The 144,179-nt window shown below is 38.5% G+C and overlaps 8 protein-coding genes, 5 long non-coding RNA genes and 1 pseudogene across 19 annotated transcripts; 5 read left to right on the forward strand and 9 right to left on the reverse strand.

The window, feature by feature from the left end:
• Positions 1 to 8,627: 8,627 nt before the first annotated feature.
• Positions 8,628 to 9,600, forward strand: LOC147518963 (secreted RxLR effector protein 161-like). The gene is made up of 3 exons (XM_086594046.1): positions 8,628 to 8,675; positions 8,995 to 9,119; positions 9,219 to 9,600. Exons 1-3 carry the CDS (start codon positions 8,628 to 8,630, stop codon positions 9,598 to 9,600), a joined length of 555 nt encoding a protein of 184 aa, XP_086450172.1.
• Positions 9,601 to 18,343: 8,743 nt separating this feature from the next.
• On the forward strand, positions 18,344 to 22,191 carry LOC147518964 (uncharacterized). The gene is made up of 2 exons (XR_015211937.1): positions 18,344 to 18,567; positions 21,908 to 22,191. It is a non-coding gene; the product is annotated as an uncharacterized LOC147518964 (long non-coding RNA).
• Positions 22,192 to 34,296: 12,105 nt separating this feature from the next.
• Positions 34,297 to 40,806, forward strand: ABCB9 (P-glycoprotein 9). The gene is made up of 13 exons (XM_086590641.1): positions 34,297 to 34,405; positions 34,545 to 34,806; positions 35,625 to 35,679; positions 36,083 to 36,258; positions 36,399 to 36,620; positions 36,733 to 36,971; positions 37,068 to 37,593; positions 37,704 to 37,977; positions 38,061 to 38,733; positions 38,815 to 39,043; positions 39,167 to 39,433; positions 39,525 to 39,788; positions 39,955 to 40,806. The coding sequence occupies exons 2-13, from the start codon at positions 34,558 to 34,560 to the stop codon at positions 40,597 to 40,599; spliced, it is 3,819 nt and encodes a 1,272-aa protein (XP_086446767.1). The 5' UTR covers positions 34,297 to 34,405; positions 34,545 to 34,557; the 3' UTR covers positions 40,600 to 40,806.
• Positions 40,807 to 41,126: 320 nt separating this feature from the next.
• LOC147518966 (SH3 domain-containing protein) lies at positions 41,127 to 44,169 on the reverse strand. 2 transcript variants are annotated; one of them, XM_086590642.1, is made up of 9 exons: positions 43,935 to 44,169; positions 43,780 to 43,849; positions 43,546 to 43,691; positions 43,036 to 43,137; positions 42,698 to 42,895; positions 42,550 to 42,612; positions 42,316 to 42,405; positions 42,159 to 42,233; positions 41,127 to 41,414 (listed from the first exon to the last, which is right to left on the reverse strand). In XM_086590642.1, the coding sequence occupies exons 1-9, from the start codon at positions 44,115 to 44,117 to the stop codon at positions 41,295 to 41,297; spliced, it is 1,047 nt and encodes a 348-aa protein (XP_086446768.1). In that variant the 5' UTR covers positions 44,118 to 44,169; the 3' UTR covers positions 41,127 to 41,294. The 2 variants fall into 2 exon arrangements, with proteins under 2 accessions (XP_086446768.1, XP_086446770.1); XM_086590644.1 differs by having other exon boundaries at positions 43,940 to 44,134.
• Positions 44,170 to 47,098: 2,929 nt separating this feature from the next.
• Positions 47,099 to 50,442, forward strand: LOC147518967 (uncharacterized). Of its 2 annotated transcripts, none has more exons than XM_086590645.1 (4): positions 47,099 to 47,689; positions 47,797 to 48,395; positions 48,491 to 48,590; positions 50,199 to 50,442. In XM_086590645.1, exons 1-3 carry the CDS (start codon positions 47,620 to 47,622, stop codon positions 48,584 to 48,586), a joined length of 765 nt encoding a protein of 254 aa, XP_086446771.1. In that variant the 5' UTR covers positions 47,099 to 47,619; the 3' UTR covers positions 48,587 to 48,590; positions 50,199 to 50,442. The 2 variants fall into 2 exon arrangements, with proteins under 2 accessions (XP_086446771.1, XP_086446772.1); XM_086590646.1 differs by having other exon boundaries at positions 47,384 to 47,689; positions 48,494 to 48,590.
• A 3,149-nt stretch (positions 50,443 to 53,591) lies between these two features.
• On the reverse strand, positions 53,592 to 81,935 carry LOC147518968 (uncharacterized; annotated as a pseudogene). The gene is made up of 4 exons (XR_015213125.1): positions 81,407 to 81,935; positions 81,229 to 81,374; positions 80,886 to 81,115; positions 53,592 to 53,870 (listed from the first exon to the last, which is right to left on the reverse strand). The product of XR_015213125.1 is annotated as an uncharacterized LOC147518968 (transcript).
• LOC147518969 (uncharacterized) lies at positions 79,803 to 80,840 on the reverse strand. Its single transcript, XR_015211938.1, has 2 exons — positions 80,324 to 80,840; positions 79,803 to 80,221 (listed from the first exon to the last, which is right to left on the reverse strand). It is a non-coding gene; the product is annotated as an uncharacterized LOC147518969 (long non-coding RNA).
• A 114-nt stretch (positions 81,936 to 82,049) lies between the features above and the next one.
• On the reverse strand, positions 82,050 to 97,067 carry LOC147518970 (uncharacterized). The gene is made up of 3 exons (XM_086590647.1): positions 96,697 to 97,067; positions 82,842 to 83,071; positions 82,050 to 82,462 (listed from the first exon to the last, which is right to left on the reverse strand). The coding sequence occupies exons 1-3, from the start codon at positions 97,016 to 97,018 to the stop codon at positions 82,184 to 82,186; spliced, it is 831 nt and encodes a 276-aa protein (XP_086446773.1). The 5' UTR covers positions 97,019 to 97,067; the 3' UTR covers positions 82,050 to 82,183.
• Positions 97,068 to 98,436: 1,369 nt separating this feature from the next.
• Positions 98,437 to 102,782, forward strand: LOC147518971 (uncharacterized). The gene is given in 11 exon segments (XM_086590648.1): positions 98,437 to 98,736; positions 98,875 to 99,033; positions 99,128 to 99,343; positions 99,440 to 99,622; positions 99,803 to 99,905; positions 99,908 to 100,023; positions 100,694 to 100,810; positions 100,913 to 101,056; positions 101,328 to 101,429; positions 101,803 to 101,871; positions 102,197 to 102,782. Coding segments are annotated over 11 exon segments (1,656 nt in total). The 5' UTR covers positions 98,437 to 98,538; the 3' UTR covers positions 102,446 to 102,782.
• A 14,793-nt stretch (positions 102,783 to 117,575) lies between these two features.
• On the reverse strand, positions 117,576 to 120,630 carry LOC147518972 (replication factor A protein 1-like). Of its 3 annotated transcripts, XM_086594821.1 has the most exons (13): positions 120,439 to 120,626; positions 120,188 to 120,337; positions 119,681 to 119,954; positions 119,505 to 119,595; positions 119,295 to 119,419; positions 119,124 to 119,211; positions 118,909 to 119,038; positions 118,643 to 118,800; positions 118,449 to 118,569; positions 118,172 to 118,351; positions 117,998 to 118,090; positions 117,823 to 117,900; positions 117,576 to 117,738 (listed from the first exon to the last, which is right to left on the reverse strand). In XM_086594821.1, the coding sequence occupies exons 2-8, from the start codon at positions 120,329 to 120,331 to the stop codon at positions 118,681 to 118,683; spliced, it is 972 nt and encodes a 323-aa protein (XP_086450947.1). In that variant the 5' UTR covers positions 120,332 to 120,337; positions 120,439 to 120,626; the 3' UTR covers positions 117,576 to 117,738; positions 117,823 to 117,900; positions 117,998 to 118,090; positions 118,172 to 118,351; positions 118,449 to 118,569; positions 118,643 to 118,680. The 3 variants fall into 3 exon arrangements, with proteins under 3 accessions (XP_086450947.1, XP_086450948.1, XP_086450949.1); XM_086594822.1 differs by lacking the exon at positions 118,172 to 118,351; XM_086594823.1 differs by lacking the exons at positions 117,576 to 117,738; positions 117,823 to 117,900; positions 117,998 to 118,090; positions 118,172 to 118,351; positions 118,449 to 118,569 and having other exon boundaries at positions 118,702 to 118,800; positions 118,909 to 118,944; positions 120,439 to 120,630.
• A 2,306-nt stretch (positions 120,631 to 122,936) lies between these two features.
• Positions 122,937 to 124,334, reverse strand: LOC147518973 (uncharacterized). Its single transcript, XR_015214167.1, has 3 exons — positions 123,851 to 124,334; positions 123,623 to 123,743; positions 122,937 to 123,524 (listed from the first exon to the last, which is right to left on the reverse strand). It is a non-coding gene; the product is annotated as an uncharacterized LOC147518973 (long non-coding RNA).
• A 607-nt stretch (positions 124,335 to 124,941) lies between these two features.
• LOC147518974 (uncharacterized) lies at positions 124,942 to 126,947 on the reverse strand. Its single transcript, XR_015214168.1, has 3 exons — positions 126,877 to 126,947; positions 125,425 to 125,568; positions 124,942 to 125,313 (listed from the first exon to the last, which is right to left on the reverse strand). It is a non-coding gene; the product is annotated as an uncharacterized LOC147518974 (long non-coding RNA).
• Positions 126,948 to 126,959: 12 nt separating this feature from the next.
• On the reverse strand, positions 126,960 to 129,857 carry LOC147518975 (uncharacterized). 2 transcript variants are annotated; one of them, XR_015214170.1, is made up of 5 exons: positions 129,745 to 129,857; positions 129,444 to 129,654; positions 129,221 to 129,357; positions 128,090 to 128,185; positions 126,960 to 127,073 (listed from the first exon to the last, which is right to left on the reverse strand). It is a non-coding gene; the product is annotated as an uncharacterized LOC147518975 (long non-coding RNA). The 2 variants fall into 2 exon arrangements; XR_015214169.1 differs by having other exon boundaries at positions 129,221 to 129,360.
• Positions 129,858 to 129,922: 65 nt separating this feature from the next.
• LOC147518976 (uncharacterized) lies at positions 129,923 to 133,855 on the reverse strand. The gene is made up of 5 exons (XM_086594047.1): positions 133,619 to 133,855; positions 132,420 to 132,649; positions 131,585 to 131,702; positions 131,118 to 131,514; positions 129,923 to 130,944 (listed from the first exon to the last, which is right to left on the reverse strand). The coding sequence occupies exons 1-5, from the start codon at positions 133,853 to 133,855 to the stop codon at positions 129,923 to 129,925; spliced, it is 2,004 nt and encodes a 667-aa protein (XP_086450173.1).
• Between the last annotated feature and the right edge of the window lie 10,324 nt (positions 133,856 to 144,179).

Genomic DNA, 144,179 nt, shown 5'->3' on the forward strand with positions numbered 1-144,179 from the left:
AAGAAGATGTGATAGAATTGAAGTCACTCGTGGTGACCAAATATCAGGAACTTAAATGTGCGCAAAAAGAGGTAGAGAAAAATAACAAGCGAATGACAGATTTAAACGAGCGGCTCGGCCAAGATCACGTGCAAATGACACATTGTGAATCGTCCGTAAGACAATTGACAGAGACTTTAACAGAAATAGGAGATGAACTAGAACGTGAGAAGATGAATTACAAAGATTTGTACGAGTTGTATATGTGAAAAGTTGGTAAGGCGTCATTGGATTTGCCCAAACTAATGATCATGTGATTGTGCGTTTGTAATACCATAGAGCTAAAAATTCTTTTTTATGAAAATAAAATAAAGTATGTGTTGGCAATTGAATATCATTGTGATGTCAGATAACATACCTGCGGAAAACTGACAGTGTTGTTGATTTATGTAGTTGAAAATAAAAAGAATGAGATGCCCCCATGTAGAGAGAAACACCCCCAATATAAAACCATTGGAGAAAGTTATTGAAAGGCAAAGGGGACATGATCGTCCTCACTGAACCTAGCTATTCAGGTGTCAAAATATTTGTACCGAACGTGAAGCAAGGCGACAAGCTAACCGAGTTGTCCGGGTGCAAAGTCGTCACCCGTGCACTAGGACCAAACTAAAACACAACGACATTGCCTTAGTAGTGGAATTAGCACGGATATTGTACTGTGGGAGTATTGCAATAATTGTTCCGAGCAAGAATAATCATCTTATTGACTCGGATTTCTGTCAAGTAGGCATGAATGCGACTTACTTGGACCGAAAAAGGCATAATATGGATGACCTTTCTGGAATGAACGTTAATGAATGACATTGTTGAAAGTAAGAGTACAGAAGAATAGAGTAATGTAAAATGACAACCAAACATATGAGAATGGAAGTTGAATGCCTTTATTGATGTATAAAATAGAACAAACTACATAGATGGATAAATTTGTTATTGGTGGAGTAATGTAAAAATGCAAAAAATTTCCTAACAGTAAAACTTGCGAAGGTGGTAAGCATTCCATGGCTTCTCTATCATTCTTCCAGAAATAGTACGGAGGAAATATGACCCCTTAGATGCTGGATGATCTATGATGTAGGGTCCTTGCCAATTTTCTCCAAACTTTCCCCGATTCTACAAGCTTTGGTTTCTCTGAGAGAACCCAGTCTTGAGAGCAAAAGACTTAGGACGGATCTTCTTGTCGAAGTTCCGTTTCATGTCGGCTTGATATTTAATAAGTTTGTTGTAGTCCCTCGAGCGAACCTCATCAATAAGAGCTTTTGATCGAGCCAAAATAGTGTCATTGGAACCCGCGTTTCAACATCAACGGATCGAGATGTACCGGAAATCAGTTACGTATGTAAGATCGCTTCAAACCATATGCAAGGTTAAAAGGTGATAATGCGGTTGAATATTTTGGCGTTGTCCTATAAGCCCACAAGACAATTTGGTAACTCCTTGACCCAATTTCCTTTGGCGCCAAAAGCGCCTCTTTAGGTTTGGCCAAAATCACCTTATTGGTGGCTTCGGCCTGCCCATAACTTCATGGATGATAAGGTCGCGAAGAAGTTATGCCGTATCTTCAAATTAGCAATGTAATCGATTTAATTTCTTCAAAGACATCAAATTGTTTACCATTATATGATACAAGTGCCGCAGGGATGCCAAAACGACAAACAATATTTCTCCATAAAAACATTTTGACGTTAGAAGCATGGATTTGGACCAAAGGCTTTGCTTCTACCCATTTGGTAAAGTAATCGGTTGCCACAAGAAGGAATCGTATACTACCTGGAGCTTTAGGTAAAGGGCCAATAATGTCTATGCCCCATTTGGCAAATGGCCATGGGCTAAGCATGGGATGCAACTCAGTAACAGGGAGTTTACTCATATTGTCGTGCTTTTGGCATGGCTCACACCTCTCAGATAGGTGTTTTGCATCATTTTATATCTGGCCACCAATAGCCCTGTGTCATAGCCTTATGAGCTAAACTTTGTCCCTTTGAGTGGCTTCCGCATAAGCCGGAGTGAATCTCTTCCAAAACTTGAAGTCCTTCCTATTTTGAGAGGCATCGCAACATAGGGTTTAAGTCTGAGCCTTTGCGATATAATTGCAAACCTCCGTCAGTAACAGATATCACTAAAAACTTCCATGCATCGCGTTTGATTCTTTCAGAGAGTTTTGGTTCTGGCGGAAGTGAAGAAACTTGCAAGTAGTGGATATAAGGAAGACGCCAATCTTGCTCATCGGAGATCATCACTGGCTCTATAGTATCATATCGGGAACTTCAGGATTATCATCTGCTTCATGTACCAACTCACTATCTATTTCGGAAGCGAATTCAGGAGGAACAAATGGATCTATAGATTCTAATGGAAAATCCAAAGTATGGTCATGTTGTGAATTTTCCATCTCCCTTTTCCACTTTCGAATCATGATTGGTGTGATTATACGTGGGTCGTATTTCGCTGTTGCGTACAAGCAAACCAAGTAATTGCTTTCACGTAAATACAAGTCATACAATTCCTTTTCGGTAAAGTCAATGTTTGGCTCTTTCTGGAACTCCACAGTGATGTGTCTTAACTCTTCGCTTCTAACGGGCGGTAGATAAAAGCCAATAAATCGAGCATGACGTATGTCATTTCGTCTTTTTAAGTAGAGATGCTATCAAATTGTCGAGCAAGACTATGTATCAAAACAAGATAAGCCACCATACGGTCATCTCTTTGCTTCAAAAGACCAAAAACCGATTGGCCACAAGGCGAGAATCCGTGTATAACTGGAGCTTTTGCGCCCCTAGTTTCAAAGCTGTTCTCAAGGCACAAATGGCAGCCTCATATTCGGCTTCGTTATTTGAAGCGGCGAAGCCAAGTCGCACAGATTTCTCAATCTTCTCTCCACCGGGTGTAACAAAAATGTATCCAATTCCAGACCCAGATTTATTATGGGAGCCATCTGAGTAAACAATCCATAGGTCAGTGGGATTAAGAATTGCGTTTGCAAGTTGGTCTTCATCGCCCCCAGTTACTGGTGGCAGAATGTCTTCCATAGATTCTTCCTGGCGCAAGAAATCATCAATAGGAGAATCATCAATCGGAAAAGCAGCTATCAAAGAAGCTAGAGCATGTCCTTTTTCAGCAGTACGACTTTCAAAGACAATGCTGTATGCACTAAGATAACTTTCCCATTCGGCTAATCTGCTTGATTCATGTGCATTACGAAAGATCTTGTGTAAGGGATATTCAGTATAAACTCTGACCAACCTCCCCTGGAAGTATGGTTTTAATCGACGAGCGGCATGAACCAATGCAAGTGAATTTTTTTCCATCTTTGAATAATGAGACTCAGCTCCGGTTAACGTCTTACTGATAAAAAGACGGGTCTACCATCATCGACGAAAAGAACAACACTAACAGCTTGAGTTGTAGCTGCTAGGTATATGCCAATAGGTTGACCCGTTTAAGGACTTGTCAATATAGGAGGACTGACCAAGTACTTCTTCAGTTGTTGCAATGCCATCTCACAATCAACGTTCCAAGTTGCCGCCCCTTTTAAAGTCTGGAAGAAGGGATGACAACGATTGGAATATTTAGAAATAAATCTATGAAGAGCGGCAAGCCGACCAGTAAGCCGTTGAATTTCCTTCTTTTTTTTTGGTGATGGCATATCAATAACGGCGCGTATTTGATCAGGGTTAGCCTCAATATCTCTACGAGTCATGAGGTATCCCAGAAATTTTCCAAAAGAGAGGCCAAAAGAACATTTGGCGGGATTCAGTCTCATGTGATACTTGTTAAGCCTATCAAAAACAAATTGAAGATCGGAAAGATGATCACCAGTAAGCTTCGATTTAACGACTATATCATCGATATAAGCCTCCATTATTATCCCCAGCATATCGGAAAAAATTGTATTGACAAGCTTTTGGTAGGTTGCACCGGCATTTTTCAGACCAAAAGGCATAACAGTGTAGCAGAAAATGCCTTGGTCAGTAATGAAGGCGGTGAACTCTTGGTCATCCACATTCAAAGAGATCTGGTAGTACCCTGAAGAAGCATCCATAAAAGATAGACGTTGGAAGCCCGAAGTGGCATCCACTAGTTCGGAAATTCATGGCAATGGATACGGATGAATCGGACAAGCTTCGTTAAGGTTTGTAAAATCAATACAAATTCTGATTTGTCCGTTCTTTTTTGGCACTGTGACGACATTAGCAAGCCATTTTGGGTAAGTAACTCGTCGGATAAAGTTAACCGCAAGTAGCTTATCAATCTCCTTTTAACTTTGAGCTTCGATCGGTGTGCCATTCTTCTTGGTTTTGGCTTAACCGGCTTTGAAACTTGGATCAATGTCAAGTTTATGACAGTGCAAATGTAGGGTCTATTCCCAAAGCATTTCCTCAATCTTCCAAGCGAAGATACGCTTTATTTCATTTGTAAAGGAAACCAACTCTTTTTGTTCTACGCTCGAAAGTTCAGCGGAAATAAAAGTGGTTTCTTCTGCTGAATCTCCTACTTGCACTTCCAAAAGTCGATCCACTATAGGCGGCCCATGCACATGAGCCTCAATATTATAAATGGAGGGCACGCCGCTCGGCAACTGTAACTTGGGCAGGGCACTTGCAAGGATTGTATTACCTCGAACTTCAGATTTTTTATAGTCATCCATTGCTTTGTCATGACAGGCATGGGCAGATACCTGGTCACTACGAACCTTGCAAATATGCCTAGATAATGGGAACTTGACACACTGATGAAATGTGGAGACTACAGCCCCCATGGAATGTATCCAATCTCTGCCCAAAATTACATTATAGTGGGAGCGACAGTCCATCAATAAGAAATCGAGCTCAACTTCTTTGTTCATTAATTTGATTGGTAAGGTAATTCTTCCAACCGCTGAAGATGTTGTCCCCATCAAAACCGATGATAGGATTGTCTTCGGCGATGATCATACCCTCATGCGTTGCATCCGAGAATAACATCCACCGAAAATGACTCTGGAAGTGGCCCCTGTGTCGATCATTACCCGTTGAACACGAGAAGCACCTATAGACACAGAAATTATAACTGCGTCATAATGAGGGTGATATACACCAAGGAGATCATCATCAGTGAATCGGAGGGGCTCTTCTTCAGAAGTTTCGATCTGGATTCCTTTGACAAAATCGACTTTGTCGATCCGGTTAAACTCACCAACATAACTAACTTTCAAATGCTTTTGATTCTTACTCTGACTTTTGGAAAGAGACTCAACATGAGAATGGGAAACATTAATGACATGCTCATAAGTTGTAGCAACTGCCTGTTGAGAGTTTTTAGTAAGATATTCGTTTAAAAGTCCTTTCTCCACTAATTTCTGAATCCGACCCCGGAGAGAGCGACAAAGTTCTGTGTCATGGCCATAGTCATTATGGAATTTACACCGTAAGGCTTTGTCCCTTGTACCTTTGGTATCTTCTGAAAGTGGATAAGGCGGGGAAAGAAGATTCCCACTTTTCAACTTCTCATATATAACTGAGTACTTGGCATTGAGCGGGGTCAGTTTTAGCTCAAGTAGAGTCTTTCCATCACGATTGAAATTAACTTGCTTCTGATTGTCATTCTTTCCATCGTTATGTTGTTGATCTGACTGTCCTTGCTTCGGCTTAGAATTCTTGCTGTCAGAAAAATCTTTACTCCAAATATCTTTGTCTCTTGCTGCTTTTGCCGATAGGTTCTCCTCGATACGGATGTGTTGTTCAAATTTTAACATACGGATCGTCTTTGCGTTTAGGGACATCTTTAATTAGAGAGTGGTAAATATCCCTTACAATGAAATTCGAACTTCGTCTCTTTTCATAATATAATGCTTCTTTAAAGGCGAAAAGAAGCATCCCATCAAAAACTTCTGGAACATCTACTGCTGCCTTTCGGAACATAGTAACAAAAGTACGTAACTTTTCATCACATTGTTGCTTGATGTTCAGAAGTGAGTCGACATCTTTTGGTGTCTTACAATTGTGGCAGAAACGATTAACAAACTGATTTTCTAGTTCATTGAATTGGTGAATTGATCTTGAAGGCAACTCACTAAACCAGTGTAATGCTTCTCCCTTTAGAGTTGATGGAAAGAGCTTATATATGAGCAGATCATCTCCACCCCATAACACCAATTTATTTTTGAACGATAGAACATGCAAGCCCGGATCTCCTTCCGACTCATCATAAAGTTCAAAATCGGGTTGTTTGAAGTAGGGATGGTGGCAAGCTTCCTGAATGTCGAGCGAAAACTTATCAAGTACGCCATCATTGACTGTTAAGTTTTTCATTCTTACATCCCTTGACTCTCTATCGTTAAGTTCTTTTGTAATCAAGTCTTTCAACTGTTGTTCTGTTAGAGTTAAAGTATTGGCTCGAACAACTGGACGCCCACGGTCGTGCCCACGTGGAGAAGGATACCTTCCATTATCTCTTATTGGAGTTAGAGATCTTTGGCGGTACGCACGATCAACTCCGACCGGTGATTGTCTTTGTCTATCCCTGTAACCAGCCTGTCTAGGCCGGTTGTCACCCTTGGCCGGGTGGTCGGTATAATTATACCACTTCTCCATGTTTTGTTGCTCTTGTCTGGGATGCCCGCCTTCCCAGTCATGTCGGACATATCTCGGATGGCGGTCTTCCCTAAAATTGCTTCTCACAGGTAAATCTTCCCTTTGAGATCGGACATGTCTAGGGTAGTAGTTATCCCTGCCAATCCGATTCTCCCCATAAGTACGGGTAATAGGGTCATTACTCTTAGAGCGTGCACTGGTTGATTGTGTTTGAGAAATAACACGTTGCTGAGGACGATGAAGTGGATCTTCAAGACGGTCCCATACACTAGAATGGCTGCGTCCGCCGTGAATCGCCTTGATGTTGTTGAATTTGCGCGGCGATCGTCCAATCGCCTTTGCCTCTTTGCCAGCTTCCTTCTCAAGTTCATATTTAAATTTTTGACTCGTCGTAACTCACGCTCAACCGTATTAGGGGTGAATTGGCTGTTACTATCACTTTTTCCGTTTGTTGGAGTAAGAGTAATGTCCACGTCCATATTCATGTCAACTGAAGAATCGACATGGATAGACGGCGGACCGCATGGAGGATTACTGACTTGTCTATTTTCTTGTTGCAAGACTGTTAGGGTTGGTGCCGGCGGATGTACTGCCTTTTGCGGTGGCGGTGGCGGTTGCGCTGCTACAATTGGATGTTGAGAATTGATCCTACCACTAGGAGCAACTTGATTGTTCAACGGTTTTTGCATTGGCCGATTTGAATTTCGAGGGTTGCAATTCCTATTGGCAGGAGGAATATGTTGACTGTTCAGTCTGCTTCTTGTGCTTACTATCTTGATTGTTTCACGTGATAATGGATTCAAAATCCCCACAGACGGAGCCAATTATGTTTCGGCAGTAAACTGCTTCAACACAACGAGAGCAATGGTAAAGAACACACTAAGAAACAGAGGAATTTGATGTTGGGGAGATTAAACTGAACCAAATAATGGCTACCTACATACCCAAGATCTATTCTCTAGGGATCAAGTTTCCACGTAGTTCCTTATGAAAAATAATTTAGTATTTATAGAGGTAGAGTAGAGAGTCCTTGTAGCTCAAGTAATCTTGTAGCTTGAGTAACTGTGATAGACTATAACTCTCAATTGATAATTTTCTCTTTGATAAGAAATGAATCTAGACATAAATCAATGTACATTAGTGGCAAGCCATGTGGCTAAGGTTCAGCCTTAGACACATGAGTTAATGGGTTTGTACATCCATGGTATTGCAAATTGGGATTTAGCCGTATTGATTAAATGAATAAAATGGAGACCCCTACTAATGGACGTTTGCCACGTATGTGGGGGTCGAAACAATAATCATGAGCAAACAATCAACCATTTGGTTCCCAGCGATCAGACATAAGCACATGATCAGGATGTATCTAAAACTATAGCACACGACATTTCTCCTTCTACATCAACAACTAAAGATCTCGGTCAGAATGATCCGCCTCAGGTACCTCCTATAACCTTTAATGAGTCTGTTGGGTTAGAAAGTCTTGAACCTAGAAAATAACAAAGAGCGAGTAAGGGAGTTCCTAAGAAACAATATGAACCAGACATTAAAGCCAATGCTAAATATCCTATAACTAACTTTAAGTTTAACCATAGGCTTTCTGAATCACATGCACTTGTTATAAATCAATTATGTACTGAATCTGTTCCTAGTAACATGCAAGATGCTTTGAAAGATAAAAAATGGAAGAAAGCAATGAATGAAGAATTAGAAGCCCTTCAAAAGAATGTAACATGGGAGGTAGTTGATATGCCTGTTGGAATGAAGACTGTTGGATGTCGTTGGGTGTTTACCGTGAAGCTTAATACAGATGGAACTATTGATAGATATAAGGCAAGATTGGTTGCCAAGGGATACACACAACGTTATGGAATTGACTATGAGGAGACTTTTGCTCCTGTGGCGAAGATCAATACAGTCCGAATTTTAATTTCGCTTGCTGCAAATAAAGATTGACCCTTACACCAACTTGATGTGAAGAATGCATTCTTGAATAGGAATTTAGAGGAAGAAATATACATGGATATGCCTCCAGGTGTGAAGAACCATCCCAAAGATGTTGGGAAGGTGTGTAAACTAAGAAGTTTTGTATGGCCTGAAACAATCTCCAAGAGCTTGGTTTGGAAGATTTACAAAATCCATGAGAGCTTTTGGGTACAAACAGAGCAATTCTAACCATACCTTGTTTATCAAACACAAGGATGGTAAGATTACAGCTCTAATTGTGTATGTTGATGACATGATCGTTACAGGGGATGATCCGAAGGAAATAAATGAATTGCAGAAGTATTTGTCAAAGGAATTTGAAATGAAGGATCTAGGACAACTGAAGTATTTTCTAGGTATTGAAGTTGCAAGGTCTAAAAAGGGGATTTCACTCTCACAGAGGAAGTATGTCCTTGATTTGCTTGTTGAAACAGGGATGTTAGATTGCAAACTGATGGAGACACTCATTGAGATGAATCATGGACTCGCCATTCATCCTGACCAAGTTCCTACTGATAAAAGAAGGTATCAGCACCTTGTAGGAAGGTTAATTTATCTCTCTCATACTAGACCTGATATTACTTATACTGTGAGTGTGGTTAGTCAGTTTATACATTGTTCTAGTGAAGAACATATGGATGCAGTCTTTCGTATTTTGAAGTATTTGAAGAAGGCACCTGGCAAAGGTTTACTGTTTGGAAAGAATGATGTATTAGACATTGTTGGCCACACAGATGCAGATTGGGCTGGTGATAAAACTGATAGACGTTCTACATCAGGATATTTTACTTTGGTTAGTGGAAATCTTGTAACTTGGCGTAGTAAGAAGCAGAAAGTTGTGGCCAGATCGAGTGCAGAAGTTGAATTTCGAGGTATGGCACATGGAGTATGTGAATTGTTGTGGATCCGTAATGTCTTGAAGGAATTGGACTTCAATCTTCAAAAGCCTATGGATTTACATTGTGATAATCAAGCCACCATTCAGATTGCACATAATCCAGTTTAGCATGATCGAACAAAGCATGTGGAGGTTGATCGTCATTTTATTAAAGAAAATCTTGGCAGGAAGGTTATTCGCTTTCCTTTCTTAACCTCAGAAGAGCAATTAGTTGATGTTCTTACCAAAGGTGTATCTAAAAAAGTGTTCGACAGCTCAATTGACAAGTTGGGCATGATTGACATATTTAGGAAACAATGATTGACAAGTTGGGCATGATTGATAAGTTGCATCAACTTGAGGGGGAGTGTAGAAAGCTGTATATATATTCTAAATAGGAAACAATATATTTAGGATATATTTAGATAGGAAACAATATATTTAGAATATTATTATTTAGAATAGTGTGTGTTAGCAGACAAGAAACTAACTTGTATATAACCCATGTTATGGGATGAATCAAATACACTGAATAAATAGAATTGAAGTCTTTTATTCTACAAATACAAGTAAAGTGGAGGGACTTAGATATAATTAATAGTAGGAAAGGACTTTCTTGAAAGTTCCAAGGGTCTTATTGTAAATATGGATTTGTTAATGAGCACTTTCCATATTAAAGAGATATATATTAAAAGTGTTTTAGTATATCAAATACAAGTACTTGTATGACAAGGACTTGTCCTCGATAAGACTTGGAATCTTAAGTGGATCCCACTACATACACTTACATATTCTCAAAGTTTCTTTGTATAAGAGAATGACTTTTTGGTGAAAGTGACCATTAGTCTTTCCGGAAAAGTACAACTAAAAGTAGGAGAAAAGCAAAAGTGTTTTGTGGTGTGTTGTGTGGTGAATACTACTAGAAGGCTGAAGACTAAGTTTTCTTTATTGTCAATCTCTAATTCCGACTTTGAAGGTATTTTTCTTTTAATTCCTTTTTGATCAATAATAGATTAACATGTTAAAGATGTAGGATTAAAGTAATCCCAACATCCTTAGCTGCTGTAACAAACAAAACAAAACCTAGGGGCAATAAAGAACCCCCTACCAAAAACAGCTAACTGAGGGAGCTGATTTAAGATGGCAATCACAAGGAAGTAAATATATGCAACCCTATGGAATTGCTCGTAAAGATTGTGCGTCAAGAATGTGAAAAGTGAGTACTTGCTAGTACATACTAAATTACTAGCAATCCAGTTGACAAACTTGAGGTTAGTCTTGTCGGGGTTATTCAGTTAGACGACCCTAGTAGTGTCACCACTGACAATCTCTTTCATGGATAAGCAGAGAGGAAATTTGGTCGAGAAGACAGTTTTTGCAATTTTCAGGTATCCAGTAGATTTAAGATCGAATTATATTCCTATTTGAGCATCTTTAATGGTGAGACCTCTTAATACCAAACACTAAATTTTTGAAAATTTTGGTAAAAACCACCTTTAATGGTGAGACCTATTGAATACCAAACAAAAAAAACATCAAACCAAACACCAAATCGACTCCAGTTTGTTTTGGTGTTGTTAGTGGTGTTTACCACGTGGACAAAAACACCTTCTCATTTCTGGACAAAAACAAGCCTCTATTGTGGGCTTTTCTATTGCGGTGTTCCAAAAACAACGACTGTGTTGGGCTTTATTTGGCGTGGTTTTGGAAACACCGCGACGTACATTTGGTGCTCACTCTTTGATATTTCCACTGAAGTTGTTTGGTGTTTATTTGGTTTGGTGTTGGTTTGGTAAAAAAAAAAATGGTGTTTTTCAGATCTCACCATTAAAGATGCTTTATACTAATTCATAATTTGTTAGCAAAATCTATTAGGAAAAGTATTTACTTGTTTATTTGGTGCTTGTTAACATGTTCGGTTACTAGATTCTAGCCTAGCTATCTTAAATTCTGCATGCAACCCAACTTCTTTTTCTATTCATATAAAAAGAAATGATTAGTTCACTTCTTCACTATCAACTTTCGTGTTCTACTATTGCAGGTACGATATATTTTTGTTTTTTTAAGGTTTTAAGTAGTGGCAGAGCCACGTACAGGGGAGCGCAGGCCCCCCCTGAACTTGTTAAAAAAAGTTTTAGTATTACACTCTACACAATAGGCCCATGACAGACAAAAGCTGAGATGATAAGAATCTGCTTCAAAATGAAGCACGAACTCTAAAGCTTTGAAATAGTCTTGCTTGCGGTTCATGGCCCACAATGAAACAGGGACAAAGAAAAAACTAATTGTTTAGGCAAATTAGGCCCACTACCCGTCTGCCTCACATGTTTATGGTTTCTTCACTCAACCAAAAATCAACATTAACATCTTACAATAATCAACTTCTCAACCTCAACTCAGGAACTCTCCAAATTAAACTACCCATTGGCCATTGATATTTGATACAGTCATGTAGGCGTACTGTGTACTATACATCACCTAATCAGTTAAACCCGTGAATCATCCAAGGTTAGACATTTTAATACATTCAAACCTTCAATTTATCTATGTACATGATAAAGAATCGGTTACGCAACTGAGTGGGAGATGGATGGTTGAACGATTGTTTGGTTATATACATAGAACGAGACATATTTGATAGCATTGATGATGAAGCAATCGTTCAACGTAAGGGTGTAATACGGGGCGGGGCGGGTCAACTGTGGGTCAAATAGTGATGGGTCGGGGTGGGGCGGGTCTAGGGGATACAAATCCAGTGGTCTCCAACGGGCGGGCGGGTTGAAGTGTCATGTCTTAGTACCATCACCCGACTGTTAGGTCGACTTCTGAAATTTTTGGTAGGTCATCCGGGTAGGGTGGAAATTATCATTTTAACCCAATTTCACCCAAAAAAAAAACTTTCTAATTCTGCAAGTAATATATTTTTCATTCACAACATAGAGAAAAAATTGGAATCAATCAATAAAAAATAAAAAAAATTGAACTTGAACCCAAAACCATATCTGTAAATTTGAAACTTATTTCTCGTGATTTACCATTTGTAAATTGATTATTTTCTATAGCATGATAAAATGAAAATGGAAGCGAGGATTTATAGTACAAAACAATAAAATATAAACTAAAAGAATTCAAAATTAATATAAGGATGAATGATTTATTTTCTCCAAAATTCGAAAGTTGAATTTGAACTTTTTATATATGCTCAATGTTCAAATTCGAATATTTGAAGTTGATGTTGAACTCATAAGTTTGTGTTCATATCGATCTCCCAAATTCCTACAAAAGTTAAAAATATATATATATAAACTGAATACAAAAATATTAGAGTTAGAGTCTTGAAATTGTGCGGGTCAACGGCTTTTGAAACGGTGTGGGTCGGATTTGAGCATAGAACCTACACCCATAGCCCGACCGCGTAAAAACGGTGGCGGGGCGGGGCGGGTCTATTTTTGGGTCGGTGCGGGTTTGGGTGGCTGGTGAAGACCGGGTACCCTACCGGATGATGGGTCAACGGTTTTTTTTTACACTCCTAGTTCAACGCTTCCAAAAGATGGGTCTTTCACATCGTCGAGGGCAGTTGTGAATTGTTAGGTTAGTAGAGTTAAAAAACGTTTTTATTTATTTTGCATTTATACTATTTATATACAATTGATACTCATTTTCGCAATCGTTTGTTGGGTGATCATTTTTAATACAAAGTATTGATTGTATAAGTTGTTAATGTTGTTACAGTTGTTCTTTTTTTACTTATTTGTCGATTTGTCTTTACTAGTGATTGCACTACTGGAAGAAATTCCTAGCTCTGCCACTGGTTTTAAGGGAATGTTTATATCCGACATACTGTCCGAAGAAGTATAACAACAACATCAGAATTGAAACAACAACAACAACAACAACTTGTTTGCCATCCTTGTTTAGTTGTTCAAAATATTCAATATAATGATGATGATGTACCAACATCTATACTCTGTTAACTCATAGAAATTCTATACTCTTTTCCTTTTTATCTTTGTACATAGAAGTTCACTACTATATAGCTCATGGAAGGAGCTATATTAATTAGGATATCTAGATCCCACAATATGTGGAGTCTGTGGTGGGCAAATATTGTACACTAACGATATTTGTCATTATTCTCATTCATTAAATTACAGGTACAAAAGAGTGGGACAAGGATGGACACATGTCAGAAAGAGATTGGAGGAAGCCCATGTGGAGCAACTATAAAAAGTGGAAAGAGTGTTAGAGAAGGGACGGATCACAATCACTGAATTCATTCCACAAGTCAGAGACACAATATTTTTAGAAAAGAGAAGCTCTGCTTTTATTACTTGGAACTAGAGAGAATATGAGAAAACATTATAAACCCCATTAATGGAATAAGAAAAGCTTAGTTAAAATCAAATTCTCTTCTTGTATCTCACAAAGTCTAATACAATAAGAAAACTTTAGATTTCCTACAACTATTACAATTTCTAATTACAGCTCATTACACGCCAACACTCCCCCTCAAGTTGGTGCATATATATCTCTAATGCCCAACTTGACAAGTGAGTTGTAGAATATTCTACTAGAAACAACCTTTGTTAGTATATCTGCCAATTGGTCTTCAGACTTAACAAATGCAAGCTGAACTATTTTGGCCTTGAGTTTCTGTTTAATGAAATATTTGTTAACCACAACATGTTTTGTGTGGTCATGTTGAACTGGATTATGATGAGCAATATCTATTGCCGCCTTGTTATCACAAAATAAACTCATTGTAGAAACAGGTATATACCCGATCTCTGTCAGTAACTTCTTTAACCAAAGAAGTTCACATAACCCTTTGGTCATTCCTCTAAATTCAGCTTCAGCACATAACTCTTTGGTAACTTCTTTAACCAAAGAAGTTCACATAACCCTTTGGTCTCCCAGACTATGATTTTGAACCATAGGAGTGTCAGGAGCCCTAGCTGATTTCAGACTCACACGTGGGAATGTTGAACCAGCTGAAGTGCATTTGGCTATTCTTCAGGTGTCCAAAAATAGAAACATCATTGAACAAAAAAGCAACAAAAACTGTTGGAGGAGATAAGGAAGAATGTTGGTCTTGCCACTTTTGGCGAATTTCAGAAGGAGATGATTGAGGAGGCGGAGGCTTGGTTGGAAAATTTTATAAGGTAAAAATTTAATAAGAACACTTTCTTTTTCCAACAAAAATCATAAATTTCCAATCCATTGATTATAGTTCTCATGCACTGAGCTTCTTAATTGTATTGAGATGAAGGATGCTCACAAGGTGAAGGAGATAATTGGTGATGATGTGGCTCTAGATAAGCTGGGGGAGATAATTGGTGTCGATGTGGCTGCTGATAATGATAAGTTTAGGGAGATAATTGGTGTAGAGGTGGCTGCTGATAATGATAAGGTGGATGAGATAATTGGTGTTGATGTGGTTGCTGATAAGCTAGGGGAGCAAATTTGTGTATATGTGGCTGCTAATAATGATAAGTTGGGGGAGATAATAAGTGTTGAGGTGGCTTCTAATAATGATAATGTGGAGGAGATAATTGGTGTTGATGTGGTTGCTGATCGATAAGCTGGAAGAGAAAATTGGTGTATATGTCGTTGCAGATAATGACAAGTTGGGGGGAGATAATTGGTGTATATGTGGTTGCAGATAATGACAAGTTGGGGGGAGATAATTGGTGTAGAGGTGGCTGCTGATAATGATAAGGTGGAGGAGATAACTGGTGTTGATGTGGTTGCTGATAAGCTGGAGGAGCAAATTGATGAGGAGTGGACTGTGTAGTGCAGGAAGATGATGGAGGTGGGACTGAAGTTGAGAAAGAAGCATAGTAATAAGACAATTAAGAGGAAGTGGGACCAATCCCAATATTATGATGTGGACGTGGATTCCTATGTTATATGTCATTTTAACTGTTTCAATTTTTCTGAACAACTCAACAAACTCAATTTGTGTTTAGACTACTTTTCTGTTTAATTACACTATTGAAAGGCTAACCTCTCTTCCTCTTCTGATGCCCTGTGCATCTCTACTATCTTCTCTGTTCTTCACCTGTTCCAACACAAAGGTAAAATGCTGACATTTTCATTTCAAATTCATGTTTTGTTTATTTATTTTGGCTTTCAAATTGACTGAGTTCTTGAATGAAATAGGCCATTATGTGTACTTTCGTAGATGTAGATGATATAGTCAGGTGTGTTTGTGCATGTTTTTGTGACATGTTAAGAATGCAAACCATTATTATTTTTGTTATGTTACAGAGTCCTTTGGGAATAGATAAAAAGCAATTGCTTTATAAAATAATAAAATTGCTTGAATTTTTTTTGGATATGTCTGATATTGTAAGAAATGACGTAATCCTATGTTGTACATTGTAAGAAATGACTGCATAAACTTGTATTTTGCAACAAGGATTATTCAGTTGTACTAAATGTGTAACTTAACCACATTTGAGGGTTTAATGTTTCGACATCGATTATTTACACTTTAGATGATCGCTTAAATACATTTGGGGATTTAATGTTTCGACATCGATTGAAGCAAAATTTGGAACAACACACAAATTTGTAATGTTTCAACAACGATTAAAGCTGAATTTTAAGGCAAATAATTACATCATTATACGTTATGTTATGAGTACAACAATTCACCACACAATAGAAATAGACATTTTTTTCAACTAATTGCTCCTAAGTAGAGATTGACATGATATTACCACTTGAATCATGAAATAGAAAAATATAAACACATAAATGTTTGCATCATGGATATCTTTATTGTTGCATTTTAAATTATTATGAGAAAAAGACTGATGGGCTTGGAGATTAGATATTAGTCAATATCTTTAGGTCAAATAAAACAAACTTCATAAATATTGTTAAGGAATCTTACATCATATTAGATTTCAAGAGAAATTAAAATGTTGTTGTAATTAATTTTGAGAAAACAGTAAGAGCTAAATGGGCTTGGAGAAGTTTAAGTTAGTTTTTAGGTGTTCTTAATATGTGCCTCTTGTGTGCTTTGCAGCTTTCCAAGTGACACTGCCTTAGCTGATTTCATACGCACATGTGGGAATGTTGACCCAGCTGAAGTGCATTTGGCTATTCTTCAGCTGTCCAAAAATAGAAACATCATTGAACAAAAAGCAACAAAAACTTTGGAGGAGATAAGTAAGAATGTTGGTCTTGCCACGTACTTTTGGCGAATTTTAAAAGGAGATGATTGAGGAGGCGGAGGCTTGGTTGGAAAATTTTATAAGATAAAAATTTAATAAGAACACTTTATTTTTTCAACAAAAATCATAAATTTAATGGAACTGACTACATAAACTTGTATTTTGCAACAAGGATTATTCAGTTCTACTAATGGTGTAACTTGCAACATGTATTATGATTCACACTTTAGATGGTCGCTTAAATACATTTGGGGATTTAATGTTTCGACATCGATTGAAACTAAATTTGGAATAGCACATAAATTTGTAATGTTTCAACAACGATTAAGGCTGCATTTTAGGGCAAATAATTACATCGATCATTATACGTTATGTTATGAGTACAACATTTCACTACATAATAGAAATAGATAGATTTTTTTTTATCTAATTGCTCCTAAGTAGAGATTGACATAATATTACCACTTGAATCATGAAATAGAAAAACATAAACACATAAATGTTTGCATCATTCTCTGAGAAATGAAAGGGTGATCTTGGAGGTACACACCCATAAAACCACTCCCATACTCCATAACTAACTAAAGTTTTTGTCATACCCCAATAACCGCCTCAATCCAATAATATCTCCCAAATTCATTTGGGGTATTTTCAATAGGAGCCACAAAAATAAATAAAAAAAAATAAAATAAACACACACACACACACACACACACACGGCCTTATAATCTTGCACTTCATAATTCAAAATCATTAGTTGTTGATTGAGACTTAGGCTAGACAAAAAAGAAAGTGGGTATTTGTACTTGTCCATTTTAGTAATCCAAAGTATAATAATTTTCTAAGTTATCTCATTCATCAAAATTTGACTTTGTTTTTTTTTTCTTCAATTTTGATTATTTTGTTTCTTCATCCTCATTATTTTGGTATAGTTGATTCATGCTCATACTTATTGGTGAGAGAAATTTTGTTAGAGAGAGAGATAAATTATTGGAGAAGAGTTCAAAAACATTTTAAAAAAAAAAAAAAAATAAGAATAAGTAAATGACTTGTTTTGTCCTGGGTACGCCTAATAAAAAAGGGATAGTTTAGGAACCTAAATGTATCTAAAATAATTTTATTTATTTATCGAGTGAGCGGAGCGAACAATCTTGGCAGAAAGGGGGGTATGCGGACAAAAATCAAGTTGGTTGGTTTAAATGCATGTCCTCAACTTCTCTCTCTCATTTTTTTCTTAAGCCCCAATACCCTTTCTCCTTCACCCATCTCTCTTTCCGCCGCATCACCCAACTCTCTTCCCCCCCCTCCACGCAATGGTGGCCGGAGGTATGACAAAACCAAGATCTTGGTAGAAAGGGAGGTATCGACAAAATCCAAAAGTTAGTTGGTTTAGTTGGTTTATGTTTGTCTGTCCTCAACTTCTCTCTCATTTTTTCTTCGCCCCCAATACCCTTTCTCCTTCACCCATCTCTCTCTCTCCCCACCCATCACCCAACTCTCTCTCCCCCCTGCAAGTCCGCTCACTCCCCACTGCCACGTAATATACTAGTTTTAAAATTGGGGTACCGTAGTGTTTTTATGGGTGTGTCCTGGATCACCCAAATGAAAATATCAGTTTTGCTACTTTCTATTTTTATTTTATTTTTTTTGAATTCAGAAATAACAAATATAAGAGGAAGTGGGGTCTACTAAAAACTTTAAACTTCTCAGAAAACTCTTCTTACTTCTTACCTTCCAAATGCCACGAAGCTTGTCTCTTTGTAACTCGTGTTTCAATTTTTCTGAACAAACTCAAAAGAAAACAAACTCACTTTGTGTTTTAATACACAACTGAAACCAAACCTCTCTTCCTCTTTCGATGCCTTGTGCATCTCTTCTATCTTCTCAGTTCTTCACTTGTTGCAACACAAAGGTAAAATGCCAACATCCCCATTTCAAATTTTTAGTAATGTATGTCTCTGCATGTTTCTGTGACGTGTTAAGAATGCAGACAATTCTCATTTTTGTTCTCTTTAGAGTTTTTACTTATAAAATTGCTTTATAAAATTTGTATTACTCACTTCTACTAAACGCTTTAACATGCAACATGTATTCTGATCCATACGTTAGACGATTGCCTAGATACATTTGGGGATTTAATGTTTTGACATCAACTGAAGTGAATTTGGAATGTTTCAACATTGATTCAAGCTAAATATTAAGACATTTCGTCATCCTTTTGGATTTTCTGCGACACGCCCTTTTATGGAAGATGAAGATTTGGTAGTAGTATGAGTCCTTTAGTTTAATTGCTCTCATGCAAAGATAAATCAGAGATCTTGCTGTCAGGTTCTAAATTCTTTTGTTTAGCCATATCTTAGGCAGCCTATGGGATGAGGCTCGAATCTAGTCGCTCATCTTATTTGTCGTGTAGTTTACCTATACAAAACAGTTGTTCAATTGTCTATACACAAATGCCATATGACGGTATAGACACAAATGCCATATGACGTTTCAGCAATTTTAAGGAATTAATTTATAAAAAGGTCCTTCGAAGCATTTTGTAGGCTGTTTGAGAAAAGCACAGCCACGCGTCGTACATGACTAATACACATGTACAAAGGAGTGGAGCAGCCATCTTGATTCCATCTCAAGTCTCAAAATGGTTTCTTGTCCTCCAAGCAGGTTAAGTCTTCCCCCTATTAGCTTTGGCTTCCTGCACCAAATCTGTCCTTACTCAAATTCTGTTATATGCCATGCTTCTTGCAAACCAGGGATCCTCAACAGTAAACCTGATGGTGAATTTCCAATCTGTATCTTTCTTTGAACCATCACACATGCCCTAAACACACTTCCTCTGGGATGTGGATGCCTCAAAGGCTTGCCATTCTTTCCTTCTTTAGCTCCAACAGAGTTAATGGGCATAATTCCCATGATGACATCCCCCATCTGCAAAGATAGGTACTTAGTTTGAATTTATGGCCCGTATAATTGTGCTCACTAGTAGTGTTCTGTTTGCGGACATTCCTTTCTCTGAGATTCTTCCTAGACAAGTTGAGTGTAACATGAGTTGATCAATATAGTTTCAAAGCTCCCTTGTGGATCTTATGTATAGGGAACTTGTGTGAGATATGCTCAACACTTGTGAAGTTTGGTATTTGAAATATATTACATCAAGACCAGTTTATCCTTGTCGCAATTAAACAAAGCTAAATGAGTATGTACTCCTTATATCCTAATTTCCGAGCCAACCAACACAGAATCACGCTTTGTAATTATTATATGTATCAATAAATACAGTAGATATAGATCAATTAAAGCCTATAGAATTGAAAAACTGAGCTGAAAGTTTCTTATTGTTAACTTTTCAGTAAAAGCAATAGATGATTTCGTTGTAACACTATTGAAGAATCTATAAAACTCTTGTGACCGCCTTATGGAATTAACAAGGATATAGTAACTAGGGATGGGATGCTTGGGCTTAGGTTATTAGCTCCTATCTAATTTCCTAAGAATTAATGTATTCGTTGGCATCATATCATTATATGAACATCTGTAGATAAAAAAGCATTAACAAGGATATACCATCCCTAGGGACATGGCATGTCTATCCCCATTGTGTTTTTCTACATGTTGAGTTGTCGACACACTTCAATAGGAAGTTTATACGGTGAATGTAGGTCAGTATGTTGGACACTTGGTACCCATGTTTGACATTGACAAATGTCCATGCACTAATATAATGTTTGAATAGGTCCTGTAAATGGGGGTTTTCCACTACACTGTTTGGTATATGTTGACAAATCAATGAAGTGATGCTTTGGGTGTTTTTCAGGTTATAGCAGTATAGGAAAGTCATTGAAAGGTCAAGCACAGTCTTATGCCTTAGTTAATTTGAATGTAGAAAGAGTTTCCAAGTTCAAGTCAAAACCTATCTCTGAGACTTTTGGTTTTAACTGTCGACACTCAACCCTATCCACTCCCAAGTACATGAGATCTTTTTATGGTCGAGCGTAATATGTAATTGCTCTATAAATTCTGAAAATGAGAGTCTTTGTTTTTGCTACTTTCTAACTTTGAACCAAACTACTAATGTCTTTTTAAGGTAGGCTTCACAAATCAAACGACTTGATAATAAGTGATATTCTAATGCGGACCCAGATTATAACTTGCTCTGCTCAGCGTATGATTGTATAGGTAGATCAAAGCATTTTTACCTTTGGGCCTCACACCAAGTGGCTCCTGTAGGAGTAACAATGGAACTCCCCTGGGACTGAGTGTCCAAATTTTCAAATGCCAATGGTATTACTGTTTTTCTGCTATAATAGACTCACACAATTTTGAGCCCCTTATTTTGTTGAACATGTGGAAATGGTGTTTTTTCCAGAAGGGAAAAAAGATAGTCTGGTGCTCTTGTAGACAATGAAAAGATTAAAGGGGTAAAATAGATGCTGTTTCCTGTTGATTCCCTAAAGAAAAGCCTTTTACTATAAAAAAATAAAATTGTTGACATAATAGGATCGATCAGTCTCAACAGAATGCAGCTTAAATCAAATTTCAGGAACTTACAGTTAGAACTACCATTTCTCATGCACTGAGAGAAATATCAAATGGTAAAAGATTCTTTAGCTATGGTTGGTTAGGCAAGTTGTAATTCAACATTTATGCTGGGATGTTGCATGCTAAAGCACGTGTATTTGTTTTAATGTGTTTGGGTAGATAGTAACACGAGTTTTTGCATGCGTGGGTTGATGTCAATGTCTCGTGAAGAGGAAAGGGACGGGGTGATATGTCGTGTATGTCAATATTTCATGTGAATGGTCTGACATTTGAACCGTTTTAAGGAATAACAGCAAATATCATAGTTTGGAATCATGATATGTACAGGCGTACAGCGGTGAGTAGATGAAATCTTAGTGAAATGAATTTAGGTTCCAAAATTGCTATTCTTATTTTTGGAAGCAAAATTGAGTCTTTGCAAAGATGAGTTGTGCTTACAAATAAAAAAGAGCATTTGTATACTTGTATCAACACTGGCTTATAGTGCTTCTTCCACTGCCTGAGTTTTGTTCAACAGAATTTGCTTCTTCCACTGGCTTATAGTTGGTTGCTACCGAATCTTGGTGAAATTTAAACTAGTTTGAGCAATGTTGGACAGTATAACCTCAAGTAAAAGCTTGTCTTTCGGTCTTTCAAATTTGCAGCATCCCTTATGGTAGGTTTACTTTCCTGGATGTTTCCATAATAACTATTATCTTTGCCCTTTTTTGTAGGTTCAGTGATGCTTGCTGCAAGGATTGCATATTTCTCGGGAATGATGCATGAGAGAGTTTTCTCGGCCTTTTCGATCTACTGAAATTTATGCAGCAGTAACTGTAACATGTTTGAAGTAGGGAATGAAGCCGTCGGTCCGTATCTCATAAAGGCATCATATTGATGTCATCGGTCACAGAATTAGCTATTGTATCTAATAAAGGCATCATATTGATGTCATCTGTCACAGAATTAGCTCTGTTGATGTCTTTTAAATAAAAAGAGTGCAGTACTTTAAATGCTCTTTTTCCTTCTGTTTGATTTCTTGTGTGCGCTATATCTACTAGTCATCTTGGAGTTGCTAACCTGACATATAGCGACGTATTCATATGGCATCTATTTAGAGCGTAGCGATGTGAACTGTTAAAGAACTGGTAAGCAATCAGCTTCGGTTGGTTCTCCTAGAGGCACCTGCTCCCCTTCGAGCCTGAACCGTCTGTAATAGGTCCTATACATTTTTAGTACATATGCACGTCATTGTGCATCCTGTTTCCCTTTTATATTTTTTTTGAATTCATTTAATCATTTTGAATATCAGTTTCAGCTCCTTATCTTAGGTCCATGCTTATGTAATGTAGAACTGAGTGTTCCTTGTTCATATGATTCAGGAGATCACTGGTCTCAACAGATAACGTTACTCAGGCATCTCCTTTTTCAGAGTTACTCTGTACCTTACATGTTTGGATTTTCTAATAAAGAAAATAGACCGGAATTATCAAGCGTAGTTTTCTAATAGGGTGTTTTACTGTTTTATAAAATCTTCTGTGGTGATCCTATATCCCTGCTACTCTTCCAAGTCAAGGGAAAGCCTGTTGAAAATTAATTAATTAACCCATAATTTTTAATGTTACGAAATTTCGGAGAGATTGCCAGTGTCGAACAATGAGTTAGGGTCTTAGGGAGCATTTTTCGTCATGATGAAGACACTACAAATTATTGTAACTTTGGGTTCCCGATGATTTTACGCCGTAATGCTCTTGGTAAAGGGTGGTAAAAGTGTGTGGACAATCAGAGTACTGAAAACACTACACTTTGTTTGGTGCTAGTTAGCGAGTGTGTCCCTTTTAAAACATTGTGGGCCGCCTGCCTGCCCACAGTAAGTTGGGCGTGTGGGCTTATAGACATCAGCGTGTTCAACCCGTTACCAACTAGCTACCATCTTTTTTTTGGTCCGTAACTCGTTACCAACTACAATAATTTTATGACATAGAGAATTTGACACAGTTCACCGACACAGTAACATTAATGTTGTACTATGAAAAACTACCACTGCAACATCAATGTTGTATCGAGAAGTAGCACTGCAACATCAATGTTGCACTATAAAAATCACTGCAACGTGAATCTTGCACCAAGAAATATAAATGTAACATCAATTTTGCACGATAAAAACCACTGCAACGTGAATATTGCACCATGAAAACCACTGCAACGCGCCACATCACTGTGAAAAATCAATAGAATGGATGGTTTGCTATGAAGAAAAGATGAGAATTACAAAATAAGAATGAAAAAATGATAATAGAAAGAGAATAAGTGTTTTGAAAAAGAGAAAAGAGATTTTTTACTCTTATTTTCACCACTGCAACATTAATGTTGCAACATGCCACATCACTATGTCTTTTTTTTTTTTTTGGATAAACTGTCCATATCATATATAGAACCTTATAACCATAAAAGAACAAAGTTTGACTCTACCATACACTTTGGCAGAGGGTGTCATAGGTAGTTGGTGGATTGCCCATTGAGCTAACTGATGAACATCAATATTTACAGTCCTACTCAACCAACCAAACATAACAGACTCTAGATTACTTAAGTGTTTTGTTACAGCAAAATGTAGTGCGCTCAAATTCCACCAACATCCTCCCCCATTGAAAGTCTAAATGATCTCTTCACAGTCTCCTTGGATCACAAACTTGTATCTACCCAGGTAGCAAGCCAGCAAAACTGCTTCCTCACTCGCCACCATCTCTGCTTCTTCAGGACCTTTAGCTTTGAATCTCTTAACAGATACTCCCACTATCTCTCCTACATCATTCCAAGCCATACACCCATCACTTGCACATCCAGTGTCCCTGTGGAAGGCAGGATCAAACCGTATAAGGATACTATCATTTGGGATTACTGAAAACAAATCATTTAAAACATTTATTCTTATAGGATTAATAGGAGGATTAGGGAGAGCTTTTATGTAGGTTGCAGCAACTTGCTGTGACAGTGGAACACTTCCTTAGTGGTCATGCCCTGTTGGGGACCTTGTGCTCAAACTTTGCTTCATTTCGAGCTTCCCAAATATGGTAAAGAATTACACAGCAGTAGATCCCAGCTTGGTTGATATGTTCCTCCCCATTAGGAGCACCATAACAAAAATTGGTCCACCCAAGTTCTGATAGTATGCCCACTATCTAGCTGTAGTATTCGAAAATCAAGGTCTGATCCAAACCAAACACTCCTAATCCAATCACATTCAAGAAAAAGATGTATATCGGATTCCATGGTACTCCAACAGAAAGGACATGCAAAATCTCCATGCAATTTCCTCTCCATAAATAAGGCCCCCATAAGCAGTGCTCTTTTATAAACTTTCCAGAGGAACATTTGTATATGAGCTAGGAGACTTGATTTCCACATGTTAGAGATGGTTCTTTGGCTGAAACTGGAGGACTGTCATTCCCAAGTCATTTGGGTTAAGTACTTATAGGCAGTCTTCACAGTAAAAACCCCTTTATCATCCCCAGACCAAATCATCTTGTCTTTTTGGGCCCCAATTGGCCTCACCACCACCTCTTGGATGTTTTGACTGATGAGAGGTGGGAACAGATGGTTCAGCTTTTCAATATCCCACCCATTGCCACTGGTAAGGAACAAGTCAGCCACATGAGCATGTTCAAGTTCTGGGTGATCAACTCCCAGTTCTTGAAGTGTGATAGGTCTACCAGCTTTGCAAAGCCAAGGATCATGAAGTATTGAAGTGGTTAAGCCATTTCCAATAGTCCAAAGCAGACCCCCACATATGAGGTTAAACACCTTATGAACCCCTTTCCAGAAATAGGAAGCTGTCCCAGGAGGTTTTAACACATCCCCAATCCAGTTTTGACTATAAATACTGATAAAGACTTTTGTCCATAGAGACTCTAAGTCAATAGCAACTTTCCAAGGTACCTTAGCAAGCATGGTTATATTCATATTTCTAGCTTTTCTAAACCCTAATCCTCCCATTTGTTTAGGTTTGCACAGCTTCCCCTACCCAATGGTATGGACACTATTAGAATTATAGGATCCATTCCAAAAAAAAAATCTCTGCAGGCTTTGTCAATCTTGTCACATGTAGAGACAGGGAGGAGGTAGGTAGATATGGTATAAAGAGGGGTTGCCTGAGCCACAGCTTGTATAAGAGTTGTTCTACCTGCCTGGGAAAGCACCTTAGCTTTCCAACCCTTAATCTTGCCATGGACCTTGTCCATAAGGTAATCAAAGTCCTCAGATTTTTTTTCTAGACAACATAATTGGGACCCCAAGATATTTGTCATTTGGATCAAACAGTTTCATTTTCCAGAACCTTTTATGTTTAAACTTAACTCTAAATCTAACATTTTTGCTAAAAAAAATGCTAGATTTGTCATAGTTAATTAGCTTACCAGAGGCATCATAATACTCTTGTAAGATAGTCTTAAGATGACTACTATTTTCAGGAGTAACTTTAGAGAAAATAATCAAATCATCTGCATATAAAAGATGAGTGATAGCAGGAGAGTTCCTCTTGATTTTGATACCTTGGATCTCTCCCCTATTCTCAGCTTGTGCAAGCATCCTTGATAAAGCCTCAAAAACCAAAATAAACAAATATGGGGATAAATGATCCCCCTGTCTAAGCCCTCTTTCAGGAATAATTTTTTCAAGAAGGGATCCATTCAACAAAACCTTAAAAGAAACAGTTGTAAGACATTATAAAATCAAATTTCTCCAATGTTCACTAAAACTAAGTTTTTCAAAGATGCCATCAAAGAAGGACCACTCCACCCTATCATAGGCTTTTGCCATATCAATTTTTAAAGCCATCCACCATTTTTTTTTTTTTTTTTTTTTCCATATGTTTCATATTATGGAAAGCCTCACAAGCCAGCCCAATGTTATCCCCTATGCTCCTCCCCTTTATAAAGGCTCCTTGGAAAAGGGACACAATCTTATTGATATGACATTTTAGCCTATTAGCCAGAATCTTAGATATAATCTTGTAACTAAAATTGCACGGGCTAATAGGTCTGAACTTGGACATGTGATCAGGGTTAGACACTTTGGGGATCAAAGCTATAAAAGTTTCATTGAAACTAGGATTCAGCTTACCATAAGCAAAAAAATCTTGGACAAAAGCAGTGATACAATCTCTAATAATATCCCAGCAATCATGATAAAAAACTCCTTGGAACCCATCAGGCCTAGAAGCCTTGAGCTTCCCAAACTTCCTCACCACTTGTCAAATGTCATCAGAAGATGGTATAGCAATGAGCATATCATTCTCTCTATCAGTAATAACAGGATTAAAAATATCCAAAATTTTGTTATTGGCAGTAGGGCAATCAAAAGAAAAAATAACAGCAAAATAATCATTGACAACCTTACCCACATCAGTTCTACCAAATTGACAATTACCCTCATTGTTTTTGATACTTTCAATCCTGTTTTTTCTTCTCCTGTATATACTAGAGAGATAGAAAAATCCAGTATCCCCCCCCCCCTTCCTTTATCTAGTTATTTGTAGATTTTTGCTTCTAATAGGATTCTTCCTTCACATACCACTCAAGCAAAGTGGTTTTGAGAGCTTTTGCCTTATTTTGATTGTCAGTGGTGAAGGGCTTTGATAAAACATTTTCCAGCTTTCTTTGGGTTTTTTTTTATGTTCTGACAAATATTTCCAAAGACATTCTTATTCCAGTAAGATAGACTATCCTAAGTGGCATGCAATCTATTGAGCACATTGTTATCAGGTATATCATGCATAACCGACTTCTAGGCATCATCAATACATGGTTTACATGATATATCTGATAACCACATACTAAAGAACCTAAAAGGTTTTAAACATCGATCCTCAGGACTTGTAAGAGCAATATGCAAAGCCAAGTGATCAGAAGAAGCATTGGCAACAGTCCTCACACAAGCATGAGGGAAACAGGTCAGCCATTGGGGGGTGGCCATAGCACGATCCAGCCTTTCCAGTACATGTGCACCTGGGTTCTATTATTGTTCCAAGTGAATTTTGGTCCTTTAAAACCCAAATCAACATGTACTTGGTTATTTATCCTATTGAACTCCAACATGTCTCCCCCTTATCCTACTACTTTCTCATTCAAACATGAAATAGCATTGAAGTCCCCAAAAAAGCACCAAGGACCAGGCACCAGAGGAGCAATGTCTCTTAGCTCAGTCCAAGCCCTTCCTCTACGACAAGGAACAGGGTCCCCATACACAAAAGAGAAAAATAAAGAAACCTTGTTATAATAATTTGAAATTTTACCTGTTATCTGGTTCTTAGCAGCCCCAAGAACTTCCAGGTCCACTCCTTCTTTCCACATGATAGCCATACCACCACTTAAACCTTCAGCAAGTACATAGAAACAACCACCCAACTTTAACATCTTACTTACCCTCACTATATGCCTCCTATCTGCCTTTGTTTCAGACACACACACTATATCCTCTCCCAGCACCCCCATCTGGTCCTTTATATGTTGAATCGCCGTGGTGGAACCAATATCCTGGCAATTCCATACGTAGATCGTCATTAAGGTGACTGTGTAGGGACAGTCACCACGAACCCTTTTGAAGCATTTGCATGGTGTGCACTTTGTTGAGTTGTACTAATGGAGGCACTCGAGATGGACATATCCATAGTCCTGTCATCTGACCTAGCATAGTATTCCCAAATACTATCCTCACTATTTTCTGAAGCTGGAGCAGATCCTTGACCTTGAAAATTCGTTCTCCTAGCCATGGAAAACCTCATAGCTGAATCATCAGTTGCCAGAGGTGGGGACTGTGAGACACTCTATCATCCGAGTCATACTGCTCCATCTCTTGCTGATATGGAATCATCCGTGTCTCCTGATTTCCATGTGCCTCATTAGATTCACTTGAAATAGATATAATGTGAGCATTTCTTGGGATAAGACTTTTTTCTTTTCCTTTCCTTCTCATCTCCTCAGCCCCAATCTTTGCCTTCTTAGATCTGATAGCATTTTGTACCCCTCTACCCAGCAACTCCTCTTGTTTTGTGGATTTTTCAGCCATGTTGAGACTCAAGTGTGAGATCTTTCGTTTATTGTTCCTATCTGGGCTAAAGAGATTGAGGCTTGATTCTTGTGGATCTTGCTTGCAACAGTGGTTAGATCTGACTTTATTTTTCCTAGCGAGTCTAGGGTTCCGCACCGCCAGCTGCTTGAAAGCTTTGCCGTCTTTTCAAACCAGTCTGGTGTGTTGAAAAAGCATGGCTTAGTCAGCAGATACATTCCCCATACCCTGGATTCTCTCATCTATATTTGGTAGGCTTAGCTCAGGTTGGTTTATGTCGGAGCGTGGTGCTCTATGTTTAGGGATTCCAACTCTCTCGATCTAGAAAAATTTTGAATTGGAAAATGTGGCCAGATCCACTTCTCTACCTTCCAGAACATGGGTTCCAACATGGTCGGCCTGGGCTTGGGCCAGATCCACCTCTCTATTGTCCAAAACACAGGGGCCAACATGGTCGGACTGGGCTTGGACCAGTACCAGAAGTTCACTACCTGAGCAAGATCCAGAGCCCAATACCAAATCAGTACTCACAGAGGATAGGCTAGGCCCAAGTTGCATATTGTTCTGTGGTCCATTTAACTCAAAGTTGCAAAGCCCTGAATCCACCTCCATGTGTACCTCTACATTTTTTACCGTTGTAGAGACAAATTAATAGGCCCATTGTCTGAGCCCCTCCTGCAGAAATCCCAACGGCTATATTCCTATTGTTTCGGTTGTGCCTCGATGCCATGCTGGACTTACCTTTCTTTGGACATCCACGTGTCACCGATGATCTCCCATGACCCGAAGAAACCTCCAATTCCAGAGCTAGAATCTCATTGAACCAAGGTAGTTTTGGTTGCCCAGAGATGATCACCACTTGTTTTTCCTTGCATGTTATCCCATTAAAGAACTTGTTAGCTTTCATCATGCTAGTGAAGTTTGGTTTTACATCCTTGCCTGAGCCTCCGCATTTTATCAGCTCATAACGATGTTGTGCTCTAATACAGCAAGCATAATGATCATGCCCTATTACCCCACAGAAGTAACAGAAAATGTCTAACTTATCATATTTGAACTTTACATGAATTGAGTTTCCTGTTTCAAGCATGACTGTTAATTCCTTTGTGAGTCTTTCCTTGATATCTAACAAGACACGAACCCTTGCTACCAGTTGATTGAACTTAATTGGATAGGATATATCCTCCTCAGAGACCTTTCCCAACTCCGCACCAATGATGTTAACATTTGCTTTATTGATACGTTCCCTTGGCAAGCCCCATATCTGAACCCAGTAATTTACCATATCAAAATTATAATCTTCGATGTGCTGAAAACTCACCCATTTCATGATAGACAATATGTGACTGTGAATGAGCCAGGGGCTATTGGAGGTAACATGCCTCAGCTTATCCTCTTGGTCAAAAGAAATCTTAACGTGCTCTTTGGTGATGAGTTCCGTAGTGATTTGCCCTCTTGTTTGCCATATGCGGTGTAGTTCTTCTCTCAAGTCATCTAAGATAATTGGGTATCCCCCATACATTTTCCCAACTACCATGAGTTTTCCACAATCCTATTCTTTAGTATTAATACTTTGAAAAAATGGTCGTTTTGTACTATGAACTTTGCTGGTTTTATCAATTTGGGCCATGACCTTTCTTTTTTGTATCGGTTTGGGCCACCGTTACCATTCCGTTACTTCACATGCTTATGTGGCGTGCCGGATGTATATGTGTCCGACCAAATGCTTATGTGTCACTGTTGAAGTGCACACCTAATCACCGGTGACGTGGCATCGAAATTTCAAAGTGTTTCGAACCCAAAATTTCACATAAGTTTCACTGAAATTTCAAAGCCCACATATTGATTTTGGCCCAAGTCCAACAAAACCAAAAAAACTTCACTGTTCATCTTCCTCACCAACGCCTCCACCACCACCACCAAATCAGCTCTCGTCCGGCCACCACTTCTCCCTTCCTCATCACGTCTATCTTTGTTTCTCTTGTTCACCTTATTTTGAATCTCGTAATCAAACATATTGTCAAATAGGCCGTCTGAACCAGCAACTATTATATATCCATTTTCAATTGGATCAACATTACAAAAGATTAATGGAAGTGTTGATTGTAGAAACATAATGAGGCATTTATGTTATAATGTTTGTTTGCTCAGGTTTATCATGGTTAAAATATCACCCATTTGTTGGGATGAATCATGCATGGGTTAGTAACTGATACTCACAAACATTTATACGTCTAGTTTTTTCTTTTTCAATTTAAGCTCACTGGTGTTATCTTAATGCCGAAATAATCTGATTAGTCTAGCAATATAAATGATCAAAATTCCATATCTAGAGTTTGTCGTATAAATGTTCAAAATGGAGAGTGATTTGGACCCTTGGCACTACCAAAACAACCCGTTTATGGTGTTGTCCATTAAAGAGGACGTGCACACGGCATGTTGCACTTATACTATTGGAATATAGTAGAGCTAGTCTTGCTACGTACCTTGGTCTCAGCAGCAACATTATTAGTGAGAACGGACATGCACACAAAACAACCATTACTATTTCCACTAGCCTTACTATGGTGAAGTTGACTCAAGTTCAGCAACTTCTTCCCCATAAGTTCTCATCCATTAGAAAACTTCCCAAGCCTTCCATTTCTTCCAGCCAACCCAGTAGTGGTAGATAACGATATCCCACCGTCCATCGGTAATGCCATTTTAGCATTGTAAGAGTATAACATGGCCACCTGATTTCTTTCAAGGAGTTGCTCGTCCTAGTATCGCTACTTATTAACTAAGAATGTAGAAATTAGAGTTATGTTTGATCTGATGATGTTTGGGCATGATGCATGATTTTTATGTAGCGGATTTGGGCCCATTGGGTCCATGGGTAAGTCCAGCACACATAACAGACGTTTGTACACATAGGCAAATTTTCTAACGGAAATACACCGGTGGCCCAAACTGATACAAAAAAGAAAGGTCATAGCCCAATTTGCTCAAAAAAAAAGTTCACGACCCAAATTGATAAAACCAGCAAAATTTATGGTACAAAACGGCCATTTTTTCTAATACTTTCTATCCGCACTTGTTTTTTGGAGGTAAGAAGATTCTTCATTTGTTGCTGTAGAAGTTCCACTTTTGCTGCTGTTGGGGTAGATGCTTCCCCCAAAAATAGGGGGTGTTGTGTGGATGTCATTCCACTGAACCACAAAGGGTTAGCTGAAGAAACAAAGAAAGGTTAGAGTAAGAGGAGAGCGGATGAGAATTGTTAATGGCTGTTATCGCCTGCAGGAGAGGCAACCACTATGCACCCAGAAGATCTATCTATCTATTACTATTAGGTTGTATGCCACATCACTGTCTCTTGACTGAATTATGAAGATCTAATATAACCAATACTAAAATCATCTGTATAATGCTTTAACTAGTGTACAACTCATTCTCGTTTTGGATTAACAAATTATAACCGAATCCCAATATAGCTCTCTCACTATAATAGCTTAAATAATGTTGCTAGTTGTTTTTCTAAAAATTGTTACAATTACATGGCTACATGCAATGATGCAGACTCAAAGTAGGACCACTAGTTCACTGATCAATCATCATAATTAGAAGTCGGCTTAGAACATACATGATCGTGCCACACGGCCAAGCTAAGATAGTCAGGGGCGGATCACGGATGTAGGATATGATTCTCCACCAGGGGGCTGGGGCTACTGCCACTAATTCACACTACTATTTCTTTTTTGATTTTTTTGGAGTATAAATTATAAACAGTTACCACTATGAAAAAAAATTGAGCAAAGTTAGGGGGGGGCCTGGGTCAGCCAACTTCTAGATCCGCCCATGAAGATAGTGATACTCATTTCCGGGATAATGGATAAGAATTTCTTCTAGAAACCTATTAAACACATTCATGGGGATTAGGACCGTCATCTCTGACGTCACTATTACCTATCTATTCCATGGCCCAAAATATCGCCGAGATATCCGTCACTATTATCTATCTATTCTACATTTTTTCGAAATAAAGATATGAAAGTTTATATTGCCGATATAATCGATATATATCGAGTTGACTTTTTGACCAATTGTTAATAACTTAATATTGCGATATATCCGCGCCGTTTTATAAACTTTAGGAAAAAAACGAGATATCCGTATGGCATAAAACAACGACAAAACATTTTTTTGTTTTTAGTTAAATTCAAACCCTTAAAACACCACTTTTTAGTTTTTAGTTAAATTCAATGTTTTTTATTTTGTTTTAAATAAAAACGTGACGTGGGCACGTGCCAGAGTACTAGTCATTTTGTAATGCATGCATCCCCATGCCCCCTACAATCCTAATGTAGTTCCTCATGATATTCAAAAAGAAATCTTAAGATTAATTATATTTGTTCTAGTAAAAATTAACAATGAAAATTAAAGAGAACATTAGGTAGAATATTATCTTTCAAGATCTTCAATTAATTTGCCAAAAATTTACTAAAGTGCTTATAGCTTAAGGGAAAAGCAAGTGTAAAAATCAAACATATAAATTGGTTAAGTAACACTAATTTTTAGTACAGTTAGGTAGCTTTTTTCTTTTTGGATCTGGTAAGAGCAGTGTAGTCAAGGCGCAAAGAGGCGCACTTTAGTGTCTCACCTTGACTAAGGCGCGGGAGATAACATAAGGCGCGAGTTTTTTGTGCCTTTTGCGCTTTTTGTTGAGGTGCGAGGCGGACGTACAGGGCGCGCGCCTTATTAACTTTTACAGTTTTTTCGTTTTTTTTACAATTTTTGTTATACGTGACACATTTACACTCGATCCAATTGTTGTATAGTATAAGAAATTATACAAATTTAATAAGTTTCATTTTGAAGTACACTCTAAACTTAATTTTGACTAGTTTTTGTTAAATTGTAGGGATTGAGAGAAGACACAAATATGGGGATTCTAAAATTTGAATCATGTGGTTTATTTTATAAAGAACTCATGTATTTGGCTCAATTCGATTGGTTCATTATTTTAGTTTATTGAAGTTGAACTAGATTGTATTGAGAGATACGAGTTTTATGTAATTTGCTCTTTACTTATTGCTTAAGATTTTTCTTTTAAATGACTTCAATGTTTCATGTTTATAGTCACATAAAATTTATTTTAAAGTTTGGCTAAACAAATTAGTGATAATTTATGTCATATTTAATATTTATTTTATTTTTTATTTAATATATCTAATTTTTTATTACTACGCGTCTCACTTCAATCAGACGCGCGCCATGCCTCCCAGTTTATGCCTAAGACACAAAAAGGATGTTGCGCTTTAACGCCTTGACTACACTAGATAAGAGGGATCAAAACACTGTGTGGAAGGAAGGCTCAGTCTCACAGAGTGCAATATACTTTATCAAAAAAAATATATATTATATATAAAACATAATAAGTTGGATCAAGTTTCGTTGGGGAGTGAGAGAACCATACCTCCTCTTTTATTTTTACATTTTTTTTCGAGCTTCAAGCAAGTCTGCGCTTGCTATTTGCAAGATATTTGGTAATTAAGTAGATCATCACTTGATACTTAATATATACAAGGTTTTAACATTTCAGTTTATGATCATCTTCTGTCTTGCTTGTTCTCTTTCTCATCATGTTTTTCCCTTCTTTTAGTCCATATATATATATGCATGCCACACTATGCCAGTAATCGAACCGAGCTACTTGGGGCTCGACTCAATAGACCGAATATAATGGTTTCTATAAAGGTTTCCCCTGAATATTTGATTTTCCGCATGTACAAATGTAAATACATTTTCTTATTCCTAAAGTGACCTGCTTTCAAGTCCGAATTTAAAGGTTTCTAGAAACGTTCAAGTAGTAGTCAAAACTAGGACTCTCCTTGTTCTGTGTCAGTCTCATTCACCAATGCAAAAAAAAAAAATTACTTTTTCCCGTGAAAAAAGAGTTGTATTTCAAAATAGTTAGTCGAAAGAGTAGTTCTAAAAAGTAGGTCTGTGTAGCACGTATATATATAGTCCCGTCTTCTTGGTCACGCAACAACAATACACGTACAATAAAACTCAAGAAAAAGATCGTGTTCTTCAATTTATTTTAAAGAACACCCTTTTTAGCATTCTTTTGTTGTCATCTCAAACTTCCATTACTATCTTTAACACCCTTTCATGTTCAACAATCTGTGGTAAGTGTTTACGTGTTGTTTCTTTCTTATTCTTTTACGTAGTTTTAGTTTTGTTAAGATTGCATTAATATGAAAGTTTGTTGCATCTCAATCATATGAGTATCCATTCATTGTTATCTAATATAACTGTGTAATGTAGAAAGAAAAAAAAAATGATGGGACAGAAGAAGGAAGAAGGTGAAGGTACAACAAAGAAGGAAGATAAAACAGATCAGGAGAAGGTACCATTCTACAAACTCTTTTCATTCGCAGACGGGTTTGATATTTTATTGATGGTTACTGGGACACTGGCTGCAATGGCAAACGGACTTGCAATGCCTGTAATGTCAATAATCTTTAGTCAGCTCCTCAATTCTTTTGGTGGAACAGCTTCTTCAAACATTGTTCCTGAAATCTCCAAGGTATGCGTTACTATATACCAGTGTTCATAGTAATTTGAAAGATAATTCTTTTATAAACGGTAAAAGAAAAGCAAGATTAATCTTGATTAGGCCATGAGGCAGTTGCAAAATCCAACATGTTGTTAGAACACCTCAATCCATGAAAACAGTACAACTCGATCAATTATATTGCTTGATAATTAACTAGTGATTATAAAATGATTGATTACAATTGAGTTTTAGTTCTATATGGAAACAAGGATGCAAGTTAAGTTTGATGAAATTGTGTTAACTTAAGACATGTATTTCTGATACGTTATGGCCAACAATAAGCTTACCGAAACTTCCACATACAATACTTTTGGTTTACGGCTCTATACTTACTTAGCTTCCTCTTCCAATCTGCAATGCATGGAATAACTGACCACCTCACCTCGAACCAGGATTACCCTTGAATGCTGCTTTACGGAATTCAGTTAGCTAAGTAAATATCTAGTATTTCATATTAGCCATCCCTTTCAAATGCCTTTGTCAGAAAATAATGATAAAAGGAAAAACAACTCTGAGAGGGATCCTAAAATGAACTTTCTACTTATTATAATATGGCAAAGCAACAACAATGCCAGAAAACCTTTTCCGAATGGGTCCATCCTCGTGCAAAGTAGTGATAATCGATGAGAAATCAGTCTTTTCAGTACAAAAATAACAATTTTCTTTTCAAAAACGAATGTGCCATAATGGAGATACATTCTCAAATATGGCATTTTATTTTATCATGTACCTAACAAAACTATTTTGCATAAATTAATCACTTTTTTGGTTTTATTGTTTGTTTGTAGGTCTGTTTAAACTTCGTTTACTTGGCTATAGGAACGGGAATTGCGGCATTTTTCCGTAAGTGCATCTCCTTCCATTTGCATGCTTAGGCTTTTGAATCATTATGTTTCGAACAAGGACTTGGCCACGCTGATAAGCATGTCCTTCATAGGAAATCTAAGGTCCAATACTGGAACTGCACCAGCTTGAGATATAATGATCCATATGCTTTACTACTATAAGGTCTTTAGAGCTTTTACAAACTAAAGATGTAATGTTAGGGAAATAGGAAGAGTGCTTAATGGCACCTACTATCTGACAAAGTCCAACTCTTGATTAGCTCATTTAATTTGGCCCATCCAGTTGCGTTTTAAAGATTTTAAAGGGGTATCAACTTAATAGTAATTAGTAATCAGTACGTGGCCGGACACTTACAAGTGGACGGTAAACACAATTATTTGCTAATTTTGATGTGCTGCAGAGGTATTTTGTTGGATGGTGACAGGAGAGAGACAAGCAGCTCGAATTCGAGGTCTATACTTGAAAACCATACTAAGACAGGACATCACATTCTTCGACACAGAAACGACGACTGGGGAAGTCATTGGGAGAATGTCTGGAGATACCATTCTCATACAAAATGCCATGGGCGAAAAGGTGAGACTTTATAATGAATTTAGCTTGTTTAGTTTCTCCACATATCCTACCCAGTGTACATGTTTGGTACTAGAAACTCAAAACTACCCCCAAATTTGATATCTGACTGAAGACTTTGCTGCAATATTCATTTCACTCAGGTAGGAAAGTGCATACAACTCGTATCGACTTTCTTAGGTGGTTTCATAATAGCTTTTGCAAGAGGGTGGCGTCTCGCTCTAGTACTGTTGCCGTGCTTTCCCCTCATTGTAGGAGCTGGTGGCGTTTTGGCCAGAATCATGGCAAGAATGTCAGCCCGTGGACAGACTGTGTATGCTGAAGCAGGGAATGTTGTTGAACAAACCGTAGGTTCTATTAGAACGGTATGGCACCATTTGTCAATCTCTTTGAAAATGATATTTTCTTTTGAAATCATATGGACAAGTATATAGCTTTTGATGGTACTAAACTCCTTTCTTGATGTCGACATACAAGGTTGCATCCTTCACAGGAGAACGTTTGTCAATAGAAAAATATGCTAGATTGTTGGAAGTCGCATATGCCTCCACTGTGACCCAGGGGTTAGCCACTGGCATTGGTGTTGGTACACTTCTATTTGTCATTTTCTGTAGTTATGGGCTCGCCATGTGGTATGGCTCCAAGCTGATCATCGAGAAAGGCTACAATGGCGGACAAGTTATTAATGTCATATTTGCAGTCATGATGGGTGGAATGTAAGGACGGACACTATATATGAACCAAATAGTTTTCATGTACACATTTATTTAAATTCTTTCTTTTGCTGATCTGTTTTGGTTTTCTTAAAACAGGTCCTTAGGCCAGGCTTCACCTTCCTTAAATGCATTTGCCGCAGGGCGAGCTGCAGCTTACAAGATGTTTCAGACAATTAAAAGGAAACCCCTAATCGATGTGTCCGACATGAGTGGCGATGTGCCTGAAGACATTAAGGGTGGCATTGAACTGAAAGATGTTTACTTCAGCTATCCAGCAAGGCCAGAAGTACAAATATTTTCTGGCTTCTCTTTGGTTGTTCCATTTGGAACCACTGTGGCTTTAGTTGGACAGAGTGGTAGTGGAAAGTCGACAGTCATCAGTCTGATTGAAAGATTCTATGATCCCCATGAAGGTGAAGTTCTGATAGATGGTATAAACCTGAAGAAGTTGCAGCTGAAATGGATAAGAGAGAAGATTGGCCTTGTTAGCCAAGAACCAGTTCTGTTCACGACTAGCATAAAAGGAAATATTGCCTATGGAAAGGAAACTGCAACAGATGCGGAAATCCGGACAGCAATTGAACTTGCTAATGCCGCAAAGTTCATTGACAGGTTACCAGAGGTAAGAACAATCTTCCATTAGGGAAATTCATTTCTTTGTATAATTACCTCTTTCAAAGTTTTGGATGAATTTATAAAGAGGTGATACTGTGCACTGTTTTGTCGTGACAGGGACTTGATACAATGGTAGGTGAGCATGGAACCCAACTGTCAGGTGGACAGAAACAAAGAATTGCAATAGCGAGGGCCATCTTAAAGAACCCGAAGATCCTACTACTTGACGAAGCAACAAGTGCACTGGATGCTCAGTCGGAGCATATAGTCCAAGAAGCATTGGTCGGAATCATGTCAAACCGAACAACCGTGGTTGTTGCCCATCGTTTGACCACAATCAGGAATGCTGATGCCATAGCAGTTGTACACCAAGGGAAAATTGTTGAGCAAGGTAACTGAATCCTTATGCTTTATTTGAAAGACACTTTTTCTATATGGGGAAATCTAACTTGGAATATTTACCTTGTCTATCAGGAACTCACGTTGAGTTGACGAGAGATCCTGAGGGAGCTTACTCTCAGCTCATCCGCCTTCAAGAGGGAGCTAAACAAGCTGAAGATGTTACACCATCTGATCCCGATCATGTTGATGTGATTTCTGTGAATGATACCTTGAGTACATCTAGGAGCCAAAGGTTAGTGATGAGGAGATCCACAAGCAGAGGCTCAAGTATTGGTTCTTCAAGTGCCAGGCATTCTTTCAAACTTGCCTATGGTGTCCCAATAGAAGTTGATATTAAGAGTGAAACAGGAGGTGGTGACGACAGTCAGAGAGAGATAAAGGATGATAAAACAAAGCCAAATGTTTCACTTTCGCGGTTAGCCAAATTGAACATGCCAGAATTGATAGTTTTGATAGCAGGGACCGCTGCTGCTGCCGTTCATGGTGTGCTTTTGCCTTTATATGGACTCTTGATCTCAACTGCAATCAGAATTTTCTTTGAACCCCGAGATGAACTCCAAAAGGATTCGAAGTTTTGGGCGTCCATGTTTGTAGTCCTAGGTTGTTCTGCTCTTGTTTTTGTACCAATAGAGCAATACTTCTTCGGAATTGCAGGTGGTAAACTGATCCAACGTATCCGGTCATTGTGTTTTGGAAGGGTAGTTTACCAGGAAATCAGCTGGTTTGATGCGCCTGAAAATTCAAGGTTAGTTGACTAGATTTTAAACCCCTAGTGACCGGGCATTTTTACTTTCTCAGTTTATTTATGGTTATCTTCTTGTTGCAGTGGGGCAATTGGTGCACGGTTATCTGCTGATGCTTCGACAGTCCGGAGTCTTGTAGGAGATTTCTTGGCCCTGATGGTTCAGAGTGGCTTCACAGCCGTCGCAGGAATTGTAATAGCATTCACAGCTAATTGGATGCTTGCAATTTTAGTTCTGCTTTTGTTGCCATTTCTGGGCCTGCAAGGATATGCACAAATGAAGTCATTAAAGGGTTTCAGTGCAGATGCAAAGGTCAGTCTGTCCTCGACAAGTAGAGAAGCATATCTTATCTGAAATAAGTTTTCGGTTAAGGAAATAATTTTTTTGCTCTATCTTCCTAAATCACTTTATATTAACTTGTAACACATTTTTTAGAAGAAGTATGAAGAAGCAAGTCAAGTTGCAAACGATGCCGTGGGTAGTATTCGAACTGTTGCTTCCTTCTGTGCAGAGCACAGAACGATGGAACTTTACCATAACAAATGCGATGCTCCAATCAAAAGTGGAGTTCGGCAAGGATTAATCAGTGGTTTAGGCTATGGCGCCTCCTTTTTTATTGTTTTTTGCACAAATGCTCTTATATTTTTTGCTGGAGCTCAGCTTGTGAAACATGGGAAAGCGACTTTTGCAGAAGTTTTCAGGGTAAATTATGTTTCATTTATTTATTGTTTAGCCACCTTCAATTTTCATTTATTTATAGCATTTTTGCTAATTAGTTGCCATCTGTTTGCAGGTTTTCTTTGCTTTGACAATTTCAGCAGCAGGAGTTTCACAGAGCAGTGCACTGGCTCAAGATACTACCAAGGCCAAGGATTCTGCTGCTTCTATTTTCAAGATTCTAGACAGGAATTCGAAGATCGATTCAAGCAGAGATGAGGGTACGACACTAACGAGTGTGAGGGGTGACATTGAGTTGGAGCATATCAGCTTTAAATACCCTACACGTCCAGATGTTCACATCTTCAGAGACTTGTGTTTAAGCATACCCTCCGGAAAGGTAATCCTATATCCCTATGTCAAGTGATCATTTTTGCAGAATTCGTCAACCTTACAATATTTACTGTTTCTTCTCGCTCTTTTTATAATTTATTTATGAATGTTAAGTTGCTACTTTGGTTCTTTTCTCTTCGCCACTGATAGTGTGATTCTTCCTATTTTTGTAGACTGTTGCTCTTGTAGGAGAGAGTGGTAGTGGGAAATCAACAGTTATAAGCCTACTAGAGAGGTTCTATGATCCTGATTCTGGTCGCATTACTTTGGATGGCGTGGAAATCCAGAAGTTAAAGCTAAACTGGTTGAGGCAACAAATGGGACTGGTAAGCCAAGAGCCTATACTCTTCAATGAGACAATTCGTACAAACATATCCTATGGAAAGCAAGGAGGTGCAAGTGAAGAAGAAATAATTGCTGCCACAAAGGCAGCTAATGCACATAACTTCATATCAGGATTGCCACAAGGATACAATACTTCGGTTGGGGAGAGAGGGGTGCAGTTGTCAGGTGGACAAAAGCAGCGGATTGCCATAGCAAGAGCCATACTTAAGGATCCCAAGATCCTTCTGCTGGATGAAGCAACAAGTGCATTGGATGCAGAATCAGAGCGAGTAGTACAAGATGCATTGGACAGAGTTATGGTTAACAGAACTACTATTGTTGTTGCTCATCGTCTATCCACAATCAAAGGCGCTGACGTAATTGCAGTAGTAAAAAATGGTGTCATTGCTGAGAGAGGAAGACATGAGACACTACTAAAAATCACGAATGGAGTTTATGCTTCTCTTGTAGCACTCCATATGAGTTCCTCATAGTAAAGAAAAAAAAAGTTCAGTGAACACAGCAGTTGAAAAAAGAAAATACTGATGTAAAGAACTAGAGATAGTTAATTTTCTTTGTGACTTCGTGAGCTTCTTCCTTTTTACTCGGGATGTTTTTGTAGATCTATTAAGCTTTGCAGAGTTATTGAACATTATTGACATTAGACGGTATGCAGAAGAAGAGGTGTTCTTGTAGTTTCACATAAGCTTCCAAATGTACAGAGCAATATAGAACCCGCTGACAAGTCCCAAAATTCTGGGTTTATTTACTTCAGAGGTAAAAACGTTTTGGTAAAGCCATATATTGACAGGAAAACTAGTAGATGAGCTCCCTTCATATAGAAAAACAATACAATATATATATATATATATATATAGAAGGTAACCACAATACTGTTCTGGGTATAAAATGAGGCAGTAAGTCAATTGGAGGAGAAGAATAGTTTCCATGCTAAAACCGATGAGGGTATAAAATGATGTTACTAGTATGGTAGTACCAAATTTCTCAATTATTCAACTTCTTTAAAACATAAATGATTCTTTTTTTTTCCATTAAAATGTAAATGATATGAACAAAGAACCTTCACGATTTGCATACACATACAAGCATTACAAAAGAACCTAGCAAAATATGTCAACTTATACAACAAACATTATTAATATTGCCTTAGTTGAGTACAGAGGCATGTCTAGAAAACTTCAGTGGACACATTACTAGTTGGAATCCTCTGACGTTTTGCTACATAATCTGATGGAAACCATCCAGCTTTACCTTTGCATTCCCCTTCAGACCATCCCGATGGAGCCACCTAAAAAAGATTAAGTTTAATGACATCAAACAAGAATCCTGGACCTCAATTTACAAACACTATGCATACAAAGAGAGCATAGAACAAGAGAAATGGTCACTATTAATCTCCTTGAACAGAGTTGTGGGAGCCCCAAAACTTCAGTATGTAGGATTTACATTTAATTGCTACAATTTTTGCTTGTGGGTACAATCCCAGCTCATCCACACAAGAGTGAGAAGAGAAAAACTTTGCTGTGTGGACCTACCAAGAATCAGAAGTCTCATCGGGTCCATTAAAACCTCATGTGAAAATTTCTCCTTTTCCTTTTCCTTACGCTATCAAAGCATTTTCCCTTTCCTTTAATTCACTAATATGGAATAAATGGAATGTATAAAAAGATGTGCTCAGTTTAATGAATGAGTCCCCCCTCTTATTTGGTGCTTTCCAATCAAAGGGAATAAGGTATTGTAATCGACTACTCTCCACATTCATGGAGCAGACAAAATGAAATGGGAAACAAAATAATGTTTTACAGCTACTAGCCGCTTTGAAAAGATTAGCAGAAGCCTGAGAATAATGTTTGATCGCTGTGAAATATAATAGAAAAGGTTAAGAGAATTTTAAGGTTGTAATACATGACTGTCAATAATTGGATGGGAGGAAAGTTTAACATGTGGATGTGCTGGGAAAAAGTGAGAAAGAAAGTTCACTTAATGTTAAGTCCTTCAATAAATAAAGCGTAGAAATAGATAAAAATAAAACCTTTCGAACAACAACATAGTCACCCACTGCTAAGCTCAGTTCCTTCTCAGAAGCAGCATTAAAAGAATGTGTTGCCTGCAACAAGTAAAAGAATAACCTTCTCTGTCCATGCTAAAATTATAAATCTCTACTATCCAATTTGATATGTAGAACATACCTCTGCCAGGAAGTACTTTGTGTTCTCTGAACAACCACTGGGATGAATCAAAGGAGGAGCAGACTCTTTACGCTGCTTTTCTGAGACCATCTGTCATCATGTTCAAGAGCATTGCATAACTAGAATTGCTTTACCGACCAAGAGAAAATAAAAAAACAAAAACTAGAACTGCTTTATGTATAAATCTGTGTCTTAAATTCTTAAATGAAAAACTAAGACGAGGAAGAGAATCACCTCAGCTTCAATCTCACCAAAGATAGCAGCAACTCTTTCATGGTAAGTCTTCTCACCCTCAACCTTTATAAAATGCAAAACAAAATCTCAAATTATTCACTATATCAAGTAGCACTAGATCCTGAAGAAGTGCTTCATAAACATGTACCATTGCAACAAGCCTCTGAAACGTCAATCTCTGCTGCTGTGCTTCAACTGCAGCTAATGCAGACACTGCTTCCTTCCCAAGAACTGCCATGTTTGCCTTGAGTTCATGCATTTTAGATTGTGCTGCTTGCAGCTTTGCAGAATTTTCAGGAGTAGGTATTTCTCTTGCTCGTACTTGCCTCCTAGCAACCTCTGCTGCCTGTTTACTATGTGTGTTCAATTTTAAATCATATGATCATGAAAAGGACAATACTAAGAACATATAAGTCGCAAGACTACAATCAATTTAGCTATGACTTCACGTCTTAGAAACAAGTACTGTAACTAGAGTCTAATTACCTGAGTTTCTGCGTCCTGCCTCATTCGACTGTAACGTTGAGCTAGATGGCGAGCCTCCTCAAGAGGAGCACCAGTAATCATTGCTCTTAGAGGTTCCAGAATCTGAAACAACAACAACAACAAAAAATTCAAGTCCTTGCTTCAATAAGTTTTAGAAGCTCCCTCCCCAAAATGTCTATGAAAGCTGATTGTAGGAGTCCAAACATTAGGAGTAATGTAGTATACTTGAAGTACCTCTAAATTTCACATTTTCACTTGAAAAAACCAATCTTTTCAAGATCACTGAAAAATGTAAGTATTTTTTGTCTTTTTCTATTTGATTTGCTTCTTTAATTGCATGGTTATACTACCCCTTGAGGGAGTCAGTTAGGTTCCATGATCAATTACCCTTCGTGTCGTGTTTCATTCTTTAGCACCTAGTTTCTAGTCTTTTCAGCAACACCTCTATACTAAACTTTAATAAAAAAAAACATATACTAAACCGAAAGCAACATTATACTCATATCTGACCTGCGAAGATAACAGCCTATTCAAGTCTTCTTGCTCCTTCTCGACATGGATACGAGCATCACCATATACAGACGCAGCTTTAACTAGAATGTTATCATTAGCATTCTCACTTCCATATCTACTACAATCCTCAGATAGCTTCGTTCCTAACTCGTCCACAGATATTAAACTAATTAATTAACAACATAAAACATGATATAACTAAACAGTAAGAAATTAATTAATGACTCTCACCTATTTCAATATCCTTAATACCAAGTGTAGTAAATGCTTCAGTAGCTCGCACTATATCTCTTTGAAACTCCTGAATAATAAAAAAAAAAATCCACGTCAGCAACAAGTGATCCATAAATTGTGTAGAAGAAATATGTTTATATATGTATTACTACCTTGCCTGATCGAGTTGACCTGTAGAGTTTCTCAATTTGTTGATGTCTTTGAAGCTCGACCTCATCAATGACCACCACGTCCGAATGTTCGTATCCAGTCCCACTAAACTGCTTTATTACCGCCTGTTGTTGTTTCGCGACTTGTTCTTTGAACTTGTTCGCTTGTTTTCTAAATGCGTCCATTTCAAATTTTTATTATTTCTCGCCTAGATAGATCTCATAATAATAACTTTTTAGTTTGATTCTTGAAATTGCATCGACATACGTTTTGGGCCGGAGGCCCAATTACCCTATTTGACCTGGCCCACTCAATTATTGTTTTTTTTTATAGTTCAATAATAATACTTCAAGTCTTCAATGTCAATGGATGAGTTTGTGTCGGCCCGTGTGGTGATGTATTTATTGGATAGGATGATAGGAGCAAATCCAAATTGATGGAAATATTGAAATGTATGTTGCTGAAAGGGAAACTTATCCATACTTGTGATTCTCATTGTTTCTAATATTATTTTGTGGATCAAAACTAATATACTATATAACATTGATGTTTTTCTTAGCACTTATTTTCTCATCATTATTATTCTTGAACGCGAAGTCATCCAATCGAATATTTTTGGACTTTAATGAGAATTGAGAATAGTTTGCAAATGAACTATGACAATAGTTCTATTCAAAGGTTGTATGTAATTGACTCTTTGCAAGCTTTAATGTGACCGACCTTCTTCTATAGAACAATCTCTGTAGCTGTTTGAGCCGTCCATCTATTCTAACAATCCATAATTATTTTATACGTTAGCCATTTGAGCCAGCCAGTTCTTTTTGTCTTTTGGTGGTTTTTCGAGCACGTTGTATAAACTCCACCACTAAAAGTGGATTTATAAGATGAATTGAGGGTTATTTTTGGTAAAGATAGTTTTTTTTTTCATAATGGAGAATCTCTCTACAAAAATTCAACCCAAATGAAAATGTTTAATCTTGTCAAAAGTTATTTTGAAATTTGAAAAATCTAAACCGTTGGATAATTTAATAACATTGTAAGCAAATTTTGATACGTCTAGACATTTTCAAGTGCGTTGATTTTTTCTAAAGGTGGTCTATATTGTAAGGATAATATCTTCACAAAAAATCAGTTTATAATTAATTGTTTTCCAGAGTTTTTTTAGAGTTTGTATAAGTAGAGTTTATATAATTAGTAGATTTTTTAAATAATAACTTCTGTTGGACTTAAAGGTGTTAAAAAGGCCGGGCCGGGATCAATCATTAGGCCCTCAAACCATAAAAGCCCTCATGATTGATGGCTGGGGCAGCCTACCCCTATTTTGTATTGAGGGCGGGGTTGAGTAGAGTCGTGACATGAAAACTCAAGCCCTTAATTGGCCTCTCAGTTCTCATTTTTTTTAGGGCCAAACTAGGGCCAAGTCGAATTATACTTTACTAATTTACTTAATTTTTCGGGTAATTTTTTATTTAATTTCATCATACTTTGATTATGTATATTAATTTTAACTTATTATACAAAACTAATTCTTATGTCTTTAGAAGAAAAAAAAAATAGAGACGATACTCTTAAAATATCTATATTTTTCATACTTAACTATGTTGTTATATTGGATTTTCTTTTATGTATGACTTATATACCTATCATTCAATCAATTACAAAAAATACATATGTTATGTTATAATATATCCCCTATTGAAAACTAATTTAGTGAATTTTTTTTTATACAACTTAGATAATTAAATTATAATACATAAATATAATATAAAATGAGGGCCGGTGAGGGCTTAATGAGGGTCGGGCTCATACTTCAGAACCTAAGCTCGCCCCTTATAGGCATGAGAGATGGGCCGGCCCGCGCCCTCAAATATGTGATGACCAATTTTTTAGAGCTAGAACTAGGGCTGTCAATTGGCCAGGCCAAGCCCAAAGCCCAATTGAATCAGAATCGATAAGATAGGAACTTATAACTTAAATGTTGTCCGATAAAACTATTGGGCCAGTTATGGGCATACCCCGTCCGATCCGATAACGGCCCGACCTTAAAACTAATGTTATTTTTTTAGTTTTTCAAATAAATACTATTAAATTTGTAACTACTAAGTATACATAAAATGTTAAGATACTTGATGTATTAGTGTTGTAGTGCCACATATAAGGCTTGGGTTTGAGTCTTACTACACTCTATTTCAATTTTTTTTAGAGAAATAATAAAAAAAATACACTATTTCTATGTAATTTTATTGGATCTAGGTCAGCCCCGAATCTGATCATGTCCAACGGGATCTAGACCGGAATTTAGACCTTCTAAATGTAAATATAATTTGGACGAGACTTTGGACATATGTGAGTCTTGTTCAAGTTCAGCCCGTTGACAGCCCTAGCTAGAACATATAATTTTGAGCTCGGAGACAGATTAAGAGCTTGAGGCCCAAATTATCACCCCTAATTGGACCCACCAAAAAAAAAAAAAAAAAAAAAAAAATTGTCAAAAAAGAGAGAGAGAACATACCTATATGGAGAACCACTGCCCAAGACTAGTGGACATTAATATCGTGAAATTCTCAAGATTAGACATTAGAGAATTCAACCTGAAATATACCCGTTTATCCAAAAATTTCAATGAAATTAGAGACAAAATTCTTGCCTATGCTTAGATCTAGATCTTGGACTACGCATTTTTTTTAAGCATGATTAGTGCAAAGTTACCAAACTGGTAATGTCTTTGTTGTCGGATCTATCTATCGAGAAGCTCGTGACAGCGTCATTAAACTGTCAGACATATATTCTCTTAACCGTGTCTAATAAGTGCTCCATGCCTGTAAAACCTAATGTCTAATGATATGAAATGTGGTTACCAAAAAAAAAAAGATATGAAATGTGAACATGTGGTGGAATTTAAGGGTGAACACGGAATTCATCTGGCGTTGGGAGTTGGGACATTTGGGACTGTACATAACATGCACATCATTTCCCCAATTTCAGTTGTTTTTCAATCTCCCGCTCATCCAAATTAAAACCCCCAGTTGATCCGTCCGCATTTTCATTTCAAAGTACACACCGAATAACCTTTTGGATGATTCAATCATCACTTTTTGGCCACATACCAACAAACACACGGACAAATAATTCCTATAATGTGGAAACCCGAAATCATAAAATTTTCAAACACCAATATGTATGCACAAGCCACAAGAAAAACAATTCTCAAAATATGCCGCATTGAAATGCGCATTCGTGATTGAAAAATATTTGTTATCTATCTATCTTGTTTCACAAAAACTCTCTCAATTCTCTAATTTCACTTGAAATTTCTCAAAGTTGAAAAAACATCCTAAAACTCTCAGAAAAATCGGAAAAATCAGTTTTCAAAAGCAGCCTGGCAAAATCAGATTAACCTGGGTGTGTCGACATGCATACTAAATGATTAATCAGTATCCAACAATTAATTAACATTTAGACAGCTTAACACACCATTTCATAAACAAAATCCCCAAAAGTAACTCAAAATTTTCAATATTACTATTCAATTAGCCGTCGGCACCTTTAATTCCAACTTTCCATTCATTACTTTCTTTTGAAAATACCAAACAAGCCCTTATATATTATTTTATCTCAAAACAAAACAAAAATAGGAGCAACCTACCTGTTCACTGTTCTAGAATCCCAAACACACTCAGAGCAAAGATGCCATCAGGAGCAGCAAAGAGAAGAAAAGCTGCAAAGAGAAAGAAGGAACAGCTTGCTACACAAGAAGGTAATAATATAATAAGCTTTTTTGTTTTTATTATTATTGTTATTGATTTGTTAAGAATTTATCATTTTAAGGATGGCCCATGATTGGTTTATGTTTGTAATGATTAGGAAATGGGGATTCGAAATCTTATGATGAGAAAGATAGTGATAGTGGGTCAGTTAGTTCACCAACTACTTCACATGAACATCAAAATCCATTAAGGAAAGATCAAGGGAAGAGTTTTGAGGTTGTTGGGGATACTGGGGATACTGGGGAAGACTTGGTTGAGACTAAAGAAGTCGATTTCGAGACTAGAGTTATTGATATTGAGGCTGTGAAAGAACCCTATGTTGATTTTGAGAGTAGAGTTGTTAATATTGAGGAAAGATTAAATGGGAATACTTCAAATGAAGTACCAAAGATGGAGGAATTGAGCGAATCAAAGGACGGGGTGGAGAAGCCGGTTCTTGTTGTTGAGACTGTGGAGGTTAATGAGCCGGTTGGGGAAGTTGTTTCGGTGACTGAAGAGGTGGTTGTGAATCCAGTGAAAGAAGTTATTCAAGGTGTTGATGAAGTCAACCCAGCTGAGAAAAGTGGGGATTCGAGTTCGCAGCTGAAGGATGTAGAGGAGAAAATGTTGCCGCAGTTGAATGATAGGAGTGTTGAGACTAGTAATGGAAATGGAGATCGGAAAGAGTCTCATGTTACATTAAGCTCGGATAATCAGGTATGTTATTTAGAATGAGCTAATATTAGTATTGTTTTCAATCTGTATTAATTATTGAATGAGCTGATATTGTGTTTTGTTATTGAATTGATCAGCAGAAAGAGGTAGCTACGGTTCCACCCACAGTACGACCGACTTCATGGAAAAGTTGCTGTGGATTATTTGATGTTCTGGCGGGCTCCGATAGATAAATAGGTAAAAGCATATTTACTGCAAATATATTGTTTGTAACTTTGATGTTCTATGTTCTAGGTTTATGTTAGACGACATCGGCATAATGCTTTCTTGTTAAAGTTGCCCCTTTTCCTTTGCTGAATTGCTTGAAGAAATACTGGAGTCATATATTCAATTACTCCTGATATGTGATAACATTTACAGGTTTCAATAAACATAATAGTTTCTTATTTAACATTAAATTAAATAAAGGAAGCTTCAATACTGGTATACCTCAAGAAGGTGTGGGCCGTTGTTTGTTGATCACTAAATATATTCTCTTTGGTTGGTTTAAAATTGTTGAACTGAGATAAAATATTAACAGTAACTGTAAAAAATTTCTGACCTTAGTACACTTTCCTGTTAGGATAAAATCAGTATCCCTGATCCTGAAGGTTGGAAGGCGTTTTAATGGAAATTTTTGAAAAGTCTTTTAAGTATTGGAGCTTCATTAAGACGAAATTGCATTGTAACATCTGGGAAGTCTGGGTAGAAAATTCAGATAAAAGAGAAAGGTTGTTTATGAGCAAGAGGGGGAAGTTCATGAAAGTAGTTTAAAAAATAAGTTGGCATTCGAAAAGGGAATTGGTTCTTGGAGTGTCTTCAGGGGCCTGCTCCTGTTAAGGATTAACCTTGAAGGCTTGTCTCTTTTTTTGCAAATAATAATAGCCATTTTTTTAGTACAACTTGAATGAAGAAAACAGTTGGGAGGCGGTATAAGATCATAGTTGTATACTCCTATTTGCAATGCAGTTTGGTGTCAAATCCATGGAATAAGAGGTCTGGCTTTGTGTCTCAGGAATGTATGGAAGTGAGATATTATGTGGAGAGTCACCATGTGTAGGGACTATAATCATAGAAGATTCTTGTTCTCTTACGTTTGCTGTATTAGCTTTGGGGTTAAACAATCAAAAGGTTTCTGCTTGAAAGTTATTGAACAATCATTAGACTGGTAAAGTTAGAGATACAAATTTTGAAACAATGTTCAGAATCCTTGAAGTTTTAATCCATTTGCCTCTCATTCACTGATTATATAAACCTCATATCAGATGATAGTCGCTGGTGGACAGAACTCCTAAGAATCTAGTAACACATTTTGTGATTTTAGTACTGGGGCTTTGCATATTTATCACAGTAAAGTAATAAACTGATGATGTCTGCAGTAAGAGTATGTGAGGAGTAGAATCCTTTTAAAATGCTTGACCACCATGCGTCAGTTGTGTAATCCCAACTCCCAAGTGGATTTGTGTGTGTGCAGGGGGTGGGTTACTCATATGGGGCAGTGGGGTCTTTAGTCGATGCATCGCGCTGTAGTGCTCTGTTCTTCTTGTTTTGAGTGTGTTATCAATATTCATTGCTAACTATTACTTCAGTTTTTACTGTAATGGCATTTGTATATGCTTCAACTGTCTAATTAGACCTGTGTTATTATCCCTACTTCCATGCTAAAATACCCTTAAGGTATTCAGTTGAGCATGATTCAAATATTTAGCAACTCATTCTGTAATATCTCATCGTGTGACTTACATACTGTAACTTGAATCATGTTGCCTTGAATTGTTATTGATGCTCTATGGTCTTTTGATGCAGAAATAGAGCAAAATGAGGTCCGGAGATACAAATCAAAGAGCATTGTATCAACAAATGATACAGAACGTTTTGGGAAGTCAAAGAAGTGTAGCTTAAAGGACTTTGTGCTATTTCAGACAGTATATATAAGGTTGTTGTCAAAGTTGTCTTCTGAAGAATAATGTACTAAGGGAGTTGATTGAATAGACCTTGTCATGATGACATTATCGATAGTCTAGTACATTTGGCAACTTTTTTTCTAGCATCAGATTCTCCATTTTCTCCCTTTTATTGTGTAGTTTTTTTTTGTTGGATCTAGCACAATAGACAACTAGATATATTTCTTTTGATTCCAGTGGTTTCATTTGTCTAAAGGTATGCGGCTTTGATACATTACTAGTTGCGTCTATGTCTGACATAGTGACATCTCTAAGTGCCAAGTATTTTCATCAGTACAGTTAGTTGGGCATATTCTTTACTCATAATTTTAGATACCTATCGTTATTGTTAGTGCCTAGTTGAACTCATATTTGTGGAAGTATGTTTTAGTGGTAACTGGTAAGATTGATATACTGAAGCATGCATTTCTCAGATCACTGTAAGCATAGAGTATAATATAGACAAACCCTCTGAATCTTAAGAATGCAGTAGTTAAAACTTAAGAGAGATATGTTTAGCCTTAGGAATTTCAATATCATCTTTTTTTTTGTTTTGGTAACTTCAATATCATCTTTTGTTGCCTTCTATTTCCCAGAGCTCAATTTATTAGTCAATTTAATCAACAAAAGTACACAGTTATAGATTTCTCACTTCCTGGGGGCTGGGGCGTCGATGCAGAAAAACACAGAGAGATACTTACCGTTATTGTTCCTGAAGATTTATTTATGAACTATCTTCTTTCCTGAAGAATACATTGGACTCTTCTTTACAAGGTATATCGATCTGGTACACTCCCATTCACCCGCAGCCCAATGTAGGGTGCACATTTTTGCCGGCGTTTGGTTGAATATCTCTATCACTCACACCTTCAAATAGGAAAAACACACATTTCATGGACCCGCTACATCACGCAACTAATCATCTCCTACAGAAGGTGCTTGTAAATATAGTGACTAGGAAGAACTGAGGTGGAAGTTTCTATAATTAAACAGAGGGCTGTCAGGGAAAAGAAGTTCCTTCTATAATACAGTAGTAAAAGTGTGAAACTGTACATGCATACTTCCTATTCCCTAAAACGAATATCTCAATACTCTTTTCTTTTTGCTAATTTCACAAATCATACATCTTACATGCATCCATGTCAAAACTCAAAATGAATCATTTTAATTAAACATCCCTACATAACAGTATAACACCATTAGAAACTATAAATTAGCCCCGTGATGTGTCTGGTGATTTGGCTATGGAGCAACATCAAACAAGTCTAAAATGTATAAAAAGGAAAGATCATTACACACGTACTCAAGTCTCAAACAACCACGCATCAAGACAATAAAGAAAAACCAAAAGTAATGTATTAAAATGAGAAATATGTTGTTCAACGATAAGAATTTTATAGCATTGGCGCACAACCCTAATCAATCCGTTAAGCCTAAAGAACCTAGAAAAAACCCTAAAACCCTACTTCGTTTTCATCACGAAATACAATGATGCAGTTACTATCCCTAAAAACGAAAAAACAAAGAAAACGCATCTGTTATCCTTGATTTCTTGTTCAAGAGCAGCAATTCTAATTTCTTTACGTTTCAACTCATCTTTCAGGGCTTCAACATCACCTACTTTCTTGTCTAGTTCTGCTATTCTATTCATAAGAGTTTCCGTGTTCCATTCGATAAAACGATCAAGTGTATTAGAAAAACGATCTAGACTTTGCATCAATACTTGTCCCTCTCGATGTTGCTCCTCCTCCCTATTCTCTTCAATAATAGACATTTTTTTAAAAAAAAATGTTTATAAACAACCCTCCCTCCCACTGCCACACCCTCTCTCCCTCTCTTTCTTTGGTTGTTTGTTCCGCCTGTATGTACTACTACTCTACTAGTAGTAGCAGTTTGTGGATACGGAAAAGTGGAAAACGGCCTAGGATATTTTTGGACGTGACTTTGTTGGATACTTGGATGTGGATTGTGGACAAACTGCTGCGGCAATTATTGATATTTTGCTAACTGCATGCCCGATATATAAATGCTCACATTTTGATGGTATTTGATATTTTGATATGCCTTAATTTTAGTAAATTGCCACACGCATTCGGCATTCCACACCTATCAACCTATGTTCATAACTTCATCATATATAAATGTCAAAATTTTCAGTTATGGCAAGCAAGAGATAGCTCGCCATTTGAGAAAACTTTCCATGGCAGAGAAACTTTTTTATGATGATAATTTATCTGAAAATATCATCTAATGTTATTCAATAATAGTTAATTACAGAAAATCTCAAAAAAATAATATAGTTTTCTCCATTTACCTCATCGTACATTTGTAATAATCGATTACATTGAAAATCACTCTAATTTTCGGGTGTAAACAACCCGAAAAACCAATTTTCGAGTGAAAATAATTCGTAAGGACAAATAATCCGAATTTGAAATAAATATTTTCCAAGTTTACCTTTTCTGTCGTTTTGCTATGAACAATGAGTGTTCATACTTTATGTTGATGTATTCATACCCAAATAGGTTAACGTAACTCATACAATTCCAATATGTTGATGTATAAACAATAATTATTGTTCAAGTATAAACAATGATTGTTCATACTCCAATTGGTGTTATTCTTACTGATCATACATTATGTTGATATATGAACATTGATTGTTTATACCCCAAATAGGTATAAACAATGATTGTTCATAGCTCGATCATGTTAAAGCATACCCCAAATAAGTATGAACAATGATTGTTCATATGAATAATCTTTAATCCATAGTTCATGTTGGGGTATGAACAACCCAAATAGGTATGAAATTGTTCATACTCCAAGAGGTGTTCTTACTAATCATACATTATATTGAAGTATGAAAAGTAATTGTTCATACCCCAAATATATATGAACAATGATTGTTCATGTCCCAAATAAATATGAGCAAAGGATTGTTCATATAAATAGTGATTGTTCATAGCTTATGTTGAGGTATGAACATTGATTGTTCATAGCTTATGTTGATGTATAAACAGTGTACCCCCCGCCCAAACCCAAAATACGTATGAACAGTTCATACTATATACACCGAGTCGTTTCGGTTGGGTCGGGCCGTTTATTATTTTGTGTTGGGAGTATACTTGACCTTTCATCTATTCGAGCCGTTTTTTATTTTGCATTAAGAGTATACTTGACATTTCATCTACCCAGTCGTACTCCCCTCCCCTCCCCCCCGCATTTGTCATAGAGAGTCACTCCCTGATGGTTTTTATTTACAAGCATAAACAGAAGAAAAAATGGGAACACCGGGTAATGTGGTTCCAGCATCAACAATGAACATGTTGCCTGACACATATTCTGATGAGTCGTGGATCAAATAACGGACAAGTGATGTAACTATGTAAGTGCCCGGGTCTAAAGTGCCAAATCCCAACTCTAATGACATTCATTCTTTATGCATCAGCCCTTCAGTTATCTCTAATTTGAATAGTCCAAGAGAAATAGAGTTCACTCTGATTTTATGCACACCCAACTCTAATGACATGACCTTAAAACTAGTTTTTGAACCCATTCTATGAACGGGTGCCGTTATATAAATTATTCTGAAAAATATTTGCTACTATGCAGAACTATGAGAGATATGAATGTTATATTGATTGCTCATTCAAATTTCTTGTAATGTGAAAACTCCACTCTCCATAAAAAGAAAAAACTCATCAATGAAAAAACCATTTGATTTTTTTTTGTTGCTGGAAAATAAAAGTTTTATTGAAGTCCTGTGCGAATGCCCAATGAGGCAATGATCATATTGAAGTTACTTGAATAGGAAACATTCTCAATCATATGAAAATAGATATGATAAACACCATTTTCAATGACTATACTTGTCAAGACATTCCGACTACATATAATACATCGTCGATCGGGTGTCGTTGTTTTATTTGTTTTTTTAATGGCTCGGAAAAAATATTTGTAATAATCTTAACATGGCCATTATTTCCCTTTTGATGAGAAAGGGCATTGCTTTGTAAGATGAGCTCGTGCTATCAATAACTTTGTAATTAGAAAAAGACAAACGCTATAGTTGTTGTTGTAATTTAAATTGTTTGCTAAGCAGGTTATTAATTAGATAGAATAAGCTCAAACGCTTGTACGTATCATTTTTTTTTTGTATAATTCTGAAACTTCAAAATTGCCAGAGTGTTAACCTTTAACATTTTAAAAGAAGCACCAACTTGTGATCAAGCATAATGATGAATCGTTGTAACCCCTACCAAATTACATGTCCAAAAACTACATATACATTCTGATCAAACGAAAAGAGACTAACACCATTTCAAATACAGAAAGCCCAAAAATATTGTTGATATACAAAAGGGCGCCTTTGTATCCTATTTAAATATTGGGTTAAGAAAAATTGTAATAGAAGAAACAAACAACAAAAAGCAATTTCATTAGAAGACATGATAACAATAGAAAAACTAATAATAGTATGCTTCTAGCTATGAGGATACGTAGAAGTTTTTTTATTCACAAACTTTTTAATAGTAATGAGGTTTTTATAAAAATAAATACACTGGAAGCCCAATCCATTGAGTGAAAATTATTTTTTTCCTTCAAAATATTCATTAATTTAAAGATGGTCTACATCCAGTTTTCGATTTCTCATTAACCATTCTTTAAGGTTAGTTCATATTCTTTGGGGTTTGATCGATACATTTGCATGCAATTTCCGATTTTCCGTTAATTATTCGTTGGGGTTAGTTAGATGCAGTTGCGACAAGTTTTCGATTTTCTGTTAATTATTCTTTAAGATTAGTCCAATGTATTTGTATTAAGTTTATGATTTCATGTTAATTATTCTTTAAGATTAGTTCAATTCATTTGCCCAGTTTCATATTTAATTATTCTTTGAGGTTAGTTCAATTCATTTGCATGCAATTGCATTCAGTTTCCAATTTCTTGTTTATTATTCTTTAAGGTTAGTTCAATGTATTTGGATCTAGTTTCTAATTTTCTGTTAAATATTCTTTGATGTTAATACATTTACATCAAGTTTTCAATTTCATGTTAATTAATTTTCTTTGAGGTTTGTTCAATCTAGTTGAATCGAGTTTCCGATTTTCCGTGAGTGATTCTTTGAGGTTAGTTCAATGCATTTGAATCCAGTTTCCAATTTCTTGATGTTAATTATTCTTTGATGTTAATTATTCTTTGATGTTAATTCATTTGCATCAAATTTCCGATTTAATTCATTTGATGTTAATTCATTTGCATCAAATTAATTATTCTTTGATGTTAATTCATTTGCATCAAATTTCCGATTTTGCATTAATTATTCTTTGAGGTTAGTTCAATTCATTTGTATCCGATTTCTGATTTTTGATTTCTCGTTTATTATTATTTGAAGTTAGTTCAATGCATTTGGATTAAGTTTCCAATTTTCCGTTAATTATTCTTTGATGTTAATGCATTTGCATCCAGTTTTCGATTTCCCATTAATTATTCTTCTTTGAGGTTTGTTCAATCCAGTTACATCGAGTTTCTGATTTCCAGTGAGTTATTATTTGATGTTAGTTTAATGCAGATATTTGCTTCTCACTTTCAGGCAGTTAGCAATTAATTTTTCTATGTTATTGTCGGCATTTGTTTCATTTAGCTTGGGCAAGAAAATTTTGAGTCGTCCAGCTGTAGATGACCATTTAAATGTAAGAGTGTAAGAATGGCTGTCATTGATATGGCCTATGGGGATCCTAATTTTTATCAGGCATTTACGGTTGAAGCCTTAACCCAAAAAATGAGGTGTTTTGGCCCAGTTGTACACGTACAAAGAACAGCATCTCTAAGACCTCTACTCTCTCATATCCCAAATATATTGACAAAATGAATTCGGCCCGGTCGCAAAGAAGGTGCATATATTGCTGGAATGCAATTCAACAATAGTATTACTACTGCTGACACCAATTTTATTTTGTGAGTGTTTATTGGTGTACAAACTGAACCAATTTAGCTTCAATTGCTGATTATTCATAATAGAAGTTCATGAAACAAACCTACACATGGTGCATTGGTGCGGATACCTTATTCTTAATGACTTCATATGAGCAATAGTCTTCCACTATTACACTACATTTTCGCGAATTAGTTAGTCAGAAATTAATTGAGTGTACAAGTTATTAGCTCAACAATATTTTGAATTTAATCAAAAGTTAAAATGCATACCACATTTTATTTTATTTTTTTTTGAAAGCATATAATTTCATTAATTTAATCAAAACAGTCTTAAGTTTGAATAACCCCCTTCATATATTTGTTTACTATGGACTGAACCTGCAACTCTATTGACTCCTGCACTTGATTATCTAAAACTAAAAAACTAAAAACCAAAAAGACTAATTAGAAGAGCATTTCCCAAAGTGAACTGCCATTGTTGTCATTTTTGCCACTAATGATAAAGTAAAGCTTGTGGAAAAAATGATTGATATTTCACACCAGTACCACTTGCATTCACGTATGAGTGGCACACTTTGTGATCTTCATGGCACAAATGCCAATATCATCCAATCCCCTACAGCAGTATAATGACCTCGAAGTAGCTTTAGCTATAAAGCCACCATATCTTCAAGGTGGTCTAAGCCTCCAAGAGTTACACTCAGTTTATATTGACACCCTCCAAGGCCCTCATTATTGATGCAGAGGATCCATTTTAACCTTGACTAAACATTAAGGCAAGCTTCGAAACATCTATCATGCAACAAATTAACAATCAATGTATCAGGCACATTTCTAAACTTGCATTGCAAGGCAAAATCCAGACTTGAAAGTGAAGAGCTAAAAGTACGCACTAGCCAAGAAGAATGACCAAGTACCGGGCAAGATACTATATTCATCTTCCCCTGTTTGTATTTCTATTACATGCATAGAAGTGATAGAACCGACAGATTGCTATGTTCTCACTTACATGGAAATATAGCAAAATAAACAACACAATGCGGTATCCAACAACCAGCACAAATAAAACCAGTAAATTTGCCCACTTCGCATTAGTATTAGAAGAGATGTCATAAGCACTGCGAAGAGCCTGAATCCCAGAAATTGTCCTCACCTGCCTAACAGCAAAGGAGGTCCCAACATATTCATTCTCCAAAAGCTTGTTAAGCTGGTGAAAATCTTTTGTCATAAATAAGACATGCCCCAATTAGATTAGACCAAACAAAAGGACATTAAAAGTAGAGTCAAAACCAAATTAATAGATCTTCCCATAGAAAAATTATTCTAGCAACACACTAATTTGGATGATAGACAAAAAGAGGACGAAGAAACTAACGTGCTTGATCAACTTGAGAAATTATGCTTCTATTGGTAAATTAAAGAGTAGTGGTTCATGGCATAAGATAACAACTTCCTCTTTGATCAAAAAAAAAACACACACACACTAAAAAAATGAGAGAACTTGATTTTAGTATGTACCTCCATAGACTTCATTTCATCTAGAGCGGCACATATGTCCATCTCAAATTATGGACAGGACCTTGGTGGATTTGAACCACCATCTCTTGGGATGTATTTCACATCCAAGTGCTCTTCTATTGAGCTAAATAACCACTTTAAGATGCTAATTTGCAAGATAACCAAGTTAAAAAGGTAACACACAATAAATATTTATTGTTTGCAGCAGACTGTACCTCCGATTTTTCCTGGAGAAAAGACATCTTACATTCTTACCTTCTGGTAATAATTTGTATGTTGCTAATATATATATAGTCCGGCTCCTAAAAGGACCTTAAATAAGTACCAAATCTAAAACACTCACAACTTCACCTACAAAATGATTTATAACATAATCTTTTGTGCATATGATCTAATAACCATAAAGAACATCTCTACAAAAATTCAACTCGTTGGACAATTTTTAACATTGGCAAAAGATGATTGCAAAAACTAGACATTTCTAGACCTTTATATATATTTTCAAAAGTGGAAAATAATTTTATCTAAGTTAGAGGATATCAAACGAGTTGAATTTTTGTAGTGATGTTCTTTATGGTTAGTAGATCATATGCACAAAAGATTAGGTTATAACTCATTTTGTAGGTGAAGTTGTGGGTGTTTTAGATTTGGTACTTATTTAAGGTCCTTTATCAGGCCCGATCTTAAGTACGTAAATAAAACTTCACCTAGAAAATGAATTCTGACCTAATTTTTTGTGAATATCATCTACTCACCATAAACATCATCTCTACAAAATTTCAACTCATTTGGAAATCTCTAACTTAGGCAAATGATGATTACAAAAAATACTATTTTCTGGACCGTTAGATTTCTTTTTAAAGATGACAACAAAAGATCTAATCATTCAGTGAAACAAAGGAAAAATATAAGACCTTAACATTCAATCTTTCACCATGTCTGTATCTATCAGGGTTGTAAAAGCATAACAAATCAAGAATTAAACTTTAACTTGTGTAGAACACTTGCAAATTGAGTAAGTGGTTGATGTGATATAGAGTGACGAACAGAGATATTACTAAATTGATTTAGATGCTCTTTGAGTTTGTAACCAATGCCACCTGTCCTAAAATGTTTTGTGAATGTGTTCGAGCTAATAATTGTCAAAACTATGAACATTCACTATATGATTTGAGTGGTAGATCCAAAACTGTTAAAAGGTCATCAAGAATTTAAATAAAACTGCACCAAAAGAATTATAATTAATCAAACTTGATAATACAGGAAGTTACCTTGTGAGAAACTTAACCATTTTAGCTTCATAAGGAATGGTTAGTTGAAATAAATTGGCTGCATTTACCATTGAACCTTCTATTGCTAAGAAGAGATAATGTTCTTCCCAGTTCACCCAACACACTTTTCCAAGTCCCCAAGACGAGTTTTTTCAGCTCAATGAGCAGTGCTCTTGTATCTTCGATTTCTTTTATGCACAACACATTTAAAACGATTAGGACAGTTTAAGTGCGTTCAGTATGCATGTTGGCGCACGTGCCAGCGGTGTCATAAATGTGTAGACTGCAAGAGTAAAATCAAGCAACACAATTGACATTGTTAGTGCACGCCACTGACATAATTGAAATTAAAGAGCAAGGTGTCTTTCTACCAAACTTATGGCATGAATATGTATTTTCGAGATTAAAATTGAAACATTACTCATGCCTATCAATATGTGCATACGCAGGATCGCCAAAAACAAAAATTGCTCACTAAAGTTCCACTTAACGGGTATAATGTACAACGTACTATATATGTTTTTGCAATTTAGATAATTTACTTTTTTTTTTGCACTGCAGTACTCTATACAATTAGTTTTTTTTGCACTTTTAGACTATGAGTCAATTCTAGTCGGTCAATGCTGATGTGGCCACCGAAATACACAACGTGTCCGTTCATTTCATTAGGTGGTATTAATAAAGCACATGAGAAACACGTTTTTTTTTCCTAAAAACTGAAAAAAGAAATTAAATACCAAATTCACAACTTTTTCTTCTCCACGAAAACAGTTCACATAAATCCTATTGCATAAACGAAACAAACATGACACAAAAAAACTAAACATGACACTTGCACAAACAAAAACACAAAAACTAAACATGTCACTTGCACACTTGACTGTGAAATTAAAACAAACTTAACACACAAAAACTAAACCTAGAACACCAGCAAACACCACAGCAACACTTCAATCAACACAACCTCTTCTTCGTCATGCTCGTCATGTATACACCAGTAGCATGTAGAGCCAACACAACCTCTTTAACTTGCTGCCTAGATGGTCCTGCTACTGTTGGTGTTGGTGTTGGTGTTGGTGGTGGTGTTGTTGATTGTGTTGATGGTGATACTGCTGCTATTTCTGCTAGCCTGGGTGATCTTCTAAGGCGTCTCTCAAATCCTGGTGGAACTTCTAGACTTGGTTCTCGTATTCTCGTCGGGCTTCACTTCTCTCTCTATTCTCCTCCATCATTTCAATATATTATAACAAATTCCACCACAGTCAGTACAAACTCTCTAACATATCTCATCATCTTCCATCGCAATCTCCATAAATATCCTCCTACTATTATTTGTTTGCATCATTTTTCGAACTGCTTCAACTGATTTCTTGAATTGTTTACTATCTCCCTGAATTTCAAATGCATTTCCCTTCACCATTATTTGTTTTCACTAAATAAACCTAACTATAGTCTGTTTGAGTTCTTACCCAGCAAAAAAAAAAGTATGTTTGAGTTTTTATAGCAATTTAAGCCAATAAATGCATCCAACTGATTAATCCGTTTCTCAATCCTCACACATATTCAAATTTCAAATAATTTCAATTTACAAGACAACATTTATGCATGGTTTATTAGGTGTTGACACTTGTTAGTCGATGTCTTTTCAGTCATACCCATTTTTAATTTTCAAAAAAGGTTAAATGGGCGCGAAAAAAATGGGGAAGGAGAGTAAAATGGGTCACGTGCCTTTCATGTGTTGTTTTCAACTATTGTGGCATACCAAACAGTGATATGATGCCACAGTAGCAAAAAAAAAAAACATATCAGCATTTTTTTACCGAAATTTGGCCCATGGTTGTTACCTGAAAGAAAAACCATTGTACAAAGTACTGCAGTGCAAAAAATAAAGTAAAGTATCTAAATTGCAAAAAGATGTAAAGTATGTTGTACATTATGACCACTGAGTGAAACAACAATTACCATAATACATGCTTATATGGGCATACTAACCAAAAAGCAAAATCATTTCGCTAATCTCTATTCGGTAAGGCATCTCAACGTGAAAATCTTTGAAATTTGGAATTATCCAACGTCAACCATAACTTAATCTAAACATATGAAAGTGTCCCATCAAGAAAAAAAGAAAAATGAGGGGCAACCGCAAGGGAAGGGATGGATTGCATAGCAAAACTTAAGTACTCAATCTTGAACACTTTTCAGCAACTTGATTATAAAATCAAAACCCATAAAAGAAAATTTAACCATTCAAAAAAAAAAAAAAAATGCATGTATGACTATATCAACACAATCAACCACAAAATTGATATCTACTATAACACCCCGGCTTTTCTTTTGTTTCCTAGTATAAATAATAATAATAATAATAATAAATAATAATAATAATGAAAATAGATAATGGATAGATGATAACTATCAGTTAAGGATAAAAGTCCCGTAAGTAATAGATAAGTGTTGTCCTTGTTTTTCGGGGAGTTTTCTCTTGTAGAGTTTTTGGGGAAAAACACAGCGAGAGTTTTATACATAGAAAAAAGGCGGTTTTACTGACAGCAGAAAAGGAAGATTTTTCCTGGTAGCTGGTTGATAGTCGGAGCGCGCTAAAGGTGAGTATATATTTTACTTTTTTTATTTCTCGTTTACTGTAGATTTTCTGATACGAGGAAAAAGATATATATGTATTTACTATTCATATTGTTCGCCTGATACTCTGTTCAGTACAGTATGTCGTAGTGCTAAGTTATATTTTGGATTTCAACGGAAGAACCAGTCTGGTCTCCGAAAGAAAAACTGGTCCGGATCCTTTGTGAAAAAAATCGATAGATCAAGCCATTAAGAATTTATGTAACTTACTTTGTATATCTAAGTATTTAATATGCGTTGTCGCCTTTTAGATGGATGGTGATCGTTAGATTATGGGTGATGTCGGGTTTAGATTCGTTGGTTAAGCTGTTGGGTTGTGTGGGTGAGATGTGGAGTTGGGTGGGTTGTGCGTGGTGAAGTAGAGGTGTTTGTTTGAGAGTGGGAGTGCTGTGAAGCTTGAACAGCCATTTATGGCGTTCAAGCAAGAACCAAACTGTCCGATTTTTGTGTTGCTTCAAGGATTGGTTGTTTGATTTTGTTTTGAGGTTATGCTGTTGGTTGTGGTGGAAGGGTTAAATACTAGTTTGGGTGGGGCTGTTGAAGCTCCAGATAAGCCATTAGTGGTGTCGATCTCGATTTTTACAGTATAAGGGAATCATGAATTTTTGGTATAGGTACACGGGGTTTTTCTCCATGAACCAAACCGCTGGGTTTTTGTTAGATATGGATGGCTGGTGGTGGTTGTATAGGCGGTGGAAACGGTGGTGGAAGTTTTGTGAGGAAGGAGATGAACAGTACATTTCGATTTGGGCTTGGGCCAAATCGGGGTGGGCTTATATGTTTTAACTTTTGGATTTTCAAATTTGGATTTTTAGTTTTAGACTTTGGGTCTTAGACTTTGGGCTTTTGGGTTAGAAGAGTTTGGGACTGGTTAACTGCTGTTGACCCTTGGCAGGTCGACTTTGACTTTGATCAGGGTTGACTTTGACTTTTGACTAGGGTTGACTTTGACCAGTTGACCCAATTTAACCTTTTAACTCGGATTATGATTCGGTCTATTAGGATAAGTCTAGGACTATTAACGTGTTTGACTTTAGGCTAGGACCTTCCTAAATATACTTGTGTACGTGTATTTATTGTTTTGTGTTTTTTCAGTCTTTTACGATACACAACGCTATGACACTTATACATCGGTATATTAATAACGCGTAACCAAAAATACATAAATCAAGATACTCATTTGTTCTCTGAAATGATATATACAATAAAGTTCAATAATGCGTAAACAAATTTACCACCTCTTTTAGAACTCTCCACGCCTCAAGTTTTGGAATTGAGTTTTATGACTGTTGATGTCATTTGTTAGGTGGGCATTTATTGAATGTGCCATAAATGGCCCGTTAGCGTTATATATGGGTATTCATTGAATGTGCCATGAATGACCCGGGTATTCATTGAATGTGACATGAATGACCAGATTGTTTGGACTGCCCTAGAGAGGAACTAAGGTATTCGCCTTGCGGGTTAGTTGTATTATTTGATTATACGAGTGTTTGGGTTTACTTTTGAATACCTAATATAATATCTACATATGTTATATAGAAGTTCTAACTTTCTTTTGCAGGAGGGTAGGACTTAATAACATTTTGTGCAGAGACGCGGTCCTACCCTTATACAGCAGTGGATATCGGTATGTTTTAATTCAATGATTTAGATATTAAAAACGAGTTATTAGAATGAGTTAATATAATGGAAGTTTTGCTTGAGAAGAAACTATGCCAGTTGAAATGACGGAACTACCTGTCTTCCAAGCTGAGAATGATTAAGTTATGGGAAAATATAACGTGATTGTTTGGATAATTAAAGTATGATAATGTTTATATGTGGTTAGTCTACTCATACCAGCAAATTCCATTTTGCTGACCCATGTTTGCTTTGTTTTGGCAACGTGGGTGTGTTCTTGGGAACATAGGTGGAAGGCAGTGGAACCGCGGCGTTTGATTTGGGATTCTTGCCTGGAGCAGTCCCTTAGTTTTCTTTTAGGTCTGATTCTTATTGGAAGGATGTAATAACGTAGTTTTCTTTTCATATGACATGAGAATACGATGTTGAGGACCTGTTATTCTTAGAGTGGTTTGATGTTTTATTGGGACGGAAGATAGACTTTTTATAAAGTAATAAAGAGAATTTTTGGAGATTATTTTTGTTGTTAAGATTCTTTATGATGTGGGTTTTAGGTTTTGACATGTGTTGTATCCACCCCGTCATAGCCTGGGTTTTTAGACAATTGAATCGAGTGATGTTTGATATAGTTATATTTCAAATATTCATTTTTTTTAATTATTTAGAAATTCGGGCTGTGACATCTACCATGTTTGTAAAAGCGGTACCAAGGCTAGATTCAAACATTAACTTGCATAATAGAATTGCGTCAGTGTCTGCATTGCATATCAATGTAACACAATTGCATTAAAGTCAGACCACAATTGTTGCACTACTATTATCAAGGGAAGTTACAGGGATACGATTATCAGGATCATTACCTTCTCTCCAATGAAGAGCTTACAGATGTATAAGTTTAACAAAGAGTAGGCATACTGAAGGTGCATGATGAATCATATCAAAGAAGAAGCTCACATGCCGTGAGAAAGAGCCTTTAATGAACTAACATGTCTTAAAAGGGTGGCTACGCCTTTCCCAATTTTACCCAACTGCCACTGGTATGAGAGTCAAAGTATCCATTTAGACACCAATAGTAAATCATATCAGTTGATCACCTCAGTGACAATTTGGTCACATCACATGCAACTCAAACCAAGCTTCGTCAAGTGGTAATACTCTAGAGATAAAAGGATACCAATATTTTTGCCACCTTCACAACTCTTGGTCAGATTAGTCCACACTACTCTAGAGATAAAGGATACCAATATTTTTGCCACCTTCACAACTCTTGGTCAGATTAGTCCACACTCGACGTAAATATTAAATCCCTCACAGCCCAAATCACATGAGTTGTTTGCAAGTAGATTTCATACTGAAACAGTAAAATCAAGTATTTTTTGTAAATATTGCAAAGAAAATTTGAAGCACCATTGTAGGGGAGTGATATTCTCTATCCAGCACGCACCTAACATGGTGGAAATAACACATCGACCTATGATCCAGGTCGCATCCATGAGCCAGTAGAGTGCTACATACAGATCGCAATATCATGCGAACTACGATAGGAAGTGACACAGATCCCCTATCCATAAGCAATCATGACTAAAGAGTACTTGTACATAGCTTGACCGTCAGCCACTGATCACGGCCGTAAGCTACTTGTACAGACTGCCACTCCACATCATTACAGCAGACCTATGAGAGCAGTTCTCACGTGCCATCCTAATCTCCACCTCATGTTTACAACACCCTTTACACGTGGAGAGCAAGGATGCACACTCAATCTCTATAAATACCTCTCCTATGAACTACGCCAGACCTGATTCTACTCTCCCACACAAAAACCTAAGAGTAAGATACGTAGGTAGTTCGCTCTCAAGTCGAACTCGGTCTCATCCAAAAACCTATTTCAGTCCCCCAGAGACTGTTTGTAAGGGAAAACCAAATCACACCTTTACATTGGCGCCGTCTGTGGGTCTCGATTACTTGAGTAACCACACCATTTCAACAAAAATCTTTAGCCAAAACTCTCAAGCCCACGAAGCATGGCAAGCCTCGAAGCTCAACTCCACCTTCTAGCAGGCCAACTAGGGACAGTGAACGAGCAGATCGCTGAGCTCAGGCAAGAAAACATCACACTCCGCGCACAAGTGGACACCGCGTAACCCATCGAGTCACCGCAGAACAACGACGTCATCAATGTCAGTCAACAGATCACCGAGCTGAACCAAAGGCTCGACAAAAATGCGGTTAAGAAAGATTCCACCCAGATAGTGCAAAAGATGTTGAAAACCTACCGCGCATCTCCATTTGCTGCTGAAGTACTTCACAAAGTCTCTCCTCCGGACTTTGTCCAACCACGCCTCGATGTACGATGGCCGCGACATGCCCAGGCCAGATATAGCACGATATACTCAAAAGTCTTGCACTCTACAACAAGACCGTAGTTCGACCATCTCCGTTCTGCAGACTGTTTTTCCCGGCGAAGTCTAAAAGATGGCCCACTCGATTGGTTCTTCTCCCCCGAGGCGGACTCCATAACAAACTTCAGCGGCTCACCGACTGCTCGCGGCAAACCAACGCATTAATAAATGGCGTAAGAAGGGTGATCTCAATTCACTCTTCCAAATCTTCTTGGCAAGGAGGAAACCTACACTCCTTCCTAAGCCCGGTTCAAAACGTAACTCTTGGACATGGAGAGCGGCCCTCAAAGAATCATTTGCGGCAGGGTTTTCACAACCACCACCGACCCAAAATACCGACCTAACCAGATCGCTCTAAAAGAGACCAGCGAACGCTGGCTGAGTCACGCCGAAAGTAGATAAATACATCAAGGCTGCAGGAGGACCGCAAAAGCGTAACCAAGAAGAAGAAGACACGTATAGGAGAGGTTTACGAGGTAGCATCATCCTCTAGGAAACGACCCCGACAACAAGGGCAACCCTCCAAACCCAAACCAAGAAATGATCGAGAATTCGCTGTGCTCACCAGATCTCCTAGTTACATACTAGAGAAGATCAAGCGAGCTACCTTTTACCGACCAGAGATTAGGCAGCCGGCAGATCGCCCCGACCAGCCCTACTGCGCGTTCCATCGCGCCAATTGCCATGAGACCGACGTCTGGGGGCTCAAGCATTACTTGCAAGACCTGATCGAAGCGGGGCACATCAAGCAGTATACCAATATACCTGACGGCGACTTGCGCCACAAACTCATGGCCCGAGAATCACGGCAGTCCCCACCCCGACGGCGACCATGGGTCGCAAAGTCTCCCCACGCCAGGGCGCTTAGAGAACGCCCCGTCAAGATCGCCGTCGACATCAAGAGAAGTCAGCGAGCACGCATTGCAACCATCCACATGATCACACTCTGGATGATTCCGCCTCGAAGTTCAAGGAAAAAAAAGGCGCGTCGGTGCCCTCCATGAAGTGTACAACTTTTTCTTCACAAGCCGCACTCCGCTTCACACGCAGTTGGCGTAGAACGGGAGACATCACCTTCTCGAGACCGACCTCAACAAGGTCTCCGCCTCCCGCGATAACGACGCGACTCGTGGTCCACGCCAAAATCAAATGACCGGACCGGGCTCAGCGAAGTTTTGATCGATCCCGGCAGCTCTTGCGATATTTTGTTCTACCACACGATCCAAGAGATGAACCTCGCCAAAGTCGGGTCTTCATAGACCCCATCGCACCCCTCTTCGGATTCAATGGCTCCGGGGCGATCCAATAGGAGACATCATACTCCCAAATTTCGGTGGGTTCCCGAAGACAAGGTCGCCTTCAACACACGCTTTCAAATCCTAGATACCAAGTCGCCCTACAACGCCATTCTCTAGACGACGGTGGATACATCGATGCAAGCCGCATTCATCCACATTGCACCAAGTGATCCGCTTCCCCTCGGTCCAAGGGGAATGATGGAGCTTCAAAAAACCAAACTCGAGGCCCATCATTGTAACCAGATCATCGCAGAAGAAACAAGCTCACCGAACCTCCCATCACCGGCCAACAAAAAGAGCCCACTAGCTATACAATGGCCAAAGACTTAGTGGCTGAGGTGTGAACCAGCGCACCAAAACAGAACGTCGGGGGCTCCTATAGAAACTTCTTCCCACCAGCCCGGATCCCGACCGCTACCACGTCAGCTGTCGTACCAGCATTGCAAATCCTTGAGGTCGCCCCAGTGGAAAACGTCGCATGCAAACAAAGTCTCGAGGTCGCACCACCAGCTCTCATCCAACCATCGAGTCGCAAAGACACTACCCGGTTTATTTTGTCACGCAACAAAGCCACCTCCTCGACCCTTTGTCGTAACCACGTAAGACGCCTTAACTCCTACGGCCGTTCCGCCGGTCATCGAACCCAAAGATTGGCAAAGAGCAATCCTCCAAATGAGCACTTAACGCCAAGCAACCAAACACCGACTCCAGAAAAGCAGCAAGTGAATCTGGGAACTGAAGACGACCCTAAACTCGTCTATGTCGGGGCTGACCTCGACCCCACACTTAAAGCTCATCTTGTAAATTTTCTGTCCATGAATAAAGATGTGTTCGCTTGGTCGATATCGACGCGTTCGAATAGACCCTAACGTGGCATGCCACCGTTAAACGTCAATCCCGATGCCAAACCCGGTTCGACAAATGACCTAGAGATCACCATTACGCTTTCAAAAAGCAATCAACGATGAGGTAGATAAACTCAAACAAGTAGGCTTCATCCGAAGGTCGATTACCCGTGAGGGGTCGTAAACATAGTAGCAGTCCCCGAAAAGAATGGTACAGTCCGCTTGTCCGACTTCACCAACGCCAACCAAGAAACTCCAAAGACAGCTTCCCACTACCCGAATCGACCAACTAGTCGACCCGGACTTGTGGGCACGAAATGCTCTCATTCATGGATGCATATAGTGGTACAACCAAATACCACTTTAGTCAAGAAGATCGAGAAGACCTCATTCATCATCGAAAGCAAGGAATTTTTGTTACAATGTTCTCCCATTCGGATTGAAAAATGCAGGGGCGACATATCAACGACTTGTAATTGACATGTTCCAGGACATGTTAGGAGATACCATGGAGGTCTACATCGATGATATGGTTGTCAAAAGCAAGAAAGCAGGCGACCACCTCACTCACCTCGAGCAAGCGTTCTCCAGACTACGATGAACCGGAATGAAGCTGAACCCAGAGAAGTGTCTTTTCGGAGCGTCATCCGGAAAATTTCTCGGTTATCAGGTCTCGCAACGAGGTATCGAAACAAATCCAGACCAAATTCGGCGCTCCTCGACATGCCCGACCCGCAAAAACAAAGAAACAGATACAAAAGTTGTCGTATGGTCGCGGCACTCAACCGATTCATATCGAGCATCGACAAATGCCGAATCGCTTCTACAGATACTAAAGAAAGGCGAACAGTTTTCATGGAACGATCAATGCCACCAAGCATTCTCCACTCTTAAGGAATACCTGACAACACCCCCCGTCTTAGCTAAGCCGACAGACGGAGAAACTCTGGGCCATTATCTAGCAGTATTGGATTTCGCCATCAGTTCGGTCCTATTCAAAGAAGAACACAACTCAGAAAAACCAATCTACTTCACAAGTAAGACACTCACTCTAGCAGAGAGGAATTACTCCCACATAGAGAGAGCAGTCCTTGCTTTGTTATACTCGGCACGAAAATTCAGACCTTACTTTCAAGCTCATCCAATCAAAGTACTTTCGGCGATCTCCGCTGAAGAGGATCCTTCACAAAGAAAATAAGACCACTAGGATGGCAATATGGGCAAAAGAACTGGGCGAGCACCACATGGACTTCGTCCCCCGCGACGTCCAGTATGGTCGTCGCCGCGAGATTTCCTAGCAGATTTTCCAAATGACGACCCCAATTGGAATCGTAAAACGAGGTCGCACCCACCAAAGCGAACATAAAAACAGTCTGGTCCCTCTACGTCGATGGTTCCAACAACCCAGGCGGCAGTGGTATCGAAATCGTTTTAGTTTCCCCCGAGGGAACTATGGTAGAGAAAGCAATCCGCATCGACTTCGCAACTTCTAATAACGAAGCTGAGTACGGCACTAATAATGGGAATGCGGCGCAATCCAAATTTCGGTGTAAAGGAGATCCAAATCTTTAGTGACTCGCAACTGGTCGTTCGCCAGGTCGCAAAAGAGTACACTACCAGTGAAGGTAACCTTTCCAAGTACCTTCAAGTTGTTAATGATTTGTTTCCTTCCTTTAGCGAGCTACGATATTACCATTTTTTGCGCGGACGAGAACCGCCACGCCAGATAGCTTAGCATACTTAGCCACTCGGACACCGAATTGTGCCCCTAGACAACCGACCATTGAAGTGGTCGATCAACCGCCTACCGTTTTAACCATGTCTTGGCAATCACGACTGCGCCCACCACTCTCGAAGATCGATGAGTCAAACATGGATGCAGACCTATTATACAAGACATCCAACACGCCACACTTCCGGATGAGCGCCTCCAAAGCCGTAAAAGTCCCTCACCGCACGAGCTATTGTTTGTTAAATGACGTGTTATTCCGCTAAGTCCGCGGGGAGGACCTCATCCGAGGTGCATTAGTCCGAGCAAAGGTCGGTTAATTTTCGCCGAGATCCATGAAGGAGAGTGTGGCAATCATGCCGGAGGTCGCCATCGGCAACAAAGCGATCTCCCCAGGATACTTCGCCTCGTGATGCGATCGATGTCAAGTCAGATGTCCTCGTGTGTCAAATGTCAAACATTTGGTCACAACATCATCCCGCCAGCCCGCGACCGATTAACATCGCGAGCCCTCGCCGTTCCACATGTGGGGTATGGACATTATGGGACCATTCATCCTCGAAGAGCACCGGCTTCCGCTTCGCCCCTCCGCTAGCCACGATTATTTCACTAAGGGGTCGGCAATTCCGTTGGCCCACGCCAAAGAATCACATGTCGAATTTCATTTGGACTCATATCATCACCGGTTTGGCCTACCACACACGGGTGATGGACAACGGCTCCCGGTTCAAAGGCAAAACACCAAAGAATTTCTCGCCAAGTGGAAGATCGTTCATGCCTTCTCTACACCCCAAGATTTCCAAAGCAATGGACAAGCCGAGGCCGAAAAAAAGCCATTCTAGAGAATCAAGAAAAAGATTGAAAAGAACAAGAGCCAATGGCCAAATCAGCTCGAGAACATACTATGGGCTCATCGCGACTACTGACTTCCAAAGACCGCTAATCACCATTTTCCCTATGCTATGGTACGAAGCCGTCATCCCCACCGAAATGACAATCACGACAACCCGATCCGAGCTTGTCAAGTCAGTAGGAATGACTCGATCTTTAGCTCGAGGTCGACCTCGAGAATCCAACGGCGATCTAGCGACCATCCGAGTAGCATCCTACTAACAAGTCCTAAAGCGATCCTACAACAAACGAGTACATCCTCGATCTTTTCAACCCGGTGATCTCGTGTTGAAGAAAACTCAAGATGACTCTAAACTAGCACCAACGTGGGAAGGCCCTTACATAGTAGAACGTGTCGTTGGCAATGGAGCGTATTGGATTAAAACCCAGGAAGGGAAGTTGCTGCCACGACCTTGGAACACATACTTACTAAAACAGTTTTACCAGTAGTAGCATTAGTAGCATTAGGTATTGTAATTCATGTCCACATGTACTACAAGCTCAAGTGTAAGCTACTGAAGATTGTTATCATAAACTGCTAAGCCATTCGCACCACAAGCATCACACATACGCCCTCAGGGGCTACATACGCTCTCTTTGCGTAACGCCTTCAAGAGCTTACAGCGATCGCCTCTCAAATCTCGCTAAGTTGAGGACCTATACTCTAGGATCAACTACGCGGCGAACGCCTTCCGAGAGCAAAGACGCCTCGGGGCTATACACGCCTTCATGCGAAAGCGAACGCCTCGGGAGCCTACAGCGCATCGCTTCCTCCGAATCTCGCTAAGTTGAGGACCTATACTCCTAGGATCAACTACGCTGGCGAACGCCTCGAGCAAAGACGCCTCGGGGCTATACACGCTCTCATGCGAGCAGAACGCTCTCAGGAGCTTACAGGCGCATCGCCTCTCCGAATCTCGCTAAGTTGAGGACCTATACTCCTAGGATCAACTACGCGAGAACGCCTCCGAGCAAAGACGCCTCGGGGGCTATACACGCCTCATGCGAAAGCGGCTCCTCAGAGCCTACAGGCTCATCGCCTCTCCGAATCTCACTAAGTTGAGGATCTATACTCCTAGGATCAACTACGCCGAACGCGCCTCCGAGCAAAGACGCCCTCGGGGCTATACACGCCTCATGCGAAAGCGTAACGCCTCGAGCCTACAGCATCGCCTCTCGAATCTCGCTAAGTTGAGGACCTATACTTCTAGGGTCAACTCAGCGAGAACGCTCTCAGGAGCAACACGCCCTCAGGGGCTATACACGCTCTCATGCGAGCAGAACGCTCTCAGGAGCCTACAGGCTCATCGCCTCTCCGAATCTCGATAAGTTGAGAACCTATACTTCTAGGGTCAACTCAGCGAGAACGCTCTCACTAAGCAACACGCCCTCAGGGAATCACAGGGCCACGAGCCCCTAAGTCTACACTAGCCGGACACCTACATCTCCTAGATCGCTCTTCTGGACAAGAGTAAACAAGTATAACGTTTGATGAGAAAACATCCCAGAGACAAGCCCAATAAACTAAATAAGCTAGAGCTAGTCACAGTCAATCAAGCAAAAGGAAAACATTAAGCTTACAATTACCATGGAGATATACAGCAGGTTTCAGATAACCAGTCCAAACCCACCGATCTGCTGGGTGCACCCAGGAAATCCAGATCGGACCAGGGAACAAAGTAAGAAAAATTAACGAACTGCCACTTTCGTGGAAACCAGTTCTCTGTATCGAATAAAAGCGAACTGCTCAGGGCAAGCCTGAAAACACAGCTCTAATGTTTAACCCTCGTAGGGGCAAAGAACAAGCAGGATCATTACAAACACGAACAAAATTTCTTACCAAAAAGCAGAGTCAACATCACGGAGCATCAACCACATGTTTGTCCCGAGGGAGCGCCGCTTAGTCGGCGAACATGCCTCGCACTCGCTAAACAACGCCAAGCGATACCCGGCCCCGAGCCCCATCCGCCTTTAGTCACTAACAATACTTCGCCCAAATTTTGGCATACTCACTACAGTCGTAGTATATGCGCTTTGAGCTTTATGAGCAACCCACCGACATCGCTTAGCATACTCGCTGACTTCCGCCACTTCCATCTGCGGCTCGACCATCGCAGCGAATTCCGATCCTAGCGTTCTCATCCTCCAGAAAGACGGTGCTTCGCGATCATCGCCTCCAGCTTCCTCTTGTCGGCCCCCCCAGTATTTCCTCAGCATCCCAAATTTCGCCACGGAGTTGACATCGATGTCGACGCTGTTGCCTAACGTTCTTAAGTTTATCATACCCAGTCAGAAACTACAAGGACAGAAGTATAATCAGAATCACCTAAGAAATAAAGAGACAAAGCCGACAAATAAAAGACTCACCGCACAACTCGCCATATCCATGGTCCCCAGCAGCGTGTCCATATCCTCATCCTCGACTTCAGCTCGGTCCCCATCTAACACGATCCCCTTCAACAGGCTAGTCGCTATGGGCACCGAAAGTGAAAGCCGCAATCGACCGCTTTTACAAAGACGCTTTCTTCCCCGTTCTCCCCATCGTAGTAGAATTCGCCCCCACATCCCCAACACGAGGGGAGCCGAACCCTCACTAGCGACGTGATGACCTTTGCCACAGTCGCCGCTTCCTCACCGCCGATGAGAGCATTCCGCCACAAGGGCGACTGATATCTAATGCCGCCGGCCGAATGCCGACCCGACTTTAGATCGCTTTGCTCTTTCTTGCCACCGCATTAATAACAGCTTTCCTTCTACCGTGGTCCCCATGCACATGAGGATCGAACTCCATCTCCTCCATGAGCGGGGAACTTCGCTCGACACTCCTTTCTCCTCGGCGTCGACGGCACACACACCGAGCCATAATGCAAGCTACACCGTAAAACAACACAAAGACGCCAGAGCGCATGGTTCTTTCTACGTCACAATCTAAACGAAAGCAAGAACAACGTACCTGAACGAAGGGGAAGCAGAGAGAAGCCGAAGCAAGTAGGAAGAAGAGCAGCCGCAGTAGGAAGAGCAAGAAGAAGCAAATGTCGTTGCTCTCCCTAGACCGGTTGTATTTAAACTCACGAAGCGTCTCTTCCCAATGCACACCATTATGGCATCGAGACACCAAATGCCAGCCAACCTGGCAGCCATCATTTCACACCCCCTGACCACCCATATTCCGACACGTGCCATGCACGCAATGCAGTTCAGGCCGCTCCAGAGTACAGAACGTCCGGCGTCCTCATCGATATGAACGACCTGCACTGTTTAGTTCATAATAGCAGGCACACGCTTACAAATATAAACATTCCTCTCATACACAAGACAAGGCATAAGATGAAAGAGCAACAAGATTCGCATTCAAACAGGTAGCGACCTAACACCAACAAGGACACCCCACTTCACCGATTAACCGTGCTGCTGAGAATACTCAGGAAATCCAGCACAATTAAACATTCAGTATCACAGTCAATAACAACTAAGACAAGCGAGCTGCCCAGGTCAACCCAGGAAACCAGCTCTATTGTTTACGGCCAGAGGCCCATTACAACAGCACATAATAAACAGGTATCTTAAACATCTTCACCTAAGCCTTCTCCAAGAATCACATTCAACACAGACACGGAGCTTGCACCAACGGAGGACGCCACAACTGCATCATCACCAACCACAGGGAGATCGCTGGACCCCTGAAGCTGCTCACTCATCAAACCAGCGAGGGCGGGTGACACGATCGCGAGAGAATGTAGCGGCCGCCTCAGTAGCCATTCCGAAGCTCGCCTTCGAATCCGGCGTTCCCGCCTCCTCGCAGGTCGCCCATCTTCCTTTCCACTCCACCTCCAAGACGGATGCCGGGGATAGGCCTCTTTGGCTTGCGAGTGGAAGTCTTACAAATGTTCAAAGATAAGCGTTCGTTCGCGGCTAGTTGGCCCCTCAACGCCTCCACCTCATGCTTCAACTCGATCGACTCGCTCACACGCGAGGTCTTCTCCAGAGTCGAGCAAAAGAGTGAGGCTTCAAATAAGATCCGGGCTTCGGCCTTTTTCTCGCCTCTGCACAAACCAAGCAGATTCGGCTAAATCGTCCCCCTCAACGACTCAACGTCCGCTTCTCCAAATTTTATTCACTATGAGCCGTTTTCAACCACGGTACCCAAAGAATCACCGGATGAGATCGCATCATATATCGTTTATTATCAAACAATAGCATGTAGCCGCAAGCACACAAAGTAGAGCGCGAAAAGTCACTTACTGTGCACATCGCCTTTGTCCATCCCCTCCTGTTCGACTTCAAATTTTGGCATCCAAGTCTTTCCTATCACCGTCAAAGGTCATCCTCTCTAACGTGCAAGCAGCTATAGGGGCGGATTTGTAGTCGTGACTCGGACCTCCTCACATAACGTTTCTTCCCAAGTTACTTTTATCAATGTACATCGTCAAGCCCAGCTCGTCCTTTCCCAAGATCGATCGCCTTTTACCGCTCTTTTTTATGCCTAACCTTTCCCTTCATCTTGCCAGAGGGATCTCCAACAACCCTGGGTCGAGCGACCTCCGGGGCAACCTCCGGGGTGTCCTCACCTAGGACGCTGAAGTCGGGCATCGGCCTCGCCCTCGGGTTGCGAGCCGCTCTTCCACCAGTTCGCACTTCACCACTCAGTGCGGTCTCAGCCACCCGAGCAGCCTTCGCAGGTCGATACTCTGGGATGTCAAATAGAGTGTCATCCAGATCGAAAGGAGCGTCCTCTCGCCCCTTCTCCGCTCCCGACCGTGGTCCCCAAAGACTTCCGGAGGGTCGCTTCACCCCAAGATGGCCCGCTTACTGCCTTCCCTGGTCGCGATCGCTCTTACGCTTCTCCATCCCAGTTTTCTTCGACGTATGCCCACTCCGGTTACCTTTCTTTCGCTTTCTTCTTTTTTTTCCCGATGGCGGTCCTCCGCTCTTTAAAGAAATGGGCAACTTCTGGTAGCTTAGCCTGTTTTTCCTCTCGCGACAAGCAGGCGAACTTCTCGATCACTTGTCGACTTGATTCCTTTTTCAGGCGGATATCTGCATAACCAACAAGACAACAGATTCAGTAAAAATTCAAACAAAATCAAGTTCGCCTAATTAGACAACGTGCTGCCACCCACCAGTAAAGTTGCATACTTTATGGTTCACACCGAACCCGCTTAGTAGCGCCTACAAGGAGCGTGCCGTCGTTTGTCCCACGACTTCGTTACTTTTTACCGTCCCGTAACGCGACAACAGAGTTCGTGTTTGCAGGCTAAAGTTCGATGACCTAGATCGCTTTTTTTAGGTAGTGCTCGATCACATCAGCGACCTCGATCCGGTACTCACCACTGGCGTTCAAGAGATCAAAAACCTTAAATAGTCGCCATGTGTTCCCCACAAACTGAACAGGCGCCTTGCCACAGCGGTTCAGGAACTCGCAAACCAGCTTGGAGAACGGTATCGTCATGTGCGCCCTCAGCTGTCCCTCACAGATGATCACCCCATTATGTGGTGGGGTATACCTCTCACTAAAACCGAGGCGTTCGATCGGTCATGGATCTCCGGATAAACATGGTTATCCCATATTTCTTTCTCGATATGGGAACGCCCTCACAAAGATGTCTATCCACAAAATAAAGCGGCGGACCGCTTGAAGACGACGACCCCTCACCGCGACCTGAAGTGCTAGCTTCAGCAGCTACAGACGCAGATCGAGCCACATCTTCCTCACTACCAGACCCCTCAGCCGCCTCACCTTCATCATCACTCTCACCCATCCCACACACAGACTCATCTTTCTCATCACCTTCGTCATCCCAGCCAAGAGACACTTCACGAACCTCATTAGATCGAGTGTCATCAGAATCAGACATTTTCTCTTCTAAACCTAACAAATCTAGCTACTAGTATCTAACAACGTATCTTAACAACTCTAACACAGAGGCTTAGCACCAAACAAGAAGAAGAGGTTCAAAAATAGTAGAGAACTAACCTGAAGGATGATGCGGTAATGGAGTTCTGTCTACCAGACGAAGCAGCCAAATGAGGTCTCAATAGAGCAAGTAAATTTTTTTGAGCAACCGCCCCTCCAGTTTCCAAGGCATCATGATTACACCCTAGCCCTAGCTGCCCACGACTTCCAACCAATCGCCCCTTTTTTCACATCCCGAAAACGGGCGCCACGTTTTCTTCCCCGCAATCGCCAGATCCTCGCCACGTCGCGACACGCCGCCAAACGCTCGCACCCACTAGCTTACATGGTTAACACGAGCCGTTCCTCACAGATCGCTGGAGATTTCCACCTCTCACATAGTCCACGCGAGCTACCGATCTCTCTCAGCAGGTCGTTTTCACAACCTACTGAGAGGGGGCTGTGTAGGGGAGTGATATTCTCTATCCAGCACGCACCTAACATGGTGGAAATAACACATCGACCTATGATCCAGGCCGGTCGCATCCATGAGCCAGTAGAGCGCTACATACAGATCGCAATATCATGCGAACTACGATAGGAAGTGACACAGATCCCCTATCCATAAGCAATCATGACTAAAGAGTACTTGTACATAGCTTGACCGTCAGCCACTGATCACGGCCGCAAGCTACTTGTACAGACTGCCACTCCACATCATTACAGCAGACCTATGAGAGCAGTTCTCACGTGCCATCCTAATCTCCACCTCACGTTTACAACACCCTTTACACGTGGAGAGCAAGGATGCACACTCAATCTCTATAAATACCTCTCCTATGAACTACGCCAGACCTGATTCTACTCTCCCACACAAAAACCTAAGAGTAAGATACGTAAGCAGTTCGCTCTCAAGTCGAACTCGGTCTCATCCAAAAACCTATTTTAGTCCCCCAGAGACTGTTTGGAAGGGAAAACCAAATCACACCTTTACAACCATTATACCATATTCAAACGTCATAGCAAGCATATGCCAAAACTATATATAAGGTTGAAAAGAAAAAGGGCTAATAGCATATGCACCAGTCTGGCAACATGGTACCAGTCCAAGACCGGCACAAAACATGTATTTTCCATTCCAATGTAAAGATTAAAGAAAAAAAAAATAACTGGAAAAATCTAGAAATGGCATGCATACTTTGAGGTTTATTGTGTCTCACTTGAAATTAGTTGTGGATACATCGAGGTTAACTGCGGCTCCCTGGAAATGGAACGCAGAGTTAAGTAGGACACATCACGTCTTCGCATGAAATCTATGACAAAAGATACACGTTCAAAACCAAACGATAATTCATACAAACTGTAACATGAAAGGTTGACATCAAACTAAACCTCGAATATTATATCATACACCAAGTTAAAATTCAAATAAGAGACATTAAGCTAGCATGTTGGGGACTTCAAATAGAAGCTCTTTTGGACTGCAATAAAACAGGCGAAACAAAACTTTGATTCTTAGCTGAAAAAAAGCACAAAGTAATAAAATGATGGAGCCCTATTCCCATTAGAAAACACATAGTTTGTCCGAACGGTAAAGCTCACCTAGGAACCCTCTAAGTGATTATTAAGGAATGTGCACAGATTGATTCCATGTCGTAGCAACATTAGCAAAAACTGCCCATATTATCGAAGCCAAAAAATGAAGTGGGTATGAATTATGATCGGACAAAGAAATACGACAATTTATATCATGTAAAATATCTAATTATTTCAAAACCGAACGAAACTGATGATGATCAAATCAATTCTCTTTTCAAATGGTCTAACCAGGTTTCAACCATGGATCTAACACGATAGACTTATTTACAAAATAAAAAGAACTGATACCTGATTTTTCATGTCCTTGTTTAGGCATTTAGTAATTGAACATAAAAGAAGAGCATACCAATTTATTTGATTGCACATTCATGTCCTTGTTTAGGCATTTAGTAATTGAACATAAAAGAGAAGAGCATACCAATTGATTTATGTCTGCCGATATACTTTATGTTCTCTTCTCACATTGTCTATAGGTGTGGCAGCAGTTTTAGAGCGTAAGATTCGAGATTTCATATAGGGGTCGACAGGAAAAAAAAAAAGGAAATACCATTTAGTTGGATGGGATAAGGTGTGCTCAACAAAGGAGAATGGAGGGTTGGACATCAGGAAATTGTCAATTATGAATCAAGCATTACTGGGCAGGTGGTTATGGCGATTTATTATCGAGGACAAGTCCTTGTGGCGAGATGTCATTATTGCAAAATACGGTCATAGTGAACATGGGTGGTGGCCAAATTCTACGTCACAACCATACGGGTGTAGTCTCTGGAGAGGTGTACTTAATGTCCTTTCCGATTTCACAAGCGGAATTACCTTCAAAGTTCGTAATGGCCATAAATGTTTGTTTTGGCTTGATACTTGGGTTGGGGAGAAACCGTTGGCTGAGCAATTTCCACCAGTCTTTCAAGCTTCTACAAAGAAGAGAGGTTTCATTAATGAGTTTGCTTGTGTGAACAACAATCAATTATTGGCATGAAACCTATATCTGAGAAGGCAAATTAATGACTGGGAGATGCAACAATATGCCAATTTGACGCTGAAAATTGAGAATGTGAGACTTAACGAGGAAAGTGACAAGTGTGTATGGCTTTGGTCCAAGTCTGGAAAATTTACAGTGAAGTCTTTTTACACTGCCTTGGACACTCAAGGTCGCAATGTGGGGCAAGCTCTTGACCCCTTTTCCAGTTAAGTTGGTGTGGAAAGTCTCAACAACACTAAAAGTGAAATTCTTCTTTTGGGGGATAGTACACGGACATACGCTAACAGCCAATGCACTCATTCATAGAGGAATCATGGTATCTCCTACATGTTCGATGTGTGACTTGCTTGACGAAAGCATATTAGACATGTTTCTCCATTGTTCTTTCGCACTAGGGCTTTGGGGAAAACTAATGGAACCAGTGTCGAGGGCGTTCCCCTTGTTGGCTCAAGTTGATTCCATAGAAGAGCTCTTGCAACGATGGAGAAGAAGAAGTGGGAATAACTTTAGAAACAAGGTATGGCACTTGCTCTCTTATGCTGTGATCTGGGTCATATGGAAAACAAAGAACAACCATGTCTTCAAGAACAAAGAAGGGTTAATGCAGAGAACTATTTTAGAAGTTAAAGGAATATTGTGGTACTGGTTGTCTGCTTCTGAGCTCAAAAGGAACTATGCCTTCAAGGATATGGTTTTAAATGGTCTATTGTAATATTGGGGACTTAACTCTGCGAAGTCTTAGTAGGAGTTTAGATGCTACTTGTACTTTCCTGTAGCTTAGAGTGAGGAACTCACTCGTCACTTTTTCTTCTTCACTATAATCAATAAATTTTAACTTATAAAAAAAAAAATAATAAAAAAATCAATTGATTTGATTGCACAGTACGAAAACATTTTGATCTGAATGAAGTGCCTTGCAAGTTGCGACAAATGAGATGGGATAATTTCAAGTATAAACTATCAACAATATATTTGGAAAAGTAATCGAGCCTTACAAATAGTTTTTTTCCAACTCCATTGTTGGTCCCATATTGGTAACAAACTGAATCTGTTTTTGCACAGCAGTCAGCATCACCAATACTTACCGGCCGGCCATGTGCTATTGAAAATGAACCAATTTATTTTGCTTAGCTTTTTAATGATTCTTCTACTCGATTGGCTTCTTGTGGTAGCAAGTGAGAGGGACGACTTCACGATACAAAAGTAGTTTGGATATCCAGTACAACCGCGGGGTATTTGATTGATGGAGCAGAATTCACTGTTTGAATACGAAGAAGAAAACAATTGATGAGATAGATAAAAAACGTAAAAATACTATCGAACTTACAAAAAGATTTCTTTCACACTGAAGTCACTCAACATTGAAAGTGTGATGCATGAATCAGCATACTTTGCAAATTTTAGGAGTTCTCCTCGATATATAAAGAGTTGAAAACCTTCGAGTTTCTTCCAATTTTTTTGACTGAATAGAGGCAATCAATTCATCAATCTCTGCTCTTTCCAATTTCTCGTTTTTTTTGTAATAATTTATTTGTGTTTTGATGACAAAGAAAAATTGAGAGGGTTTAAAAAATATATATAGAATTGACGAAGAGTCTTTGGAGAAGATAAAAAGAATGAAATTTTTTTTGTTTTCTCGCTGTGTTGTTGAGGTTATGGGTGACGTAGAGTTAATTGTTTTGGGATTTTAACTCACGAAGGGAATATTTGAGAGACTGGGGGTTTCCAATTTTTAGTAATATTACTTTTTTGTCATCCTGATTTCTTGATTTCTCGTGAGTAATTTAGGGTACTTAACCCTCATAAAAGAGAAAAAGATAATGCTATTATATATATATATATAAAGATAAAGAAGAAAGAAAATGTCAAATTATTAGTTGCACCCTTCCATAAAAATCTAGAGTACAGTGTTAAGGACTCACCCTTGTCATGGCATTGACTGCTGCCTTTGACACAGCGTAAATAACTCCACCAGGTAATTGCCCGCCACAAAGACCAGCAATAGATGAGATGTTGATAATTGATCCTGGCTGGCCAGCCCTGCACATGAAGCTACATACATATTTTGATACCAGCCAGGAACCTGTCAAGTTTGTTCTGAGAACACTATCCCATTCCTCTTCAGTCACAGCGAGCGGAGAATTCACTTCACCTAATTCACATTAAGACACACAAGTAAATATGCTCAAGTAACAATATTCTTGAGAAACAATATTCCGAACATAGAACAAGGTAGCAAAAACTCCAAAACCATAACCAAATTACCTCTAACTCCAGCATTATTAACCAGTGCATCAATCCGACCGAATGCACTCCATGCTTTCTGTACAGAAGATTTAATTCTTGTCCCTTAGCGCTCATATCCAGCTCCACAGCAATAGCTCTGATCTCCCCTGGTTCTGAATCATCTAAAGATGAGTAGCTTGAATAGAGTTGATTGATTTCTTCACAGAGAGGAACTTCAACCTATCACTTCTTCAAGCAGCTGCAATAATCTTACAACCAGATTTAGCAAGATCCAAGCAATATTCACGTCCTATGCCTGAAGATGCGCCTGTGACCATTACTACTTTCCCATCTAAGCACCTCCATCGTTCTAGATATGTCTCAGTCTCCATTGTTTTAGTTCTACCAGAAATGAGGCTTCCTTTGTATTTGGAGATATTGGTGCGTGCATGGTAGGTAGTTTTGTACCTTTGTTTGAAATTTTGAATAAGGAGGGACAATACTCTGGGGTCGTTTTGGTACACCATTAATTTGCTCTCGGAACTACCTTCCCATTGTACCAGTATCCCATTATTGACGAGTACAAAACTTAATTATATCATTTTGCAAGATTAAGCATGTATCATACCGCATTTTGCAAGATGACTTATTGCATATGTCCCGCTGGATCGTTTATTCAGCCTTTGCAAGTTGTGCGTGAGTGGGCTTTGTCCTCAAGCATGCACTTACATATCAGTTACATAATATACTTGCAATAGATCATAAACTAAGTAATATTTAATTGACTAATTTACCAAGTCTTTTTGACTCGCTGAGTTTGGACTCTGAGTACTATAAACCTGTGGGCTGAAGATAAATCGGAGATTGAAATGGTTTTAACAGATCGAGAGTCTGATAACTTTTACAGACTTTTACAGGGTTGCACTCCTTATTGTATTTCAGCATTTCTCATTAAAACCAAAACTTTACAAAAGGTCTAGAAAAGATACAAAGTTCAAAGGGAAGAAAAAATAGGAACACCAGGCAGTGTGGCCCCGGCATCAACAATGAACATATTGCCTGAAACATAATCTGACAAGTCGTGGATCAAGTACCCCACAAGCGATGTCAGCGCAGGGTCTGATGTGCCAAATGTTCTTAGAGGGACAGTTTTCAGAGCGACTTTGTTGAGCCATTCTTTATGCATCAGCCCCTGGGTGATCTCCGATTTGAATAGTCCAGGAGAAATGGAGTTTACTCTTATCTTATGCACACCCAGTTCCAAAGCCATGACCTTTCATAGTTTCATGCACAAACCAAAATCAGAATTAAGAATAACAATTTCCTTCTGTCAGTAGTGTAAAAATAACTAGATAACTTATTTGTTTTGTTTTTCTAAAGAGAAAAAAATAAAAATAAAACACACACAGAGAGGACTGAGAATATTTAAATGGAAATGGCAAGGATGAAGAAAGTAACAAGGTGCCCTCTAAGGCCCTACTGAAATACACAAAATCCTTGTTTTGCTGAGTAGGACCTTAGCTGAGTAGCTTCTTAGGCATGACTCAGCTTTTAAAAGCTTAACCCCATAAACTGAAAGTAGAAAATACGTCGACATCGGATCCTCAACTAACAGTTCCAATAGAATCTGTTATACAGTGTAATAGACTCACCCTTGTCATGGCATTGACAGCTGCCTTTGATGCAGAATAACCAACTCCTCCAGGTAATTGTCCACGGTCAAGACCACCAATAGATGCAATATTGATAACAGATCCTGGCTGGCCAGCCTTGCACATGCAACTACACACATATTTTGATACCAGCCAGGATCCTGTCAAGTTTGTTCGGAGAGTATTATCCCATTCATCCTCAGACATATCAAGCGGGGAAGCCACACTCCCTAACGCACCGATAGAACATAAGATATAAGCCTGTCCATTAGAGTTCATCCCAGAGAAGTACAAAATTCATCTTTTATATTCATAGATTCAAAAGAATTTGAGACTGATAATGTATCACATACCTACCAAGGGGAAAAAATTCCCTCGGAGACCTTTAATACACCTATATTTTCCTATGATAAGCTAGGCTTGTAAATGTTTAGAGTGCTATAAATCAGGATCCTCGGATTCATCAATGTAAGTATGTAACACTATAGATACATAATGATTATGCACTATTGAAATCGTATACGTGTTGAAATCTCAAACAAAGTTGGGAGTCTAAAAAAGAAGATTCAGGCATTAAAGTATGGACTCTAAACATGATTATGTCGTCCAACTTTATCACCATTATCATCAGCTAGCTATATAGGTTTTAAATCACGATATTTCTTTATAAGTACATACTAAGATTCTATGTATGTAACAAATACTTGGACAACAGTCACCTTGTTTGTTAATAACCATGTCAATGATCTACAAACATATAGCACATACACATCATCACAACAATTAAAACATACAATAATTGTCAAAATTCTAAGTTTACCTCAAATTCCAGCATTATTAACCAAAGCATCAATCCTCCCAAACACGTCCTACGCTTTCAATACCCAACTTTCAATCTGACTTCCCTTTGCACTAACATCAAGTTCAACAGCAACGACTCTAATACTACCATCAACTGTCCACTTTGTATTGATTTCGTCACAAAAAGATTTCCGTCTATTGATTCTTCTAGCAGCTGCAACTATTTTACAACCAGATTTAGCAAAATCTACACATAGATCACATCCTATTCATGTTGATGCTCCTGTCACCATCACTACTTTCCCTGTTGTGTCTTTCTATGGTTTCTGTAGGCTTTTTACAGATATCTCATGCATGATTCCTACGATATGTATAATTACACTATATCACATGCATAAAATAGTGCAGCAGAAACAGAAGATCGTACTTTGGTCACAGCTTTCAATTTGAAGTTCCAAGCCAAATCTACAGGAGAAGATGATGTTCTTGGCACACTCAAGATCTACTTCTTCTCAACTTAGCTGGAGTCAAGTTCCAACCATGAACGGGAAGCAACCTTTGTTCACGAACCAAGAACCGACAATGGCTAGGGAGGTTACCACCTATGGAATCTCCACAAATTACTAGCTTCTTCTTTAGAAAATGTTGGAGGCCACCATTAAAAGAGAAAGAACTTTTCTTTGTTGGGATGATCAATATGTAAGGGGTGGGGGGTCTATTTAAAGAGCTCTCCCTGGTGGTTATCCTTATCTTGGTGGTTTATCCTTATCCTGATGGGCGTTTATCCAGCCTTATTTCCAACATCTCCCACTCGCCCACAACAGCGAAAAAGGTTTCTAAAAGAAGTATTGAAGTAGAATGCTCAACCATTTGTGTGTCTCACACGGCAAATGGTTCGTGTGACCCTAACACACGTATCATGATATCTGTGAAGTAGCAAGTCGCAATGAAAAGCACGCGACCGCGATCTACCATGAAAGTGATCTTAAAGAAGGCGAATCCGAAACCTAATATCCGGAGAGTGTGTGTATACCCCAGATCTGTTTGTTTCATCATTTTGACAAATAGCACTCATCCCTATGAGTCCACACCATAAAATCAAAAACGTATCACATGATTCACAATTATCATCAATTGTCACGGCGGGTAGAATCTCCATTGATTGTGTGATAAAACTTCAGTTCTTTTTACCGCTTTTGCATGAAGTCATTGTCGTCGAGTTCTACCAACTTCCCAAGATGCATCCGGCCCGACCTTTTAGTAAGAGTTTGTGGGGAGCAAACCAAAGTTACGAGTAGTCCTCTTATTTTCTTGACAAGGTCAAAAGTTCAAGGAGGATACCATTCGATATGTCTTAAACAAAAACATATCAATAGAGCTCACATAGCAAGAATTTTTAAGGATATTTATTTTCTTGCTCTCAGGTGGTCAAACATACACGTGTTGTGTGAAAACATGTCATGGCAAGAGTATCTAATTTGTTTACTCAACAATAGATATTTGTATGTCCACTCATACCATGCAAGTGTTGTCATCCCTAATGACAATTCCAATGATACTTTGCTCCCACTTGGCAACAACCGTTCGTAGGTTTAGACAGAATCTTCTCTATGAAGCCTGTTTCTTCTTATCCAATTATAAGAAGGGACATGACTCGGCACTAGGTCCACCCTTCCCATAAAGTTTAGTGACTTGTCAAGCTAAACTCCCACTGTTTAAAATGGAAGTGACTGTTCATGTGAGTGAACCAGTCAACCCTACTGACATACATATGAGATGATTAACAATATAATGAGAATGCAATCGATCTGGAAAGAATGCATGTTTATTCATTAAACCATCAAAGTGTTCTTAACATAATCACATCCTTTTTAACCCAAGCATTTTTACATGTGCAAGGAAGAGTTCCTTTGGAATAGGTTTGGTCAGTGAATCCGCAACCATTTGATCAGTGGATATATGTTGTAGAACCACTTTCTTCTTCAGTATCATTTGTCGTACGTAGTGATACTTTAACTCTATATGCTTGGTTCTTCTATGGTACTTTGGATCTTTAGCATATGCAAGAGCACCCATGCTGTCAGTCCAGATGTGAACTAGTTCAGCAGCTCTTGAGAACACTGACAAGTGTTTGATGAATCGTCTGAGCCACACAGTAATGCAATATACTCAGCTTCCATAGTTGAAAGTGCTATGGAAGTTTGCTTCTTGCTGCTCCAGGATATAGCACCTCCATTCATTATATAAGTATATCCTGAAGTTGACTTCCTCTCATCAAGGTATTATGTAAGTATATCCTGAAGTTGACTTCCTCTCATCAAGGTCTCCGACCCGATCGGCATCGAGAATACCCAATCACTTAAGATCTTTTCCTTGGTAGACAAGTGAGTAGTTCCGCGGTGCCTTTAAGATACCTCATTATCTTCTTTGACGACGCTTCCGATTAATGCGACCCGAGTTTGTTTGGAACCTTGATACTAACCCGATTGCATAGCAAATGTCCGGCCTTGTACCGCGACATTGCATACATAAGGCTTCATTTGCGGCAGGTATGGTACATTTTCATAGCCCGAGTTTGATTAGGATTCTTGAGAGACATTTTAGAACTTCAAAGACTTCTCCTAGACTTGATAAATTTGTCAAAGCTCATTTGTAGCCTCCTCGGCTATCGCGATGAGTCGTTACCACTCGAGGTCGCGTTCTTGCTTCCCGTAGCTCTTTAGCGATTCAAGGCCATCATACCCGTCGTAAAGTCATTCCCTCATGGTGCCAAGTATGGCAATTCGGGCAACATTGTCTCTGCTTGTATACTCATTATACTTCCTAAGTCGCGAAGATAAGCGGCTTGTGTTATTCCTTTGGCGGTGGGAGTTACGCTCTTGTCTCGGTTATTCGTCGATGACCTTCCTATCTGCGGGAATCGGCTAACTTTCCTAGACCAAAGTTCATAATTTTTATCGTTTAACAAGTCCTTTTCGGGGTAACATCGTAAATGGGGATTTTCCATGGTGTCATTCTATCAAGTTTGAATTCCAAAATAAGATACTACGAATAAGAATCATCTCTTAAAAATCTAAAGTAATCCACATTTTCACATATGAGATGATCATGATAATCTACTAGCATGATTCTAGCCATTAAATAAAATCAATGCATTTGACTATCAATAGCATAGAATATGCAAAAATCTACTACTTAAATTTCCATTTAATAAAATTGTTTCTACCAAAGGAGTTTTCTATCTTTCAAAAACAATGTGGAACTAAAAGAGTCGGTCGACCATGAAAATAGAAACGTCACGGGTGCCCGCGGGAGTCATCCTCATCCTCCACCGATCACTATCGGTTATTTGAAAATTACCGGTCACTTCCTCTGTTTCCTGTGAGGTGGGAAAATAAACCACGATGACACATCATATGGATTTGGTTCCTCGGATCGTCCATAATCGATGTAGGAGAGATTTAAGTGGTCGAGCCTCATTCCTATCTGAATAGGGCAGGGGCTCTTTGATATATATTACGGTGATGGTGGCTCTGTCTTTATCTTATCAAATTTCAAGGCGATGCTGTTTGCAAAACTCTCTATATTTTTGCGATCATGCGTTTCTTGGAAGCCCGTCTCCCAAGATCGGTTCGATTTTCCTACAAGTCTCGGATCTATGCGACTTAGGCATTGTGCCTTAGTTTTCATATGACCGTTGATAGAAAACATACAATTTTATTTACATGCAATAGGAAAACTGTTTTTTTCAAAATCTTTTAATTAATTTTTAAGTAATTAGGTTGTTTAAAATTAATTAGAAATTGCTTAATTTTTTTTTTCAAAATAAATTATTTATGGGAAATAATTTGGCTATTTTAGTGGAAATTTTTTTTTTTTAAATTTTTTTTTTAAATTTTTATTTTTCCACGATTAAAAATTGACATTAGGATGTTTATTTTTACCATCGCGATTAATTATTTAAATCTGGATTTTTACTATTGCATGTAAATAAAATTGTATGTTTTTCTATCAATCGGTCATATGAAAACTAAGGCCTGATAATGCCTAAGTCGCGTAGATCCGAGACTTGTAGGAAAATTGAACCGGATCTTGGGAGGCGGGCTTCCCAAGAAACGCATGACTACAAAGCAATATAAAGAGAGTTTTGTAAATCTTGTCTTGAAATCGATAAGATAAAGAACGAGCCACTATCACCGAAATATACACCAAAGAGCCCGGTTCGATTCGAGGATAGGAATGAGGCTCGACCACTAAATCTCTCCTACATCGATTATGGGACGATGTTGAGGAACCAAATCCATATGATGTGTCATCGAGTTTATTTTCCCACTTCTACCGAAACAGAGGAAGTGGCTAGTAATTTTCAAATAGGTGATAGTATTTGTGAGGATGAGGATGACTCTCACAGGCACCCGGGCGTTTCTATGTTCATGGTTGGTTGGTTTTTTTAGTTCCACATTGTTTTGAAAGATAGAAAACTCCTTTGTGTAGAAACAATTTTATTAAATGGAAATTTAAGTAGTAGATTTTTTACATATTCTATGCTATTGATAATCAAATGCATTGATTTTATTTAATGGCTAGAATCATGCTAGTAGATTATCATGATCATCTCATATGTGAAAATGTGGATTACTTAGATTTATTTTAAGAGATGATTCTTCTTCGTAGTATCTTATTTTTGGAATTCAAACTTGATAGAATGGCACCCGATGGAAAATCCCCGTTCTTATACTACCTAAAAGGACTTGTTAAGCGATAAAATTACGAACTTTGGTCTAGGAAAGTTAGGCTAGCTAATTAAATAGGAAGGTCATTGGCGTAATAACGAGGTGACGATGCGAACCTACGTGGGCGAATAACACAAGTCGCTTATATCTTTGCGACTTAGGAAGTACAATAAGTATACAAAAGCGAGACAATGTTACTGAATTGCCATACTTGGCACCATGAGGAATGACTTCATGATGCGGTATGATGGCGGCCTGGATCGGGCTAAAGAGCTATGGGAAGCGATAAAGACGGACCTTGGGGTATGCGACCTCATTTACCAGGTGAGGCTACAAAATGAGCTTTGACAAATTTATCAAAGCGCCCCATACCTCTATGACCTGACATTGCGGTGTGATGAGGAACATGGTTCTTTGAGTTAGCCCGAAGCAAGGCGGTCTGTCAAATGAGCGACAAATTCAAGGCATTTATTAGGTCTTTACCTAAAACTTGGGAACAATTTAGGTCTTATCTTAACGCATGACGATAATATCACAAACTTTGCATAGGTGCGAGGAAATGTGAGCTTGAGGAACAAAGACTTCTCAATGAAAAGCATGTTGTTCAAAACTGGAAACAAATGTTGTCAACTCCAAAAGAGGAAGGCTCCTTGGAACAAGAAAAAAGTGGAAACGGGAAAGGCGAGGAAAAGGTCAAGCGACCCACGAAAAGAAACCTAGGAAGTCGATAGACATGACTAGTGTTGAATGCTTCCGTTGTCATCGGATGGGACACTATGCTTAGGCATATCCTTCTCTGAGGTAAGTTTTACTTTAAGTACTATCAATGTGATAAAATCTTATCATCTTTGTCTGATTCATCACAATATTAGATTGTAGATTCTCGGCGACCAACCAATAAGCCTCCGATAGGTCTCTCGTTTGAAAATTTCCTGAACTTCCACAAGGAACTTCGGAGAGTCCACATGGGGAAACCAAAGTGTAGGCGATGTTTTGGGCACGGGCACTTGTTGGTTGGATTTTGCGAGTGGGAGATCCATCCTTATTGAAGAAGTACTCTTTATACCTTCATTAGGAGAAATCTTTTATCGATTTTTGAAATTACTTCAAGAATCCTATATGTTTAATTTTTCCCATAACTTCGCTTGAGATATCTTTAAATATAGTTTGATAGGTCATGCTTATTTAATGAATTCTTTTATGACATTACACTTAGCACAAACCGGAAGTTTTATGTCTAAAATGGTTGGTTGCCAATTGTGGCATGCCGACTAGGACATATTGGACCACGATGGGATAGACCCGCTTAGCAAAGGGAAAGTTGTTAGGTAACTTAACCTTTGTTAAAATAGAAACACAATGAAAGTTGTCTTCTTTGGAAAAGCCACTGAGAAACCTTTTGGGAAAGCCCAAAAGGCAACTTATCCTTTACAACTTATTCACTCTGACATCTGTGGACCAATAAATATAACAGCAACGCATGGGGCTTTGTATTTCATTACCTTCACAGATGTCTCACAAATGGGACCATGTACTTGATGTCTCACAAATCAGACGCCTTAGACTGTTTTAAAAAGTACAAGAACCTTGTTACGAATCAACTTGATAGGACAATAAAGGCCTTAAGAACCGACCACGGACGTGAGTATCTTTTTGATGAGTTTAAAGAACTCGTGAAAATAAGGGGTATAGCTAGACAACTAACTATTCCTTATACCCCCGCCAATGGTGTCTCCGAGAGAAGGAATAGAACCACTATTTGAAATTGTTAGATCTATGATGGCTTAGGCTAACTTGCCCATCTCATTTTGGGGTGATGCATTGTTAGCGGTTTAGCGCATACTTAACCTAGTTCCTTCAAAATCGTTGACAAAACACCACATGAACTATGGACCGGTAGACAACCCGTTTTGAACTACCTTAGACCATGGGGGTGTACACCCTTTGTCACTTCTCAAAATCGAGAATTTGGGAAGTTTAGTGCTCTTGGAAAGAAGTGTGTCTTTATAAGATACAGTGAGACTTCTAAGGAATATGTCTTCCTAGGGGAGGAGACTCAAGGGCATGTCATAGAAATAGAAGCACGTAACGTCAGATTCTTAGAGGATCAATACCCAATGAGGGGTGAGGTTGATAAGGATATACAACTTTACGAAATTGACAACCTTATAACTGTTGATGAACAAGGCGAAGATGAAACTTTCATCAACCCTGATTCCAATGACAATGGCATTGGTCAACTGATTGATCAATCCCAACCTCGTAAGAGTGTTAGAGGCCATATCCCCAAACGTCGGTTTGAGATTGAAAGGAGATAAATATGACCAATGCAACTTTACGAAATATCGATGAACCTAAAACGCGTTCAAAAATGCTATTTACGGGTCCAATACAAGTAAGTGGATGGAAGCTATGAAGGAAGAATTGGAGTTGATGAAGAAAAACAAAGTATGGGACTTAGTTGATCTACACTCCAAACGGAGAGATCTATTGGGAGCAAGTGGGTTCTCAAGATCAAAAAAATCGAGGAAGGGAACATAGACAAATTCAAAGCCGGGGCTTGTTGCAAAAGGTTACACCCAAAAAGAAGGAATAAACTATGAAGACACCTTCTCACCAATGAGTGAGATTTGCCTCCATCGTCTCCCTCTTTGTCAATGGTTGCCCACTTAGATTTAGAGCTTTACGGATGGATGTCAAACCGCTTTTTTTCAATGGAGAATTGCGGTAGGAAATCTATATGGATCAACCCAATTTGTTTTTCAATCAAAGGTCGGGAACACAAAGTGTATAAACCGAACAGATCCATATATGGTTTAAAAAGCAAAGGCCTCTAGACAAATGGAATCGAGATTCCATGAAACTATGCTCAAGACAAATTGAAATGGTAAATGAGGACTATTAGCGTATATGTCAAGACATTTAAAAATGGTTTTGTGATTCTATCTCTATATGTTGATAACATTTTGTTAGCGGGTAACAATAAGGCATTGATAAATTCCACTAAGGAGTTGGTTGTCATTAAACTTGAAATGAAGGACATGGGTGAAGCTAGTTATGTCTTAGGAGTTAAAATAACTTCGGGATCGGCCCAAACGCTGTTATCTTTGTCTCGGGGAGACATATATCAAGAAGATTTTGGAAAGATTCAACATGACCGATTGCAGTGAGTGGATCTCCCAAGAAAGTCTAGGAGAGTCTTTGAGTTCTAAAATGTCTCCCAAGAATCCTACTAAAACTCGGGCTATGAAAAATGTACCATACTCAAGCCTTGATCGGAAGCGCTTATGTATGCAATGTTGTGTCTGAGGCCGGACACACTGCTATCACGGTTGGGTTAGCATCAAGGTTCCAAACAAATCCACGGGGTCACACAATTGGAAGGTCATCCAAGAAGATAATGAGGTATCTTAAAGGCACCATGGACTACTCACTTTGTCTACCAAGGGAAAGATCTTAAAAGGCGATTGGGTACTCCGATGCCGACCGGGGAGACCTTGATGAGAGGAAGTCAACTTCGGATATACCTACATAATGAATGGAGGTGTTATATCCTGGAGCAACAAAGCAAACTTCCATAGCACTTTCAACTATGGAAGTCGAAAGTATATTGCATGTTACTCGCCACACAGAGGTGTGGTAGCTCGACGATTCATCAAACACTTGTCGGTGTTCTCAAGAGTTGAACCGGTTTACATCATCGGGTCGACAAAGATGGTCGCTCCTGCGTATGCTAAAAATCCAAAGTATCATGGAAGAACCAAGCATATAGAGTTAAAGTATCACTACGCATCGAAAATGATCTTGAAAAAGAAAGTGGTTCTCAATATATATCAACTGATCGGATGGTTCATGGATCCATCGACCAAACCTATTCCAAAAGGAACTCTTCCTTACACATGTAAAAATGTTTGGGTTAAAGAGGATGTGATTATCTTAAGAACACTTTGATGGTTTAATGAATAAACGTGCATTCTTTTGGATCGATTGCATTTTATTATCTTGTTTATCATCTCATATGTATGTCGGTAGGGTTGACCGTTCACTCGCATGAGCAGTCACTTCCATTTTAAACGATGGGAGTTTAGCTTGACAAGTCACTAAACCTTATGGGAAGGATCGACCTAGTCTTAGAGTCATGTCCCTTCTTATAATTGGATAAGAAGAAACAAAGCATAGAGAAGATTCTATCTAAACCTACAAATGGTTGTTGCCAAGTGGGAGCAAAGTATCCTTGGAATTGTCATTAGGGATGACAACACTTGCATGGTATGAATGGACATACAGATATCTATTGTTGAGTAAACAAATTAGATACTCTTGCTATGACATGTTTTCACACAACATGTGTATAGTTGACCACCTGAGAGCAAGAAAATAAATATCCCTAAAAATTCTTGCTATGTGAGCTCTATTGATATGTTTTTTGTTTAAGACATATCAAATAGTACCCTCCTTGAACTTTTGACCTTGTCAAGAAAATAAGAGGACTACTCGTAACTTTGGTTTGCTCCCCACAAGCTCTTACTAAAAGGCCGACCGATGCATCTTGGAAAGTTGGTAGAACTCGGCGACAATGACTTAGCGTGTAAAGGGTAAAAGAACCGAAGGTTTATCACCTGATCAATGGGATTCTACGGCGGGACAATTGATGATAATTGTGAATCATGTGATACGTTTTTGATTTTATGGTGTGGACTCGTAGGGATGAATGCTATTTGTCAAAAGTAATGAAACAAACGGATCTTGGGGTATACACACTCTCTAGATATTAGGTTTCCGGATTCGCCTTCTTTAAGATCACTTTCATGGTAGATCAATCAGCGTCGCGTGCTTTTATTGCGACTTGTTACTTCACAGATATCATGATACGCGTCTTTAGGTCACACGAACCATTTGTCGTGTGAGACACACAAATGGTGAGCATTCTACTTAAATGCTTCTCTTAGAAACCTTCTTCATTGTTGTGGCGGGGAGATGTTGGAAATAAGGTTGGATAAACGCCCACCAGGATAAGGATAAACCACCAAGATAAGGATAACCACCAGATATTAGGATGAGTGTAGGACTCTATCCTATCTGATATTAGATGAGTATAGAACTCTATCCTATCTGATATTAGATGAGTATAGGACCTATTCTATCTGATATTAGATGAGTATAGGACTCTATCCTATCCAATATTGAAGAGGTGGGAGAGCTCTATAAATAGACCCCCCCACCCCTCACATATTGATCATCCCAACAAAGAAAAGCTCTCTCCTTTAATGGTGGCCTCTAACATTTTCTAAAGAAGAAGCTAGTAATTTGTGGAGATTTCATAGGTGGTAACCTCTCTAGCCATTGTCAGTTCTTGGTTCGTGAACAAAGGTTGCTTCCCGGATTAAACTTGGAACTTGACTCCGACTAAGTTGAGAAAGAAGATCTTGAGTGTGCCAAGAACATCATCTTCTCCGTAGATCAAAGCTTGGAACTTCAAATTGAAAGTCGCACTGACCAAAGGTGCGATCTTACTTTCCCATTTGTCTATTTTATGCATATGATATAATGTAATTATACATATCGTAGGAATCATGTATGAGATATCGGTAAAAACCCAACATTCCTGGTGGGCGTTTATCCAGCCTTATTTCCAACAATTTCAAAAACATCTCTTTCACCCCCGACATTTTGAGTTGGTTTGGAGGCTTTACTCGAAACGACAAAATTTATACACAAGTGTTGTCTGAATGACTGTACTTTTAGTACAAGTACGAAATTTCGGGTTATATATTACCAATTTATCATGTCTATTGAAATCTCAGGTGCCACGCCACAATATACAGCCAGCCCACTAGAGTATCTTGCCCCAAATAAGGCATGCCGTATAAATTTGACACGTAAGAAAACAACTCTTGGTGCGGTTGGAAATTATGACAACGTGATGGCCATATCTTGCATTACATATGCACATACACTTCAATCTGGTTGTAAAAGGTTATAAACGGCTCGGCTCAAGCCGGGTTAGATTCTCTACTTTCTTACTTTTTTTTGAAATGACACGTCAACATTCTCATCGTTGATTCCTACCATCCGATGGTTATTCTTTGAGAGTACAAAAGTGAGTAAACATGGGAGAGTAAACCAATCCGCTTCCCCGGTTTATATTCTCTAAAATATTAGTTTCCCATAAACTATATTTTGTCATTATTACTAGAAAAACTGCGAGGACATTGCAAACCGACGTTAAGCTTTAAGCTTTTATTGGTGGGGAATGGAATGAAGAACTTCTTGTTGCGAACGCACTTAAACTTAAACTTAAAGTTAAAGACACTTTGTTAATGGGCGATGGAACAACATTTCAGTTGGTAAAGGTTTGGTATAAGATTTCTAGAGGTTGTTTTACTAAATTTGGGTGGAAAAAGAGGATGAACATGGGAAAAATGAAAAAGTAAGTGTTACAAACAATATTTTGCAGTGGATATCCAATTTTTTTTTCGCCCATAATCCCAAAAGACCTCTTAAAGTCGGTGAGAAAAGGCGGGAAAAAGAGAGAAAAAATAAATAAAATGGAGATGCTTACTCTCTTTGATGCAATAACTTGCTTAATTAGTAGATTATTTGATTATCAAATAATGAGTTTGGAATATGTGAATTGTATTAACGATTAAAAATATAATCAAGTAGGTGTGAAGTTATACTAAAATTGGTATAGCGATCTCATCCGTAAGTTCATTTTGTGATCCTTCCAAAAGAATCATACATAAGTACTTAGATTGAGTGTCTGTGTGTCTGCATATAGCCATCACGTTATCATAATTTCCAAGTGCACCAAGAGTTGTTTTCTTAGGACATCACCAATGCAGGCCTTCAAAACCTAGGGCCACGTCTGCGTTTTGGAGGGCCAATAAGGAGGAGCTAAAACTCTAATTTGATGGGTGTTCCAATAGGAAAGATAAACTGTTCCTTTATAACACGTGAAATAAGACGAAAAAATCATAAAATGAAGTCACGTGCTGACTTTAGTGAAGTCATGTGCAAAGTTTCACGGGCTTCGGGTCCTTTATAAACATCCATAGAAATGAAGACATATATCCAGGATGATTAAATTGGAGGCCCATTTCGGGGCCGCGATGGACACAGTTTTTCTTTAAGGTTTGTTAAATTTGGAAATAAAGGCCCGTATTCAAGTCCCATTGGTGATGCCCATACGTGTCAAATTTATGTGGCATGCCTTATTTGAGGCAAGGAACTCTAGTGGACTAGTTGTATACTGTGGCGTGACACCTGAGATTTCAATAGACATATGGTAAATTGGTAATATATAACCCAAAATTTCGTACACGTACTAAAAGTACAGTCGTTCAGACAACACTTGTGTATAAATTTTGTTGTTTCAAGTAAAACCTCCAAACAAACTCATCAAAATGTCAAGGGAGAAATATAAATTTTTGGAATCATGGAAAGACTTACAAGGAAAAGTAGTGATGGTGACAGGAGCATCAGCACGAATAGGACATGATCTATGTTTAGATCTTGCTAAATCTGATTGTAAAATAATTGCAGCTGCTAGAAGAATCGATAGACTAAAATTATTTTGTGACTAAATCAATACAAAGTGGGCCAGTTGATACTAGTATTAGAGATGTTCTTTGTTGAACTTGATGTTAGTACCAAGAGAAGTCAAATTAAAAGTTGAGTACTGAAATCATGGGACGCGTTTGGAAGGATTGATGCTTTGGTTAATAATACTAGTTAGAGGTAAACTTAAAATTTTGGAATTATATTGTTTGTTTTTATTGTTTTGATGATGTGTATGCGATCGATATATGTTTGTTGATCATTGACATGGTGACTGTTGTCCAAATATTTGTTACACTGAATCTTAGTATGTACTTACGAAGGAATATCGCGATTCAAAACCTATATAGCTAATAATAATGATGATAGAACTGGATGATATAATCATGTTTAGAGTCCAAACTTTGGTGCCTGAGTCTTCATTAGACTCCAACTTTGTTTGAAGATTTCAATTCGTATACGATTTCAATAGTGCATAATCATTGTGTATAGTGTTACATACTTACATTGATGAATCCGAGGATCCTGATTTATAGCACTCTAAAGTCTAAACACTTAACAAAATTACAAGCCTAGCTTATCCCTAGGTAGTCAAAGATCAATCGCCATAGGATTCCGTCGAGGCAATACTATCACTCTAAACACGCATTATAAGTACATGTTAAATTGTAAAGAACCAGAATTCAAAACCCCATGGTCCCATAAATCGCATAATATTATAAATAATTCAGAAAAAAAATATATTAATCAGAATGAATTACCTCTAACACCAGCATTATTAACCAAAGCATCAATCCAACCAAAAGAATTCCACGCTTTTTCCACACACGCTTGAATTACTTCCCCTTTAGCATTCACATCAAGCTCTATACCAACAACTCTAACACCGTTACAAGACTCCATTCTATTAATTTCTTCACAGAGTGACTCCAATCTATCGACTCGCCGCGCCGCTGCAATAATCTTGCAACCGGCTTGAGCGAGATTTAAACATAATTCTCTACCCAGACCTGATGATGCACCTGTTATCATTACTACTTTCCCATCTAATCTTTTCCATGGTTCCAGATAATTTTCAGCCATTCAAAAAATTGGATGTGTGATTGAGTTGATGAGTTCAACAACTTTTTCATCTTTTCACATTTTTATAGTTCAAAATCTCGATACAACCAAAATGCCATATCAAATCTCGGGCACGTACGGGAGCAACCCGAATCCCGACCCATATCCGAATCTAATTTATCCTACCCGAATATCCGACCTATTTTAACAAGATTCATATATTTTGATGCCTAAAAATAATATTGATATATGAAAATCATTAAAATAATATATTTTTTTGTATTTTTTAGTGAATATGGTAAAGAGTTTTCAGTGAGAATCCGACCCGAACCCACACCATTTCCAGCCCTACCTAAGACCCATTTACGGGTGAAAATCACTTTTAGAACCAAAATCAAAACCATAACCAGGGTTTGTTTTTTAATCACTTTCAATGACAATTTTCGGGTGTACTCAGAAAACCAATTTTTGGGTGAAAATAATTCGTAAAAACAAATAGTCCGAATTTAAAATAAATATTTTTCGATTTTACCATTTTTGTCTTTTTGTTGTGAACCATGAGTGTTCATACCTTAAATTGATATATGAACAATAATTATTCATACATAAATAGGTAAACGTATCTCATACAATATGTTGATGTATGAACAATAATGATTGTTCATAGCTTATGTTGAGGTCTCATTGTTTATACTCCAATGAATGTTCTTAATTATCATATATTATGTTGAGCTATGAACATTGATTAATTTATATGAGCAATGAGTATTCATAGCTCATGTTGAGGTATATGAACAACGATTGTTCATACTACAATAGTATGTGTTCTTATTAATCATACATTATGTTAAAGTATGAACAGTGATTGCTCATACTCAAAATAAGTATGAACAATTATTGTTTTATACGAATAGTGATTGTTCATACTATATATACACGGTGTCGTTTCGGTTGGGCCGAACTGTTTATTATTTTGTGCTAGAGGTATATTTGACCTTTCATCTACTCCGGTCTTTGTAAGTGATTAAATTTTTTTTTGAGGATGAGAGTTACTTTTTCCCCCCGATATATCCTAGAGAGTCACTCCCTTATACATATATGTATTGAAATACTGGTCTAAATTATACATATATGTACTGAAATACTGGTTTTTTTTTTTTTTTTTTCGATAAAACTGAAATACTGGTCTAATTACTAGCAATGTAGGCATTTTTTTCAAGAGTACTAACATAGTTTTGGTTTAATGTATGTTGCATCTTGCATGTCAAAGTTGAGGCCGAGTAGACTCAATAGATCGCAACACCAAGTTGGGTAGGGAGGACATCAATCCAATGGCTGAACCATCCCACTGTATGGCACCCATGCCGGTGAAGCTAACCCAAGAACCTGGGTCCCAAAATTAAACCGAAACTTTTCGAGTCTGGCTCGATATTCGGTCTACCTTAAAAGTTAAAACCGGTGAGACACTCAAACTCTTCTTCAACAACAAGGCAAAAAAAACAGAGTCTCGTCTTCGATTCTCTGCATAAATACTGTCGTTAATGGATTTGAGTATTTGTCTAAAACCATCTGCAACCCTTAAACCTTCACTTCAGAGTCTCAACTCATGGAGAAAGCTTTCAACCTTTCATCCCATTTCAAACACTAGTCCTTTTACAACTTTCTCCTCTCATAATAACCACTCTTGCACTTTCAAAGCTTCTTTTAAGGACACCACTAGAATCTCAGTTGCAAAACAGGTAAAGGTTATTTTTATGTAAAGGTTCGATTTTTAATGTTTTAGCACTATTTAGCCATAACTTTTAGACTTCTTGGGTAGTTGTAGAACATGATTGGACTTGTCTTATTTTTTTGAAATATTGACTGTGATGTTGTAGATGAATAATAATCAAGCTGTTGTTGAGGATTCGAAAGTGTATGAGCTTTCAAGCTTAATGGCATTATCGCCTTTGGACGGTAGGTATTGGGACAAAGTTAAGGATTTGGCTCCATTTATGAGTGAATATGGACTAATTCGATATCGAGTTCTAGTTGAGGTAACTAGTCTTATAATTTGTTATTGTTGCATTCTTCATTTTGATTTTAACTTAAAAGGCTATTTATACATACATTTATTGATCTTCGTTGTAGATAAAATGGTTGATTAAGCTCTCACAAATTCCTGAAGTCGTAGAGGTCACAAGCTTTAGCGATGAAGCACAATCATTTCTACAAGGATTAATTGATGGATTTAGTATGGATGATGCGTTGGAGGTGAAAAACATTGAGAAAGTTACAAACCATGATGTAAAAGCCGTGGAGTATTTCTTGAAACAAAAATGTCAATCCCATCCTGAGATTGCTAAGGTTAGCATTTACTTTTTAAAGTTTTTAAACTATTTGAAGTTTATGAGTTGCTTTTGCTTGTGAGTATTCATTGACTTCACCTTTTTCCTAATGCAGGTACTTGAGTTTTTCCATTTTGCTTGTACTTCTGAGGATATAAACAATTTGGCCCACGCACTTATGCTGAAAGAAGGAATGAATACAGTCATGTTTCCTGCCATGAATCAAGTGGTTAATGCAATTTGTAACATGGCCACGCAGAATGCCAGTGTTCCTATGCTTTCTCGTACTCATGGGCAGGTAAGTGAGGAATTTATGTCGCTGGAGTACTTTTATTAAACTAAATTGATAATGAGGTTATCAATTAAACATCTATATCTTGAAGAATGTTGGATATTTAAGCGTCCATATATGGTACCAATGCTAACATTTAGATTTTTTTTTTTTTTTTTTGTGCATGCTCATCTGGTCATCGCCTAGCCAGCCTCTCCGACTACTTTAGGGGAAGGAAATGGCAGTTTTGCTGCCAGATTAAGCAGAGAAAGGAAAATAATTTCTCAAGTTACGATATTGGGAAAATTTGCCGTGCAGTTGGAAATTACAATGCTCATCTTATGCTTTATCCTAATATTAATTGGCCTAGAATTGCAGAAGAGTTTGTGAAGTCTCTGGGATTAAGTTTTAACCCTTATGTGACTCAGGTCGTCTTCTATTATCTTCATTATACATGATCATTTGGTAATGTGCTCTTATTGACTGATTTGACCTGTCATACCGTTCATCATATGGATTTTATAATCAGCTTAGGTAGTTATAAAAGAATCTATCTTGTTCAGTTTTGTTTGTTTGATAGGGATAAATGAAAATATTTACGAGCAGAAAAATGAAAACTGGGAGGATTCCAAGGGAAAGATCGAAACAAGATAGTATTAATATTGGAAGATGGTGACCATTGGGTTGTTGAAGTTGCAAATGACAAGGGTTACAGAATATAGGACAAAAGAACAGCTATGACATAAGTTGCTAACTTCATGTAACTTATGATTTTATGTTCTCTTAAGGCATACCTTATACGTCATTAGGTATGTGTCTCTCCTAAGGTGGAAGCCTTAAAAGACCCCGTAAGAGCCTCAAGGTGTTTTAGCAGAATTGTCTTGTTCCTTAAAGCGTCAAATCTTTATTAAATTTCTTTTTTTTTTGGATGAATGTCGAATGCCCTTTAAAATTACTGTTGACTTGGTTTGATGGGTTGATAATGTTGGAATCCCTAGGTACCTTGGTTCGTTATCTAAATTATGTGGAGTTGAGAACCAGGAAGAATCTTAATTCATTCTTGATACTGTGAATAATTCTTCAAATCTTTCTATGCAGATTGAATCTCATGATTATATAGCAGAACTGTTCCATGCAATTATCCGGTTCAATAATATCTTGATGAATTTCGACAGAGACATATGGACCTACATACTTCAACGTTACTTTAAGCAGGTGAGCCTGGGAGAAAAACTATTTTCATTTTTGTGTTGGGCATACTTAAATGAAATGTCTAATCAATTGTGATTCTTTATCGTTTTTTGAGATGTTTCTTAGACAACCAAGGCCGGTGAGATTGGCTCTTCAACCATGCCTCACAAAGTGAACCCAATTGACTTTGAGAACAGTGAGGGTAATCTGGGCAAGGCTAATGGAAGTCTCTCGCATTTGAGCATGAAGTTACCTATTTCTCGCTTGCAGGTACTAACCAATTTCCTTTTGTTATTTTCAAACCCGACTTTTACCTTTTTCTGTTTGTCCTAAAAACAAAAATTGGATTTATAAGTAAAGTACCTTGTGGCTAGAGGTTCCAAGGCATTAGAGCATTTCAAATGTCAAGACACAGCCACAATGAGCAGCCAAAACCTGCTTATGGGTGTCAGAAATGTGTTCAACGTGGTGCAATTTGAGAAAAGAGTATGACTAAAACCAAGGTGATTGTTTGTCCTTATTTGTGACACTCTTTTTGCAGCGGGACCTGACTGATTCTACAGTTTTAAGAAATATGGGAGAGGGGTTAGGCCATTCTCTTCTTGCCTACAAAAGTGCATTACAGGGCATTGGGAAGCTTCAGGTAAAGCACTAAGTTAGAGTACATAAAGATTAGTGGACTTTTTTCATAAATTGTGGATCTAATAATATTTTAAATCAGCAATTATTATTATTATTTTTATTTTTTACCAATGAGACGGATGCTTCAATAGTTTGTTTTGAAAGTTATAATCATATCTGGTTATCGACTAAGAGTATAAGTCCAAGGGTTTGTGTGTGTGTGGGAGAGAGCTTGAACTTGCTCTACATTTTCTGCAGATGCAATTGTGTTGGATTTTGTAAATTTTGTGCATATTCTTGTTTTTCTCCCCCAATACCACACACACACACACACACCTTTGACTAATAACTTAAATTCTCCTCAACGGGAATAATAGAGAATTTTCTGTTCGTAGGTAAACAAAGCTTGCTTAAATGAAGATCTGGACCAGTCTTGGGAGGTGCTTGCTGAGCCGATACAGACCGTAAGCATCAAAACTTTTACTCTGAAATCTTAACTTCTAATTTTGATATAGATAAGTGTAAATAATTAATTTTAATATACTGGGTATGTGACTGTCCAGTTACGAAATGTTAGTAAGATCTATCTAGTTATCTAGCAGACTTGGCTTGGTGTATGTAAACCCTATTGAAGTGTTTCAGTGGATTTATATATGTGGATCCTGCCATAACAAATTGAACTAAGCTTTATAAGAAAATGAAGGAAACAATCTCATATTTTATATCATAAGCTATTGGGTATTGAGGAGCTGGATTGGTGAGTGCTTATGTGTTCCTATGCTTGTTCAGGTAATGCGAAGATATGGCGTTCCTGAGCCGTATGAGAAGCTGAAGGAGTTAACCAGAGGCAGAGCAGTTACGAAAGAGAGCATAAGAGAGTTTATTGGAGGATTGGAATTACCTGCAGAAGCTAAGAACAATCTTCTGAAACTGACTCCGCATACCTATATAGGAACAGCTGTCGAATTGGCGAAGTCTGTCGACAAGTTTGTAAATTCAGTGAATGGAGCTAACGCCCTAGAGGACTTTTATCTATGACCACGTACGGTTTGTTTAGCTGAATCTTCACAATTTACAAGTGCGTCAGAGTTTCTCAAGTGCAGTGCAGGAAGCTGGCACCAGAAAGCCCATAGTTTTAGAGAGAACATTACATATTTAACAATTCGACATTTATTTTAACAAAGTTTTGATGAAGCTTTCATGCCTGTTCTACTACTTTTAGAACATTTTGAAATGACAATTCTTTTGGGGATGAATTGTAAGAGTTATTTTTAGGGTAGTTTAGAAATATTTTCAACCTTGTCTTATTCTTGTCGTACTATCGGGTGGTTGGGGTTGTGGCTTTGGGTTGATCAATGGATTTCTATTTGCTCTATTAGGCATCACTTGGTTTGATTTAATGATATGAATTGTGTTCCTAAGAATCTCCTTCCTACTAAAGCATGCACGGCACCAAGCCTCCAATCGTTTGACAATAGTCGAATTGGTCAGCACTGTGCTTATGTTTGGCGCATTTATTTGATCATATTATGCCAATCTGAACCCCTAATCCGACACAGCCTATAATTTTTAAAAGCCTTGACTTCAATTATTTCTTTATCTCGCACAAACTATGTCCCCTCAAACAAAACCCTTAAAGAACAAGCACAATCATCCTAATCCAAGACTTCGTAGAAACTTTCTTGCAAGACCCCGTCATTCAACTCACTAGAAGTAGTTCCAAACTGTAAGTTTTACTCCTAGGGCATAGTAATAGTAATCTCTGGGACATGAAGATGGTTTAATAGATGTGTAGAGCCTGAGGATTGTGAGCAATGACTAAGAAGCTTATGTGTTTGAAAGGACTAGTTAGATGAATACTAGTGCAAAAGTCAATATTGCACATCTCACATTAAGCAGTATGAAATGAAAACTCGTTTAACATTCCATATGAAAGCAACAACATGCAAAAGAATGATCCTTCAACATGTCATGAACTCATGAACTCATGATTGCTCTTTAGCTAGCAAAATCAAACACTTCTTACCAGTTACAACAGCACGCCCTCAATAAGCAGGGAAACTTAAGCAACCACGAATTTGCCATAGTAAAGCAAACTAAAGATACCTACAAACTACATTGAGAGAATGATGAGTGACTTCACTTCCTGAAAATTAAAGCAAAACATTAACAACATCTTCAGTGATTACAAGAAACTATCTAAGTCTTCTACAAGTCGTTCTTCCACATGTGCGCAAGATCCTAAGTCATTAACAGACTCCATTAGCCATATATATAGATCTAAACATACTAATAAGTAACCAAAACATAAACAACGAACCCCCCTTCCATTCTCTCCCTCTTAAACTTCTACTGTATAGCGTTATAAACCGCACTACAGTGTATAAAATATGAGTACCAGTACCAGGACTGACGCTTTGTCCAATAGATCACTTAAAAATTTCACCCCATCTAACTTAGCCTCAATATCAGAGAGTTTCTGCTCTAACCAACAACAGTCATTCAGATACTCGGCCTTCTTCTTAGCAACCATCTCTTTAAACTCTTCAAGGGACTCTCCAAATCTCCAGCTTCGATATTTGCTTCTATAAACTCCTTCTTTACTATCTCTAAAGCAGATGCTATCCTGTCCCATACCATAATCCTGGTCATAAGTATGGCCTTGAATTCAAAATGACGCCGTTTCATTTCTTCAACCTCCTCCATCAGTCTTTTCACTTCAGCTGACAATGACAACCTCATTTTTCCTTTCCTTCTTCTTCTTCTTCTTCTTCTTGTTTCTGCACAAAAACCCGAAACTTAAAACCCAAAAACCCCAAGAAGAATATACAGCTGATTACTTTCTAGACATGGAATTTTCGAACGTTGGATTAAACTGTGTGATTTCTAATGCAATTCGTACATTTTGTTTTTTTTGCTGGGACAGTACGTTTTGTGATTTTGTCCTTATTCTTTTCCTTTTAATTTTTGGATTTTTTTTTTTAAAAATAGCAACAAGTAGAAATGTAGTATTGAGCCATCTGAAGTACTGAAGACTGAAGTGAATATGAAAGGCACAAAGTTCGAATACGAAGGACTCATTCATGTCGAAATTCTAACGCAACAAGGGCCAAGGGGTACTCAAGATGTTACTAGTTGTTTTCACCATCAAAATTCATCTCCTATATTGAAAATTTATCTATGACCAGTTAGTATTCATCTAGCTGCATGTTCATGATTTACAAGTGCACCAGAGTCTCGTAAGTGCGGGCGCAGCAAGCTAGAACTAGAAGAGTCCATAGGTGGGAACTTAGTCATCTAGTAAACAAAAGTAATTCTGAAGCAAGGAAATGGATACATACACTCTTCGCACAAGTTGAGGTGGTGACAATGTGATATAGTCGATATTTGAGCCACACAACAAACTCTGAGTCACTCCCTCGTACGCACATTTTGTTCTTCTTACTTTTTGTCACCCGAGTTTATTTGCAATTGGACTCATACACAAAGACAACAGAAAAAGGAGTGTGTATGAACTGATAATTACGTCTTAGAGGGGCATAGATTGTGGCGCTGGAAGTGTATCTTTGCTCCATTAGGGCATCAGTGTATTGATAATTTGATACTAACCGGCCCTTACACATCACCTTCATTAGGGCATCTCCAATGGGGGGTGTAAAATTACACCTCCACCTAGGCTCCAGGTAGGTGCCATTAGGATTTTATACCTTTAATTGTATAATATTGTATAGCTTATAAATATCCACACTCTATACTCTCCAATGGAAGAGTGTAAAAAAAAATAGATTTTAAACTCGGACGTCACTCCAAGTGACGTCCCTCTTTAATTTAAACGAATGACGTCCCAGTTAAAAAATTACTTTAGAATTAGAAAGGGACGTTACTCCAAGTGACGTCCGAAAATTATTTCACTCAGACGTCAGTTCAAGTGTCGTCCGGGTTTTTTATTAACTAATAGCGAGAGGGGGAATTCCCCACCCTCTCTATTAGCTAATACACTATTACCTACGTTATAGCACCCCCATTGGAAAGAGTTTTTTAATATTTGGAGTGTAAAATTTCCACTCTATACGGTTTACACCCCCCCCCCCCCCCGGAGATGCCCTTAGTGAACTCCTAAAGTTGTTACCCAGACGGAATTGGTCGGCATTGTCGCATAATCATAGCACTACAAGTCTATAATGTTTGGCGACAAGCTTACATGATCGGCACAATATGCCGCCTACTTGAACCACTAATCAAAGACCTCTCAATAGCCAAATAATACACAGCAAAATTTAAGCAACTATCTATCACCTGAAAACACATATCATTCTTCCACATTTCCTAAGCATCATTAGACATAACCCATAACAAAAAAGACCAAACTATCTACATTAGTAGAACGAGGTAAACATTGCATAAAATGCGATCATGAGGACTACCGCTGCGACGAAGCGATACAATGCTAGTCGAAGACAAACACTTTTGATTTTAAACTTGATCTTCCTTATCATTACCTCAGCATCAGTGATATTCTTCTCGGATCTGTGAATAGCATTCAGAAACCACAATTTATGTTGGGCAACTTCGTTTGTTATCTCCTGAAGCGCCCTCTCCAAATGGATATCTTTTTCTCTCAACTCCCAATCGGAAAATAGCATGTCCGAATTATGAGTGTGATTCATATAGTTGGTTTTCAGAAGACAAAGGTGCTGTTTTGTTTCTTCAAGTATATTCGTCTTTATTTTCAAAGCAAAATACAACTGTTTCAACTCTTCTGAAGACCCCCACATCCTTCTTTTTCTTACTTCAATCTGTGGTTTCTCCACAAAATCAAAATGCCAAGGGAGAATCTCAAAAGGTAATCTCAAAACCCCAAGAGCTTCGTTCAGTACTTTTTTTTTTTTTGTTGACTGTACCTTTTGTTAAGCACTAAGATGGGTTTTCTTAACGGGCCTCAGAACACGGTTATGGCCCATATTAATAAGATGCAACAGATGCAAATTACACCGTATAGTAAGTAAGTACTGTACGTCTGTACACAAAATGTATGATGAGGTAAGAAAAACAATGAACCTTCTTCATTGCACTATTGCAGTGCTTTCTTTCTTTGTCAAAACAATAAAGAGACATCAACTGCATTCGGTTGAGTGGACACAGGAGAAAAATCTAAGTTTTGAGACGATTTGGAGACTGAATACCTAGAATGATCACCGACAGTCGATCAGTCATGCCCAATGGTCTAAGCGCTCCTAGACTCCTAGTTAACCTTGACATTATACCTAATCGCCTCCAGGTAAGTTTTGATACTTCCTCAAAGCAAATCCTACCTCTCACATCCACGTCAGAGTGATCATTACACATCGGTAATATCACAGATACACAGAAATCCTTAGTCCTTGCACATAGTTCGTTCCGAACAGAACAATAATGAGGTCTCGGTGTCACACATGTTACACTAGCACAGCCGAATTTATTCACGAAGTTCCCTTTGTTTTCTCAATACCCCATGTCAACCTTGATTAATCCTATAAACTTACTTTATTTTACATTTTATGAGAAAAAAAAACCTAGTGGCTAGTGGTTGGCATTAGGACATTCAGCTATTTACATGTCAAGACACAGCGTTGATGAACGCGCGGTTAAAATCTGCTTTATGGTTGTCCGAAGTGTGTTCAATGTGGTGGAAAACATATGTGTATGATTAATTTTAGCTATAATCTGCTTCTGGTTTGCAAAAGAATCGATATCCTAAATTCATAATGCCCAACACCACCGTACTGGCTTTTGTTACCAACTCCACTAACACGAATTAACTCAAGTATGTGAGTTTTTACCAGCAACATCAAACAATCCTTAAACTGAAACTAATAGTAAGGTTTTTTTCATTATCCAAGGCAAAATAAGCAACCATCATATTTCCATAAACGAGCAACTAATGATTTATCACAATTGTAGAATAATGAGGGAAGGCACTTGTGAAAATTAAAGCAAAATATAAACACCATATTCGATGAGTACAACTCAACTCCATATAGACTTAAACATATTAATCCATAACACCACCAAAGTAAGCAAAATCCATAACATAATAACCCATAATATAACCACTCTCTAAATATCTACTCAAGAAACAGTAACACCATATCACATATGATTACCAGGACTGCCGCTGCAACATAGGGAAGTTGAACAGAAATATCATGTATAAAAACTTTCATGTCTTTAATCAGTTCCTCAGCTTCAGCAATCCTCTTTTCGTACTCACGACATTCATTCAAAGCTCTCGACTTTCTTTCAGCAACAATCTCCATGAGCTCTTCAAGCATCCTTTCGAAACCTCCCACTTCTATACCACTTTCTGTTATTTGACTTGATTCATTCTTGATCATCTCCAAATCAGATATCAGCCTTTCACATTGACTAATTATATTCACACATATTGTTATGTTTACAATATGTGACTGTATACACTCTTCAAACTCTGCCATCATTTTGTTCATTTCAGATTTCCACCGCCATATTTTTCTCACTTGAGATGTCCACCCCCACATTTTTCTTTTTCCTCAAAATTCCAAGAAAGAGTCTCACACAATAATATACAGTCAACAACAGCTGATTACTTTCTAGTCATGGAATTTTGGATCGTTGATTAAAACTTTCACTTTGGTTGCTAACGGTGGATGATTGCCTTGTAAAATCTGCGATTTCTGACGCATTTTGTTTTCTTTCGCTGGAACAGTACATTTTGTTCTTTTTCTTTTTTCATACTTGGGAAACAAGTAAGACTGAAGCTAATATGAAAGAGCCTATTCGGAGATACCCAAAATTCACAACATGGTCAAGACCCATGTCTAGAAGATAACAGGCCTCCCCTCGCAATGAGTAACAGCAGGAATAAATTGTGACTCAACGCCTGATCGAGCTGAGCAGTCATTGTTTTCTCATTTCTGATACTCAAGTACTGAACTGAACGGGTCTAGATTCTAGCATCGGGGTTGATTTATTTACAGTCGCTGTGATGATATATGATTGCCTTGTAAGTTTGTTAATTCAGTGAATGGCACTAGCGTACCTAGTGGACTTTTTATCTATAACCAGTTATTGTTCATCTAGCTGCATGCTCATGATTTACAAGTGCACCAGAGTCTCGTAAGTGTGCAGGCGCAGCAAGCTAGAACTAGAAGAGTCCACAGGTGGGAACTTGGGGTACAGTCATCTACTCATCTAGTAAACAAAAGAAAATTCTGAAGCAAGGAAATGAAAAATAAACTCTTCGCACAAGTTGAGGTGGTGATAATGTGATATAGTCGATATTTGAGCCATGCAACAAACTGAGTCACTCCTGGTACCGTGGTACGCACATTTTGTTCTTCTTACTTTTTGTCACCCGAATTTATTTGCCACCGGAGGGGTACAAAGACAACAGAAAAAGGAGTGTATGAACGGATAATTATGTCTAAGAGGGGCAAAGATTGTGGCGCTGGAAATGTACATCTTTGCTCCATTCGCATTCCATTTACTGTTGCGACCTGGACACGACTAGTTGCACCCGTATTCCAACTAATTCATTTAATAGAACGAAAGATAGATGGCAAATCGTTCTATAGGGCATCACTGTATTGATAATTTGATACTAACCGGCCCTTACACATCACCTTCATTAGTGAACTCCTAAATTTGTTAGACAGACTGAATTGGTCGGCATTGTCGCATAAGCATAGCACTATAATGTGTGGCGACAAGCTTACATGATCAGTACAATATACCGTCTACTTGAACCATTAATCAAAGACTTCTCGATTTGATATTAGCTAGAAACACTAAAAGGTGTTCAGACTCTCAATAGTTAATAATACAAGGCAAAATTTAAGCAACAATCAGTCTACCTTAGCACAAACACAAGACATTATTAACAGACATAATCTAGTTCTAAACAAACTAACCCATAATTAACAACAAAGACCAAACCATCTCTCTCAAACTTCTCACATTAGTAAAACGCGGTAAACATGCAACATTGTCTAAAATGCGATCATCAGGACTACCGCTGCGATGAAGCGATACAATGCTAGTCGAAGACAAACAGTTTTGATTTCAAACTTGATCTTCCTTATCATTACCTCAGCATCAGAGATATTATATTCTTCTCGGATCTGTGAATAGCCTTCAAAAACCACAATTTATGTTGGGCAACTTCGTTTGTTAATTGTCTCCAGAAGCGTCCTCTCCAAATGGATATCTTTTTCTCGAATCAGAAAATAGGTTGTCCGAAGTACGAGTGTGATTCATAAAGTTGGTTTTCAGAAGACAAAGGTGATAGCTGTTTTGTTTCTTCAAGTATATGCATCTTAAATTTCAAAGCAATATATACAACTGTTTCAACTCTTCTGAATTGAAGACCCCCACATCCTTCTTTACTTACTTCAATCTGTGGTTTCTCTGCAAAATCAAAATGCCAAGGGAGAATCTCAAAACCCCAAGAGCTTCGTTCAGTACTTTTTTAGTTTCGTTTTGTTGACTGTACCTTTTGTTAATTACAAGTATGCAAAACCGTGCTACGGTGCATGTCACATTGCAGTCAATTTAACCAGTCAGTCCTCCATATGGCCATATCGAATTTCTTAAGTAACTGTACACAAATTGCATGATGTAGTAAAATAATTATGCTTGCCATAGTTCAAATAAGAGTTGTCTTGCCCTCTCAATCTCAAATAGACTGTGTCACGGATGTTACACTCGCACAGCCGAATTTATTCACAAAGTTTCCTATTTCCCGCTAGCTTGTAGTCACCAAGTTCCTTTTCTTTTCTCGAAAACCCCATTTCAACCTTGATTAATCATAAAAGACTAATTTTATTTCACATTTAATGAGAAAAATTTCTAGTGGCTAGTGGTTGACATTAGGACATTTCAGCTATTTACATGTCAAGACACAGCGCTGATGATGAACAATGAAAATCTGCTAGCGTGTTCAATACTTCAATGTGGTGGAAAACATATGGGTATAATTTAAGCTAAAATCTACTTATTATTGCAAAAGATCGAACCGATCCTAAATTCATTACGCCCCATCACCAGGCTTTCGTTGCCAACTCAACTAACACGAATTAACTCAAGTATATATATGCGAGTAATTGGTTTTTACCAGCAACATCAAACAATCTTTAAGCTAAAACAGTAAGGTCTATTCAATATCAAAAGGCAGATAAATAAGCAATAACTAATCCATCACATTTCCATAAACGAGCGACTAAAGATTTAGTAGAATAAACTAGTTCTTTGGCCTGTGCGTTGCACAGGCTAATCTATTTGGATTGGTAGAGTTTAAATTTAAGAAAGTAGATAAGAGTAACAACAGATATAGAAGTGTAGAGTTTAAATTTTGAACTGTTATTGCTGATCCAGGCCATCGTGATTTCATCAAGAACATGACTACTGGTACTTCATAGTCTGATTGCGCTGTACTCATTATTGACTCAACCCCTGGAGGTTTTGAACCTGGTATATCCAAGGATGGTCTGACTCATAAGTAATTTACTGACTCAACCACATGCATCTCCTTCTCCCTTTCTCTCTTTCGTTTTTGCCACTCCCTCTAGCAGTCTTCATATCATATCATGTGACTAAAAGTTTGTAATAAAACTGTTGGGAGATTTCACTAGAAAGTCACACCTCAATCTAGCTACTTTCTATCCCAAATGATTTCAACTTGGAGATCACACCAAGGAAATCACCCACCCAAGACTTTGGTAGTTATCACAACAACCTCAACAAAGCAAAACCACTACAATATCATCACAATTCATAGCAACAATAATAATGGAAGTAACAATGCAAAGAGACACAGAGATTTAGGTGGTTCGGTAAATGTTACCTACATCCACACACAAGAGCCGAGTTTCCTTTATAACAAAGATTGGAGAGTTTACAAGAGATCAAGAATCAATAAGAAGAGGCCTCACTCAAACCCTAGCTCAACAGAGCTCCCACAATACCCTAGAAATGAATCTCTCAAAGTTGTACTTCAAAACCCTAATCTATTTCCTTTATATAGGTGTACATAGACAAAGGGGAAGTAAAATGGGCTTGGGCCGCAATTCTGGAGCTTGAGCGCGGGCGCTTCATAGGTGAGGCGGCGGCGCGCCTTCATTAAAGGCTGGAGCCTTGAAAAGTCGCGGCGCTTAGGTGAGCTTGCCCTCTTCAATAAAGGCGGAGCGAGCGCTAGCTTAGGTGAAAGCCTTGGCCCCTCTTCAATAAAGCCGAGCGAGCGAGCGCTTAGGTGAGGCTGAAGCGCCGCTCTTCTTTAGGCATCGCTGCTGTTGCGAAAGGAAGGCCTTATGGACGAAATGCCGTCGCCGCCCTCTTCATCAGTACCAGGGTGAGTGTGGTATACGGACAACCGGAGCAAAGCTCGACGGTTCCACCAACCCAACAATCTCCCACTTGGAACCTTCGAGATTCTTCATGCACATCACATCTCAATTGTAACAACTCAATCCAAATCCAAAAAACTAAAGAAACACTCGGCTCATTCATCATGGTCTTCAAACAAGAAGACCCACCGAAGTTGAACACAACTTCAACTTCTCAGTAGGCACGGCCTTGGTCAACATATCCGCCGGATTCTCACTCCTTGGATCTTCTCAAGTGCCAAACCTCATCCTCCAACAGATCGGATAAAATGATACCGGAGACCAATGTGCTTGGTCCTAGAATGAAAAGCGGAATTCTTGGCAAGATGTATAGCACTCGACTATCAACGTAAACACACTCTCTCTTGCTTCATCCCAAGCTCTTCCATCAATCCACAGTAACGGATCATCTCTTTGCTTGCCTCATGTAACGCCACATACTCGCCTACGTGGTAGACAAAGCAACAATCTTCTGTAACTGAGAAATCCAACTCACTGCAGTAGCACCTACTGTAAAGACATAACCAGTAGTGCTTCTTCTGCGATCTACCTCACCTGCAAAGTCGGCATCCACATACCCTTGCAGGTTCACAACACCCCTTCCATAACATAGGCATTTCTCTGTAGTACCTCTCAGATATCTCAATATCCACTTCACGGCTTCCCAATGTTGCTTGCCAGGATTAGACATAAATCTACTGACAGCTCCCACTGCTTGGGCTATATCCGGACGTGTGCAAACCATGGCATACATAAGACTTCCAATGGCAGAGGCGTATGGTACCTTAGCCATGAAGTTTCTTTCCTCAACAGTCTTGGGAGAGTGTTCCTTGGACAACTTGAAGTGGACTGCCAAAGGTGTGCAAACTGGTTTCGCACTACCCATACTGAACCTCTTCAATACCTTCTCAATATACTCAGCCTGAGACAACTCCAGAATACCTTTCTGCCTATCTCTTCTGATCCTCATCCCTAGAATCTGTTTCGCTGCACCCAAATCCTTCATAGAGAACTCACTTGCTAACTTCTCTTTCAATCTCCCAATTTCTGACATATCAGAACTCGCTACTAACATATCATCAACATATAACAACGGGATGATGTAGGCGAGTCGAACCTCTTGAAGTAGCAACAATGGTCGGCCGTTACACTTATAGTAGCCATTTCCTTGCATGAAGTTATCAAACTTCCTGTACCTTTGCTAGGGGCTTGTTTCAAACCATACAAGCTCTTTCTGAGCCTGCATACCATATTCTCTTTACCCTTCTTGATGAAACCCTCCGGTTGCTGCATATAAATTTCCTCAACTAGGTCACCATGGAGGAAGGCAGTTTTAACATCCAACTGCTCAAGATACAAATCTTCCGCTGCAACAATACTCAACACTGACCGAATAGTATTCAGTTTCACCACTGGGGAGAATATCTCTGTGAAGTCAATGCCTGCTTTCTGCTGAAAACCCTTGACTACTAGCCTTGCCTTGTATCTCTGGGAACCATCATGTTCCTCTTTGACTCTATACACCCATTTGTTCTGTAGAGCCTTCTTGCCCATGGGTAGTTTGGCTAACTCCCACGTGCCACAGGAGATGAGGGACTTCATCTCATCTTGCATAGCAAGCTCCCACTTGCTTGCATCACTCACCTCCAATGCTTCATCATAGCATTGAGGCTCGCCACCATCAGTAAGTAGCAAGTAATTCACATAGGTGGAGGGCGGATATCTAGAACTCGGTACATGTGGCCCGGTTTGTCTTCCTTGGGGCACGAGGTGGAGATGGACTCGTGGTGTAGTATCCTCATTATTCTCTCTCGAGTCACTACTACTTGCTCATCCTCCTCGAATCGGCTCCCACTATACCACGACTTACATCAAAGTCTTCCAACTCAACATACTTTCGTGCGCTCTCGTACCCGATTCCTTGGTTTTGTGGCTTCATCTCTCGTCCTTGTACATCACCTTTTTCATTAAACACAACATCTCTACTACTTAATGATTTTCCGATTTTGATCATCCCAAAAGCGATACCCAAAATCATCACCGCCATAGCCGATGAAGGTGCACTTTAGTGACTTAGCATCAAGCTTGCTTCTAGCTTGGTCACTAATGTGAACATAGGACACACAACCAAACACCTTCAAATGGGAAAGGTTCACATCCTTCCCGCCCACACTTCCTCCGGAATCTTAAAATCCAAAGGCACCGATGGTCCTCTATCGATCGTAAGTCATTGTGGCTAACACTTTCTGCCCGAACTGCTTGGGCAAGCCTCGCTGAAGTGTAATGATACACCTAGCTCTCTCTGTCGTTGTTCTATTCATCCGCTCTGCAACCCCATTCTCACGAGGTGTCCCCTCGGCAAAGTCTTTTCCATCTTGATGCCATTGTCAAGACAAGATTCTTAAAACCCGAATCCTCATACTCTCCACCGTTTAGCCGGATCTCAACTTCTTTACTTTCAAGCTTGTCTCATTCTCAACCATGGCCTTCCAAGTCTTGAACACTTCAAATACTTCTTGTGTCTCAAGAAATAGACCCACACCTTCCTAGTATGGTCATCAATGAAAGTCACAAAATATGACTTTCCGCCAAGTGAAGAGACATTAGCTGGCCCCCAGACATCTGTATGTATCAACTCAAGCCTTCTAGCTTTCGGAGTCTGACCCATTCTCTGAAAACTCACCCGCTTCTGCTTTCCAAATACACAGTTCTCCGCGAGTAAGTCAATTTCAGCGATCAAACTTTGGGAGTTTACCAGAAGAGTGAAGGATTTTCATTCCTTTCTCACTCATGTGACCAAGTCTGCGGTGCCAAACATTCGGATCCTCTTTGCCATGTACCACAGCAATCGACTCACAACCATGTGCAGTCATGTAGAGAGTACCATCTTTCTTACCATTTGCAACAATCAATGAACCGCCCGAGACTTTCCAAGTATCACCAAGAAAGACCAGAACAAATCCTTCACTTGCCAATTGCCCCACGTAAATCAAATTCTTCCTCAAATCCGAACATGTCCGGCGTCCCTCAATAACCATGACGAGCCATTCATCTTGATATGCACATCACCCTTTGCCGACAATGTCACAAGGTTGGTCATCACCGAAAAGACCGTTCCAAGGTCACCTTCGGTGTAGTTCTCAAGGAACTCTCGATGTGAGGTAGCATGGAAAGATCTTGCGGAATCAAGTACCCAAGACTCCTTCTTGTGCTCCATCGAACATATCAAAGCCGTCATCTACCATCTCAACAACATTAGCTTCTTGATTCTTTTTCTTGTTCTTATTAATGTTGTTGTTGTTTTTTTCTTGCCGGCAATTGGGGCTATAGTGGCCGGCCTACCACAATTATAGCACACCACTTCACTTATGTCTCGAGGTTTGTGTTCAACGCTTTGCAATTGGGAGGCTTGAGATTTCGATCTCCCCTCCACTTCTTCTTACTCTGACTCTGTTTGGCTTTCTTCCCCTACTTTCGATGCTCAATGCCGACCACGAAGTTGATCCCCAAGATGACGGACAATCTGTCTCCGTTTCCTCGGTTAGTACCATACTAACAACATGCTCAAACTTCAACTTGGTCATTCCCTTGAGCCACTAATAGCATACCATAGTCGCCTTCCAACTTGGAGGCAATTGTCCAAGTATCGCCAAAGCTAGCACCTCATCACTAAATGTAATCTCAACCGACTCCAATTGGTCCTTAGTTTGGTTGAATTCATTTAGGTGATCCTGAAGGAGGTCCCCTCAACATTTTCATACTAAACAGCTTGGTGATCAAATAGACTTTGTTTTCGCGGCCGGGTTGTTCATACATCGTAGTAAAGTGCCTCCATGAGAGACTTAGCCCGTCTTCTCGGTTTTAATATTGAAGGCTACCGACTTCGAAAGACTCAAGCGTTGTGGCCAAGGCCTTTCTATCTTGCAAATCCCATTTATCTTGTGGAATCTCCTCGGGGCTTCTCACTTATCAATGTTTCCATCAAATCCTTCGATAGAGAACATCCTCAATTTGCATCTTCCAATAGCGAAGTTTGTTCCACAAACTTCTATCTTGTAGCTTTCCTTTTCGGTCGCCATAACTCTCTTGAATCAAAACCTACGATTGGAGAACCTCTCGGAGGAATTTCCTCAAACACCTCAGAAGCTCGACCGCGATCCCCTATGCTCACGATACCACTTGTTGGGAGATTTCACTAGAAAGTCACACCTCAATCTAGCTACTTTCTATCCCAAATGATTTCAACTTGGAGATCACACCAAGGAAATCACCCACCCAAGACTTTGGTAGTTATCACAACAACCTCAACAAAGCAAAACCACTACAATATCATCACAATTCATAGCAACAAATAATAATGGAAGTAACAATGCAAAGAGACACAGAGATTTAGGTGGTTCGGTAAATGTTACCTACATCCACACACAAAGAGCCGAAGTTTCCTTTATAACAAAGATTGGAGAGTTTACAAGAGATCAAGAATCAATAAGAAGAGGCCTCACTCAAACCCTAGCTCAACAGAGCTCCCACAATACCCTAGAAATGAATCTCTCAAAGTTGTACTTCAAAACCCTAATCTATTTCCTTTATATAGGTGTACATAGACAAAGGGGAAGTAAAATGGGCTTGGGCCGCAATTCGAGCTTGGCGCTGGCGCTTCATAGGTGTGGTAGCCTCTTCATTAAAGCCGGAGCCGAGTGCGCTGCTTAGGTAGTGGCGCCCTCTTCAATAAAGCCGGAGCTGAAGTGCGCTTAGGTGTATGGCGCCCTCTTCAATAAAGCTGGAGTGAGTCTTGGCGCTTAAGTGTGCTGGCCGCTTCTTCTCTTTAGGCATCAAGCGCTGTTGCCGAGCCGAAGGCCATGATGGACGAAAGCGCTGTCGCTCTTCATCATCGATGCGGGGTGAGTGTGGTATACGGACAACCGGAGCAAAGCTCGACGGTTCCACCAACCCAACAAAAACAGACATCTAATGGAATTGAAGGCATAAAGGGTCGATGAGATGCTGCATTTGATATACCTGGAATCCTAGATTATTATAAAAACATGTCATCGGAAGTCACGGGGTTAAACTGCAATTTGTTTTTATCATAGACCCACTTTGAAGATTTTTACGCAAACAGATTATAACTATAACCCCTAGATAAGAGTAAATGATATATAGAAGTGTAAAGAGTATATATTATATACTAAGACATCTGAATTATTGTATAGAGTAAAGAATTGGATGGTATACAGGCAACATAGATGAAGTATATATTGCGTACTAAGCCATTTGAACTTAAAGTTTGAGTCAATATGCATGTCAAATTCTTATCTTGAGAAAAGACTTGGATGTTATCTGCATACAACACGCTTGAAAAGTATGAGGCAAACAAAATAATGGCTCGTGATCAAAGTTATTTCTAGTTTCTGATTCGGTAATAAATTTTGTCATTAAACATTAGAGTTGTTTGAGTTGTGTTAGATAGAAATATATTGCGGAGGATAAGGATTTGTTCTAAAAATAAGGGAAGAGGATAAGGAGCCAAACTCATATCTAAACTTTGCAGAAAACGAAAGAGGCCGGTTGCCTCAAACACAACATGAATATAATTCTCGACCTTCTAAGCCCTAGTTGCAAGTCCAAGCAACCTAACATGCAATCATATATTAGAGTCCATTCCACGATCTAAATGCAGGATGAAAAGGGAATCTCAATCCCATTTGCATTAGAGTTTCAATTTAAACAGCATATGCGTGCCACCCCTAGTATTATATATATGGGAGATAGAAATACAAAAAGGAATAAATTGTATAGTATGATAACTCAACAACTAAATCACAACGAATCAGTCTCATAAGTGAGAGTTATTCATCTAAAATAACTTATATAGATAAGACAGTACACTCCTAGCCAACTTCCACAGTTATCCGACTATCATCAATTTTACTTCTGCAAACAAAACAAATTAATTTTGCTTAGTAAGTGATATGTTTATGTTGTAGCTGGTCCTGAAAACTTTGATATCATACTTACTTTATAAGTTGTCCTCTTTATTCTCTTTGACTTGTAGGTCAAGGTAGAGCGATCATTAGGAGCGTCATTTGTATCAAACTAAAAAAAAAAACATCAGAATCAATAATTTAAATGTAATACGGTGGGGAAATCATATTATAATATTAAAGTGTCATATAAGTAAGCTAAAAGGTACCTTTGTATTTGTTTTGTCAGAGGTTACCATCTTGGAAATCAAGACGTTTTCTTCCGAGCAATCATTGTCTTGCTGATCAATAACTATTTGATCCTGCAATACATAACAATTAAGTGTACATTACAAAGAAAAATTACCTTTTACGCATAATAGTAAGTGAGTCGGATACTAAACCTTTTGGACATTCTCATGTATGCCACCAATCTGAATATCCCGATTTATGTGAAAGATTTTGCTGACAGTAAATGATTTATTCTTATCTTTCAAATTGAATGGAGTTATTTTAATTTCAAAAGTGAAAGATACTCCTATCAGTTTCTTCAATTCTTCTTTGATCAGTTCAGAACCATTATCCTAAACATAGCAACAATATAGTAAGTAAGAACTATAGTATAGACGTCACATTCGTTAAAAACAATATTCTAATAACACCGACAATTTTGTTTTTAACCTGTTTCTCCATATCAACCAATTTTTCAACAGGATCCAATATAAGCTTTTCAGCAAGTTTGTCAAAAACCACCAATGATATAGAGTGTGTTGAGTCTTCAACTTGGATTCGAATCATATACCTTTCAAAAAGGGAAAAAGATGTTAAGTATAAAATATGATTCAATGATTTACAATAGGAGTTTTAGCTCAAACCTTGGCTTCACATCTGTAACAAAAGTATGGCAACCATCTCACCAATCATTGTTGTCTTTGCGTATCACTTTTCTAACACATTTACCGCAGCTATAATAAAAAGGCTTAAAATCATGTAGCACTTCACAAATTTTTGCTTTACACGTGTACATTGTACCCTGTGTTTGTGAAGAAACACAAAGAAAAAAAAAATTATGGTAATTATTTTTCAAAGAGTCAAACAAAAAAGAGTAGGTAAAAACAAATTGTATAAGCTGTTTCCTTACCATAGAAGGCTTTTTATCCAATGCACTTATCATATCCTGCAATGTTTTTATGTCAAGATTATCCAAAACATCATCGTCGTAAGATGATACAAATGGCATTGTTAACAACTGAGTCTTTTTCCCCTCGCATCTATAAAATGTATATAAGTACGCATGTTGGTAAATAGCTAATGGGATAAGTAGCTTTCAAATTTATTAGAAGGACAATATATTACTTGATAATTTCTTCCAAAGGGCGTGCCTCTGGGATGTCTAAATCAATATAAACCTTGGTTGCAGTTGTAGATGACAGAGCGTATACACCTGTTTGGACACATTTGATTATGTTGATAACTTTGTACCCGAAGTTAATTATGTCAAAGCAAAAAATTTTGTAAAATATGTACCATTGAAGAAGGTCACACTGGTGGATGTAATAACTACAATAGGAGCAATATCAAATGTTCGAATATTATCTTCTCCGATTTCGAGACTTTTTTTCTTCCAAAGTGTAATCTTCAATTGATGACCTCTACATAAATAACAACAAATTTTCTATTATAATTTTCTATATGTTATATATACAAATGAGCACTATCTATTAGAATTTTTTTTACCTTTCATTTTGTATGATAATATCCCTTCTCTTAGAAACGCTTGGTGTGCCTTCCTTAATGTAGGACATAGATATCAGAATCCCAATGACATCTGTAATTCAATAACAAAAAGTGTATTAAGGTAATGAATACATTGTATAAGTTTGTAATGCTAAAATTCTGTCATGTGTGATTACCAGTTGCATTTTGAGTTTCTTCATAGCCAGAACTGATGGCATTGAAAGTCTTGAAGGAGAACATATACATTGGGAAGTTGTTGGATTGGTCATTCATCAGTTTAGCAACTGTATCCCATTTGAAGAATATCCTGTGTATATTGTTAACAGGACGCAAAAATTTTTTCGCAGACCCTACATTAAAATTTGTGATGATACAAATGTTTCCTTCTTGGAGAACACGCTCATGTTTAAGAGCATCTTCTTCAGGAACAGTAGCATGCATCTGATTGCCCTGTATAACATAACTAACAAATTAGCAATTTGGTTTCTAATCCAAATGGTTCTGTTTATTGTAACACCTAAGATGTTTGCAATGACCGTGTGTCTAAAAACCGTTTGAAACGATCGTTCATAATTAGCAAGCTGTAAAACGTTTGCAATGACCATTTGAAATTTCGATAACTAAAGATGTTTAAAAAAAAATATGGTATTCATTGCCAAAAGATTAAAAGGAAAGATACATACATGGGTATCAAGTAATATCAAGTCCAAGCTTATGCGTTTATCACCATCTTCAAAGTCAAACACCTCCCAAGTTCTTGTGATTCTAACCATAATTTTCCAATGTTTCTTAGACCTATCAAGCTGGTCCAATGAAGTTGCCGCCATTTCGATCTACAATTGAATAACAAATTTAAAAAATATGAAGAAATGAATCAACATTATGAAATTTATCTGAAGGAAAAAGTGTGGAATGGAGAGAAGCAGAGGAGCACCTGGAGAGTCTTTTTTTTTTACTATTGGGAGGGAACCATCTGAAATCTGTCAAAGGCACGTCCATTTAAAGAGAAAAGAGTGACGATTGAGAAAAGAGCGAAATTTGAAGTGTTGTGACGATTGAGAACAAAGCAGTTGGTAACTGCTATACTGGGTCGGAAAGTTCGAGAATAGATATATTGCTGTAACTGCATTTTATCTTGTAGTTTTTTCTCAATTTAATGAACGTAAATTTTATCTAGTGGAAAAGGTAGTTATATAATTAAATGTCTTACGTTTCAATATAAAAAAAAAAATAGATTGGAAGTTATCGAAATGGCACTGTATTTTGGAATGAATTTGTTTTTTTCCATGAGTTGGGGCAGAGTATTTGTGTTCAGTTATGTGTAATGCACAATCGAGGCAGATACTACAATTTTCGCCTAAGTAAAACGTCGTGTAGGCGGTAGCCATTATTAGGATGCCTCTTTGGAGACGGAATTCTCAACTGCAGGTGTGCATAAGTTGTGTGGTACATTTGTGGTTTAAGAGATAAATTAATACGGCATAGTTTCTAATGATGAATCCTCATTGCCATTAAGACGTGGAGTCGGATCAAATATCAAAAACACCTCCCTAGAGGAGCTGCCAGATTGGATAAGTAAGCGACAGAGCTTCCATATTTTGGTCAGAACAGAATGCAGTAACTTGAATGCCACCAATATCCCTTCGACTGCGGGGGACGGCACGTTGGTATCGGGGAGTTTTTTTTTTTCTTTTATAAATGTGGTTATTCCTTTGAAGCCAAAGGTGCCAGCATGTGAAGGTGAATTAGCATCCATCTCACTGCCAAAATATTTTGTTTTTGTGGAAGAGCAATATACCTGCACCTAACCTCATTGTCCAATATCCTCAGCAAATTACAGTGGAAGTCAATGGTTGTCTGATTACAATTGTTCATGCTTATTCTTTGTATACTGGTAGAAGACAATTATGGAGAGAACTCACTCTCATTAATCAGTCTAACTTGCCATGGCTATTGATTGGTGATTTCAATACTTACTTAAGCCCTCCCTAGAAGAGAGCTTAAAGAGGGCTGAAGTTTAAGGAAAAGCGGCCATAGAGCCGATCTCTCCCATCAGTCAGATAGATGCGATTGTTAGAGATTCAAGATTCCCGTTTGGACCGAATAAAGCGATTGAAAGAGGAAAGACCGATTGATAGAGGTTGGACGGATAACCGTGTTACCAGATGAGCTGCTTTGCTAGACATGTCTAAGAGTTGAACCTTAGGTGCTACCATGGAGAGACCAGGTCTATCCAGCGCAATCCTTCTTCCCTTCCTGAGTTGCTATATCTTTACATCGAGAACGGTGAACTCACAAGTGTAAGAACAGACTTATGGGGTAATACAGGGAAGCCTTGGAACATTTAGGGTTATGTTTGTAGTACTTGCCTTAGTTAGAAATGGAATGGAAAACAGTGTGTAGAAAAATGGAATACATCAGGATTATCAGCTTTACCTATCATATTCTTCCCACTATGTTATTGGAGTTGAACTTTGAGAGCTTAGTTGAGAATTCTACTGCTCTAAGCCTGTTTAGAAGCTTTCCTTGTTTGCTAACATTGTATGTTGCGGTGAGTTCCAGTTCAGTAGATGATGGTTATTGCAGAGCGATTTTTCTGGACAGCATACCCTTTTGGGCAATGGCCGTCGTTTTTGGGAATGTATACCACATGAAGAGATCATTTTTGCTCGGCTTATAAATTTGGTGTTGAGTGGGTTCCTAGTTCTTTGGCTTGTACGTTGCACAGCCTAATCTATTTGGATTGGTAGAGTTTACATTTAAAGAAGTGCATAAGAGTAACAACAGATATAGAAGTGTAGTTTACAGTAATCCATTTTCGCAAGTGGTCTAGTTCTTCCAGAGCTTCATGGCCATTACGACCCTTATGACTAAACTTAATATCAAACTTATATCAATATTTTTTTTTGCTTCCAAATTGATTTAAAGACACCTTATGAGGACCAGTTGTAGTAAGGTAATTATTTACTTTCGTCATGGCATGTCCCCCAATGTGTTAGGTGAGTAGTTGTTTTGGTACCTTCTTTTCAAATCAGGGCTAGGACCTCCACTGTTGCTCTGTTAGGACTTAAAAGAATCCCTGTATCCTGCAGCATGAAAACCGTTGGCATATCTAGCATTTGGCCCAACAATGAAGTAAGTTTTGTCTAATTCGTCCTCAGTTGTGCAGGTACCCTTTTCAACTCTTGCGTCCCATGAAGTAAGTTTTGTCTAATTCATGTAAACACTCATAGAGTTGACTGATCAAACAATAAATACAGAAGGTATAAGAGAAAAAGCAATCAAGAATTGAAATCAATAAAATTAAGACGCTACAACCGAATAAATTGCAAAGTGAATGAATAAGTTACACAATTGAAAACATAACTAAAAAAGCAGTGAGCATAATAGGCAAATGATGAATGTTGAAAAGTAATTAAATTACAATGGAAGTTTCATACAGTAAAAATTACAACATTAAGTAAGATCATTCTTGATCCATAATGTCATACATAACCATTACATAATAGAATTTAAAAGTGATAATGTCATACATAACCATTACAGAATAGAATTAGTCAAGACTTACTTAATGGATCAATCTAACATCTCCATGCATTCTGAAGCACTGGAAGTTTTGACAAAATTTTCATAAGGAAGTCGATGTGTAGTAAATGGTTCACAGTTTTCATAAGGTAGTCGATCTGCAGCGGTAAATGGTTCATAGTCTTCTGGTATATCCGAAGTTCTCTTAGCCTTTATGTAATTTAGCCGGAATTTGTAAATGTTCATGAAAGGATCTCTTTCAACATTCCTTTGGCGCCCATAAACTGGAAAGCCTTCTTTATTGTATGCATTTGTTGAAACATGACCATTTTCTTGCCGCATACAATCAGTATAATCATCATGTAGCAGGAAGACACTGTTGGCTATTAGTGCTTCATCTGGGCTAAAACTGGATTCATCAGTTTTAACTTCGAAAACAAATGATAATCCTATTAGCTCATCCAATATGGCCCTTATGACTTCTGAACCTCCTTCCTAAAATGAAGTAACATCAATTAGTCGTGGAAACAAAAATGTGTGACCAATCAAGTTATTGTGAACAGGAAAAGCAAATGGAGCAATCAAATTCTAACCTTTTGATTCAGTTGAAATAAATCATCGAGAGGGATCGAAAGAACCTTTTCGGCTTGATTGCCAAAAAGAAAAATTGATGAGGAAAATGTTTGATCCTCTACTTTAATACGGAGGCCATACCTTATCATTAAAACATGAGTACATAAAAGTATAAGTTTGTATGTAGACAATAGTAAGGCAGAACTCTATACCAAATAACCAAAATACACGATAATGAATAAAAATACCTTGGAGTAGTGTGAGAAACCAGATCATAGCATCTCCCACACCATTTGTCATCAACTTTTTGGCCGCAGTTTACACATGTCCAACAGAGAGGATCAAAGTTATATATAACTTCTGAAACTTTAGCTTCGAAACTATGAATCGAACCTTGCATTTTACTTTGGCTAACAATTGATTTATTCCCCCTTAACATATCGATAATGTCCTTTAAGGATTTTCTGGAGGTGTTGCCGCTGGTCTCCATCACTTGAAAAGTTAGTAACAACTATCGAATCAAGCATTCTTGTTTTTTGACAATGGATATACGTTTTTTAAACTAACTGTGAGAAAGGTTAATAGCGCCGAACCGTTGCGAAGCAGATGTGAAGAGCTTTGAGGCAGTTAGGACGCCGATTGGAAGAGTTGGAAGGCTCTAGATTCTTTAAGGCGAAGAGGCGCGTTATTTTTGGAAGGGCAACGGATAGCGGCCACATATTGCATAATAGAAATGTCCAAAATCTGTGTGGGATACATAAGGGGACGCTGAATGTAGCCCATTAGAAGTAACTAAATTATATGCTGCTGCTGAAATGTTTTGTCAAATAATAATAAGTGCTATTGGGGGATCAAAAACATAGATATAATGAACCTGAATAATAATAATAAGTGCTATTGGGGAAAAAAACATAGATATAATGAAGAGGTAGTCGTAAACTGGAAAAAAAAAAAACACAGTAATATTTATTTTAATATATTCTATCGAATAATATAAACAACCAAGCTGGAAATGAGTTACATTGTTTTTAAACAGTATATTATATTGTTGATTTCTTTAACGACCAATACACGTAATCTGCATAGATTGCATTAGTTTACCCCCGCTTATATGTTAAGATCTTAGTGTATATAAGGTCAACAATAGTCACACTATATATAGGAGTATGAGAGAGATGATTGTCCCTGGAATATGTAGAAATAGTCCCACCATCATTGCATACCTGCATATATATACATATATGGAAACAACCAAGCTTTCCTTAGACTCAATTTTAATGATAGTTTAGGGAGAAATGCGAGAATCATTAAAAGTAATAGTACACTTGTTAAATGCTCATAAAGAATTGATATTTTTATTTTGTAAATCTAGTTGCCACTGTACCCAAGTAACTTCTGGGTTGCCTACATACCTGGGGGATTAACTGTCACCCCACTTACGGATAAAGCGACACGTAGTTCTTTTATCATACAACTAATATGGTTACAATGTTCATGTAGATGTAACGGCTCGAATTAGTTAGTTCCATGTAGAATTTCTGATGTGAATCCAAGATAGCCCCTATTCCACTCCTTCAAGTAGTGCAGTCTGTGCATCGACCTTTTGAGAATGTGTTCACAAATGGGTATGAGTCGACGTGTTTTCATAACTCCTTTTGCATTTAACGTTGGCCGAGAAGAAATAGAATCTTTAAGCATCATCTGTAATTAACTGAAAAATTTGCACATCAGAATAAGCTATGTAGAAGAGAATCATAATATCATTTACAGGGAACAGATACATCTAGGGTTGGTAAGATGAGTAAAATCAAAACAAAATTACCTGATACTGTACATTTATTTCCATCACATAAGATTCGATACAATTGCAGCAAATGAGCGATGGTGTAAAAGTATATCAAAGTCTTTGTTTGTTTGATTTCCAAAGCCGGCTGAAATTGCATTCAGTCACCAGACTGTAGGAATACTGCGTAGATAAGCAATGCATAGAAAAACATATTAAAGTTTTTATCCGAAGCGTGTAATGAGAATAAACAATCTATAAGCAATTACTATTTAAGAAACAGTTAAATAATTCATATCAAAATTGTTATTATATACATAAACCAATAACTAAATGTAGCTCATTTTTTAAATTCTTTTTTCATAGTGAAAACTGAAAAAGCGGTTTTTTTTTATAAGGACCATCGACAAAAGTGATAAATGACATACACAATTATAATGGAATGTTCTACTCTAAACGTTCATACCTCTAAACCAAGGCAGAGAGCATGTATTCAATAAGAATTAAAATTTTAGACTATCGCAGAAAGAATACTGCGAGCTAGAACTAATTGTGAGACACCAATTGAAGTCGCCGATAATTGAATGAATGCAACAATCTCTACTTTAAAACCACCATTGTCACCGGGTAGCGGTTGCTGAAGAGCCTCATGGTGCATTTCGACTGACTTAACTTCATTGGTATATCCAATAGTGCCAAAGGTGTTAACCATACCAGGTTTGATCAAACCCGTGCCGACATGACCAACTCGACCGCGGTTCCAATACTACCAATCTTGTAAACATGCTTAAGTGGGAGACGTAGTGGCTTGTCTGTGGGTCTATTGGGTTCTGAGATCAAGTCAAGTGCCTCAAGGAGGGATGAGCCCTTGGAACAATCAAGGTTGGTAGACCTTTCAATCATGCTGTCAATCTCAAAATCAGAGATGGGAACAAAGGGTATTTCATCGTATGTACTCAACCTTGTTCGTAGGTAGAAACTCCCGTGAAATAAGATCCGTTAACCACAGAGGAGAATTCCTCCATTTTTGTGTAACCAATGTGTTACTGTAATATGCTTTCTTAGCCTATTAGGATGTATATATAGTTCAAACTTCAAAGTACCTAACCCTTGGTTAAACAAATGAAGGAATATCAAAGTTTTAGGATTGGAGCGATGGAAATTTGCAAGGCGTTGGCCTATTTATAACTGCAGCACCAAGCTCTGGGCACCTGGTTAGTTAATGTATCAAGTTAAGGTTGGCAATATTGGACACCTGGCATTGGCTATAGGATTGGCCTATTTATGTATATACTTAAAAGTCTAACAAAAAGCTAATTAATATAAAACGTAGTTCACCTGCATTCACAATATATTAATTAATAAACTACTTATTTTGTTTTTGAGAAACTATAGTTTCACTAAATTATCAAACTAAAATATAAAGCGGAAAGCAGTGTTACATTGATTATTAACTAAGAACTAAAAATGAATATATACAAATTAAATTACCTCGCGAGCTTGAGAAACAGGGAAAGCAGCCGTGAGTGATTCGAGAAAGAGCTAGAGAATCACAACAAATCCACATTTGTAGCCTGAAGCAGAAGAAGCCGTGAAACCAACAACGCTTTTCACAGTGGACCCAACCAAACTTGGATAACTTCTCTCTCTTTCAATCCCAACACCCTTCAACTTCTCAGCAGATGGATCTGTCCATTTTTGGGAAATTTGAAGTCGATATGAGCGAGAAAAAGCTCTGTGATTGAATTTTGAAGTTGTGGGGCATCTCGAAGTGAGTTTAAGATCTATTCTAGTGCATTAACCTTCCATTTTAGGAACAGAAAGTTAATGGTTTTAGAAGGTTTCTATAAAGTGTATGAGCTTTATACATGTTACACATTGCCTCATCATACATGTGGGTGACAACAGTTCAGTCGTTTCAAAGGCCCAGACTTCTATAGCTTTAGTCACATAATCGTGGGAATCTTGCTTAGATAAGCAATGTAAAATATATATATATATATATATATATATATATATATATATATATATATATATATGAAAGTTTTTCTCCATATCGTGAAATGAGACTAAACAATCGAGAAGCAATTACTATTTAAGAAACAGTTAAATAATTCATATCAAAATTGTCATTATATACATAAACCAATAACTAAATGTAGCTCATTTTTTTAAATTCTTTTTTCGGAGTAAAAACTGAAACAACGTTTTTTTTGTTATAAGCACCATCGGCAAAGCAATCATGTTGTCAACATCAAAATTAGAGATGGGAACAAAGGGTATTTCATCAGGGCTTTACTCAAACTTGTTAAGGTATTTAGAGACTCCCGTGAAAATTTCCTCATACCAAGCCTTAGAAGAGTAGTGGCACAGGAAAATTTAATTGGTTTGAAGTGTTAACTCGTGTTGCTTATGTCATTGCTGTATATAGAGGTTGGGTGGGTTCTATCTGTTGATCACAGTATATGCTTGCGAAGGCTGCGATAATTACTTATTGAATAAGATTTTTATGGTGCTTCCTAAAGTAACTTGTTTATGACGTTCGTAAGCATGTAACATATACAAAATGGAAGACAGAAGTCAAAGCCTATGTTTATCATTTTAACCTAATAAATCCTAGCCACCACTAACATATTGGATGAAATATAAAAAAGGACGATGCTTCAGAGCTGAAGCAAGATAACCAGAGTTTAGCGATTCTTACCTGAAGCTTTACTGGATCAGGGACTGAGTTATCAATTATGCCAACTGAACCCTTGATCCTGAACTGCTCCCAAGAGTTGGTAAAGTACCAACATATCTGCAAACAACACGATTACAATGTGAAACGTATATACCACAGCTTATAAATTGAGCCATAACAATCACTATAGACAAAGGAATAGAGAATTCGGGATGTCTTTTAGAAACTATGCAGTAGAGGTGCTTGTCGATCCAAAGCAAGTGTTTGTCAATGACAACACCACCTTTTCTGATTGTCAGTTCTCAAGCATCTTTGAAATGACAACACCACCAATGTTGTTGTTTTTTTCATTTATAAGTTTGTAATTTATTCTCATTTCTATGTTTCTACCCGGTAACGGATGAGGCCCCATCATCAGTTTATATAATTTATACAGCAAGGCAATGGATCTACATACGATATTAAGAAATATAAGGAGACATGTAAACCCCCTTATAAGATTTTTAACATTGGATTAAGTGGATGTTGTGAGCACATCTCGAAATTCCCAAGCTTCCTAATACCACACTTTCTCTATGGCCACTTTGAGTTTCTCGTTTAGCCAAGGAACTTCTATTCTGAACCAAGACCTTTTGCAATACATTTGACTATTACCCGCAACCATTCAACTTAAATTCAAAGTTGTCAGACTTCACCACAAAACCTACAAATACGTATATTTCTTACCCGCATAAAAATGTCAATGCAACTCAAAGACTCCGCAAGAATAGAAACTGCCAGGGGGTATTGGCACTGATAGTATAATTCGGGCTGCAAATGTACATATATTAGCATACATCAGTTTAATGGAGGGGGAAAAACATTATATTAGCTCCAACTGGAAAAAACTTAACAGAGGCGAAAAACATCATAAGTCTTATAGCATAAGATAAGAAACAAAGATGTTATAACATTAGGATTTTGATAGAGCTAATATTAGTAGTAACAAATAAAAATTTACTCTGCATGATTGTCATTTATGTTCTAATAGATATAAAGATAACAAAAAAGTGTCATAGCATAGAAATCAGAACCGTTGCACAATATTCAAGATCCTACGATAAGATGTAGCCTACATTAACATAGTTACATAGATATGAAACGAAATCTTACATCAGGACGGTGATTCAACAATGTTTGAAATGCTTCATGCTTTCCAGCACTCGTTGCGCTCTGTATAGGCGTTCCGAGACTTGAGACAATGTTCACCTCAGAACCTCTAAAAAGTAGTAGTTCGAATAACTGGTTGCCTGCTGTGATAATACCAACCCAAGTTAGTGATTCAAAGCAATAAAGAACATCCATTGAAACAAAAAAATTGGCAAAGGAAAAAAACCTCTTTCAGCAACATAGTTCAATGGAGTAATGACTGCATCATCTGTTGTATTAGGATTGGCCTCCTTATCTATAAAGTAAAGTGAAGTGGCCAGAAGCGAATTTTATACCTTTGAGAATATTATGGGAGGCCAAATAAAAGAAGAGAAGTTGGATTGTATTTACAAATGTGAGGGTTGTGACTGATCAAGCGACGGCATCAGACCCAGAATCTGTTATAAAGAAAACCCATGATAATTTCACTATTTAAAAATAATAGATAGCAATATGTAAAAATAATTTAACTATTTATAAAGCGTTACCTGTAGGCAAATTATTGAAAATCTCTCTGTAAACAATATTTTTTGTATAACCTAGTTTCTCACTGCCAGAGTGATTGATCAAAATTTTAAGTCCATCAGCAGACGACGTCCGTCCGTGATCTGGCATATATACCGGCGTGTGAAAAGACGGGTTTTGACAAATAAACTCCAACATATCTCAAAGTCGACCACGGCTCTTGTTTATCGTCATCGCAAAACATATCTTAACTGGAAATTGTAGACGTCTCAAAGTAAAAGGCCAGCTCGAATCAGATGAAGACAACACTATCCTCGGGATCGGTTCCCTATTTCCAATGTGGCTACCAGTTAAGATTTCTGCCTCAAAAGCTCTCGTTCCTAAAATGGTAACAATCATCCTAGTGCCATTACAAAGTCCTCTACTCGGGTTTAAATTTCTAAGCAACATAATCGGCACTCCAACTTTTAGCTGAAGAACATGTGTTGGCATACCAGACATTTCCAAAGTGTTAAGAAATTCAGTAGGATACCAAATATCCTGATCTTCAGTTGGCATGGAATCTGAACTAATCGAGTCAGCACTCAAATACGTATGTGAATCTCCAGGTATGAGAGAAATAACATGAGCATTTATGTCATCTACAATCTGATTTGTCGTAGTCAGGATGCATCTATTTTGCAAATAGTCAATATGTTTATATTGCTGTTTCAAATCTTCATAGATGGTTGAGACTATCTGCTTAATAGGATCAGGACTGCAAGGAATAAGATATCTATCTGGTATTTTAATCCAACATGGTTCATCCTCATCCTCAAACATCCGAATTGCAGGCAACTTCCCTTCTCCAAGTCTCAATATCCATTCTCTGAACTCTTGCATCGACTCTGCGCCAACACTGTCAATCTCGGTATCTCTCAATCTCATATTAGTGGTTAATGTATAAACTCGGCAGTGCTCCCAAATGTATGATCTATTTACTGATGCTCCAACAATTGTTTCTCGGGTTCCACCCCTAACCACAGGAAGAACTTGTCTGAAATCTCCTCCAAAAGCAACTGTTATCCCGCCAAAAAGCCTATTTTCTGAATTAGGATTTATTCCACGCATCAAGTCTCTGAAAGTTCTATCAACTGCCTCAAAAGAATTCCGATGGTTTAAAGGAGCTTCATCCCATATTATGAGGCTAGTTTTTTGTATTAGGCGAGCTAAATGTGACTTAACTGGAATGTTGCAACATGAATCATCATCAGCTATGACTGAATTTTAAACCTTGAATGTGCGCTTCTTCCTCCGGGTAATAAAAGAGAAGCTATCCCGAGGGGCGGCACCACGGAACTATTTCTCCTCCTTGAACGTAACCTTGATATTATTGTCTTCCACAAATAAGTTTTGCCGGTTCCTCCACTCCCATAGACAAAAAAAACCTCTCCCTTTTTCGAATGAACAGCTTCAACGACAACATCAAAAATAATATTTTGGTGAGTATTAAGCCCACTGTGCAACCTAGAAAAATCAGATGCAAGAAGATCTCTGTCAAAACACAGTTCCTCTCTCAACAAACTATTACGCGGGTGTTGATAGGATGAAGAATCCGGTGATGGCATGCAGAAGTCTTTCAGCTTTTTTCCATGGCCGCTCAGAATTCTTTCAATATCTCTCAATGCTAAATTTTTAATTTCAGCCTCACTAAGTTGCAAAGTAAGATCCCTTGATTCCCTCTGTTCTCTATGCACAATATCATCAGACAATAGTTCCCAATGCCCACTCCAAAGTTCAAGTGGATTTGTGACCTCACAAAATAACAAAAGTGTGACAAACAATTCACGTAAAGAACCGCCGTAGACCAAGAACCCCTCCGACCAAAGTTTCACGCCATTCTTGATCATCTTCTAACAATCCCAAAGCTAAGCATGCCGATTTAAAATCAGGATATGTGACACCATTTACTGTCCGAATATCTTCGTAGCACCGTGGACCTCTAACAACATTTAATAACAAACGAAGATAAAATCTTTCTCCGGATGTTGGATGAGCATAATATAATCTTCCAATTTTTGTCCCACTTGCCCTTCTTGTCCATATTTTTTCATCCTTGTGCCAAACCCATTTAATCGAAATTCGACATAATTGAGTTCCTAGCATCTTCATACAAAGAGTTTGTATCTGACCACTCAGAACATAGTTTTCTGGACATTTGGCCTATTGACTACATCAACTGTGTGGTCTCTATCATGGAAGATAACCATATGTTCACCTTCTAAATGGTAGGAAAGTCTCTCTACAGCCGGTTCACGGAACTGAATCGGGAAATTAAATATCCGCCAACATGCTTCGTGAGCAGATACATATCTACAATCAAGATAAGTTTTGATTTCATCCACTTCTTGAACGGTAGATTGTTCCGCTGGCTCGACATTAGATAAATTCTCTTCAACCACAACTGTAGCCCTATCACTGCCTTTGTTTATGTACTTGAATAAATATTTAACCGATCTCCCCCGGTTGCAGATTTCTACATTGATATGAGCATCAAACTTTACGACCAAGTCTCTATTATAGGGCACTACGAAACCATTGCTCAACTGAATCCCACTCTTCGTAGCTGTTCTTAAATCGTCTTTTCTTTTATACGCAGCAAAACCGGCATCATCAAAAGAAGTTTCACTGCAAAATTTCTTTGGAAAATGCTTAGTACATTTTCCTTTTATCGCGTAAAGGTGCATCACTCTTCAATAATCCACATGGCCCATGCATCATGAACTGAACAACATGTTCATATCCCACTGGATCAGCTATCTTATCAGGTAGTTCTGCTGAAATTATTTTGTCAACATCGGTAATGGTAGTTGGCTTATCATCACGATGAAGAAACAATAGGATGTCGCATGCGGCGGTCCCCTCTTCGAAATTCTCTTTGTAAACCCGCTGCGGGAGGGAAAATTATATAGTTAATATAGTATGCTACCTTAAGAAGTGAGAGTGTAGCATAAAAAAACGTGGTGCGAGAATCTATGATATACGCAAGAACCCGACCAAAGCTACCGACCACGCTTTAAGTCTTTCATGATTGCATCCAGTTTCATCTTGAAAACGTGCAACAACATCGGCCTATCCTCGCCTTACGTCCGTCTATACGTTTCAACCCTCTCTTATTTCACGCCAATTTGGATTGCAGGTAAAATGTAATAAAAGATCCGGTGTGCCGCCCATCTACAAATAGCAATGGCATCCCGATAATTACAGATCTTATATCGTGGACCACTGTAAAATGTCAAAGGCAAGACAATTCTCTTCCCAATGTATAAATTTGTAGTGTCTCTCTGCAACAACCGCATCCATTAGTCCATCAGATAGCTCTGCTCGACTTTGGATTGATTATCTCTAAACCAAAATAAGCGATCTTCTTCAATGCAAGCATAAGCATCTACAACATATCTTTGAAACAACCCGACCTCCACGGATCAACGCCTGACCTTCTTCATACCTCTGGCTTTGAATCCTATACGCATAGAATTCTCTCATCGCGACCGCTTTGGCTTGGTAGTCCTTCCTCCACCAGTGTCACGATAAGGGATTTTGACCATAAACCCATCCTCCCCATAAGGAAACAAGAATGGATATTGCATAGCCATAAAACTTGGATACAAAACACACCGATTCTTTTCAAGCCGCATCCTTTCTATCAACAATAATATCCCGTCCGTCCGTTGTGTTCCAAACCGTTGCCCACCATAATAGCGGCAACCTCGGGACGAAGTTGGACGGTTATATTGCCTTGCATCCCTACTACGACTTCCAATAATCCATGAGACTAACATCTAAAAATGACATTGCTTTGAAACTGTCTCGTGCCATTCTAAAAGTTCGTGCAAGATGATTATTGTCATCTAATACCTTTATAAGACCTTTAACAATTTCAGGATCCAAGTTGTCCTCCCTGTCATCCTTTCTGAGTGAATTCAACCTGTTCTGTACCTCATTTTGCGTATCATGGATGTATAACTGTGCGAACTTGGGTTTATATCCTTCGCTCGGTAGTAAAGTACCAAGCCTATGATAATTATGACCTTTTAGCCGAAAGGAATAGGGTCCCCGGCCTTTATTTATCTTCCTATCTACCTCCCCACCCATTGATGTAAAAGCAAACATCATATTGTAAGCGATATTTCTCCCGAATTCTGCGCGTTCTTCTTCCTCCTCTCAGATTCTAAAAAGTTGACCCAAAAAGTGAGGTGGGTCTTTTAGTAAAGGTAATTGGACTTTTCCCGCTTGGCAACAAATCGAAAAAGATGGACGACGCGGCCGTTTCGATTTCTGGTTCCTTTCTTCATACCAGGCAAATGCTCCACAATGATTGCAGATATGTTCCATTGGCCCCAAATAATGCGTCTCCAACAGATGGCCTATAATGAAATTAAAAAATTAAGTCATATCTATGTTACCCATACATAACTCCATAACTAAAAAAAGAAAATAACCCATTAATCATACCTGTGTCTCTTTCATTATTATGTGAACATCCATTAAACTGTTCATCTCGCAAAGTCACACTAACTCCATCATTTGCAACGGTGCAACCATGTGTATGGCTTGTGGTTGTTGTAGTCGTGCCATCCGCACAAACAACAGTACGTGAATGTAAACAAACCTTAGGCGTAGAACGTTTAGAAATCGGTCGGGACCTTTTATTTAAGTGCCTATTACATAGACACTCAATCTTCCTCTTGTTGTATCTCTGTCGAAGAATACTTCGACGAAGGAATCTCGACTTTTTCGCCTCCTCCCTGGTAACAATATTCATTTGTGCCTGATCATTTAGAGTCTGTGTATGATGTAAATGATAAATAAAGGGATGGAAAAGGGGTTGGAAAAAACAACAGATTAGAAATCAGTGAGGGATTGAAAGAGGGAGGGATCAAGCATTTTATACTCAATTGTTGCAAAGCTTGGGGAAGAAAATAGTAAATGAGTGAAATGTACACTATGCGGATTTTAATGTTATTTTTTGCGAGGGAAGAAAATAGAGAGTGAGCGAAACGCTTTGTGGTTTTTAATTTCTTTTTTTCTGCGAGGGAAGAAAATAGCGGGAGCGAAACGGTACGCTTTGCGGTTATGAATATACTTTTTTTTTTGTCTCTTTTTGGTACGCTTTGCGGTTATGAATATATATATATATTTTTTTGTATCTTTTTTTTTGTTAAGATGACGTGGAGCTATGACAACACGGTAAAGGACAGCCCTTTAGTAGTGTTAATAGATTGTTGGAGTTATCCCTCACATGAGGAAGAGGAAGAGAGAAATTGGTACTGTTGTCTGAGCGCGCACGTGTTCAGATTGGTAGTGACCAAGACACACCCGCGCCCTTGCCGTGAAAAAGAACATAGGTTTTTTCAGCCCTCTCACGAAACATGTCTACTGGAAGTTTTGAGATAGAAAAATAAGAGGGTGCGCGCTCTCAGATTGGCCTTGTCAAGAGCACGCCCACGCTCATGCCTTAACATCTTAAGTTTCTGATTTTTTTATAGTAATGCGGAATTTCACAGACGCGCCAAAATTTCAGATTACTATAAAAACATAAGTTAGGTTTTGGAAAACCAAGTCTTGAATAAAAACTCAATTTTGAGAGCAATCAAAATTGAGAAAAAACTCTTGCAAAGAGAAAAATTTGTACGGAGAGGAGTGATCTAATAAGGTGAAGAGACTTAAAATGAGTAATTGTAATCTTCCTTTCCATACTTATAAAAATATGGGTGAACTAATGTTACCCCCCTACTAGATGAGCCAATTAGGATTCCCCACTAGATGGGAAATTAGGGTCTCCCCCCTAAACACACGGGCAACTTGGTTTGATAGTTAACTTTCAAGTCAAACAACTGAAAATGACTTAAATGCCCCCACCTAATTAAAGTTGAATATTTTCTTTTTGAAAATAACGAGGGCATTTGTATAATTTTCAATTGTTTGACTTGAAAGTTAACGGTCAAACCAAGTTGACCGTATATTTAGGGGGGAGACTCTAATTTCCCATCTAGTGGGGGGGAAATCCTAATTGGCTCATTTAGTAGGGGGTAATACTAGTTAATCTTAAAAATATTAGCTCTTGTGGAAGTAAACATCATTGGCCGAAACACAGTACATCTTTGTGTTGTTGTATGTTTTACTTTTTCTAATATTTCTATTGCTTGTTTGTGATAGTTATATCCATAATTTAGAATTATAGTTGTTGGTTGTAGTGAAAGATTAGATTTTTTATTGGAGTAGTAGATTGTCCAAGTGTAAGCTATCTTAGTGGGGATAGATTGGCATATATTGTTTTTGTCAACAAGTGGTATCAGAGCCAGGTTGGATTAAGCCCAACAAGGTTGTTATCTAAATCTTGCCCAGAAGGTGTTTGATAAAATTCTTGAGATGAGGTTTGAGTTGAAATAGCTTGTTGAGATTGACCATTCTGTATACTCGCATGACTAGTTTGAATAGAGTTAACTATACTATTTGGAAAGCCAATATGAAAGACTTGTTATATTACAAGAACTTGACACAACCCGGCCATTGAGAATGGAGGAGTAAAACCAAACACAATTGTTGCGGCTGAGTAGAGCAAGCTTGACAAAAAAGCAATTGGGTACATTCGACAGTGAATTGATGACAGTGTCTTCTCCTATGTATCCCAAGAGACTACCGCTTTTGGCTTGTGGAAGAAACTCGAAAACCTCTATGAGAGGAAGTCGGCCGGAAACTAGGTACTACTCATTAAGAAGTTTGCTAACACGAGGTACAAAGAAGGTTTTTCGATGTCTGAGCATCTTAATGAAGTACATAATACCATCAATTAGTTGCATTTGATGAAGATTGATATGAGTGACAAAGTTGAGGCTTTGTTCATATTAAACTCTCTACCCGACAATTGGGAGACATTAGCAGTTTCTCTTAACGGAGCCGCTAAGGATGGAATCATTTCCATGGAGATGGCTACCGGGGCATTGTTGAATGAGGAGATAATAAGGGGTTCACGAAGCAACTCCTCTCACTCAAAGATCTTTGTTACAGAGAAGCAGGGGAGAGGTAAGAGAAGAAAACCATCTCATTCTAGAGGTGATGACAAAAGCAAAGCTAGGGGTGAAGCTAGAACTCCTAAGGCAGAAAGACAATGTTATTATTGTGCCACCAAAGGTCACTTCAGGTATGAGTGTAAAACACTGAAGAGGGGTGAAAAGAATAACTGTGTACATGAAGACATGGTAAAGAGGAACGGAAGCACAAGCCGAGATACTGCCGTAATAGCAGATGATGATCTAGTGGGGATTATGTCAAATTGTGGTGAATGCTGTGTTAGTACCTCATGTCAGGATATAGAATGGGTGATAGATACAGGAGCATCCTATCACGTCACACCGCATAGGAGATTCTTCACTGTCTACAGCTGTGGTGAATTTGGTGAGGTAAAGATGGGTAACATTGGAGTCTCTAAGATTATAGGCATTGGGGATGTTCATGTAGAAACCAATGTCGGCTACACCTTAACACTCAAGGATGTAAGACATGTCCCTGACATTCGGCTAAGCCTAATTTCCACAAAGAAGTTAGATGATGATGGCTTTCAAAACTCGTTTGGTAACGGGGTATAGAAATTGAGTAGAGGTTCTATTATAGTAGCCAAAGGGAAGAAAACGTGCTCGCTTTACAAGACACATGCTAGTTTGTGTAAAGTAGAGTTAAAATGCAGTACAAGAAGAAGCTTCCTCCGAACTATGGCATAAGAGACTGTGTCATATGGGAGAAAAAGGCATAGAAGTTCTTGCCAAACAAAAAGCCTTGCCGAACATAAAAGGTACGCTTTTAAATAGATGTACTTATTGTTTGGTTGGAAAGCAACACAGGGTGTCTTTCCAAAGATTCCCCTCTCACAGAAAGGACAATATCCTTGAGCTAGTACACACAGATTTATGTGGTCTTATGAAAGTGAAGTCCCACCTGAAGCCCGTACTTCTTGACTTTCATTGATGATGCGTCAAGAAAGATATGGGCATATAGTCTGAAGACCAAAGATGAAGTACTTGGCATGTTCAAGACTTTCCATAGCATGGTGGAAAGAGAGACAGGAAAGCCTTTGAAGTGTATTCACTCAAATAATGAGGGAGAGTACATTGGGCCGTTTGAAGAGTATTGTAAGAGTCATGGGATTCGTCATTAGCAGACCGTTCCCAAGACTCCGTAACATAATGGTATAGCCGAGATGATGAACTGTACCATTGTAGAGAGGATGAGATGCATGTTGTCTCACTTTAAGTTACCTAGAAGTTACTGGGTAGAAGCAATGCGCACAGCCGTACATGTGATCAACCTATCGTCTTCGAAGCCTCTAAATAGTGATTATCCATATAAAGTATGGTCAGGCAGAGATGTAGATTATAGATACTTGAGGGTATTTGGGTGCAGAGCATTTGTTCATATTTCCAAGGATGAGAGATCCAAACTTGATGACAAAGACAAGCAGTGCATTTTTCTGGGTTATGGGGATGAGAAGTTTGGCTACAAACTTTATGATCCGATCAACAAGAAGGTAATCCGAAATCGAGATGTTGTGTTCTTGGAAGACCAAACCATAGTAGACTTTGAGAATGGTGAGAAGCCTGAAGCTTTCATTGATGATCTTGTTGACTTAGAACTAGAAGTTCCTACTGTGGAACGTGCAGAAGGCATTGAGAATGCAGATAATCATGGGTTTGAAGCTCATGATAAGAATCTTATTGCTCATGATGGGATAGAACCTATTGATATAGAAGATGCAGATGAAGTGCATGAACCACCACCTGAGCAAGCAGAAGTGCATCATATTGAGCCATAAAAAGATGGGGTAAGGAGGTCTGACAGAGAGAGACAAGCTTCAACCAGGTATCCACTGTAGGAACCGTTATGGTTGCACCTAATGATTTACGAACCGCGAACACCCACGCGCAGCGGAATAAGGGGTGTCCACGGTTTGGTTAGAAATGATACCTTTAGATCGGCTTCTTATCTCTGAGAATCCAAGCTTTACGAATCCGAATCAACCTCTTGATCTTCTATTATATTCCTATCAATAGAATGGACAATGTGTGGGCAACGATTTACCACCCTCTTCTTTCTCTCTTTCCTTGCCTCTCTTTTTCAAACAATAAATAGTGAATTCGACCAGGAGAGAAGGGTTTCTATTTATAGGCTATAACAGGGACTAGGGGTGGGAATTTGGCCCTAACGACCCTAACCCGGCCTTGACTGACCCGACCCTAAGCCCTATAAAGCCCTCACAACTAAAGCCCTCACAGAGTTTAGGGCAGGGCCGGCCCGACCCTAATGCCTTCTAGTATAGGGCTAAAGTTCTAAAACATAGGCCCGACCCTTATTTAGCCCTCATTAGCCTGGCCCTAACCAAGCCCTAACCGGCCCTGTTTCACACTTTCACTATAAATACACATACCATAATTATCCAACTATTTGTTAAATATTTTCAATTAAAATAATATTGTTCTTCGTAATTTATCACTTACACCCAAGGGTACTTCCAATAACTTGTCTTATATAACAAAAACTTGTCAACTTAGCAGCTATGAAGAACAATGAGCACTAGCCTAATAAAAAATAAAACTTTATTCCTTTGATCATCAAGTCAAAGTCCATAACTTATTATTCTCAATTTCTTTTCCCACTTACTTCTTATAAATTATATTTTTATTCACATCCAAGCCAAGTCTAGAACTAAAGGTTTCCATCCACACCATTAAAGCGAAATACAGAGCAGACATTTGTAACATAGAAACCAAAAACAACCTTCTATCGAGGAAAAATGGCATTTGTAATCTCAAACCTTTCTCCATCACTTGTTCAAAAGCCAATATTTTCATTTCTACATAAAAAGCTTGAATCACTTTTAAATTAGAAGAAAGGTAATATTATATTTGTTTGGATCTATTATGGAAACAATTTATGATATTGGAAACAGTTTAACAACTTCCCTGGCCCTTAACCAAAGCTATTATGTTTCTTCTTTATATCTATTACTTCTTTCTTTAAAATGATAATATAATTATTTGTCTATGTATTTCAATGTTGAATGTAATTTTAGTGAGGTTTGAGTACAAGGAAGAACAAATTCTGAACTCTCGATGTACTTCAGTTCATTCAATTGTGGATGTGCATTTTAAATTGTTGGACTTATCCAGAATTATTACTAGATTGATGGGACTTTGAGTTTGTAGATCATTGTACATTTTTGTAATATAAATGAGTTTTAAAACTGATGTAGTAAAAAGAAGAAAATATATAGGCCGGTCTTTAAAGCCCTACTAAAAGTTCTTTAAAAGAGGGCTTAAGGTAGGGTCAGGGCTTGAGATTTAGACTTGTGACTCGGCCCGACCCGATCCTATGTTGATTTTAGGGTCAGGCCGACCCGGCCTTAATATCTGAAGGGCTTTAAATGTTTAGGGGTCTTTAGCCCGACCTCGCCCATTGCCCACCCCCTAACAGGACCATGAAGAGAAATTAGGGTTGGGCCTCCTAACGGACTTGGGCTTCCCATGTTCGCCCAGAACACATGGCCTAAGTCCGTCAACAAATGGCTTATTCCACTAAAGGTCATTGTTTGCACTACCACCCTAATCTAAAATTACGTGTTACGTTTGGGCTCCATATTATATGCTTGTTGATCTCTCCGGGTTTAAGATATCGAATGCCCATTGATTAAGTCAAGTTACTGACAACTACATTAATCAACTTCTTATGTCCTTGAGTAGTACCACTCAACCTCATTATCATGTCGGATTAAATCCACCTATAGGGTTTACATGACAATCCTTATGAGCTCCTTAAGGGGACATCATCAGCCCGACTTCCTGTGGGTCACGGATTCCTTCTATAATCAACAGCACACCTTACATACAATGTCATTACCCAATCCATCGAGTTTGTTGATTCACAAATGAATCTCACTCATTGATGATTTAAAGCAATGGACAATGCATGTAAGTGCTCGTTATTATATCCGGATTAAGAGGACAAGCATCCATAATAATAGAGGTGTTTGTTCTCTTATATAGTCAGTATAAAGAGAAACAACCTCACTTGGTCCTGTTCAATACACACAAAGTGTACTAGTGTAATCCTGTAGTCAAGATAGACTAATACCAGATTATACTACAACCGTACCAATGGTTTGTCCAAATCTATTTAGGCTGTGAATGTTTACTTGTACTTTATAAGGTACTGATGATATGATCTTCTGTGTGTCACCACACACCATATCATCTACAACATAAAGTATTATACACATGCATATAACTAATAATATATATAATATGCATAACATTTGTCTATATGATTCTCATTCAAAAAATAAAGAATTAGAGTTGATACAAAAGTAATGTTTTTAGTATATAACTCTATCATCCACAACATACGTATGTTTTACTATCTGATGGTGGAGAACCTATATATTATCAAGGGGCTCTTGAAGGTACAAACAAAGAGAAGTGGTTGAAGGTCATGCATGATGAGATGGATTCTTTGCATAAGAATCACACTTATGACTTAGTTGAGAAATCGAAAAGAAGAAAAGTTCTCAAGAATAAGTGGATCTTCAAAGTCAAGTATGAGGAGAATAATCCACATCCAAGGTACAAAGCTCGCCTTGTTGTGAAGGGATTCGGTCAAATGAAAGGTATTGACTTTGATGAAATTTTCTCTCCTGTAGTTAAGATGACTTCTATCAGGGTGGTATTGGGTCTGACCGCAAGTATAAACCTAATGGTTGAGCAACTAGATGTCAAAACAACTTTTCTTCATTGAGATCTTAAAGAAGATGTCTACATGGACCAGCCAGAGGGGTTTGAGGTCAAAGGAAAGGAGGACCTGGTATGCAAGCTAAGAAAGAGTTTGTATGGGTTGATGCAAACACCGAGATAGTGGTACATAAAGTTTGATTCCTTTATGGTGAAGCATGGCTACATGAGGTCCGCTTCCGATCATTGTGTGTTTGTTCAGAAATTTTCGGATGAGGATTTCACAGTGCTCTTGTTGTATGTGGATGATATGTTGATAGTTGGCTAGAACATCAACAAGATATCCAAGCTGAAGAAAGACTTGAGTAAGTCCTTTGAGATGAGGGATTTGGGCCAAGCAAAGTAGATACTTGGGATGCGGATCACTCGTGACAGAAAGAATGGGAAGTTGTGGCTTTCTCAAGAACGCTACATTGAGAAGGTGTTGAAGATATTCAACATAGATCAAGCGAAGCTAGTCAGTTGTCCGCTTGGTGGCCAGTTCCACACGACCAAAGATATGTGTCCAAAGGGTGAGCATGAAGAGAATCAAATGGAAAAGATTTCTTATACATCCACAAATGGGAATGACTTGATGTATACAATGGTGTGTACAATACGGATATTGCTTTAAATGTTGTTGGTGTTGTAAGCCGTTTTCTGTCAAATCCGGGTAAGGAGCATTGGGAAGGTGTTAAGTAGATATTGAGATATGTCAATGACACTTCCAAAGCGTGTTTGTGTTATGGTGGAAGTAAGACCTTGTTTAAAGGCTACACAAATATATACATGGCAGGTGAAGTTGACTCAATGAAGTCCACCTCCGGTTATCTGTTTACTTTTGCATGAGGAGCAGTTTCTTGGCAATCTAAGTTGCAAAAGTGTGTTGCCCTCTCAACTACAGAAGTCGAGTATATTGCAGCCCCTGAGTGTTACAAAGAGATGCTATGGATGAATAGGTTCTTCGATGAACTAGGGCTAAAACATAAACAGTTTGTAGTTTTATGTGACAGTCAAAAAGCCATCCATTTGAGTAAGAATCCGAGTTTTCATTCAAGATCCAAACACATATATATGCGTTATCATTGGATTAGAGAAGTTCTCGAAAACAAGCAATTGTGTATTGAGAATATCCATACCGACAAGAACGGGTCGGATATAATGACCAAAGTCTTACCGAAAGGTAAGTTTGATGGTTGTTGTGCTACTGCCGAAATGGTAGCACACTCCTCTTGTTGATTTGGGAATGCATGGAGGTATCCACCTTCACTGTTTGGGAGGAGGAGATTGTTGGAGTTATCCCTCACATGAAGAAGATAAGAGAAACTGGTATTGTTCATGTGAAGACGTCTAAGCGCGCACGTGCTCATATTGGTCGTGACTGGCGCCCTTGCCATGAAAAATAAGATAATTTTTTTCTGCCCTCTTACGAAACATGTCTACTGGAAGTTTTGAGATGGAAAAATAAGAGGGCGTGCGCGCGCTCAGATTGGCCTTGCCAAGAGCGCACGCGCTCATGCCTTAACATCTCAAGTTTTTGATTTTTCTATAGTAACGCGAAATTTTGCAGACGCATCAAAATTTTAGATTACTATAAAAACATAAGTTAGGTTTTGGAAAATCAAGTCTTGAATAGAAACCCAATTTTGAGAGCAATCAAAACTGAGAGAAAACTCTTGCAAAGAGAAAAGTTTGTAAGGAGAGAAGAGTGATCTAGTAAGGTGGAGAGACTTGAGAGGAGTGATTGTAATATTCCTTCTCATACTTATAAAATGATTAGCTATTGTGGAAGTAGGCATCATTGGCCGAACCACGGTACATCTTTGTGTTGTAGTATGTTTTACTTTCTCTAATATTTCTATTGCTTGTTTGTGATAGTTATATCTATTGTTTAGGATTGTGGTTGTTGGTTGTAGTGAAAAATTAGATTTTTTATTGGAGTAGTAGATTGTCTAAATGGAAATCGATTAGTATCGTTTTCCCCAACATAACTAGCTAGTGAAGCCACTTGCGAAAAACATAAATAGCATATTTGATGAGTACATGTAGACTCCATATAGATCTAAACATATTAATAATCCATAACAACACCAAAGTAAACAAAATCAATAACATACTAACCCATATCATAATTAACCACTCTTTCTCTCTAAATTTCTACTCAATGGAATTAGTAAAACGTAAGAAACACCACATAACATATGCTTATCAGGACTACTGCTGCAAAAAAGGGAAGTTGAACAGACATAACATCCATAAGAACATTCATCTCTTTCGTCAGTGCCTCACCTTCAGGAATGTTCTTTTCGTACTCACGACATTCGTTCAAAACCCTCGACTTTGTTTCAGCAACGACCTCTTTTAACTCTTCAAGCATCCTCTGTAAACCTCCCACTTCTATACCATTTTCTATCACCTCACTCTTGACTGTCTCCAAATCAGATATTACCCTTTCCCATTGACTAATTCTATACAGATATATTGTTTTGTTTGCAAAATGTGACTGTATACGCTCCTCAATCTCTGCCATCAGTTCTTTTATTTCAGTTTTCCACCTCCATATTTTTCTCACTTGAGATGCCCACCCCCACATTTTTCTTTTGCCTCAAAAACTTAAAACCAAACTCAAATTAAAATGCCAAATGAGAGTCTCACTCTCAACA

Source organism: Coptis chinensis, chromosome 2 (genome assembly GCF_015680905.1).
Source record: "Coptis chinensis isolate HL-2020 chromosome 2, ASM1568090v1, whole genome shotgun sequence".
Classification (NCBI taxonomy): Eukaryota; Viridiplantae; Streptophyta; class Magnoliopsida; order Ranunculales; family Ranunculaceae; genus Coptis; species Coptis chinensis.

Coding starts and splice junctions, on each gene's coding strand:
- LOC147518963 (XM_086594046.1), top strand. CDS start 8,628: ATGGATATGCCTCCAGGTGTGAAGAACCATCCCAAAGATGTTGGGAAG. Junction 8,676..8,994: donor ATCCCAAAGATGTTGGGAAG/GTGTGTAAACTA, acceptor TCACTCTCACAG/AGGAAGTATGTCCTTGATTT. Junction 9,120..9,218: donor GTTCCTACTGATAAAAGAAG/GTATCAGCACCT, acceptor ACATTGTTCTAG/TGAAGAACATATGGATGCAG.
- ABCB9 (XM_086590641.1), top strand. CDS start 34,558: ATGATGGGACAGAAGAAGGAAGAAGGTGAAGGTACAACAAAGAAGGAA. Junction 35,680..36,082: donor GGGAATTGCGGCATTTTTCC/GTAAGTGCATCT, acceptor GATGTGCTGCAG/AGGTATTTTGTTGGATGGTG. Junction 36,972..37,067: donor GCAGTCATGATGGGTGGAAT/GTAAGGACGGAC, acceptor TTCTTAAAACAG/GTCCTTAGGCCAGGCTTCAC.
- LOC147518966 (XM_086590642.1), bottom strand. CDS start 44,117: ATGGACGCATTTAGAAAACAAGCGAACAAGTTCAAAGAACAAGTCGCG. Junction 43,850..43,934: donor GGTCAACTCGATCAGGCAAG/GTAGTAATACAT, acceptor TTTATTATTCAG/GAGTTTCAAAGAGATATAGT. Junction 43,692..43,779: donor TATTAAGGATATTGAAATAG/GTGAGAGTCATT, acceptor TGGACGAGTTAG/GAACGAAGCTATCTGAGGAT.
- LOC147518967 (XM_086590645.1), top strand. CDS start 47,620: ATGCCATCAGGAGCAGCAAAGAGAAGAAAAGCTGCAAAGAGAAAGAAG. Junction 47,690..47,796: donor ACAGCTTGCTACACAAGAAG/GTAATAATATAA, acceptor TGTAATGATTAG/GAAATGGGGATTCGAAATCT. Junction 48,396..48,490: donor CATTAAGCTCGGATAATCAG/GTATGTTATTTA, acceptor TGAATTGATCAG/CAGAAAGAGGTAGCTACGGT.
- LOC147518970 (XM_086590647.1), bottom strand. CDS start 97,018: ATGGCTGAAAATTATCTGGAACCATGGAAAAGATTAGATGGGAAAGTA. Junction 83,072..96,696: donor TAATAATGCTGGTGTTAGAG/GTAATTCATTCT, acceptor TCGGTGCGTTAG/GGAGTGTGGCTTCCCCGCTT. Junction 82,463..82,841: donor CTGTCAATGCCATGACAAGG/GTGAGTCTATTA, acceptor AAACTATGAAAG/GTCATGGCTTTGGAACTGGG.
- LOC147518972 (XM_086594822.1), bottom strand. CDS start 120,331: ATGGCGGCAACTTCATTGGACCAGCTTGATAGGTCTAAGAAACATTGG. Junction 119,596..119,680: donor AGAAACTCAAAATGCAACTG/GTAATCACACAT, acceptor ATTGAATTACAG/ATGTCATTGGGATTCTGATA. Junction 119,420..119,504: donor ATTATCATACAAAATGAAAG/GTAAAAAAAATT, acceptor TTATTTATGTAG/AGGTCATCAATTGAAGATTA.
- LOC147518976 (XM_086594047.1), bottom strand. CDS start 133,855: ATGGGTGGGGAGGTAGATAGGAAGATAAATAAAGGCCGGGGACCCTAT. Junction 132,650..133,618: donor TTGTTAAAGGTCTTATAAAG/GTATTAGATGAC, acceptor TCCCTCCCGCAG/CGGGTTTACAAAGAGAATTT. Junction 130,945..131,117: donor CTATGGGAGTGGAGGAACCG/GCAAAACTTATT, acceptor GCAACATTCCAG/TTAAGTCACATTTAGCTCGC.